Raw genomic sequence first — 125932 nt, forward strand, 5'->3', positions numbered from 1 at the left:
AGGGCTTTGCTTGTCTTTGTTCTGTGGTGAGGAAGCAGCCCAGGGCCTTGCAGCTGTGAGGTGTGCAGCTATTATTCAACCTTCTTGTTGCCCAGTAATGTCCTCTTTATTTGTATTGTGTCACTACACTCCTTTTTGCAGGGATGTTTCACCACCTACATATTCTTTGATAAGGTGGCCTTGAAAGTAATTCATGTGGAATGACCACACTTAAGCCTTATCTTGGCTTGGCTCCTGAATCCCAGCAGAAGCCCCTTGAAGGACTTTGATTCAAACCAGCCTCCTCCCATCTCTTAACCCAGATTTTCCCAGTTATATCCTTATTTTAAAATTCCACATTAATGTTGCATTAACAATATTTATTCAGTATTACATTTGTTTACAATTTCTATTACAACTTTTTAAAATACTTCATTATGATTTTTGTATACAAATAACACTTTAGATTTACAATATTGATCGCTTTGTCTGCTCATTAACACTTCACTTTCAAAGCTTGCTTCTTGAGGAAGTTTTCTTATCAAGGACCATCCTTTTTCAGTTCTGTAATGACCGTTTGTTTCTGAGTTTCACTTTGCACTGATTTTCAGTTGCCTTCACAATTATGAAGAGATTTTACCTCCTTCTTGGGTACACTGTTGCTTCTGGTCTACTGTGCATGTGACCAAGTTGCCTTAGCTGGGCATCTTTATCACCCCTTTGGCTTTTTAGGAACCTTGTTTCATACTTGATTCACTTGTGGATTGTTTGTTTGTTTCTTCAATTATAAGCCTGTTTGGTAACGAGTGTGCAGAAACCTGTTGTCTAAGTGCTGCCTCTCTCTCATTCCTCCCTCCTGGTTCTCCTAGACCTTGTCCCTCCTCACTCCTCCCAGCATTCCTGCTGCTCTACCCTCCATTCTCTGGTCTCTTCAGCCAAGTCTACTCTTACTAAACAGCCCGCAGTTTCCTCTCCTCCTCATGAGGAGCACTACTTGGGCTTTCACCCACACTATGGCTCTAACCACTCGTTACTCTCAACACTGTTGACATGAACCTTGAGAAATGACTTCAATGTGTTTTCCCTATAGTTTATTTCTCCCCGTCTCACTGCATCTTGTACCTCATGATATAGAATCAGGAAGAAATATTGCTTGATCATAACTTATGGGAGTCTTGGGCCTAAGTTAGGAGTGTTTCTAGTTTATTTCTGCCAGGAGCTAGCTACACAGAACTACAAGGGGGAGCCACTGAATATTAACTTCCCTAACTAGGATAGCATCTCAGATTTACATTTCTCTTTTTTTCTGGGTTGAGGCAAACAGCATTCTGCAGTGCTACTACTGGATCTGCCATCCAAGAAACCACAGTACATGTATATGCTTAAAATAATCTTCATGGCCTCCAATTTAAACAGTGTCCATAATCTACTGCAACTGGGTGCATATTAGAAAAGTCCTTTAGGATGAAGATAATGCCTGGTGATACATCTGCTATGGTTACTACTGTCTGCTTAAAGTTTCAATATTCTAATCAATGTGTGATCCGGTTCAATAGCACTAAATATTTTTTTTTTCTGAAAGCACTAAACTCTTAAATAGCTCACATTTTGACCCTTCTGAAAATACATAATAGTGATTTGTTACATGCAACTCCATTTAGATGCACAGTTTACTTTTGGAAACCTGGGCCAGATAATCAAAGCAGGGCTAAACAAGGCAGCTGGTAGTTTCATGTAAGTCAGAAACACATCTAACGGATGTTAGTTAGCGTAGCAGAGCTGCTTGCTAGCTTCAGTGCAGGTGGACATTGACGTCGTTATTTCCCGTAGCTGTTGATCCGTGATTTCTGGATGATCAGGGAGCTCTAATCACTGAAGTAATGGAAGGAGATGCCCGCAGCAAGCACTGCAACAGCCAGTGCTGTGATCACACCTAAGAGGAAAGCAAACAAGACATAACAGTGGGATGAGCAAAAGAAAGAAGGCGCCACTGACCCTTAGGCTCTGAGACGAGCTAACATGGCCTAAACAACTACACACAGAGACGTACACATGTATGCACACACTACAAAATGGACGGATATGGATATGTACAGACTAAAATTCAGTGGTGGTTTAGAGAAAAATATGTTAGTGAATTGAAAATTAAGTTACAAAGGGTGGATAAAGTGTCTCTCTTACTCAAATGCACACTAAGAGAAAGTAGAAGTAGTATTTTTAAAATCTTCTGTAAATATATGTGTGTATGTATGGACACATACATACATATAGGTACACAGACAGGGACATATACATACATATACACACATAACCCAATATGCCAGCTGTCTCATACATAGATTACACAGAAAGACAGCTCCAGTGTGTAGTGCTTCTCAATCATTGTAATGCAAATTTATTTGTGTAGCGATCATCATCTTGGATCATTCTCAGTAAATACTGTCTTAATCTAACATTGTGGTTAATTGAAATTAATTTTAAGATAAAAAGAATACTCAAAATCAGTTCATTTTCAAAGTCATAAAAAAAAGCAAATACCTATGTTTTGCTGAATTTTCACTCCTATGGTTTTTTTTGGTTGTTCTGGTTGTTCTTCACTTGTGTTGGTCAGTGAAGCCTCACTATTCACAGAGGAAGTCATACAAGCTGCAAGAAATCAGGACAAACTCTAAATTGAAAACTGCCATTGTAAAATAACATAATAAAGAATATACACAATAAAGCCGGGCATGGTGGTGTATGCCTTTAATCCCAGCACTTGGGAGGCAGAGGCAGGTGGATTTCTGAGTTCTAGGCCAGCCTGGTCTACAAAGTGAGTTCCAGGACAGCCAGGGCTACACAGAGAAACCCTGTCTCAAAAAAACAAAACAACAACAACAAAGAATATACACAATAAACAGCATTTTCCTTTCACTCACCTATTTTAAACGATCCCTTTATTTTTATTTTAAAATTTGTTTATTTTACATGCATGCGTGTGTATGTACATGTGTGTATGTATCTTTGTGTTTGTCTGCTCTGTGCTGTGTGCCTGGTACCTATAGAGATTAAAAGAGGGCATCAAATCCCCTTTAGCTGGACTTAAAGACAGTTGTGAACAGCCACAGGGGTGCTGGGAACTGAACCTGGGTCCTCGTCTAGAGTAGCCAAGTGCTCCTATCCACTTAGTCATCTTTCCTGATCATCTTTTATATAACATGAATTTGTTCATTACTCAATACAGGGGAACTAAATTTCATGGAATACATTTCAAAGTGACATAGTCCTCAGAACATGTGATGCACTTTTATTATTGCCCTAAGCCGAACTAAATGAACATAAGTATGTGAATGATATGTGTGGATGTGCAGGTTCCAAGGTAGGCAGTGGGGTCTGAGGACAATTTTTAGGAGTTTGTTCTCTCCCTTAACCAAGGGTACCTGAGATGGAACTCCAGTCGTTAGACTTTTACTGAGCTATCCCCCCAGCCTGAATGTAAGTTTTTACTTCATTATAATGACAATAATTTTTATATATCTGCCTTTGTGAATTTACTTAAATTAACAGAGTCCCAAAGACTCACTTGATATCCCAAAAATGCAGTAACTGTTACAGAATTCTATTGAACTATGCTTTAAAATAAGTATTTCAGTTTGATCTCTCATAAAAAACAACAAATAGTATAGCTGTGCACACGTGCATGTGTGTGTGTGTGTGTGTGTGTGTGTGTGTGTGTGTCTAAGAGAGAGAGCACATTAGAATAGGAATTAGAAAGTGTTTGCTTAAATTTAATTACTGTTTCAATTTAAAATGCCACCATGTATGCATCCCATTATACTAGTATAGGCACATAAGGATGACACATTAAACTATTGAGATAGGTATCTATGACTGAAGTCATCAGCATTGGCAGTAAGTGCCATCTCACCAACAACCTAGGACTTGAATTCTTTAAATAGAGGAGTTTCCTATCCCTGTAGAACTATAGTCAACCATTTATTCATAAGTATACACCATTAATTGGGCATAGTGGTGTCACACACCTGCAATTTACGTACTCAGGAGTCTGAGGCTTAAAGATAGCATATTTGAAGAAAACCTGGGCTACAGAAGCCAATCATGCTTTAAAAAGGGAGGGCCAGTGACTTGAGATATAACTGAGTGGGAGCGTGCCTTTCTGCCATGCACAAGGCCAACCTTCATTCTTAGCACCTCAATAATCAATCAATATTATCTATGTTTCCTTTAAATTACTAATGCATTTAAGTATGCATGGAATCAGTAAAAAGGAGTTCAAGGCCTTCCTGGATCACATAACAAGACATGTCTCAAAAGACTAAGGCATGGGCCAGGCATGGTGGCGCATGCCTTTAATCCCAGCACTTGGGAGGCAGAGGCAGGCAGATTTCTGAGTTCGAGGCCAGTCTGGTCTACAAAGTGAGTTTCAGGATAGCCAGGGCTATACTAAGGCATGGGGATACAGCTCAGGAGTAGGAAGCTTGCCTACCATGCACAAAGCCATGGATTCAGCCACCTCGTGAACAATAATAAATGAGTAAATAATACCAAGACAGAATTAATAAACATGAGTTTCAGCATGTTTTAAAGGTGTGTCTTCAATTTATTTTTATCTGATACTATAGCCAAAGTGCATCTGTATTACTAAGTTAATGTCTAGGAGGTGACTAACACACCCAGTTTTAATGCCATGCTTATCCTTCACTATTAGTGAGCCAGTTTGACAGACAAATTGTATTTTCATCCCTTAAGCCTTTTACCTTTACATGGTAAAATATGTATATTCAAACATAGCAACTATTTGACATTATAACTACATTATAGAACAAAAATAATAGTAATAGTCAAGAAAATCATTTCACAGCCTTAGAAATAATACCACACATATTTAGAAAGTTTACTCATCCTAAATGTGTAACATTTCCATTTCTGAATCTCAATGATTTTCAGGGGGTTATTGTATATAGAAACCCTGATATACTTATTTATGTAAATCTGAGTACATTACTAAATTTTATGTTCATATTTTACCATTGATATTTTTGTTAATGTGTAGATGTTCTTTGAGAAGAAAGTAATTATGTGATAAAGTACTGTACCAGCCTTCATTTATTATCTATTTCTGTTTTGAAAATACCCTAAAGAAACTGGGGCTTAGAAAGGCTTTAGACAGGTTATATAGCTATTAGTGGCAATCCTAGACTCAAATCAAATCACAAGGCTTTCATTATGCATCTAAAACAAAAAAATAAAACTACACACCTAATGTGTTTGAGTAAATGAAATAAAAAAATGGGCAAATGAATATAATCCAAACAAATAGGAAGTTTAGCTAAAAACCCTTAGTATATCCATCAAACATGTGGTTTTATTATTCTACCCCATAATAATAAAGACCACAGTCACTGTTAAAACTATATATAATTATTAAATCATCCCATCCAATTCTATAAATTCTGTGTGAGGCAAAACTAACGTACTTCTAGACAGTTTTTCTTCTTGGCTACATCTGAGACTAGTTCCAGCTCCTAAAAATGCCTGGTCATTCTTATTCAATTCTTCCTTCATTATCAGCTTAAAGTCAAGAAGTGTCCCTGAGTCCCATACAGAGATGGTGCCCCTGTTACATATCTGACAATCTGTCCACTTTTCGATTACAGACCTAATTACCTTGTTCACAACGATCTATTTCTCTGTACATTCTACTGTGCTGCAAGATTCTTGAGAAGTACCACTATATGTACCTTTATAGAGTCCTAATGTTTAATATATTACAGACAATTAATATATAATAATAAATTTTATTAACTTGGTTATAATTCATTCAAGTTTCAGAAGCTGGGTAGAGTCTGAAAGGGTTATACTTACTAATGTGAAAGGTAATATTGTCAGTGCATGACGCAGTCCCAGAAGCAGAAAAATAAGCACAACCTACAAAGTTATGGTTTCTTATCAGTGTGATTTCGATAATAACATATTAAACATCTAGATATCCACACCTAACTGACAAACTACTTCTTTTGTCCCTTTGTTCCTGTAATACTAGTACCTTACTATATTCTCTGACATCAGTCTAGCTTTAAAATCAGATTATAGGATATTATTGTATTTTTAACTCATTTGGTTTAGGCAACAGGAATCTTTTATTCCTCACAGTTCTGGAAATTAGAAGCTGAAGATCAAGGTATTAAGATTTTGACTCCTTCCAAGTACACACTCCTTGGCTTACGGATATCTACTACTTCCGGTTGTCCTCACTGGCCTTTCCTTGGTGTGTAATCTTTCCTGTGTCCATTTATACACGCAAATTTCCTCTTGTTATAAGGATGCTAGCACAGTTTGATTAGAGCCTATGCTAATGGTATCATTTAACATTAACATCTCTTGAATATCTTCAAATAAAATCATAAAGTACTTGAAGTTAAAGCATCGATATATTGGTGAGGATGAGTATGTAATTTTACCCATTCTGGTAATTAATTCTTGGGATGGTCTAGTATGTAGTATTTGGTAACAGTAATAAATAACTGTTGTCTTATGAATACATTACATGATGGCATACTTTTGGTAATTATTTTATTTATTTTTCTGTTTTTATGACTAAATTATTTTCTTGGGGTTTTTTTTCATTTTTATTGGATATTTTATTTATTTACATTTCAAATGTTATCCCCCTTCCCAGTTTACCCTCCACAAGCCCCCTATCCTCTTCTCCCTCCCTCCTGCCTCTATGATGGTGCTCCCCAACCACCCACCTACTCCTGCCTCAGTGCCCTAGCATTCCCCTATCCTGGGTCATCAAGCCTCCACAGGACCAAGGGACTCCCCTCCCAGTGATGTCAGATAAGGCAGTCCTCTGCTACATATCCAGCTGGAGCCATGGTTAACACCTGTGTACTCTTTGGTTGGTGGTTTAGTCCCTGAGAGCTTTGGGGGTCTGGTGGTTGATATTGTTGTTCTTCCTATGAGACTGCAAACCCCTTCAGCTCCTACAGTCCTTGCCCTAACTTCTCCATTAGGGTCCCTGTGCTCAATCCAATGTTCAGCTGTATTGGTCCGGCTCTGGCAGAGCCTCTTAGGGGACAGCTATACCAGGCTCCTGTCAGTAAGCACTTCTTGACATCAGCAATACAGTCTGGGTTTAGTGTCTGCAGATGGATGGATCCCTAGGTGGGCACTAGAAAGTCCCAGATGCCAGGAACCCAAGAGGTTCCCAGGACCCAAAAGAGAGGACATTATCCAAAATACCCAACAAAGGGGAGAACGAACCTGTAGAGACAATATCCAGTGGATAGGCACAGCCCCCGTTGAGGGATGGGGCCACCCACCCCCCTCAGAAAATATTAATCCAGGATTCCTCCTGTCAAAAGGAAATACAGGGACAAAGAGTGGAGCAGAAACTGAAGGAAAGGCCATTGGTAATTATTTTAGAGTGTACTCCTACTTATAAAAACAGTTTAAGCCAGATGTGATGGGACATACCTAGGAGAGGCAGGGTGATCCTTGAAGCCAGACTTGTCTACATAGGAAGTTCATGGCCAGCCAGGGCTATATAATGGAGAAACTGTCTACAACATTTTTTATTTTTTATTTTTTTTTGCACTTCTTTTTTTTTTATTAGATATTTTCTTCATTTACATTTCAAATGCTATCCCAAAAGTCCCCTACACCCTCCCCCTGCCCTGCTCCCCTACCCACTTACTCCCACTTCTTGGCCCTGGCTTTCCCCTGTACTGGGCATATAAATTTGCTAGACCGCCGGGTGTGAGGGCGCACGCCTTTAATCCCAGCACTTGGGAGGCAGAGGCAGGCAGGCGGATTTCTGAGTTCGAGGCCAGCCTGGTCTACAAAGTGAGTTCCAGGACAGCCAGGGCTATACAGAGAAACCCTGTCTCGAAAAAACCAAAAAAAAAAAAAAAAAAAAAAGTTTGCTAGACCAAGGGGCTTCTCTTCCCAATGATGGCCAACTAGGCCATCTTCTGCTACATATGCAGCTAGAGACAAGTTCTGGGGGGATTAGTTCATATTGTTGTTCCACCTATAGGGTTGCAGACCCCTTCAGCTCTTGGGTACTTTCTCTAGCTCCTACATTGGGGGCACTGTGTTCTATCCTATAGATGACTGTGAGCATCCACTTCTGTATTTGCCAGGCACTGGTAAAGCCTCACAGGAGACAGCTATATCAGGGTTCTTTCAGCAAAATCTTGTTGGCGTATGCAATAGTGTCTGCATTTGGTGGCTGATTATAGGATGGACCCCCCAGGTGGGGCAGTCTCTGGATGGTCCATCCTTTCGTCTTAGCTTCAAACTTTGTCTCTGCAACTCTTTCCATGGATATTTTATGCCCTATTCTAGGAAGGAATGAAGTATCCATGAGTTGGTCTTCCTTCTTGATTTTCTTGTGTTTTGGAAGTTGTATCTTGGGTATTCTAGGTTTCTGGGCTAATATCCACTTATCATTGAGTGCATATCAAGTGACTTCTTTTGTGATTGGGTTACCTCACTCAGGATGATATCCTCCAGATACATCCATTTGCCTAAGAATTTCATAAATTCATTGTTTTTAATTGCTGAGTAGTACTTCATTGTGTAAATGTTCCACATTTTCTGTATCCATTCCTCTGTTGAGGGACATCTGGGTTCTTTCCAGCTTCTGGCTATTATAAATAGGGCTGCTATGAACATAGTGGAGCATGTGTCCTTATTACCAGTTGGAACATCTTCTGGGTATATGCCCAGGAGAGGTATTGCTGGATCTACCGGTAGCACTATGTCCAGTTTTCTGAGGAACTGCCAGACTGATTTCCAGAGTGGTTGTACAAGCTCTACAACATTTTTTAAATCTTACTGTATAACAGTAAGTCCTGAGCTGATGATAGCTCAGTTGCATTTGCATAAAATGAATGAGGCTTTTAGTTCATCTCCAAAAAGTATGTCATGATCCATCAGTGTCAGTTGCATAAATCTCATGTTTGCCTGTCTCTTTATCACAACAAGATTCTAATCATGTTTTATGACTGACCTATAATTAGTGTGCACTAAGTAGAGTTTCCTTATGATGTTCACATAATGAAACTGATTGAAACATTTCACTGTTAAAAGTACATGAACGTAGAGTTAACTTGTGAACTATTTTAAGAATGGCAAATCAGAGTATACTTAAGAAAGTAGTTTTTCTTTTATTTCTTTAAATCACTAACCCATTGAAAGATACATTTCCTAGCAAATACACAAATATTTTCAAGAGGCTTGTAGGCCTTCTGAAGCCAATTCAGACCCTAACAGTTTTGGTATCACAGATAATAAATATCTGAGCTAGAGAAAGGACCCAAGGAGCTGAAGGGGTTTGCAGCCCCATAGGAGGAACAACAATATGAACCAACCAGTACCCCCAGAGCTCCCAGGGACTGAACCACCAACCAAAGAGTACACATTGAGGGACTCATGGATCCAGCTGCATATGTAGCAGAGGATGGCTTTGTGGGACATCAATGAGAGGAGAGGCCCTTGGCCTTGTGAAGACTCGATGCCCCAGTGTAGGGGAATGCCAGGACAAGGAAGTGGGAGTGAGTGGGCTAGTGATCGGGGGAGAGAGGATGGATAGAGGGGTTTTCAGAGGGGAAATGAGGAAAGGGGATAAAATTTGAAATGTAAATAAAGGAAATGTCTAATAAAAATGAAAAAAAAGAAAGAAAAAAAAGAGCAGAAAGAACATAAAGTTTAAAAAAGAAAAGAAAAGAAGAGAAAAGAAATTCCCAAGTCAAAGGAAGGCAAACGGAGGGAAGGAAAAAAAATGTTATTTGGAAACTTTAACAAAGAGAATAAAGTCTGTGGGACTATTTGGTTCTAAAATATTTAGAACAGGTAGCCTCAACTTTAAAGCATGAATGCAGTCAGGAAGCAGTGCAAGCATTTTATTGGTCCATACTCTTGAATGAAGTATACGTTACAGGAAGGCTGTTACTCAGAACAAGGAAGAATATTGTATACTCATCGTGGGATACAGATTTTTATACTAAAAGAGAAAAAGATGAATTACAGGAACTCTAAGGATCACACCAACATTTCTAGAGCCATTTAGTACCCAGTGGTTCTCAACCTGTGGGCCATGAACCTTTTTGGGGGAATGTACATATGAAATCCTGCATATTACATATTTACCTATGACTAACAGTAATAACAATGAACACTGTATTATTCCCTGATGGGGATTGGGAATTAAACAGAAATGAGTAAGAAATCAGAAAAGGACCTTTTTAAATTGCTACATTCAAATTTAATAAACATTCATATTCAAAAGTAATCCAGGGGGCTGGTGAGATGGCTCAGTGGGTAAGAGCACCCGACTGCTCTTCCGAAGGTCCGGAGTTCAAATCCCAGCAACCACATGGTGGCTCACAACCATCCGTAACGAAATCTGACTCTCTCTTCTGGAGTGTCAGAAGACAGCAACAGTGTACTTACATATAATAAATAAATAATTAATTAAAAAAAAAAAAACCAACAACAACAAAAAAAGTAATCCAGGCTAGAGAGATGGCTCAGTGGTTAAGAGCACTGTCTGCTCTTCCGAAGGTCCTGAGTTCAAATCCCAGCAACTACATGGTGGCTCACAACCATCCATAACGAGATCTGGTGCCCTCTTCTGGAGTGTCTGAAGACAGCTACAGTGTACTTAAATATAATAAATAATAAATCTTAAAAAAAAAAGTAATCCAAAAATTTTCTACCAAACCACAAATTTCTAAAATAAGCTGTTTTTACTCAGTACCTATTAATATTTGCAAATAATTTTATAACACTAAGAAATATGTTTGCACATTTCTCTATTTTTATATCTTGTACTTACTACAAATAAAAAAGCAAATCAAATTAAATCCTCCAAAGTTTAAGATCATATGTGCAAACAAAAGCTTGCAGCATCCACTGGCTACACAAGGTCTATGTTCTCTCCAAACCACCTTCATCTAACTTCTGGAGCTGCCCACCTGACTTTCCTGTCCTCCTTGTACAATCAGGACATAAATAAATGACAAACTACACAGAGAGAATTTTATAAAACAATTTGAGAAAAACTTTTCTCACATTGAAATAAATATTTGGAAGCTACATACTTCCACACATTTAAAGCTGAATTTGTCTCACGAAGATTCACTTGCTAGACTCAAAAAACATTTGATGTATTTAAAGTTTGGGTAAAGTTTCCAAACACTCACAGTTTTGTTTTTTGTGTTTGTTTGTTTATGTGTAGAGATCTGTCATGTGTGTGTGTGTTTACTCATACCTCAGTTAATATTTCAAAGTATTAAACAGAATTAGCTTTAAAAAACAGGAAGGCATGGTTAGTTTAGGTGTGGTTTAAGCAAATTTTAATTACCTGTGTTTACTTCCTCTGCAATTTCCAAGTCTTCTATTTGAATCTCATGATCTAACATCTCTGAAAAATGGTCTCTGATTTCTTCAGCTGATTCATCACCAAATTTATAATCACATAACATTACAGTAGATCCAGGAAGGGGAACAAAAACTCTCTGAGGAAGTTCATAATCTGAAAAGAAATACCATAATATTCATTTCAAAAATGTAAAAATGTTGAAAAGACGTTTGAAATGACAATTTTGTCTTACTTTCTAATTGATAAGTTGCTTTTATTGAGTTCTTTCTTTCGTCATTTCCCCTGGCTTCTTCAAAGGTCTCTAAGCAATATGCCTATGAAATATACACCCCTCCTTGCCTTTAATGAGGAGATATTGCTAATCACACGTTCTTATAGGACCCACTATGTCCTGTGACGGAATGCTCAGTCAATTTTATTACTCCCCAGTGAATAGGCACCTTCTTGTTTGTTTTAATTTTGTAAGTATTGTGGATTTTATTGCCAACTTTTTCTTCATTTATGCATGTTCCAAGTCCAAACAAGGGCCTTCCCTGTCTCTGCCTCCCTTACATTAGGAAGAGAAGTCTATGCCACCACATCTGGCTTTATTCTGGGTAATTGTGCTTGGGTGCAAGCACTTTTATCCAGTGAGCCATCTCCCCAGCCACCATGTTTCACCTTTCTTTGGATACTTGCAAATTAGACTATATGTTTCCAAATTCCTAAGATACTTACTAACTACATAAATATAACTGCTATTAATCTCAAGATGAAGCTCTGACAAACTAACAAAAAAGCAGACTTCATTGTAAAAAATAACCATTTTGTCTGCATCAAATATGATTAAAAAGCTATCAATATAAAGATCAAGTAGAAAATTAGGGTCATTCTGTTAGCAATCTATACTTCCTCCTCAAGAAACTCAGGCTCCTTGAAACAAAGAGAAGATGCTGGCGCAATCCTTAAGTTCACGGGGAACACAGTGACATAAGCTAGATGATTTTTCCACTTTCTGTGTATGATCTCATTTGTGTAGAACCCAAGAATAATTTTACTCTTTGACCAGACTGCCTCCTAGTGTTAGGATTATATAACTGCAGTTTGTAGCACAGCATGCAAAACTAGGATGGTATTATTTTGAACCAAACATACTTGAATCTTAAATTCAAAATTCAAAAATGGCTTTAATATGCATGGATAATTGATGTACAAAATTTTAAGTGCACATCAAATTTGGATTCTAGATTTTCCTGAAGAAAAAAAAAAACGTTATAAAACTGAATGCCAAAGAACTGGTTACAATACATTTAATGACTCATTAAAATAGAAAGGGGAAAGTACTTAAAATCAGAAATTCACTCACTAGCATACTAGTAGGAAAGGAGACACAGGGTGTAGTTTCAAAAAGCATTCTTAATATTACTTTTGAGTATAAAATTATGTCAATTTGATAGCCAGGACTAGAAGGTGCTACTAGATGGAAGGAAAGGCATCAGTCCTCCCCTGCGGCGAACCCTGCTAGCCACAGTGACAACTGGCCTGCAAGTCATGGCTACTAGTTAACTAGGCATGAACGTCATGAGAGTAACCATTCAGTTTCTCACTGGACTAAAAGCTGGCTCCACAATTTGAAAGCCATATCTAGTATCATGTTAGGGCAAGAACATGTGGCTGGTAGGCCATAGGCCCTAACTCAGACACTATTATGCTGGTAAGTGGGCATCACATTAAACTGACTGCTAATGACTTATTGCTATACTCTTAGATTAGTGACTCTTTCAACCCAGGAAGTCTCTTTTGCAGTAAATGGCAGTTAATGCAGAGATCCACAACTGGTCACGGTGCAGAGAATGAGAGACTACAGAATGCTCAGCGCTAAATGGAGCATCTACACCACAGCCCATCTTCTCAAGGCTCTGGGATTATTGCAAAAAAAAGGGGCAGAACGACATTAGAGCCATAGGTGATGGATAACGATGACAAACAGTGTTATCCAGACACAGCACAGTAGTTTCACAGATGAACACAGAGCACTTGTGACAGCATGCCTATGAGCCGCACAAACACAACCATACAATTAAGCATGCTGCAGTGGAAGGCAGCATGTCCAAAAATACATGCTCAGTACAACTATATCAGCTGTGTTTTAAAACAAACAAATTTCGGTGAGTAAGGAGGATATGGGAAAAGGTGATAGAAGGAGTGAATATAATCAAAATACATTGTAAGAAACTATCATGGGGCTGGGGAGATGGCTCAGTTAACTGCTGAGTTAAGAGCACTGGCTGCTCTTCCACAAGTCCTGAGTTGAATTCCCAGAAACCACAGAGTGGCTCACAACCATCTATAATGTCATCTGGTGCCCTCTTCTGGCCTGCAGATGTACATGAAGATAGAGCACTCATACATTGAATAAATAAATACATATTTAAAAAAGAATGTAAGTAAAACTGAAAAAAAAGATCAAATACCTAATTTTAGAAATGAGAAAATTTGGGTTACAGAACATTGAAAGGAACTGACAAATGTTGACCGTCTGCTAACAGAAAAAGTTCAAGGCACAGTGGTGGAGGAGGGAGCAACTGAAAAGATTTATTCAGCAATATAAGTAAAAGACAATTTATTGTTATAAAACATGCTATAGAATATGACATGCATGTTAAATCTCGACACCTTACTGTATGAAACTGTTCAAACAAACACAAAAATACTTATTTATAGTCTTACTTTTTTTTTCTGGAATTTCATTCAAAAGCAGGTCTTCAAATAGTATTTCACAGCGATCAGCAACTGTGTTCAAAATATCTCTCTTCACTGCCTGGTGGGGGTGGGGGTGGGAGGTAAAGCAAAAACACAGTAAGAAATAAAATGCTGCAAACTGGAATTATTTCATTGGAAGAAAATCTATAATTTAATTTTCAGAGTAAGAATGTCCACTAAGCATAAATGACACATCATTCTATTTATTATTGTTATCTACTTAGCACACCCACTATTATTTTTAAGACATTTGTAGCTTAAATTTATATAGCCCACATTTAAATAGTAAATTAGAGCAAGATAAAGAATTAAATTTTTCATCTAAACAAATTCTTCCCAATATTCCAATCAGGAAAGGTACTATGAGGTAAAAGCTGGTCATCTTTTAAATTTCTGCACTCCGAAATATTACCTAACAATTCTTCTTGGGAATACTTTTGTTAAGAATCTGAGCTTCCCTCAAAAGAAATATTTTAAAAGTACTGATATATTACAAGGGTGGAACACTTATTAAGCCTACATAGACAGTCTACACATAAAAATCTAGAAACAGAGAGAACCATTATTAATTAAGGTCAAAATTAATAATCATAAAATTAAAATAGAAAGAAAATAAACTTCTAGGATTTTTTAATATTAGGTTGTTTCTGATTTTCTCAACTCTACGTCACTCTTTGGTACCTGCACAGCATCTTTAACCTTAGGTCTGTTGCTATGGATATAAGCTCTGCATTTCACATTTCCCCGAAGGTTTACAGAACCACTGCAGATTTGGACTGTGGCTGTGGATCTGTGGTCCGAATTCAGGAGCTGAAAGGTAAAATCTGTTTCAGTGCTAACATTATTAATTATATGAAACATTTGACCATCATGTAACCATTTAATGCAAAAGGAAAGGGTTTTTTGCCTAAGTACTTGAAAATATTCTCTGTAAATTATTAAAAGTTCTTTATATGTCTTTTTATAAGTTGCGTATTATTTTCTGGACAGTCTTAGAAAACTAACAATATCTCAATGTTTTCTCATTAACATGAATATTTAAAATACTAATACTTAGTATATCTCCTAAAAGTCGACATTATTTGTCGATTCCTCAGGTAAGTATTATAAAGCTAAGAAGATGCATAAAGAAGACATGCTGCAGTAGGAGACACAGGGTATGGAATACAGGAAAACTACAACATTATACAAATTAGGACACCATAAATATGGCAAAAATCTAACCAATGAATAGACACACTTTTCTGTGCTTTCAGTACATAACTTTTATATGCTAAAAGCAACCTATGTTTCCTCATGTAAAGACTTAACGCCAGCCAGAGCTGTCAGCAGAAGATGCTGTTAATGGTTTCAGAGGGATGCCATGGCTGTTTTCATTTCCAAGTCCTACCGTCTTCAGTCTAAACAGTATCCAGTACCTTCTGTTTTCCAGATGCTTCGGACATCCAAATTATTATTACTTTATGCAAACAAATGCTTTGCCTGGAGCATATGACTATGTAGATGCATGTGCATGACTGAGGAGGCCAGAAGAGGGTGTCATAGTTACAAGTGGATGACTGTTAGCTACAATGTGAATGCCAGGAACTAAACCTGGGTCCTTAGCAAGAACACCAAGTGCCTTCACCGCAGCCCCATTTCAGACACTTAAAATCTGATCATCTTAAGCACAGAAACAAAGGCAGCATGGTAACAATGAAAGTACTTCTCAAGGCCTAGCATCACGAGGGAAAGATTAAAACAAAGCCAAGTGCCAGTTCCAGTCTCTGAGTTCAGATCAGCCCTGCTGCCTGGCAAACGCTGCTTCCCGGAAGTCATCTCCCCCCTCTGCTCTCTCAGTTTTTCCACATCCTCCTCTGCACAGATCGCAGCCTTGAGGAGAAGACTCTCATTTAGAGCAGAGTGCTCCACAGACTCTTACTCCCTTAACATTGTACAACTGTAGCTAATTACCATCCACTGCCAGAAGCTCCTCTGATGAGGGTGTACAAATGCGTTATTAGGAGTCATAAAATGGCTATTGCTATGCTGGTTTAGCAGAATAATGGTTGGTTGTCCCTGAGGGCCCACGACCTATCTAGTCTCAGGTTCCTGACCTTACTAACGGTGTCAGGTATGGTTCTCTCTCTTTTCTTTTCTTTTTTTTTTTCAATTTTTTTATTAGATATTTTCTTCATTTACATTTCAAATGCTATCCCAAAAGTTTCCTATACCCTCCCCCTGCCCTGCTCCCCAACCTACTCACTCCTGCTTCCTGGCCCTGGCATTCCCCTGTACTGGGCATATAATCTTTCCAAGACCAAGAGCCTCTCCACCCATTGATGGCCAACTAGGCCATCCTCTGCTACATATACAACTAGAGACACAAATTCTGGGGGGTACTGGTTAGTTCATATTGTTGTTCCTCCTATAGGATTGGCAGACCCCTTCAGTTCCTTGGGTACTTTCTCTAGCTCCTTCATTGGGAGCCCTGTATTCCATCCAATAGATGACTGTGAGCATCCACTTCTGTATTTGCCAGGTATTGGCATAGCCTCACAAGAAACAGCTATATCAGGGTTCTGTCAGCAAAATCTTGCTGGCATATGCAATAGGGTCTGGGTTTGGTAGTTGTTTATGGGATGGATCTCTGGGTGGGGCAGTCTCTGGAGGGTCCTTCTTCCATCTCAGCTCCAAACTTTGTCTCTGTAACTCCTCCCATGGGTATTTTGTTCCCCATTCTAAGAAGGAACGAAGTATCTATCTCTTGAAGGAGGCCTTAAATCCAATTAAAAAAGGAAGTGGCTGAACAAGAGGTCATATCTTGCAGGCAAGTCAGTATAAGCTCCTGGGACTTATGGCAGGGTGAGACAGGATTATTTTTCTCCTCTGGTAGCACATATAACACAGCCTAAGTGAACATTATGAACTCAAAGAGGCTGTGATAGCATGTGTAAGACCCAAACAAGCTCAAGCCAAACAAAATCCCAGCAGCAGAAGAGGAAGTGAACATTCAAGTACTACTCCTAGCCAAAAAATCTATTCGGAATTGCTAGCTGCTGGGAGAGAGAAAAAAAAAAAATCAGTTTTCTTCAATGGAATCACACTGGATATATCAAAACATACTCCAGGAAAGGCCCCATGCCCAGTTGGCCAACACAAAGCACACTTAATCTAACTTAGATGTGTATGGGTATTTTGTTCACTTGTCTTTCTGTGCCCCTTGTAAGGGCCTGGTACCCAAGAGGGTGTTGGATCGCCCAAAATTGGTGTTAACAAACAGTCGCGACCCTCCCTGTTGGTGCTGGGAATCAAACCTTCCTTGATATGTTTAATAGAAGTCAATGCTCCTAACTAATGAGCCATCTCTCCAGTCTCAGACTGGATTTTGCTTGGTTGGTTATTTGTTTTTTTATTTTATATTTTAGGGGCTTTTTGTTCATTCCTTTTGTTTTGTTTTGTTTTGTTTTGTTTTGTTTTGTTTGAGACAGGGTTTCTCTGTGGAGCCCTGGCTATCTTAGAACTTGCTTTGCAGACAAGGTTGACCTCAAACTCACATAGACCTGCCTGCCTCTGCCTCCAGTGTGCTATAACTAAAGGTGTGCACCACATGTCCAACTAGCTTATCTTTAAAAGAGAAAGAAATCAGGAATTTGCCCAGGAAGCAGATCTGGAACAACCTGAGGGCAGGGAAAAAATAATGTTTAAAATATATTGTATAAAATCCCCAAAGAATAAATAGCAAACTAACAAACAACAATAACACAGCAGCAACAACAAAAATGAGTCATAAGAATGTAATTTTATCCCAAGTATACCTGGAATAAATAATTAATAAGGTCCATTCTTGGAAATTAAAAACAAATAAAACTTGTGAAAAGTGCTATGTGCCTATAAACCTATGTTCTCAAGAAGACAGGAAGAAAAATAAAGAAGTAGGAAGAACTTTTAATATGGTCCTTAAAAGACAGGAGTATTCAATATATAATGTATGCAATTCATCACTATGCCCTCCCCCAAACGTTATTTTAAAGCTAATTTTAAATATTTTTTCTAGATTATTTATTTCACTTTATGTGTACGAATGTTTTACCTATATAGATAAGTGTAGACTATATGTATGCCTGTTAAGAGTCCCTGGCACTGGGATCAGTGATAGTTGTAAGCTACCTTATGGGTTCTGGGAAACGAACCCTGGTTCTCTGCAAAAGCAACAAGTGAGTTAATAGCTGAGCTATCTTTCCAGTCTTCAAAGGTATTCTTAAAATTCATATTTAATAATTTTGATGTTCTTATTAAGAAAACAAAACAAAATAAAACAAAATCTGTTGTAGCTAGAGATCACTTAGTGTTAACAGATCTTGCTGTTCTTAGAGAGGACCCAAGTTCAGCTCCCAGCACCTACACAGCAACTCATAACCACTTGTACCTTCAATTCCAAGGAATTCAGCACCCTCTTATGGCCTCTTCAAGTATTTGGCATACATGTGGTATACATACGTACATCAAACCTCACACACAAAGTAAAGATAAGATTTTTTTAAATGTCACCAAATGAAGCAGCAAGATGGAAATGCTGATCCAATATTTGTCTAAGTTCCTATGGTACACATAGAGTTCACTGATAAACTAATAAAGTAGAAAATAATGGGATTTCCTTATACAGCTCACAAATCTATAATGTAGATGAAAACACTCTATTTTGGGAAAAAATATATTTTACCCATGTAACATATAATTTAAGATATATTTTATTATATTTTAATAGTTATAATACACATGCATTAGGAACTGTTTTCTAAAATAGACTATCCTATAAAAAACATACACATGAAGAAAAGAATTTTAAAGGCTATAAGGACTGACATGGTGCCTTTTTGGTTAAAAAAACTTTGCTGGGTTCTACAAATGTCAAGGACTGCTACCTACATTTGAATACAAACTGTCTTACAAACAGCCTTTAAGAATCTAATGGGGGGGGAGGTAAGGTGCTAGAGAGATGGCTTAGTGGTAAAGAGCACTGACTGCTCTTCGAGAGGTCCTGAGTTCAATTCCCAGCAATCACATGGTGGCTCACAACCATCTGTAATGGGATCTGATGCCCTCTTCTGGTGTGTCTGAAGATAGCTGCAATGTACTTATACATAAAATAAATACATAATTCCTTTAAAAAAAGAATCTAATGGGGGAAAGACTGAGCCATTGTTCCAGCCCTGCTTTGGAGATTTTCATCAAATTAGAGTAGAAAATAAAGACATACTTTAAGTATATGACAACTTTCAGTACATCAACACATATCATCGTTTAGGTTTCTAAGAATTCTAACTGTAATTATCAAATCAATGGCTCAAAAATTGAAATACATACATGCACACTCATGTGAGTCTGTGTGCTTTTAAAATTGTTACCGAACAGCTTCAATAGCCCTGCGACAGACAAAAAGGCTCAAAGTGGTTTAATCAGAGCAATGCTTCTTGGGAGTAACTTTCTCATGATGGAATGTTTTATATAGCTTCACATCTTTCTCTATTTTTAATTCATATAATTATATCCCTACTATTTCATTATGTTTGATGAAATAATTTATTTTAAATAAGTGGTTTTAGAAATATTTACCAACTGTGTTAGCACTCGGACATCAAAAGAATGAGCAGTTGCTTGCGTATTTCCTCTGCTTTTTTTCTAAAAAATATAAGTGAAAGCCAGACTGTTAAGGTTGTGTACAAAAAATAAAGAACTATTCTATATTTTCTAAATAGCAAGGAGAAAATATGTCTTAATAATTTTAATGTTGCTTTTTTACAGACACATTGCATTATATATTCTATATCAATCAATTATTGACTTAAAAATTATTCCCTGCCGGGCGGTGGTGACACACACCTTTAATCCCAGCACTTGGGAGGCAGAGGCAGGCGGATTTCTGAGTTAGAGGCCAGCCTGGTCTACAAAGTTAGCTCCAGGACAGCCAGGGCTATACAGAGAAACCCTGTCTCGAAAAAAAAAAAAAAAAAAAAAAACCAAACAAACAAAAACAAAAAACAAAAAAATTATTCCCTACTTCAATTTTTCTAGATTTGTGATTAGATTATTTTCTGCAGGTCAAATTCACATTTTCACCTTTCTCTGTAAATAAAGATTTACTGGCACAGCCGAGATCATTCTCTTTTACCTAAGGGTACTTAATGGGACAACAGCACAGATGAACAGCTGCACGACAGCAACCTGTCTTATAACCCTGAAGCAGTTACCATTTGTCTTTTCCAGTTTGCAGATCGCTGCTTTACAGGAACGATTACCTTCATTTAGGCCAAAGGTATTTGAGAGACCCTTGTAGAGCCTTCCACACAGAACTATAGATGGTAGAACACAAGCTATTTAGTTTTCAATAAGCTTCTAAAATTTGGAGATTAGATAGACGTTAGGTGCTGATGACATTTCCAATCCCAGGATTCAGTATCTTAAGTAAACCAGAAATAGCCTCTTCCTACCACTTTCTGAGAAAAACATTTGCCCTTTACTTTAAAAGATACTAGAGCTCAGGATGGTGGCGCTCATCTGTTATCCCAGGACTCAGGAGGCAGAGGCAAGCACACCTTTGTGAGTCTGAGGCCAGAGCTAAATAGAGACCCTGCATAAAAGTAAATAAATTAAAAAACAAAAGATCCTAGAAATGAGTGAGACTAATTTTAATGAAAACAAGGACTAAAGATAAATTTATTTTTCCTTAAAAAATTATGTCATAAATAAGACAATTTTTTTTCTTAACTCACCTGTCCTTCTAATAAGTCACAATCGTTGCCTTTAACTTGTCCATTAATCAGATAAACACCATTTTCTATTTGCTTGGCCCAGCGTGTAAGTCCACTCTTAAAAACAACACAGATCTTTCAGATGTAAAGTTATCCTAAGCAAGCCTCCTAGACTGTATTACTCTCCACCTACTACACTGAAATCTTCAAAATGTCCAAGGGTCAATAATACAATGTCTAAATCCAGTATCATAAATTAAAACACAGTCCTAATCTTTTAGCACTTTATCCATATTTAATAAGTTTTCTGATTTTTTTCCCAAAATGTATACCACAATTTCAAAAGTCTTAACTACACAAGCACAGAAATAAAATCCAACAGTGCCTTTGATCTCTTAAAACATAGAAATATGAGCCTTGTATATCATAAAGCAGTATTAAAGAAAAATTAGATACAAACAAAACAGCAATGAAGAAAAAGGAATGCAATCAGAAAGGCAAAACGAATCAGGGTCAACAGAAGGTCATCATTAGATCTATGGACATAATTCAACTCTACATATGCTAATAAATATTTATTAAGTTCCTGCTATACTAAATATACTAGTATTATGACATTATTTATGCTCAAAATTTTCCTAATCCAACTAGAGTAACAAGTTCTTTATGCATATAACAACGATCATTTAAAATAGAGTACAGATCTGAGGATTCTAAATGTCACAACCATATTAACATCAGAGGGCCCACTCAACCATCATTGAAGAAAACATATTTTACGTTGATACCTTTGTGTTTTTTTCCAGAGTGTAACTGACAGAAGTAGCCGACAGTGGGATGTGAATGTTAACGTGAACAGTACAGTCTAGAGACAGCCATGAGGCAGACACTCTACTCTGATACTTCCAATCTGCGGGTCTTGCTGAACTCTTTATCAGGAGAGGTGGAAAAACAAAACATGATATGGCTTAGATAAAACACATGCATTAAGAAAATAATATTAAGTATAAAATCAATAACCCAGACAAACTAAAATCCTGAACTGTTGACCAAATTCCCTGACTTCAGAGAAACAGAAGTAAAAAAGTGATCATGCATTAATTTTCGTACTTTCATACAAGCTCGACAGCCCTGGCAACCCCCGTGGGTAGGCAGAAAAAGGATCAGAAAGCTGTGGAGAATCCTAACCAGTGCTCTTGGGAGCAGCTTCCCCGGTGGCCTCAACAGTCCACTGTAAAGACGCTGGCTGCAGCAAGCGCTCACTGAGCCGCCCGCCCTCAGATGGCTGTGCTCTCCGTGCTCAGTTATTTTCACTGCTTTTCAGCAAATGCTGGCCTGGTTTCTGTACCACACTGGGAGCTGGCTGACCATGCACTGCAGCTACACAGACTCCTCAGTTGACTTTACCACCAGCTTCTCAAATATAAACCAGGAGATCAACAAAACAAAACAAAAAACTGCAAGTGGTCATACACATTGAAAAGAAGTGACGGCACTGGAAATTAGTAGAACTCAATACAAAGATGAATTTTTACTTTTAAGACAGAAAAACATCTTTCAAGAGTGTTTTTTCTTACCTTTGGATCTTGGACATCGTAAGTTCGACAAGATATTCTTTACTAATTAAGGTCATAAATGACTCCAAAAGAATAATCTTGATAAAATATAACCCAAAACCTAAAAATGGTACCTACATCCAAGTGTCTACAAATTACAGTACTTAAAAGGCATATGTTGATATATAACTATACATTTATGTAAATAAGTGTTTACATATTGTGTATGTATATTAATTGCTGACTATAGTACTTATGATGCTTAAAAAAATCAAAGAAAACACAAATTTCCTTCTGTTTATAAATATCGCTAACCATAATAAATAAAAAGAAAGCCCCTGTGGGTCCTGGCTCCAACATGCTCTACGTAGCATAACAGAGTGCTATATAGATGGGGTCAAGCCCATGAACAAGCGTTCTTATACGCATAAAGAACATTTACTGATTTACTGGGTTACTTCCAGGCAAGTGTCAAATATATTAAACACACATCTTCTGCAGTAAAAGCTTTCTTTTTGAACTGTCTTCTCCAAGTCCTAATGTAGAGGGAGGGTCCTTGGGCTGTGTCTCTTCTTTAGTGACTGTCTATCCTGGGGACCTACAGAGGACAGAGTCTAAGGAAGCCACTTGACATACAAAGGCATAAGAATTTCTACACTAGCTGGCGGGCAGTGGTGGCGCACGCCTTTAATCCCAGCACTTGGGAGGCAGAGGCAGAGGCAGGTGGATTTCTGAGTTCAAGGCCAGCTTGGTCAACAGAGTGAGTTCCAGGACAGCCAGGGCTCCACTGAGAAACCCTGTCTCGAAAAAACAAAAAAGAAAGAAAGAAAGAAAGAAACAAACCCAAGAATTCAGAATCCTAAATCCTTTCTCTATCAAATTTTACCTAACTCAGCATATGATTAATAGCCATTATTAATATTGATATCATGATCAGCAACCCTAATCATAACAATGTGGGGTTTGGGTTCTTTTGTTGTTGTAGTTGATGTTGTTTTTGATTTTTGGTAGTAGGGTTTCACTGTGTGGCCATGGCTGTCCTGGAACTCATTCCCAGCCTCAACCTCACAGAGATCCACCTGCTTCTGCCTCCCAAGTATTGATTAAAGACATGGGCCACCACTGACTGGCAACAATGTGCTCTTTCACGACAAACTTAATAGTCTTTTTTTCACAGGAATGATTAAAACAAATCATCCTTCTTATGGTTAAAATAAATCATAAGGAAAGAACTGTGGGTATGTGATCTACATAGCACATGATTTTGTGGGGAGGCGAGGAAAAGCTGGTTCATTGCAGGGCGCACTGTGGGTGGTGTGGGCTCATCCACAGCACTAGTACTGCCAGTCAGAACTACACACACTAACCATAAACACCTAAATAAAAGATACTTTTTTGTGGAAGAACAAATGTGTAGTGTCACTCGTTCTGAGACCTCGTCCTCTGTGACATTCCATAGTCTTTTTCTACTCATAGATTTTTCCATAGAAAATATTAGCTGAAAGACAGAAAAATATACATGAATTCACTGCAAAATGAAAACTGTGGAAAAAGACAATGATAATTTCATGATATATTAACCATTTGTGCCTTCACAACATGATTCAAATAAAATTGAGTTTTAAGTAAGAAACATCATTTTACAAATGGAATAAATGGTATTTTAACCACAAAAATGAAGATGTTACCCAGTTAGCATTTCTTATTTAAATTTCACAAACCATGAAAGTAGTAAAAATTAGGGAAAAAAATCAGAATAGTTAGGTAATTTGTATCAGAAATGTGAACTATAAACACTGCCTTGGAGTGAGGTCAGAGGGTCAGGAATGCCATTCTAAGCATTCTTACAACACTGTTGTCATCTAACCAATCAGGAGACCCACAGCTTTCCTGATATCAAAGGAAGGGCTTCATGAAACAAAGTATTACATAATGACCAAAATTGTGGAAAATAAACAATACATCTTATAAAGATATTTCTTGCAGTGTCTCTCAAGATACACTATTTCTTTTCTATTTTTATTTTTAATTGAAAGAGTCTCATTATGCAGGTAAAACCGTCTGTCTGAAGAGAGCAGAGAGAGAACACACACAGAAAACCTTCCTTGGGAATGTGCCACTCAAAATGGGTTGAGACTGCACATCAATTAACAAGCAAGACCCCTCCCACAGCCGTGCCCAGGACAATCTGATCTAGACGCAGCTTCAGTAAGACTTCTCCCAGGTGGTTTTAGGGTGAGAGAGAAAACTAAGCAGCACGTGCACAGAGACTCAAAATGTCTTCCAGACTGTCAAAAATGGTGAGTATCAGAAACAGGCAAATTAACTTAAAATGCAAGAGTACAAACGACTGAAAACATGACAGGGAGGAAATACATCCTTTTCTTTCAAGGCAAAAACTTTCAAAGCTTTCAAACATGGAGGTGTCCAGAGCACCTGAGCTTCTAGTTGCACATTGTTTAAATTGGCACCCAGCCAGTTTTGTGCTTCTGAATGGTATAAGGTCCCTCTTGCTCACAAGGAAAGCGTGTGGGGATCTTGAGCATGTAAAGAGATGAAAGCAGAGATGAAAGCTCCCGAAGACTGCTTTAGGTTTGAGTTTAAGAGAAAACAGCTTGGGACTTTTACTCCTGGATTACACTACCTGATTTTCTTATATAATAGCAAAACAAAAATTATTAGAGATGCAGGATATGCACCCCGTCCAGGAGTAAAGAATAAGTGTGTGATTGTTGTTTATACATTAATCACAGAACTTAAGATGTGACTAGCAGAATCTCATATTACTGCAATGACTTCCTAGTGACTGGAAGGTCTACAAAAAAAAAGCTATTGCACAAGAAAAACAGTTAAACCATTATGACTCGTTATATGTTACAATATCACCTTCTGAAAAACTGTCTTAAGGGCCAGTATGATGGCTAAGCAGGCATCTGCCATGGAAGTCAGACAGCCTGAGTTCAATCCCTGGGATCCATGAAAAGATGGGAGAGTACTGAACCTGAAAAGTTGGCATCCTCTGATCTCCACAAGATCACCATGGTGGGTGCATGGCCTTCCCCCAACCATATGTACATGTATAATAAATAAACCTTAAAAATTATTTTAAAATATATAGCTTTGACTAGAAAATATTTAGATCAATTACACACAAGATCTGCAAGAAAAAATATAGAATAAGCTACTAAGCATAATTCTAGCATAAAGAATTATGGAACACCAGCATACATATGCTTAAGACCAATACATATGCATATAATTAAGTGAAATATGTAACTTTGATGTCATTAGAGTTTTTGCTACACTGTACTTACTCTGCGCAGGGCATTTTGAAAATCATCTGCTAGTTCTAAAGTTGTGATAATAAATATTCCAAGAACCACAAGTCCTCCAGGGAGCATTCTGGACACCTAGAAATAAAGACAATATTAACTATCATAAACATGTCAGTCTTTTCTATTTGATACAGTAAACTTTAAATCAGCAAATACCTACCCAGGACAAATTATGCATACAGGACCAATCCAGGCAGAGGCAGCTGAAAAGCTGGAGTATACTATATGCATAACCCTTCCCTGAGCACCATAAACTCTATAGCTTAAAATCACTTTTTTAAGTGAAACAATTTGATAACTTGTTTAGGTGTACCAATCCTTTCTCCTAAGATTTGTAAAGTTAGCTTCTGAATTTTTTTCAATGTTCTTCCAACTCTCTGCAAAATAAATCTTTTCCCTTAGACTGAGATTTTAGTTTTCCCAGAATCCGGCCAATGTGATGTCCAGAGACACTGCTGATCCACTTTCTCTGAAACACTCAAGCATCCTTCAAAGGGAGTCCCTGTTCACCACCTATGGTCCGAGGCTTTCTAACGCCGTGCTTTCCTCAGGCTTTTTCCTCAGCCTAAATTGACTTCTTTTACACTCCCACATCTCAAGTCAATGAGGTAACTTCAAAGTCAACCTAAGATGTCTTCCCTGGTACTCTGTTCATTCAACTTCCATAGAATTCCCTGTAGAATCATACAATTGTTGATATGCATATAGTAATCTACCCTCTATTTACTTTTTCCCTTTACATGATTGTGACTAGTTTTAAAACTACATGTTCTTCTCTACATTCAGTAATGAGTAATTACACTAGCTTTTATAAATAGACATTTTTAATCTAGTATTTTACAAGTCATATTATAAACCATGGAAATGCTGGACTCGGCTCTTGGACTACTGCCATAAATACAAGAAACAGAATTCCTGCCCACACAAAGCTCAGAACCTAGTTTAGGCTCATACTCTTATTGGTTTGGACTACTGCTTTAGATACACAGTTTCTCTTCTGTCTCCAGACTCTACTCTCCATTAATACTGTGCCAACATTATCTTATAAGTTACTGGCAAACTGATTGCTTTATTCTTTTTTAAAATAAGTAGATGTAAAAGTTTATCATTGGATTTCTCAATATAACACTTTTATTACTACTCTGAGAATTATATGCAGTATCTTTGATCATATTCATGCCCCACCTTTCCAGATCCAGCCCCAACATGCTATGCTCTTCCTACTTCATGCCAGTTGTGGTGGTCTGAATAGGTATGGCCCCAATAGACTCATGTGTTTGAATGCTTGGCTCAGGCATCGGGAGTGGCACTATTAGGAAGTGTGGTCTTGCTGAAGTAGGTATAGCTTTGTTGGAGGAAGTGTGTCACTGTGGGGGTAGGCTTTGAGGTCTCTTGCTCAAGCTCTGCCAGGCGTGACACATAGACTCCTGAGGATCGAGATGTAGAACTCTCAGTTCCTCCTCCAGCACCATACCTACCGTGCTCCCCACCATGACGATAATGGACTAAACCTCTGAAACTGTAAGCCAGTTCCAATGAAAGGTTTTCCTTTATAAGAATTGCCTCGGCCACAGTGTGTCTTCACAGCACTGAAATCCTAAAAAAACTTTGCTTTTTTTTGTTTTGTTTTGTTTTGTTTTAAATAACCCAGTGAGTCTAATTTGTACTGTCCATATACTCACAGGTGTGGGGTCATACAATGGAGCCTGACAGATACATATGTGTGGCCACATCCATATACTTTTTTTAAAATCTACATCCCTAAAAACCATGACTCTGCCTACTGGGCTTTTGTCTACCAAGTGTAGTTCTTAGGACTACATTCCAAAGCCACCCATTAACAAGCCTTGTACTTAATTACATTTTCCTACACACTCTGTGTTTCAACTACCAACTGCCCAACTGCTTGCTCTTTTCCTAGTATTGTCTGTGTCACTTACTCACATTGTATTGCCTTTGATGGATTGAATGTGTTCTCTGACTTATTCAATTAACAAAGTCCTAAGAACCATTCATGTTCAGAGCCTTCTGTAAAACTGTTTAAATATAACCACTTGCACGCATTTAAGGAAAAATATTCTTAAAATTCTAGATTTGTGACCGAGGAAACATTTTTTTCTTTTGTTTATAATGAGATCATATTACCTGGCTGGCATGTTCTGTGGCCCATTCTTCATCCAAATTATCCAACTTAGCTCTCGGCTGTTTGACATTGTCATTTTGTTCCTCTTTGGGTGGTGTTCTAGTGGCAAGAATCACATAATCCTTTTGTGAAGAACACTTTAAAAACAAATTGTAAAAGCTCATTACAGTTACATCTGATGAAAGAATTACATATGTCACACAAAAACTAAATAGTATTTACAGCAATTTAAATTGTTAATACTCATGATGAAAACTATATTCTTGGGGACTGATTTTAGTGAACAGCCTTGGGACATGTCTCTCATATGTATGCTGTTTATCTTTAATGTATGTTAACAGCAGCTGTTTACTTGGATATCCTCAATATAAAGTACAGAGCGGTCTTTAGAATGGTGGAAGTAACTCAGGTGCTACAATGATCACCTAGCATGTACAAGACCCTGGTATCACTCTTTTGTTTTTGAACCGGGTTTCACTATAGCCCAGGCTGAAAGAGAAAGAATGCAGAAAATGAAGAAATAAAGATAGTGTGGAGCTGGTTAAGGTAGTTCACACTATAATGAGAATGGTAAGTTCAAAGCCAGTGTGGGCTACGTCCCAAAACGCCTGGATTGAGAGGTACTGAGTGAGGCAGAAAAGCATGGAGGTAGCTTACCTGAGATCCTATTTCACTTGGGTCATTGCAAACCTGTCCCCTTTTATAATATACTTTATAGCCTAGTCCCTTAACCTGCAGGAACCATGCAGAAACACCTCTCTCCTAGCAACCTCACTCTCAGACCCCTACCTGTATCAAGCTACATATTTCTTCCATCTCTAAGCAATAATATAGATTTCCTTGTCCTTGGTAAGAATCACATTAGTCAGTTTCTATTGAAGTGTATTCCCAACATATCTGGTAAGAAGAATAGAAATGTCCAATGAGCCTAGGAGAGTTTTAAGAGCATGTGCAGTTAGGTAAACTGTCCATCAAGTGAACATGTCAGAAAAAAAATCTTATACCTATGCATTAAATTAATAAGGAGGATTATGGGGAAGGACATAGAGATTGGGGAAATGAGTATCAGACTTTATCTAACCTAACAACCAAAATAGACAACCACTCAACCTACATTCTTAAAGGCGAGAACGCCCATCTTTTGAACCCCATAAAATTAAGTCACAAACATAATTTGGGCACTACCTCCCTCATGTGGCCTGCAGTGCATCTGGATTCCTGCTTTGTTCCTTACAAAGTTATCTTGCCACGTTTGCAAACGTGAGTCCTTATTTCCAATTCTTTGGATAAGAGGCCAAGAACTTGGAAAGAACTGACCCTGACTTTGACCACTCTGACAACCACCAGTAACACGGGGGTGAAACTTAGAGCGCTCTTTATGTATGTTGGGCAAGTACCAGCTGAGCTGTGTATCCGGTCCAAAACACAAAGAAAGCAAAATGTAAATCCTGTGCTCAGGGAAGGCTTAAATTGTGACCTTTTGACATGACAAGTTACTTTCAAAGTACCAAAGGGAAAAATAATCATACTTATTCAAGTTTCAACCAGGTGTCCTACTCTTTCTAATGTTAACTCAAAGATCCACTTTAGGTTAACTATTTAAGATTATGTCCCATCCACATCACAACTTTGAATTTACTAGTAATTGGTATATAGAATTGAAACTAATGAGTAATTTGTTTTTATCAACCTGCAGAGTAGCAGACATATACATACCTGTCCTATCAAAAGACCAGAGACAAAAGGTTTTCCCTGGAGGCTGATGCTTGAAAGATACTGGCCAACAGTCTCTTCTACAATGTAGGTTCTTCCCATTCTAGACAGCCAATTCAACAGCCTAAATTGCAAGAAATAAAAGTTAGCATTTTGGGGGGAAAAGCGATTTTTGATGTTTTAGCATTGGTGGACAGGCAATAGAATAAAAAGGGTGGCCCACCGGGTGTGGTGGCGCACGCCTTTGATCCCAGCACTCGGGAGGCAGAGGCAGGTGGATTTCTGAGTTCGAGGCCAGCCTGGTCTACAAAGTGAGTGCCAGGACAGCCAGGGCTACACAGAGAAACCCTGTCTCAAAAAAAAAAAAAAAACCAAAAAAAAAAAAAAAAAAAAAAAGTGAGTTCCAGGACTGCCGGGGCTACACAGAGAAACCCTGTCTCGAAAAACCAAAAAAAAAAAAAAAAAAAAAAAAAAGAGTGGCCCATTCCCAAAACTCTCCTATGTCTTGCAGTGATTATTTATAAAATAAGGCATTCTTTTTTGTACAACTGAAATACAGCTTTGGAAATCTTTTTTTTTTTTTTTTTTAACTTTTTAAATTTATTTATGTGAGTAAACTGTAGCTGTCTTCAGACACACCAGAAGAGGGCATCAGATCTCATTACAGATGGTTGTGAGCGACCATGTGGTTGATGGGAATTGAACTTAGGACCTCTGAAAGAGCAGTCAGTGGTCTTAACTGCTGAGCCACCTCTCCAGCCCCCAGCTTTGGAATTCTTAGTACAGTGCTATAAGAAACAACTCCCAATGCCAGGCAGTCGTGGCGAACGCCTTTAATCCTAGCACTTGGGAGGCAGAGGCAGGTGTATTTCTGAGTTCGAGGCCAGCCGGTCTACAGAGTGAGTTCCAGGACAGCCACAGCAACACAGAAAAACTCTGTCAAAAAAAAAAAAAAAGGAAAGAAAGAACGAACGAACTCCCTTGGGGCCAGAGTGATGGCTTAACGGTTAGCAGTCCATGCTGCTTTTCCACAGAGCTTGGGTTCGGTTTCCAGCATCCAAGTCCAGTGGTACACAAATGCCTTTAGCTGCAACTCCTGGAAATCTGACTCCCACTTCTCAAGTCTGCACACATGTAGCTTGTTCACACCAATATACACACCAAACGATAATAAATCCAAAAATCTTTTGAGAAAAGAAAGGAAGGAACAAGAGTCCAAGCCAGATATGGTGGTGCAGCCTGGAATTGCTGTACCCTTGAGACCGAAACAGACGGCGCTTTGAGCTGGAGGCCAGCCAAAGCTATATAGTGAGTTCTGGGACAATCTGATCTAAAGAGTGAAACCCTGCCTGGAAAGACACAGGAAGAAAACAAAACAACAATAACAAATATTATAATTACCAATTAGCCATGAGAAATCAAAGTTATTTCTCACTCTTGGGATAAGGAAATAACGATACCATTCATCAACACGTCTAATTTCTTATTTTAGATCTACTCCTTAGCTGCATTCTCTATGACAATTTATTGGTGAACTTCAATATTCTTGTTTCTAAAATATGGAAGCTGAATTTCTGATTAGTTCATTAAGAGGAGAGAGACTCAACTTTGTTTACCCAATACTCACTGTAAAATGACTGTTTCCTACAAACTGTGCAAGGTGGGAAGGCACAAATGTGTGATTGCTGCCAGGAGACAACTCCTAATAACAGCCGCTTAGGTAACCAGTCTGCAATTGCAATTATCTATATTGCTTCCATTCTACATGGGGCATTTTTCTAAGGACTTCACATGTATTGATATTTAATACAAATTCCTGCAAGGTAAGTACTATTATTGTCATCTCTGTTTTATACATAAAGAAATCAAAAAGAAATGTTAAATAACTCCTCCAAATGACTAAAGTAGTGAGTGAGAAAGGTGGAGTTTAAGTTCTCTCAATCTGTTTTGCTCGCGGTGGCAATGAACACTCAGCCCTTCAATTGAATCGTTGCAAGAACACCTCCTGTTCTCATCTCCTGTCCTCTTCTTCAGCTTGTGAATTCAGTTATGAATATCCTACTAGCTTAATCCCTCCCATCCCCCTCATTAAGACAGAGCCTGACTCCTAACACAGGCTGTCCTGGAATGATAACCCTCCCACCTCTTAATCGCAGTAGCTGACACCACAGGCATGTGCTCTCCTTATTTCCAATCAAGAGTGAACAAATTCTTCCAGAAAAGTAACCAGCCATGAAACGAAGTACACGCTGATACTGCTGAGTCGTGTTCGGGAAACAGACATAGTTCTGTTACTGTGGCAAAATGACAAGTGTCTCAATAAAACTGTCGTTAAAATGTTTTCCAATTAAAAACGTCAACATCAGACATTTGCCTGCAATGTCATCTTACTACATAAACAACAAAATTTGATTTTTTTTTCTGTTTAAAATATTAACCAGACTACTTTAATTTCGCACTAAGTCATTCAGTACCTCACACCCACAAAAACATGTAGGTACGAGGTTTGACACAGGCTAATCTCCTCCGAACAGGGCTTGAGTGTGCACCAGAGTGACTGACTGTTCCATATGGTCCCTAGATCCTTTCTTTTCACCCCCTGAGAAGGAAGCTGGTGGTGCCCCGGTGCACACACATTCCTTGGCCGACTCACTTGATCTCAGAATGTGCACATGTGGCAAATAAATCCCTCGAACTTTCTGTCAGCGAGAGAACTCGGGTTAGGGTACAAGTAGCTACCTTCAAAGGCCAGGTGCCACTCAGGTCCCCACGTCCACAGCCAATGATCTCATCAGAAAGCGACAGCAGAGACACTTCCTACTCCAAACGCGGGTCGCGGCCCCAACGGGTGCAGACTGATGACGCAAGCCGTCCCGCACCCATCTCCGCAGCTCTTCTACCCAAGCGAGGAAGGCCTGCACCCCGCCCCTCTCGGGGCACCGTTAAGATCGTGGCGGTGGCCCAGAGCCTGTCGAGACGCCCTGCTGTGATCCATGCCCTCTGGTGGCTCGGCTTCTAGGAGTGGCCACAGAGGAGTACCCATGACATCCCGGGGTTTTGACGGTAAGGTCGTCTTGCTCCTCCGGGGTAGGAACGAGGGTGGCTGCGTACTTATGTAGCGCCCCCGCGCGGACACTCCTCACAGCCATAGGAGGCGAGCCGGGGGGCGGGGAGAAAGAAGGAAGTGGGACGGGAGGTGCGGCCTGAGCGCGCTTAAGCGGGTGAGAAATACACTACATTTCCCAAGAGTCTCTGGGGCTGGAAACCGGTGAAATCTCCCAAAAAACTGGGGCCGAGGCTGCTGTGAACTCGCTTTCCCAGCGTGCCTAGCTCCCGGCGGCTGCGTGCGCGGAGAGGGCGCGGCGGCGCGGCTCTGGCTGCGTCTAACGCGGGACTCTCTTTCCCAGGGTCCCGCCGCGGGAGTCTCAGGCGGGCAGGCGCGCGGGAGACCGCGAGCGAGGCAGCGGACGGGGCGGCTCCGGCGGCTGGGCTCCGCGCTTCTCCTTGCTCCTTGGCTTCTCCTTCAGCCGCTGCGGCTGCTGCCGCGATCCCGGCCGACATGGCGGCTGTGTTGCAGCAAGTGCTGGAGCGCCCGGAACTGAACAAACTGCCGAAGTCGACGCAGAACAAACTTGAGAAGTTCCTGGCCGAGCAGCAGTCGGAGATCGACTGCCTGAAGGGGCGGCACGAGAAATTTAAGGTGGAGAGTGGTAAGTGCGGAGACGCTCTCCGCGCTCCGGTTTGGAGCTGGGGCCGACCTCCTTTGCACGCCTGCCCTCTTCTCCCTGGTGAGGTGTTCAGGTAGCAGCTTCTCAGGCTCCATGTGCAGCGGAGGCCTTCTCTCTTCTCCCCGCTGTGTGGTTTAGATCGGGGGGCGGGGGGATCCTCCCAGATCTAAAACCACCTTCGTTCATCTCGGTTTCCTTTTACTAAGCGTGGTCTTCTGTGGAAACTCCTCAATGGGCCCACCGACAGAAACTGGAGAATTTGGCCCAGTTTGCACCAGATTTTTAGGACTATGCAATCCTAATCTAATGCTGTTTTGCTGTACTTTAAATGACAGTAACCTCCTCCCTCCCCCCCCTTTTTTTTTTACTTACCTGCATTTATAAGCCTTTACCCATTTCCCCCCTTCGGTGCCTTGTTTTTAGTGTGTATAGCACCCTGTGATCTAATAATGCAGTAGATGGTCGCGATGAGAAATTTGTATACAAAAGGACGGCACTAGAAAGAGCAATGAAATTGCGATAAATGAATATATGGTGGTTCTCCCAGAGCGTTGAGACTTGATAGGAAATATATAATAAAAAGATCTGCTTGTAAGTTCTTGTCGTTGCTTTTGTATAAGGAAATTACAGACATAGCTTAAATATTCTTGGGAGAAAGAAAGCAGTTATTTAAAAAACAGAATTTTTTGTCATATGTTTTGGTTTATCATTAATTGAGGGAATGGGGTCTATAGTATGGTAGATTGATTAGAAATTTCCACCTGATTTAATTTTTTCTTCAATAAAGTGCTTACTTATCAAGCAACGTTGATAAGTAAAAATATCCAGTTATTTTGTGACTCTTAAGAAGTTTGTATAATACACTGTATTCTGTTAATTAATTTACACACAGTCAATATTGAGTAATTTATATGTCCCAATAATGGGATGAAGTAGACAAATGCAGTCCCTTTTTGTGGGAAGTCTGCACGTTTATTTTTATAGAAATTTAGGTATCGTTTAAATTATTTTTACATTAACCCCTTTAAAACAATGCACTTTTTAATTAAGTATTTTTTTATTTATTAGATAACTTATATTTAAATGTTTAATAATCTCCTGAGGTCTGGAGAAAATACAAGATACAACATTGCCTGCCTAGATGAAATTAATTTATGAACCCCCTTTTATTCAATGTTGTCTTTATATGCCAGTTAAGAATAACGGGAAAGTCCTTTTCAGTGTTTAATCTGTTTATTAAGATTAAATTTTCCAATAGTGTATCTTAAGTTTTGCAGTCAGTGTTAGAAGAAATAAACAGTGGTATTAATACTGCTTTCAAGGGCACGTGTGCATGATGTTATTCATGGTGCGTGGACTTGTCTTTTGTAGAACAACAATACTTTGAGATAGAGAAGAGGCTCTCCCAGAGTCAGGAGAGGCTTCTCAGTGAGACCCGGGAGTGTCAGAACCTGAGGCTGGAGCTTGAGAAGCTAAGTAAGTATTTGATTATATCTTTATAACTGTTCTTGGATTCCCAGCTACACCTTAAATCACACATGCAGGGAGCTGCCCCTCCTGGAAACAGACTTTCCAGGTGGCAAAGCCCTAATCAGGGATACAAACAAGGTAAGAAATACCTAGCCCTCCTGCCTTCAGGCCTAAGACTGATCACACTATGGACTCCAAAATTGTGTTGTTTACTGGGAAAACCTGTTTTTAGTAGTTGTAGTGTGGCTCAGCCATGGCACGCACTTTTAATGTGGGAAGCTTTCTGCATGAGTTTTGTAAACACGCAGAGCAAGCAACCAGCTGACAGGAAGTAAATGTAGGATTATTAAGAAAAAAACAAAACAAAACAGCCAGGCAGTAGTGGCACACGCCTTTGATTCCAGCACTTGGGAGGCAGAGGCAGAGGCAGAGGCAGGCAAGTTTCTGAGTTCAAGGCCAGCCTGGTTTACAGACTGAGTTCCAGGACAGCCAGGGCTACACAGAGAAACCCTATCTTGAAAAAACCAAAAAAGAAAAAAACAGTAAGAGAAAGTCAGGACCAATAGAGAGGCATACAGGAAGTAGAAGGGAGAAACATCAGGTTTGAAGGAGGACTTTTTTGTAATATCTTGAGAGAGAAGCATTTGTTCTGGAACTTCAGCTGGTTGCCTTCTCTGCCTCTGTGAGCTTGCAAACTTTCACCCCAGCATCTGGCTCCCTAGTCTTCATTGATAAAATCAAAAGATTGAGATTTTTGTTAATAGAAAACATAACTGTTACATCTTGTAAATCATATGATTTCCTCATACTTAATGCCTTTGGGACCTTGCAAACACCTTCCTCAACCCAAACCACAAAAAAAAAGAAAAGAAAACCATAGTGGTTTTAGTCTAATTTGATGGTGTCAACAGACCTTGGGCCTATACCTCCTGCTCACTCCTTCCTCACAGGAACCTTAAAAGAACACAGTGCTCTCTCTGAGAGAGCCTAAGCTTTCCTTCCCTACCTTCTGACTAAAGGCATTCAGACCTGTGCCTTCTCAGTGCCCTCTCCCTCACATCATTCTCTGAGCGTCATTCTCTGTGAGCAGCTACTTACAGTGTGGGAAATGCTCAGAGGCCTTGTCCGGAGCAGTTGCAGTTTGTGTTCCCCTTAGTAAAGGTATGGTAAGGACATAGGCTGGCACAGTCTGCAGACCTGGTTTCTAATTCTGACTAATAATAAAAGTGTTCTTGCCACACATGCCATAAGTAGATGGCTTTTGTAAAAAGGATAAAGGTAGTTGGAAGCGCGTGTGTTTCCGTAGCTTTACACATCAAAGGTACTATTGAGAGTGATTGAAGTAGCTTAAATGTGTACTTGAAGATTTAAATAGTGATTTGTTTTCATAGGAAAAATTTAAAAGCTACTGATTTCATTATACCTTGTTACAGCTTTTGTGAGTCCAGCATATTTCTTCTATGAAGCTTGGTTCCTTAGGAAGAGTTTAGGTGAAGCCTGTGACTTTCATAGGAGGACAGAAGAAAACTTAAGGGTTGAAAAGCTTTTAAATTAAATGTAGCTTAAGTTTTTTGTTTTGTTTTGTTTTGTTTTTTCCAAGACAGGGTTTCTCTGTGTAGCCCTGGCTGTCCTGGAACTCACTCTGTAGACCAGGCTGGCCTCAAACTCAGAATCCGCCTGCCTCTGCCTCCCGAGTGCTGGGATTAAAGGTGTGCGCCACCACTGCCCACCTAAAATTTTTGTTTGATTTGATTTCATCAAAAAGGAACACAAGAAGCTCATAGTCATAAGTAAACTTGAGCTTTTCTCTGGCTGTTTAGTGTATAATTCTGCAGCTACTTTGGATGCACTGACATTTAAAGAAAGCTCTGTAGACACAGGCATTGGTGGTGCACGGCCTGGACTGTGCTTCTCTTCAACAAAGCACAATACGGCTTGCCCAGAAATGGTGCTAAAGAATGTCATGAGAATGTCTCTGATTACTTCTTTTGTGAGGTATTTGTGAAGATAAAGATGAATGTAGACAAAAAGGAGTTCCTTCCTAGGTTGGACAATTGTACTTGAAGTGTGTATTTGTGTACACAATTACAGAAAATAGTAAGTAAAACAAAATAGAAAATATAGAGTAATGGTTTTTTTTTTTTTCCTTTTATAATGATACAGTTTTTATTTTGTTTTTTTGGGGGGTGGGTTTTTTTGTTTTTTCGAGACAGGGTTTCTCTGTGTAGCCCTGGCTGTCTTGGAACTCACTCTGTAACCAGGCTGGCCTTGAACTCAGAAATCCGCTTGCCTCTGCCTCCCAAGTGCTAGGATTAAAGGCGTGTGCCACCATGCCCAGCATGATACAGTTTTTAAAATCCTGTTGAATTACCTGTGTGTAGGAACTGGGAGATGGCTCAAGTAATTAAGAGCACTTGGTGTTCTACATGACCCAAGTTCAGTTCCCAGCTCCTACATCAAGTAGCTGACAAGCCCACGACCTTCTAAAATTCTAACTCCTGGGCACCTGTACGCACATGGCTTCTACTTAACACGGGCACACAAGTGCACATAAATAAAAATAAATCTTTTAAAATTGCCTATACATAATGTAGGGTTTGCTTGTTTCCTCTTTAAAGAAAGGTCTTACTAGATAGACCTGAGGAGCCCAAACTCCTTGTAGCTGTAGCTATCCTTGTATCTACCCTGCCGTCCAAGTGCTGGGATTATAAATGTGAACATCTATGCCTGGCTTTAGATGCTTTCATGAAAGAAATTTTCAAATGTGTATTTTTCTTATATAACTGTATATATTCTAATGACTAGACATATATGGGAAGACAAACGTGTCATGAATATAAGACAGAGCACAAACATTTTTCTATGTGAAAGGCATGATTCTTAGTGATTAAAAAACATGGAACTACAGATGTTTATTATAATATATACTGAATGCATTTTATGTGGGTCAAATTACATTATATTTATTGGTCCTGGCCTGCTTACTTTATTTTATATAAATTTACCTAGAAAATGGAATTTAAAAATTGGCATTGCTAATTTTGCTACAAATTGGGAACAAACTATTTACATGTGATTGTAGCATACTTAAACCTTTTAGTCTTGAATATAGTAAGATCAGAATGTATTTGCAAATTTGGAATATGGTCATAAATCAGTATGGACTCCTGTTCTTCATTTTAAAAATGTGTGATGGTAGTAGCTGGGTAAAAACACAATTTTCAATTAACATATCTGTGTTCCTACATCCCTTTTCTCTAGATAACCAAGTAAAAGTGTTAACTGAAAAAAACAAAGAACTGGAAACTGCTCAAGACCGTAATCTAGGCATTCAGGTAAAAAGCTTTCCAGTAAATATCTGCTTTTAGGTACTCAATACTAGTCAATGGAAGGTTAAGCATTCTACTAGAAACTGCCAACAAATAAATAGAAATGTGTACATACATAGACTTTGAGTTGTTTTTTTTTTATGTATTATCTATTGAATTCCAACAGTAACCCAGCATTCATGGTATATTAATATACTTGGGAGCTGGGTCACTCTACATTGCTGACTGTTTCTTTAGAGCCATGATAAGAATAACAGATTAAATGTGATAGAAAGGGTTGCTACTATGTTCTTTTAAAAGAAGAGTGATACCCAATCTTTAACCATATAGGACTATTCTTTTAAAATTACATTTGATTTGAGACTGAGGTTTGTTTTTCAAAACTCTGTAAGAAAAACATGCTTTCAGATTCCTTATAGGAGCATAATATACCCAAAATATTTCAGTAAATTAATTTGTAAGGAATATACAGTGCTTTGAGCCCTTTAAAATTTTTAATTTGTTCTTGTTTGGGTTTTGTTTTGTTTGCCTCAGTATTAAAAGAAAACTGTTTTCAGAAAACTTAAAATACGTATTTACATATGGAAAAATAACAGCATGTTCTTGGGTGAAGTGGGTTTGCAAATTAATATAGGCTTTAATGCAAGGTCCTGATACACAGTCTAGGTTTGATGAAACAGCAGCAGAGTGAAGTCTAACCCAGAACAACTGTGGACACACGAATAGATACAATTTAACAAAACAAAATTATTGAGAACTAGGTGTGTAACTGCCTTGTAGGTCAGCTTTCTGTTAGACACTGTAATAAAACATAGAACTTACTTATTTAATTATATAAACTATAGAGGTTTATTTTCATTGACAATTTTACAGGTTTCTGTCCAAGATCAGTTTGCTGTATTGTTTTGGGCCAATGGCAAGCCACATAACATGGTAGGGAGATCTTGGTGAAGGAAACTTCACCTCAGAATAGGATGCAAAGAATAGGTAGCAGAGGGTCTAGTGACCCACTTTTTTCTTTAAAGGCACACCCTCGGTGACCTAAAAAAAACCTTATGATGTTAATAATATCATTGAGCAATAATGCCACAGACTAGAATCCAAACTATGGTCCTTAGATGGCCATTTCTGAAGCAGCTGGTTTCTATTGAAAATAAGTAAACAGTCACATTTGTAAAAACATTTTTAGGTATATTTAAAAGTTAATATTTTACAAGGACACTAGAGAACAAAATATGAAAATTGTTGTTCTAATGAATGATAATGTTGCTTAGAAACACAAAATACAATAGAATGAATATGGAGTACCATAACAGAAAATTGGTTTGGTGGTAGTAGGTTTGGTTTTGGTTTGTTTGTTTGTTTGTTTGTTTGTTTTTCTTGGAACTATAAAACTGGAAGACAACAGAGCTAAAACTGTCAGCCTTTGAATTTGACAATGGTCTCTTTAGAAATCACACCAAATGTTTAAGCCATAAGAACAAAATTAATTATGACCAGAGCAAACGGGAGACCCTGTGTGCTACAAAGGAAATAAAGCTTAACAGTAGCTATCAGGAACAGGGGGCAGGGGAATATCTGTAAGCCACTTCTCTGACAAAGGCATATTATCCAAGTTTTATAAAGAAATAGTAGTAGAAATAAGTAATTTTCTTTGAAAATGGACAAAAGACTTATTTTCAAAGAAGACAGTAATGATCAGGTATATGAAAAGGTCTCATTTGTTAATTGTAAAAGACGTAAGAAAAATGCATGAACACACAGTTTGATGATAACACATGGTTATTATCAAAGATGTTGGCAGGAATACAGGGAAAAGGGAATGGTTCTTATTTCTTGCTGATTGTACATTGCTGATTTATGTGTAGCTTGATACATCCAATGTGAAAAACAACATAGAGGTTCATAAACTAAACATAGAATGACCTAGCAGTCCTCCTTCTGGGTATAATATTCAGAGGAATCTTTACATTGTAAAAGTAGGCATACTCATTTATGTTCATTGCTGCATGGATCAAAGTAGTCAAAAGTTTGAAAACAACCTGTAGTTAGTCATAGACAGCTGGATAAAGAAAATCTGCTTATGTTTACACACAGTATAATATTTGGTCTCAAAAAAAAAATGTTATGTGCACAGAATGGGCAAATATAGAGAACATCTGAATAAGCCATACACAGAGAAATGATGTTGCTTATCTAGAGTCATCAAAGAAATTAGTCAGATATTTGGAAACAGAGATCAAGCTGATTGGCGGGGTGAAGGAAATGCAGGTTGAAGGAACAAATATGTAGAGTGAAAAAGTCTCACAAATGTATAGAAGGTTCTAGTTAATAAAACTGTATTGTGTTATAACTTGGTGAAATAGATTTTTTTTAGCCACTCTGATAAAACAAATGAGATTTATTCACTTAACTATAATGATGATTTGGTATGGTTTTATCTATATATGTTATACACTTTATATATAAACAGTTTTATTTAAAAGAGGTTTCTAAGTGTGAAAGCATTTTAAGGACTTAGAGTAGGTCTGTGCAGATGGCTCAGCACGTAAATCACATGCATCAGGCTTGAGAACCGTAGGTTGAATCCCTAGAACTCACAAGTGCTTGGTGGGTATGGCTGCCATTTTGTAATTTCAGGGCAGAAGTACTAAGTGATTGCCTGTAATAGACTATAAAGACAACATGGACTCGCTGTCTTGGTGAGCTCTAGGTTCAGTTGAAACATTACCTCAATGAATAGAGACCAATCAAGAATTAGCAACATGGCCTTTGTTCCCTGAGCCATGGCTCTGGCCCTCCTTATGTTCTAAGGGTGGTCTTAAACTTTTTGAGTTACGGTCTCTTTCTAAAAGTAAATAAATCTTTTTAAAAACCGTTGGAGATAGAGGCAAAAGAAATATGTATAAATGATTGGTAGGTACATTAATGTTTCTCAGCTTGTAATAGGAAATGTAAAACTTTACATTTGAAGTTTAACATTCTTTACATAAAAATATGCATATGAGCCAAAATCTGTTTATAATATATGACTTCTTTCAGGTGAAAAGGAAACTGCTACAAGAAAAATACATGCAAAGGAAGTATATTATAAGTAATGAATGAGAACACAAAATGTTTGTAGTAACAGGAAAATGCAGGTTAAAGCAATATAGTAAGATAATTGTGTTTCACTGCCATGTGTTGACATGTTACACCCAGCTTGTTCTAAATGCTCAGTTGTTGGTTAACTGGTTGGTTTTGTTGCTTATGACTCTAAAGACCTCGTAAGGAAGCTCTGAAGAGGTAATTGAACCCAAACACAAATGTGTGATAGTTCCCACAGTTGGTTTTTGAAGACATGCAAATTATCTATTACATAGCCAAATATAAAGGCTGTATAAATCATTGGGGCACTTCGGTGTAATGAGTGACATGCATTCATAAGCCTAGGAAAAATTAATTTAAAACTCAGAAATAGAGGTGTTACGATTAAAAGTATTTTTTAATTTGTTGATACCTAAGTTATAAGGAAAGAAAGCATTTTTTAAGTAACTGCTAATGTTAGTTGAATTGATGATTCAAGTACCTGTATTGTTTAACTTACATTCTTGAACTTGGTGTTTCTTGATATGACAGAGCCAGTTTACAAGAGCAAAGGAAGAGTTAGAAGCTGAAAAAAGAGATTTAATCAGAACCAATGAGAGGTTATCTCAGGAAGTTGAATATTTAACAGGTATGAAAAAAAAAACTGTGCCTTTAACTGCATTCTTTGTTATTGTTGGTGCTAGGAGTTGCTTCTGATGTTATATTTCTTTGTTCTGTTTCTTTAGTGTGGAAGTTCAGTTTAAAAATACTGTTGTTGCTTCTGTATACATATCGCTAGCCATTATTAAGATGTTGGCCAGGTATCATGTTACCTGCCTTTTAATCCCAGTACTCAGGATTCGGTGGCAGGCAGATCTGAGTTCAAGGCCAGCCTATTTTATATAGTTTTAGGGTAGCCTGGGCTACATAGAGAAACCCTGTCTTGAAAATAAATAAAAGAATAAATCAAACTAGAGAATGGGCAGCTTACCTGACTGCACACTGAAAAAAACACCCTCCCTCAGCAACCACTGTCAGTACTTCCGGGAGAGGTAAGCATTGTGGACCCCACACCCTTCTGAGATGGGATTGGCGGGCTCAGTGTCTTGCAAGTGTGGCCCAGGTAACACATGTTCATGTTGCAGTTCATAAGTGAGAGCAAGTGTAATTAAATTCACTGGACCGTGAAAAGAAGCCACGAGAAGGTTAGCAGAGGTCAGAGTATAGACGTAGACTCTATGAAGAAGGCTATTTGCAGAAAAAGGAAGGAGATACGGGGGAACACTGGACAAAAACGACTAAAGTTCATTACAGTGGTATAAAAGGGTCTTAAGAATTTTTTTAAACAGAAAAAATATTGAATTTAGGAGACAGGAATATAAAATGTATCGCCATACTGTTTGATATATTTGTCAAAAATGAGTTTTAAACAGTTAGTGATACTTGTCTTTGGGCTTTTTTAAAAATTTAATTTCTGTAAATAGGAAAAATGTTCACATGTTTATGTTGTATAGTAATACACAGCTTGGAATTTGATTTTTAGAAGAGAGTGACATCGGAATGTTTGCTGATTGTGTTGATTAGCTGGCTGATGGTAATTAGGATTAAATGAATTAGTTTCATAAAAACATGGTTATTGAAGAACAGAAAAAATATTAAATGATTAAATTTTTAATGGACAATTTTTATATTTCTTATTACCTTTTAACTTAAATGGTTATAATAAAATAAAAAGATTTTAAATAGAAATTTAGTTTGTAATTATGACAGAAGCAAGCTAAAACAGGGAGTTAAAAAGCACTTACTTTGTATTAAAGGTTTATGTTTCTAATAACATTTTGTTACTTAGTTTCTGTGAGTGTTAGCTCCTCATTATTTTCAAATGCTCACTCTCATCCTCCTTTCTAGAGGATGTTAAACGTCTAAATGAAAAACTTAAAGAAAGCAATACGACGAAGGGTGAACTTCAGTTAAAACTGGATGAACTTCAAGCTTCTGATGTTGCTGTGAAGGCAAGTAATATTGGTTCCCAATAAATGCGGACTCAAATGCCTAAGGATCTACTTGTTACTGTATTTTGTGGTACCTTAATCTAATTTCTACTCTGAAATAAAAGATCATGTATCCCTGAGCTACCTTTATTTAAAAATAGTTAAATATTATTTTAAAATTGTCTTTTTAGTATCGAGAAAAACGCTTAGAACAAGAAAAGGAATTGCTACACAATCAAAATTCATGGCTGAACACAGAGTTGAAAACCAAAACTGATGAGCTGTTGGCTCTAGGAAGAGAAAAAGGAAATGAAATTCTGGAACTTAAGTGTAATCTTGAAAACAAAAAAGAAGAGGTGAGTAGTAAATGTGCCTTGCTTACGGTGGAGGTGGCCTTTGTTCATCAGTAAGTGACACTTCCACCTCCTCAGTTACAAAACGTGCATTGCATGTGACAGCAGAGTTCCACTGTAACCTAGGGGAATGTTTAGAGGAATTTGTAAGGACTTTTTAATACCACCCACTCTAATACTAAGCCTTTCTTTCCAAAGATATGTTTAAGAAGTAGACCTGTTTTTGCGAATTATGTTCAAACATTTTTCCATCAGTTGATTTTGACTTAGAGTACACTGTTAATTTTGCATTGTATGACAATGGAAACTTAAAGTACAAGGACAGCCTCAGGCTAATGAACTCCTGTATATTTAGTTTCCTTTTTTGGTCAGTCTTATCCATTTGGAGAAACAGTAAACCCGGAGCCTTTGCTCCTCTTTCTGTTACGATATAGAGATGTAAGTTCAGTTGAATGGTCTGTTTTCTTGTTACTCTTACGGAAGGGAGACATTTGGTGCACTGAGTGGTTGCATGCAGACATTAAGAGAATGCAGTACATGATTACTATGGTAATTCATAACAAGGCCATTTAAAATCAAAGAAAGAAATGAGCATCAAGTAAAGGTTGACCTGTAAGAAGTCTCTCCATGTTTTAACCTTGTAGTTTCTACAGTACCACCTATGTTTACCCTGGGGTATCAGGAGCTGCTGTTAACACACTTTTCATTGTGTAGATCAGAGTCCACGGTAGTCATCTTACCTAAAATAACTTTTGACTAAGAGCTTGAAAAATGTTTTTGGATCAGGACTAATCTTTTCAGTAGAGTCAGTTACAATAGTTAATGTTCAACAGATTTCTGATTGTAACCTAATTTATAATTATGGCAAGGGAAGTATTCTACAGAGGAACCATTTAAAAGCATGTACTCCTGCTGGAAAACTATAACAATGTCAGGTTTGTGAGTGGAACAACAGTAGTACCATTAAAATTTCTCAACAACATTCACCTTATTTTCCAATCATTGAGATATTGAGTTGCCTAGATACAGTTGACCATTGTTAATTCTTTCTTAGATAAAAATGCATCCTAAGGGTCCAAACCAAATAATTCCCTGTGGAATCATTCACTACAGAATGACATGATGATAATATGGAAGCATTTTTAGTATCAACCCAGTGCTCTAATTGCTAATGACAGTAAAATTAGAATTAAAAGTTTATCTGCTTATGGTTAAAATTATCTTTCATTTGAGTTTTCTTCAATTCTGGACATAATTTAACTGAACTGTTGTCTGTAGTTTTTGCCAGTTTGAACTTTTAACAAGGAGGTTTTTTTTGTTGTTTTTTTTTTTTTGTTTTTTAATGAGTGAATCTAAAAGCCTAAAACCTATATAAAAACCTAAAGCTTGTCTAAAGGTCCAAGAATGTAATTTGAACGAATTAGTAATCATTTGGAATATCTGTTTAATTTATCATGTGGTAAACTAGTATCTCTAAGACCACATAAGGATTTGTATTTGACATAGCATATCCAGTGTTCACCTAAGCTGGCTGAAGATGGTGTCAATTATAACATTTTATGCATGAATAGAGATATGGCTTATGGAGAAGAGGAAAAAGAACAAAGGTTCTGTGGCAGAGAATTCTTATTGCATCATCTCCAGGGCCCAAGATGTTACTTACTTCTGAGGAAGTAAGTGAGGTTTACTGTGAGCGTATATAGTGGACAAACGCTCTCAGACGTCTAGAACAGCTCTCTTAAAAGAAGCCCTGCAATGTTTCCACAGTGTAGATGGTAAGGAACTTGGTATGGGCCTCCAACAAGGTTCAGGAGTCTTCTCTGAGGTGATTTTCAAGAGACTGTATCCAGGTCATACACTGGGAAAGGACCAGCTGGATTGTGTCTGCTTTCTTTCACTAAATACAGTAGTCTGATCTTAATATTATCTGAAACTTGTACTTTTATGAGAATCTTTTTGGTGAATTTCTCAAAAGTAAACCATTTTTGAGTTATATCTACTATCTGAACTAGAGGTGGTCTTTCTCCTGCTGCTGGGGACCAAGCACTTTCGGTGGCATTGCCTGTATGAAGCTAGAGCTCCATTGGTAAAGGGCACAGTGGTGCAGTCAAGTGCCTTTTTTGGCTCCTCTCTGCTCTTTCAGAGATCGTTGTAGGTAGACTTCAGATCCACTGGGCTTTTATACTACATACTCAATAGACACAGTGGGCAGGAGGAATTTTGTAGAGGCTGGAATATATGCTAAAAGAATTTCATCACATTGCATGATGATGACAGAGGAATAAGGTCTTATTAATCATAACCATATTTTCTTAGTCATGTCTATATATTATAAATTTCCATTTTTTGGAGGGGATATATTTTACTTTTGACAGTATAAACCATATCAAATGATCTCAGTTGTTATGAGTCTTTCCCCCATTTGTTTATAGGTTTTGAGACTGGAAGAACAGATGAATGGCTTGAAAACATCAAATGAACATCTTCAGAAACATGTAGAGGATTTGTTGACAAAATTAAAAGAGGTATATGGTGACCTCTTAAAAATATTTTTGTTGTTTTGATTTTTGTTGTGGTGGTGGTTTGGTTTAGTTTGATCTCCCTGGGCTGGCCTTAAGGCTTACAGTATAGCCAAGGATAGCCTTGAACTCTTAAACCTCCTATTTCCACCTCCAAAGTTCTGGGATTAGAGGTGTACTCCCATCACACTGGTTTTTATACACACTAGTCAAGATTCTACTAGTGGAGCTATGTGCCAATCCCTCAAATAAGTTTCACTTACAAAATTATGAAAGCATGTATATTTGTGTTACTTGGCAAAATATTGTCAAATATTTTTGTTTTTGTTATTTTTAGATAATATCTTACTATGTTTTCCAGAATGGATGGGCCCTACTTCTTTAGCCCTCAAGCTGGCTTCAAATTCTTACTCCTTCTCAGTTCATTAATGATAGGATTGTAAGCCTACACTACCATACCTGTCTGAGACCATGTTCTCATCTTTCTCCATAAAACAACCAGAGTGGCTCTAAATATTTTCTAAGCTGATAGAATCATAAACAACAGTTACATGTTTTAGACAAAGTACTAGGTACAAAACCAGTGTGATTTCATTTTAATTTTGTTATTTTGCTTGATGGGTATTATTTGATTCTCAAAGTAATTTACTATCAGAAATCAGTTTCATTTGTAGTCTTTACAAAAGGAACTTTCTGTCTTGATGTTTCATAAATATCTTAAATATTCAAGCTGTACTTGCTGGTATATACATATAAAGTTGATCTTTTACTTTATTTTTAGGCCAAAGAACAGCAGGCCAGTATGGAAGAGAAATTCCACAATGAGTTAAATGCTCACATAAAGCTCTCTAACCTCTACAAGGTAAGTCCTCTGGCGGCACACACGTTAGTCCGTCTCCTGGTGTTGGAGTACTGCCTGGTGCTGACTTTGTGATTACCTTTCAGAGCGCTGCTGATGACTCAGAGGCAAAGAGTAATGAGCTAACCCGGGCAGTGGACGAGCTGCACAAACTGCTCAAAGAAGCAGGAGAAGGTAGGACTTAGAATGTGAGGAGGTGGTTTTGTTGTACATTTCTTCAAATTTATTTCAAATTTCTTCAAAACTGATTTAATTTAAAATAAGGATTAGCTTTAACCAGGACAAAACTTCATGGAAAAGAAAAAGCCTAGGCTAAGAAGATTGGAATTATATTTTAAAGCAAGTAGTGTATTTGAAAATAGAGATGCTAAGTTGGTGGTGTTTTCCTCCTTTGTCTTAGACATTCTGGGTGCTCTCTTACACTGTCAGTCTGTGGGTGAGCGTGTTTAGTCAGTCATCCATAGTGGATACACTTTGTTAAATAGAAACCCGAATGTAATCTTAGAGATGCTGACCTCAGGGATTCCAAGTGACTATTGGTTCAAGTTACATACCTGGACCTTCATAAGCTTTAGGCTTCTAGGTAGGTTGTAGCTCATAGATTCAGGAATGTTTCCTTGTTGAAATTTTGAACTAGCAGAAACTACAGTTTTGCAGTTAAGCTGAAGAAAACTCAAGGAGATAGAATTTTAAGCATATGTAGATAAACTTAACATCTAAAGAATTGGTACCAGGATCCATCAAGAATACTTAAAGATCCTCAGTCCTCTCACTTAAAGTGATCTAGGCCTTGCTTGTAACCTGTCCACATCTGCCTGTCTCCTTACCTCAGCTAATTTAGGCTAGTCACAGTACTCAATGCAGTGGAAGTAGCGCATGCTTTTTGGTTTGGGGGATGGTGTGAAAGTGGCCTGCGTTTTCAGTACAGATACTACTTTTTTATCTGATTGTTTTCAAGCCACAGCTGAATCTAACAGATGGGATCCAGGGAAATGCAAGGTCAGCAGTGTCTAGAATCTTTATCTTAATATTTATCCTTTCTATTCTTTTTTTTTTTTTTTTTTTCTGTTTTCAACTAAAGGACAAAATTGATTCCGAAGATGTACATAGTGGTCATTCTCTGTTATTCATACTCTCTTGTGGTTTTGTTGGTGAGAAATATTAAAAAAGAGCCTCGACTAGACTCATCAGACTGAAACATTTAAAGGCTGACAAGTAGAGCCAGGCTTTGAGTGATAATAGTCATCAAGCGTAGCCTCTAGGATTTAATGTCTCTAGAAGGAAAGATTCTTAGTGTTTTAATTTATAAACTGCAATATTTTAATGATGGTTTTCAATATTCTGTCTTTTAAAATGCTTAGCCAACAAAACAATACAAGATCATCTTCTACAAGTGGAAGAATCTAAAGATCAGATGGAAAAAGAAATGCTTGAGAAAATAGGAAAATTGGAGAAGGAATTAGACAATGCAAATGACCTGCTTTCTGCTACAAAACGTAAAGGTGTGACTAAGACACTTGCTACCTGTTCATTCCTTGAGCTGCTCGAACATATCTATGCTGCAATAGACAAACTTGATTATTTGAAAAATAATATACTATAAGTCTTTACGGCATCATCAGATATAAATACCATTTGACCACAATATTATTAATTCCTAGAATAGTTATTTTTAATTGTTGTGTGGTTGCCATCTTTGTGATATATTTGCAATATAATAAGTAAAAAATACATTTAATGTCACTATTCCTTCACTTTAAATATTTATTAGTGGCTTTCAGTTTTGCAATTTTGCAAAAAGGCAAAAAAAAAAAAAATTGTGTTTGCACAGGAGCTATATTGTCTGAAGAAGAGCTTGCAGCCATGTCTCCCACCGCAGCAGCTGTAGCTAAAATTGTAAAGCCTGGCATGAAATTAACTGAGGTAAGAATGATACTAGATCATGTTTCATTGTTACTGAAGTACTCAGGGGTCTTATCTTCCCCTCCCCCAATTTATGTAATTACCTGATAATTAGCAGGCAATTTTTTAAAGGTTTTCTTTGGCCAGTGAGGCACTTCCATGAGTAAAACACTTGAGCTGGCATTCTCATAAACATATTCCTGTCCTCAAAGCCTGTGTTAAGAGAAGCAGCTCACAGAAGTTATCATCTGACACACTGGACATGCACCTGCACTCATAGATACATTTTTCACACACATCAATAATGTTTTAAAAATCAAAGGAGGGGGGTGCTAGGCTGAAGAGGTGCCTCAGTGGTTAAAGTACCTACTGCTCTTTAGAGGTCCCAAGTGCAATTCCCAGTACCCACGTCAAGCAGTTCATAGCAGCCTTCCCCACCCTCTGGCCTTCTCATGTACCTTCGCTCAAATGAACATAGTCATGCACGCCCCCCATCCCCCCACACACATATAAATAAGTCTAAACAAGAAATGAACTTTTTAACTGTTAAGTAGTTATATGTGGCAAATAACTACTTACAAATAACAAATACTCACTTTTATGTAAGTGGTATGTTCATATGAGCCTCCATAAACTACATACTCCTGTCAATACACTTCAACTTAGTGAAATGACCACCTTTTCCATTCCCAGCTATATAATGCTTATGTGGAAACTCAGGATCAGTTACTTTTGGAAAAACAAGAAAATAAAAGGATTAATAAGTATCTGGATGAGATAGTAAAAGAAGTGGAAGCCAAAGCACCGATTTTGAAACGCCAGCGGGAAGAGTACGAGCGTGCACAGAAAGCTGTGGCCAGTCTTTCTGCAAAGCTTGAGCAAGCTATGAAGGTTGGTTCCATTTCTTAGTTTGACCTTTAGGCACAGCTACTGATGAAACATCTTGTACTGGCTACTTTTCCATTAACACTCTTTGCACTAGAAAAGCTGGAGGCTTTACACTCCCACCATGACAAATTCTTACTTTGACTCAGCTAAATTGTGAGAGTCTCTTACGTATGTTAAGGTGATTGAGAGGGAAATCTTCTTGGACCACTCTTCAAATATTCTCATAGTGCATTAGAATGTTGGCTAATTTAGCATAACCATTTTTTTCTTGGTTTGATAAGCCTGGCTAGAAAAATACATAGCTTGATATTGGGTCACAGATTTTTATATCAGTTCAAAATTTAGCCTGCCTTAGTATGCATTACTTTATAGTAGCTCCTTTGCCATGCTAAAAGTTGCACTTTCAGGACTACCCTCTTGCTACTGGAGGGTGTGTTTTACTTAATGATGTAAGAGTTTATACTCTAATTTACCTTTATGGTATAGCTTTTTACAGAGAAGTCTTGAAGATTTAAGAGAACTTTATTGAGGAAATGTAGATAAATAAATTTATATCTTCTATTAATTGATATGGTTTTTTCTTGGAGAATTTGAGTAAATTGTATCCTTAATTCCGAATTAAATCTTCTGTTATAGAAGCCGCTGACATTGAGAAGTAGCTAATAGTGTTTTTACAGCAGTGTAACTTTACTCATTGTGCCCTAAGGGACTGTTGGCAGTCTGACAAATTAATCTTGTATTTCTATTTTCAGAGAGGTCTCTTGGGACCAATTAGATCTTTAAGTTTCTCTGTTAATAGGATATTGCCTTGATCTTCTTGGTATGTGAAGTGCATGTCGTTAGTTAAATGGCAGATAGACATATCAATTAGAATAGCAGCTTTCGCCTTATAAAACAGTTTGTTCCTTCACTGTCAAAGAATAATAAAAGGGCTTAATGGTCATTTCTGCATTTTTTTTAATAAGTGGCATTTTCTATCTACAAGATGAATAATGTGTTTTCTAGTGTAAATCTTCAGCTCTTAATTTGTAGGGTTCTAATGGCAACCCAACTGCATCTACTTTGCATCTTAATTCACCTTGTATGTACTTAGTAGGTTTATGAGTGCTGTCTTTTGTGACTGTTTCTGTACTTCTATTTTCCTCTTGCACTTATTCATAGCTTCTTAAAGGTGTATGAACTAACAAAATATATTTAAAAGTATATGAAAATAACTATGAACCTAAATATGCATAAATTGGAAATAGAACACAGATTTCCCTTTAATCCATCTGATCTTGTGCTAATGGGAGGGTTCTCAAAACTCCACCTCAAACTATGGATACTGCAGAGCTCACCTACTAAGTGGGTACTGTTTTGGTTGCTGCTGCTTTGCAAATTGCCACAGACTTTTAATCAAGTCTTCTGTGTCTTACGCAGCATATTTAGTTTTGACATCTCAAGTGTTTTAGTCTAACCGTGATTACTCTTGATCCTTCTGATCATGATTCTGGGGTCATTTGGATACGCACTGTGAATTTGATTCTTATTTTTGCATAGTTGTATTTGACAACTTGTTAAGGGTAGAAAATGCTTTTAATTGTCATATATATAATATATAATGTCATATATATATATATATTTCTATTATTATTTATATCCTGGGTGACACTGAGTTTTCCCTTGCGTTTATATTTTAAAGGAGATTCAGCGATTGCAGGAGGACACTGATAAAGCCAACAAACATTCATCAGTACTTGAAAGGGACAATCAGAGAATGGAAATACAAATAAAAGACCTTTCGCAACAGGTTAGAACATTTTGTGTGATTTCCAGGTTTTTTTGTGATGCTTGAGTCTGCATCTTATGTCTCAGGACGTCCCTTCTAGGAAAGGCATATGCATTCTCGTCCTGTAGTAGGAATGCTCTAGCACTTACATACCGTCTTGTCACTGTCTTCCCAGAGATTTTTGATTGATTTTCACATTGTTGGTGACATTTGTAATGAGTACACAAACAATTGAAACAGGAAGCAGTTTTTGGTTGTTGGTCCCCATGTCCCAAGAGTGTAACCAGTGTTAGCAAGTTGGCGTGTATGTGTTTCATGCCATTCATGTATCAGTAAGTACTTATCTGAATATATAAGTGTGTTTTTTGCTAAAACTAGGTTACACTATGCATTACTCACTACTGCTGTTTCTTGAAAAGGGGACTTGAACAACCCTTCCTCATCTTTCTGGGTGCTGGGATTTTAGGTGCACACCGCCATGTCGGCTCTTCCTCTATCTGCCATATAAAACAAGCACTAAATAAATTACATGTAGTTTCATGTTAAAAAAAAATAGTCATTATTCTGAAGTTGTATTTTTCTACTTTCTGTAAGTTTTCTTTATATTAAAAGTAACTATTTCAGCCGGGCGTGGTGGCACACGCCTTTAATCCCAGCACTCGGGAGGCAGAGGCAGGCGGATTTCTGAGTTCAAGGCCAGCCTGGTCTACAGAGTGAGTTCCAGGACAGCCAGGGCTACACAGAGAAACCCTGTCTTGGGGGAAAAAAAAAGCTATTTCATTCAAAATTTTTCTTAGATTTTTTTTTTTTTAACATTAAAGTGATAGATTTTGATGTTTTATTTTTTAAAATACTATATATTAGCTTTGATTGGTTGGGGTTTATAACATTAAATTTTTGTTTCTAGATTAGAGTGCTCTTGATGGAACTTGAAGAAGCCAGGGGTAACCATGTAATTCGGGATGAGGAGGTCAGCTCTGCTGATATCAGTAGTTCGTCTGAAGTGATTTCGCAGCACCTAGTATCTTACAGGAATATTGAAGAGCTTCAGCAGCAGAATCAGCGTCTGCTATTCGCTCTTCGAGAACTTGGGGAAACCAGGGAACGAGAAGAACAAGAGACAACATCCTCTAAGTAAGCAGTGACCATGGCAATGTGTTAAGCTTAGTCTGTCCTTAGAGATGCTGGGTAATGGAGGTACTTAGGGAAACTGAGCAAAAATTCTATGGAATTATTTTTAATAAGGAGGTAAACTTCAGTTTAATATGACTAGTGCTAAAATAGGTAAACTTGGCAGACTTCATTTAAGTTTCAAGAAAGAAGTCTTCATGAAAAAGAGTCTGAGCATTACTCAAGCACAGTATGGAGGTTTTATAAAGACAGTGTGTTAGGGAAGGAAGAGTGGCATTAACTGCAAGAAGATTAAGTGTCAGTAGGCTTAATGCTGAGAAAGTAAGTTTTCCAGATGCTACTGATGAGTACAAGTACTTAAGTCTTCTATGGTGGGAATTTTAAGAAGGAACAGAATAAAGAGTATGAAAATAGTCAGCATGATTGAATGATTTATAATAGAAACTGTACTCCTCTCTGAACACAGACCTACAAAGACTTTTATTTTCTGCAGAATTGCTGAACTTCAACATAAACTTGAGAACTCTCTCACTGAACTGGAACAGCTCCGTGAGTCACGACAACATCAGATGCAGCTTGTTGATTCCATAGTGCGTCAGCGTGACATGTACCGAATTTTATTGTCACAAACAACAGGAATGGCCATTCCATTACAAGGTAGATTTTTATGTAACCACAGGACAATATTTTGGAAGTGAACTAGTGAATAGGTTTTTTGACAAAAGCAGTTGCTACTCTAATTTGGAAATTGACTTCAGCTATTGTGTGTGACTGATTGTAACATTGATTTTTAGGTGTCATTTTGACACTACTAAGAAAAAAAATCAATATTGTTAAAAACCATACTTTTTAGACTTAGTAAATTATATGGTTTGTTTTTCTTGTTTTAGTACTTTAATTTGTAATACATTGCATCTAATTTAAAATATGAACAATTTTTCCCTTTTTTTTTTCTTACATTTTATTTCTGTGTGTGCTTGTGTATGTGCATGCATGAAGGCTACTGTGTGTGTGAGGTCAGGGTAACTAGTGGGAGTTGGTTTTCTCCTGACAGCATGTGGCTCCCAGGGATCAGACTCAGCTTACTGGACAGCTTTTCCCACTGAGCTATCAAGCTTTAATAGTTTTTAATATTTCCATTCTCTGATAGGTCTAGTAATACTTTACTTTCTACTTACTTTAGTAGTGATGCTTTTGCAAATAATCCTTAAAACTGATTTATGAAAGCAAGCAAAAACATCTTATTTGTCTTTTTTATTTTTCTGAAGCTTCAAGTTTAGACGATATTTCTCTTCTCTCAACTCCAAAACGTTCAAGTACATCACAGACTGTTTCCACTCCTGCTCCGGAACCGGTCATTGAATCCACAGAGGCTATAGAAGCAAAGGCTGCCCTTAAACAGGTAAAGACTATACCTAGTTAAAGTCATGGGTTAATTTCAAGTTGAGTTTTTGGTGAAAATAGTATCATCTAATGATCTCCAATGTTTAGTTGCAGGAAATCTTTGAGAACTATAAAAAAGAAAAAATAGACAGTGAGAAACTTCAAAATGAGCAGCTAGAGAAACTTCAAGAGCAAGTCACAGACCTGCGCTCACAAAACACCAAAATTTCTACTCAGCTAGATTTTGCTTCTAAACGGTAAATTTTCTTTTGTTTGGGAATTAATGCTATTACATGTTGCACTCACAGTATTCTGACCAGTCAGGTCCCAGAATTAATTTACAACGGTGTTGCTTTTTTCTATGTGATGTGTTCTAAGATGAGAAACTGTAATCTTCATTCCTTAACATTGACTGCGAATTCTCCTGGTCAAGGCCAGGAGCGAAAGATAATGCTACTGGTTTTCTTTCCTCAGGTTGAGAGACATTGTTTCTGGAGCTCTTTCTGAAGAGATGAGAAGTGTGAATTTTTTGAGACAGGGTCTTACAGTATAGCTCTGGGTAGCTTAGTACTCAGTCAGTAGACTAGGCTAGACTCAAACTAGTGGCAGCCCTGCCTGAGCCTCCCAGTGTCGATATGGGTTTGTGTTGCGGGAAATATTAAAAAAGGAACTGGCACATTCCCACACATGTGCCAGCAACTCTTGTACCCTCTGTGGGCCCACTGGCTCTGACTCTACCTGCCAACTCTCCGGTGCTCCCAAATTCCTCTGGCTGCCACGCAACAACCATCCACCCCACAATCACATCACCACACCCATGTACCTGTTACAATCAAAATTTTTAAGGCTTATAGTTGGCCAATCAGATTTATGTATCAATACATTTTCAACTTACAGGATGCCAATACAGTAATTTCAGAACCAGTTGATAATGATAAAAGCTTTATCCCAATCTTTCTAACCTTATGATATCATAACTACCTGTGGCTGGTTAAAGCTACACTGGTTCATGTCTGCCTCCATCTTGGCCTTCCCCTTCTCTCCCTGAGATGCTCTGTCATTCCAGCTCCATCCACCTTTTCCCTGTCCAATCACAGGCCTCCTGCTGCCCTAATGTAATTGGACAGGGAAAATCTTGCAACAGGCTTGTATCTCTCACTGTATACCCCCGGGTAGCCTGATAATCAGTAGACAGGTCTACCCTCAAACCTATGGCAATTCTGCCTCAGCAATGCTAGTATTGTGAGTGTGTGGCACCATGGCTATCATTTCTGGAGCCTTTCCTTCATGTGCTTGTTAGTTTAGATATTTAAATTACATTGCCATTATTTTCAATATGAATTTTTAATAAGTTATTCAATGAAATATTTACTTATTTATAATTTCAATTTTAACTGTAAATAAGGGTAGTATAGAAAGTTGCACATTATTACACAAGCCACGTTCTAATTTTAATCATGTGAAATTAAGTTTCTGTGAAATTCTTCAAAGACCTAAGAACTGGTCATCTTTATTACCAGTTACGAAATGCTGCAAGATAATGTAGAAGGATATCGCCGAGAAATAACATCTCTACAAGAGAGAAATCAGAAACTCACTGCAACTACTCAGAAGCAGGAACAAATCATCAACACAATGACGCAAGACTTGAGAGGAGCCAATGAAAAGCTAGCAGTTGCAGAAGTGAGACCAACACCCCCTTGCTGCTGACATTTGATATGGCTACTTATTTCTTTAATTTTATTGGTTGAAATAGCATAGTAAAGTGTTGTTTAGACTATGATACATGTTTTCCAAATAGCTTACATATATCTAGGAAAAATTTCAAATAAAATTTTAGTTGACCATTTATAAAAAGAGAAAGAATGCTCCCAACTGAATATCAAATTAGTTTATGATAAAGTTAACACCCATCACTTTTGGCTTTTATTAAAAGCTAGGTACTGTATGTCATGTCTTTTATGAGAAATGGGTTCTAAAGCTAGTAAGCAGCTTGCCTCTGTTTGACAGTTACGAGAACCAGATTAGTTAGGACTTGAAGACACTGGGTTTTTGTCTGTTTGCTACATTGCATTTTATCTTGCTATACTTCATGATGGGAAACAGGAACTTTTTTCAAACCGTTTTAAGTGTTGATAATTAGTATGACTCAGAACTAAATCCGAATACTTTGTAGATACTGCATTTTAACTCATTCTTGCATTTCCCCTGAGACATAAGAGTGCAGTCTTTAACGAAGAAAAAAAAAATTGACTAGATTGGTTATTGCTTTAAAAGAAGTCTTTAGAAACTTTTGGCTTATAAGACTTAACATAATTCATAGTGTATTGATTTGACTATGGTGTAGTTACACACTAATATTTGTTCTGGTGTTTTGGATTTTGTTCTGGGTTTTGCTTTTTTTTTCTTTCTTTTTTTTTTTTTTAATATGTCTGTGTGGCTGTGTCTACATATAAGTTCCAGTGCTTGAGGAGTTCAGAGGTATTAGATCACCGTGACCTGGAGTTATAGGCAGTTATGAGCTGCCTACTGTGGGTGTTGAGACATCTGGAAGAACACCAAATGCTTTTAACCACTGAGCTCTTTCTCCAGCTCCCATTATATTGTTTTTAAAGAATAGTTTGCTAGAGCTAAGTTAACATAAGTATGTGTTAAGTCCAATCATTTTAGTTCATGAAACAGGGAATTATATTTACTTGATCAAGAGTTGTAGTCTAAATCATACTAAGAAATACATAGTAAAGAAAACATTATTTTAATTTTGTAAGTGTATTACTTTTGACACAGTATTTCCCAACACTTTTTCTTTCACTTACATTCATTTTAAGGTAAGAGCAGAAAATTTGAAGAAGGAAAAAGAAATGCTTAAATTGTCTGAAGTCCGTCTTTCTCAGCAAAGAGAGTCTTTGTTAGCTGAACAGAGGGGGCAGAACTTGTTGCTGACTAATCTACAGACAATCCAGGTAAACAGATAAGAAGTGCATGGAGTGATATTTGATATTATCTTTTGTATCTTCTTAATTTTTCTAACTAAAAGTTTTATGTTACTTTTTCATCCATTATAGTTATATGTAAATTGGTGGTGTGCAAAAGAAAATACTTTAAAGGAAACTCAGAAAGAGAATTGATTGAAACAAAGTAATTAATATGTGAGAGTCTTAGAATTATAACTACTCTAATGTTTTTGCCCCCATTCCATACCACTAAATATTTAATATGAAATAAATTTTTTAATATGAAAAGTAGCCAAAATACTTTGTATATGTCCAACAACAATCTTCTCAATTCTAACCTCATCATGGATTACAATCTCATAATTTTATATAGCTTCCAATATTCTTTGTCTTGCTTAATTTCTTTATTGTTAAGCATCCTTCACTTCTTCTTACATTAGGGCATACTAGAGCGATCTGAGACTGAAACCAAACAAAGGCTGAGTAGCCAGATAGAAAAACTGGAGCATGAGATCTCTCACCTGAAGAAGAAATTGGAAAATGAGGTGGAACAAAGACACACGCTTACGAGGAATCTAGACGTGAGTATTAGCATCTGGGTCTATGTAATTTATAGTTACTGTTCTGTACAGAATCTTAACTATGCCTGGTCATTCTTAATATTTTTATTCTTTGACAGCTCTGTACATTTACATAATACATAAAATCATATCTGTTCACCACCTCCTTCCAACTTCCACTATTGCTCCCGCTTCGCCTGCCTCACAACTTTTTGTTCTCATTTTCTTTTATTAATTACCCCCGAGTCCAATTAGTGATCCCATAAGCCCATTACAGCAGCCTACCTACAGCCACATCCCCAAAGGAGAGCAGTTCTCCCTCTAGCAGCTAGCAGCTGCCAGTAGCTTCTTCCTCATCTACACTTAATTTAACTGGCTTGATCTTGGGCAGGTATTGTCTAGATAGGTAATCTCAGCTCCTTGAAGGTGATGTGTGCAATAGCCATGTTGTGACTAGAGTCTGCATTTCACAGCTCCCCTCCCATCCACTTGCTCTTCTGTTCTTTCTGCTTCCATTTCCAAGAAATCCCCAGAGCCTCGGATGGTAGGAAGTTGATATAGGTGACCTGCTCGTGGCTGAACACTGGTGTTCATTAACCACTACACACTGCAAGAAAGAAGCTTCGCTGGCCAGAGTCAAGAGCAGCATAAAGCAGTGCAGTTCGATAGCATGACCATTGAGCTAAACAACAACAGGAAGTTTCCAGCTGGGGGTCTACAGACTTCCTAGTCCTGGGCTTTTGACTGGGTTTACAGTACTAGGTATGAAATTCTTACTGTAGAGCAGGCCTTGGAAATCAGAAAGCAGTTTGTAGCCCCATAGCCACCATGCCATTGTTGCACTGGTGGGCACTTCTTGCCAAAATCAGTATTACACCACAGAGGGTCTAGCACTGGGTAAGCAATGTCTTTTCTCCCCCAGCAGCCTATATAGCACCATCTGGTATAGTGTAAGCTATTCTTCAAGGTTTTCTGTTCATTTCAAGGTTGACCTCTCCATCCTGCAGCCAAAGTGCTAACCATCAGTAGGATCCTAACTATCTACTTTAGTAGGACAACAAATAGCAGTAGTCCCAGGAGTTTCTGACCATGAATTTAGATACTGGATGTTTTGTATTCTTTAGAATTTTCCCTAGTTAACTTCTGGAAAGTAGTAAAGTTAAAAATAGTTTGAGTGTTGCTTTTAATGAAGTATTAAGCAGGCCCAGAATGGTGCTTGGTTTAACTCTACTTATTCCTCAGCACTGATGCAAGACCTTTGTAAAGTCCTGGCTATGTGGTGCAGGGAATATTTGGTGTTTTTGGCTGCTCTTTACTCTTCATGTTGAGCCTTTTGGTAATATGTGATAATTTCACAAACATGCTTATCACAAATGTGCCGGACATTGAAGAGAGGTACACACACACACACACACACACACACTCTAGCATGAACTAGAGATACTTTGGTCTTCAGGAACTTTGTAGGTCTGTGTTCTCAATTCAGGGAATCTGCTAAGATCTCTTCGTTTTCTTGTGACATATTCCTGTGTCTAATTTCAGTAAGCTAGGCTATACTTCTCTTTCTTACACTAGAAACCATGATTGTAATATGTGCTTTGTCATGTTAAGAATTTCTAGCTTAGCAAGTGTTCTAAGATCCTTAGGATATCACTTTGAATATCTAGTTACATAAGAACCTAGTAATCATCTTTATAGTGTTAATGCATTTGTTTCTTACAGGTTCAACTATTAGATACCAAGAGACAGCTAGATACAGAAATAAATCTCCATCTTAACACAAAAGAACTGTTAAAAAATGCTCAGAAGGACATTGCTACACTGAAACAGCACCTTAATAATATGGAAGCCCAGCTCGCTTCACAGTCCACACAGAGAACCGGTAAAGGTAAAGAGAGTAGTTTGGTGTAGCATTAAGTAAAACAGACAAGTCTTACAGTTTATACCCTGTCTTGAAACTAAATCCCCTCTTCCTGCATGCTATGAAGGCTGGGAAAAACATTTATTTTCCAAATAGGAAAGTTCAGTTGGGAATCATAATAAATTTGGAAGACTTGAGAATTCAAATAATTGTCTGACATCAGGCTAAGCTGTTCTGAGTTCTCTGATCTTTGAAGCTATCTATGGGTATGGCGTGGTATATTTTCTGTCGATCAAACCCAGAGCATCACATATGTAAGACAAGTTCACCACAACAATAAAACCATTTATTGATTCTTGAAATTAGTTTATTGATTGAAATGAGAACTTGTCTTAGAGTTGTTGTTGCTGTGAAGAGACACCATGGCCAAGGCAGCTTTTAGAAAGGAGTTTAATTAGAGGACTACTTTATCGTCATGGCAGAGAGCATGGTGGCATTATAGACAGACATGGTGTTAGAACAGTAGCTGAGAGCTACTTTCTCATTTGATCCTGGCTAGAAAGAGGGGCCCTGGGCCTAGCATTGGCTTTTGAAACCTCAAAGCCTACGCCCAGTGACACACCTACTCCAACAAGATCACACTCTAACCCTTCCAAACAGTCTACCAACTGGAAACCAAGCATACAAATGTTGGACCCTGTGGGTGATCAGTCTTATTTAAACCACCATAGAGGTTTTTATTAGATCTATGATAAAGTCCAGCCTAGAACTTATATGTAGACCATGCTAATCCTGAATCAGTGCTCTACCTACCACTGACCCCCAAGTGCTGGAATTAAAGGCATGTGCCACTATGCCTGGCTTAGTTTTTATTCTCATTTATTCTCATTTATTTTGATTAGTATTCTTGGATTAAATACTTCATTTGATTAGGGTGTCTTATACAGATGAAGAAATTCAACTTTTTAAACATTTAAAACTTTTGTTCCATATTATCTTTCTATATAGTTTTACTAATAATAGAAAACAAGGTTATGTATGTATAATATTTATGTATTAAATACAGATGTCTGATATATGTTTAATAGGTGTTTTACTAAAATCTCTTATTGATATGATATTTATGATAAAGTATTCCTTTCAACTTTCAGTTTGCTCATTTTCCATTTACTTTAGCTAAAACAAAAATTGAGATAAATTGCAGTTTGGATTTGGTTCAATATTCTTTCAAATAGTCTTAATTTTCGTGATGAGATTTTAAACACTTAAATTTTTGGAAGCAGTGATACAGCAGACTTTTAAATTTTCCTTCCTTTCTCCTCTTCCTTTCTTCTTCTTTCTCTTCTTTCTTTTTTCCTTCTTTCCTTTCTCAGACACTAGCTTCCATGGCTCTGGCCAGCCTAGAACTTATATGTAGACCATGCCAAACCTGAGTCAGCGATCTGTCTGCCACTGCTCCCCAAGCACTGGAATTAAAGGCATGTGCCACCATGCCTGACTTAGTTTTTATTCTGATATTCAACATGGATTATGAATTAAAATACACTTTATAGATAATTTTAGCTTTAATCCTGATTTCATGTACTTTTGACAGAAGTCATTTTTATTATTTCTTAAAGCATTAATTGAAAGTATATATTTTACTAGAGCGGTTTATTTCTTCCAGGTCAGCCTGGTGACAGAGATGACGTTGATGATCTTAAAAGTCAGCTAAGGCAGGCTGAAGAACAGGTCAATGACTTGAAGGAGAGACTGAAGACAAGTACTAGTAATGTGGAGCAGTATCGAGCCATGGTGACCAGCTTAGAAGATTCCCTGAACAAGGAGAAACAGGTACATATAAGTCACACTGTCCTGAATTAAGAACTTGCTCCTTTATAAAGCAGTGTGCTATGGGTTAGGGTGACATCGTTGCTTTTACTTTTGGAAAGTTTTGGAGTCTAATAAATCAAAACAAAAGTTACACGATTTAGAAAGCTCAGACATTGGGGAGAATGAATATGAGTTATCTGCTGCTAGTGCATGACTTCGCGTCACAGTTGACAAGTGGGAACATTGGAATAGAGAGGCATGCAGGTCATCAAAATAGTGGACAGCTGTCAAGCCTCAGTCGAGGGAGTATTCAGATAAGCATATCAGGTTATTTTTTTGCGCTTATATGGAACCATTGATTCTTAATGTGTCATAGTTCGAAAATTTTCTTCAAAGGGTAGTGTAGTGGATTAAGGATATATTGTAGAGAGTACCACCATTTTTTTAAAAATGCTGTTGTGACTGGCATCAATCCATATCAGTGCGTGAGGAACATCTTTTAGTGATAGACTAAGTAGATTTGGGCAAATGAATATGAGGCTGGAAGGGAAAATAAAGAGATTCAGATTTCAATATGGAAAAACCCAGGTTGAAAGAGAAGTTACACTTCTAGATTTCTGTGGTATATCTGCTTGGCTCATCATCTTAGGGATTCTTCTCCTAGTATAAGACAAATAGTAACTTTAGTCCAGTTCAGTTTAAATTGGGAAAAGTATTGCATATCATGTTATTACTCTTGTTTCTGGCTGCTTATGAAGGTGACTGAGGAGGTTCATAAGAACATTGAAGTTCGCTTGAAAGAATCAGCAGAGTTTCAGACACAGTTGGAGAAGAAATTGATGGAAGTAGAGAAGGAAAAGCAAGAACTTCAGGATGACAAGAGGAAAGCCATCGAGAGCATGGAACAACAAGTGAGTTCACTGGGATTCACAGGAGCTTGCTTTCTTAGCAATCTGAGTTCACTTTATTAGTTCATAAGTTATACTTTGGTTTGTCTCATCAGAAATTGCTTGAATGCATACCTATGAATTTTAATTTTATATTTTCACTCAATTCTGTGCATCTGTATAAATTTCCTTTTGAAAAATTTAGATCACTTGACAAAATTGATTATTTAGTGCTGCTTTTTAGAAAGAAGCTCTGCCTTGGATTTTGCAGATAGTAGCCAGAGTTAAAAACTGTAGATTATATCAGATTATAGCTGTATTCAATTTACTTAAGTGGATTGTTTAATGTCTTAAGTATTTTCCCAGATTGTAATTAACTGTGGCTTACTCTTGTTTAGTTAAGTGAATTGAAGAAAACACTGTCTACTGTTCAGAATGAAGTACAAGAAGCTCTTCAGAGAGCAAGCACAGCTTTAAGTAATGAACAGCAAGCCAGGCGTGACTGTCAGGAACAAGTAAGTGTTCTTCTCATAGTTTCTGAGCAGTGTGTTTTAAGCCTCAGGTTGGATTCCAGCTTCCAGACATGTGAAAGCCCAGTGCTGTGGGAGGCGGAAGGTTGTAGGGTTGCTGGCTACCAGAAGGGTGCAGTGAGAGACCCTGTCTGAAAATAATAGACAGAGAGCTCTAGAGCAGGACACCCAAAGTCCTTTAGCCTTCACGCATGTGCATATATAACAGAAATATTGTGTGTGTGTGTATGTGTGTGTAAAAGTATTAATTTGTGGATTTTAATCTTTATCGATGGGGGAATTGTTAATTGCAGGCTAAAATCGCTGTGGAAGCCCAGAATAAGTATGAGAGAGAATTGATGCTACATGCTGCTGATGTCGAAGCTCTGCAAGCTGCCAAGGAACAGGTTTCAAAAATGACATCAATCCGTCAGCATTTGGAAGAAACAACTCAGAAAGCAGAATCCCAGCTGTTGGAATGTAAAGCATCTTGGGAAGAGAGAGAGAGAGTGTTGAAGGTAATGTTGTAGGTCGCAGTAGAATGTTCTGAAGAAAGGAAAGGGTTTCTTATGTTTGTTTTTTCCTGTACATTTGGGAAAACATTATGATGGACCCTTGGCTTGTAGGATGAAGTTTCCAAAAGTGTGTCTCGCTGTGAAGATCTAGAGAAACAAAACCGACTACTTCATGATCAAATCGAAAAATTAAGTGACAAGGTGGTCACCTCTATGAAGGATGTTGTGCAAGCACCATTAAATATATCTCTCAATGAAGAAGGGAAATCTCAAGAACAAATTTTAGAAATTCTTAGGTAAGTCAACTACATTCTTACAGTGGCCCAGTAATAAGGAAGGCATAACGTAGTGCTGCACAGCTCACTCAGCCTCAGTTGGCCAAGGAACCTAGTGCTCATTGTTGATACTGAGATTAAATCAGTGCTTTTAAAGGTTGAATCTCACAGGAAGAACTTGAGCTGGCTTTTCTGAGAAACTAAAGATAAAGTCCAGCTCTGCGTGGTGAGAAGGGCACATCTGTAATCCTGGCACCTAGAAGGCCAAGGTGGGAACTGGCCATTCCAGGACAGCCTGGGCTACATAACAAGATCCCATTTCACAAAAGGAAAGGGAAACTAGATGTCTCAAATTATTTTAAAGATATTTTTTTTTCCTCACTAACCCCAGCTGCTTCTCCCTCTCAAGTGTTGGGAATGATTATGGGTGTGTGTCATTGGACACAGCCTAAAGATAATCTATTTTTAATTGTTTATTCACTTATTATTACTGAGTGTTTGTGTGCATGCATGTCATGCACAAGTACTGTTACTTCCTTAGCCGTTTTGTAGGCCCAGAATAATATGTTTCTAATGCTACTATCTAAGCCCAAAAGTAATCTGTCGTTGAAATATGAAAGTGAATACTAAAATGATGCATTTTGTTGTCTTAGTAATTCTCCAAGTTTTAAAACACTAGACTTTTCTAAAATTTTAACATGCCTTCTTGTAGATTTATTCGACGAGAAAAAGAAATTGCTGAAACTAGGTTTGAGGTGGCTCAGGTTGAGAGTCTGCGGTATCGACAAAGAGTTGAACTGCTAGAACGGGAGTTGCAAGAACTGCAGGATAGCCTGAATGCGGAAAGGGAAAAGGTGCAGGTATGTCCATACACCAAGCTTAAAGAAGGAAAGCTCATGTGTTTCTACCATGATACACTAATTTGAGCACTCATCCTAAAGCTGTAAATTTAGCATCTGTCCAGTATTGCCGAGTTGTGTGGTGATTAGAAGCTCTGTTGTAGACGTCTGGTTTGAAATTCTGCTTCCATAGGATTAGCTCGGTATGCTGAACATTGCTTATCTTCCCTGATCTTAGTCTCCTTGTCTGTAGGTGAGAGGTAGGATTGAGATTGTGCATGCGAATCATTTAGACTGTAGTATACACTATATAAAATTCCAGCTTTCTAATCTTTTGCAGCTGCTGTATATAAATAAATACATTGAGATTCGTTCTAAAATAAAATTCTAGAGTCATTCTAGAATAGATTGAAACTAAGAAATTAAACTAAAAATTTTTCATCAAATAAGCAAATTTAAAAAAAAAAAGTGAAAAAGTAACAAGTAGAGAAAGAAAATGAGGTCTATTGTGAGATGTCTGTAGTGAGCTCACCATGGTAACTCCAAGCACTGGTGGCTCTCAACTCACTGCTGAGTCCATGAGCTCACTTACTGTGCCATCCTAGAGTAACATAACTAAATGCTCAGACTCCTGAGCAGGTGTGAGAAGGGCAAAGCCAGGAGTCAAAGTGACAGTACTTTAGAAAAAAATACCTGGAGCGCTGCTGCGTCTCTGCTGGCAGCATTTGTAGTCCTTTTTTCTTTAAGTCTCTCACATTTATTCAAACTCATTTGAAATTAACATGCCTAAGGAAAATAACCTGCAAGCTTTCATTAAAGTTGAAATTTAAATTCTCTATACTTTTTATTGGGAAGATTAGAACTGGTAGGAAAAAGGCGAGTCTGAGTGCTGGTTGTTGATCTATGTGTTTGTCACTGTTTCAGGTAACTGCAAAAACAATGGCGCAACATGAAGAGCTGATGAAGAAAACTGAAACAATGAACGTTGTTATGGAGACCAACAAGATGCTACGGGAGGAAAAGGAAAGGCTCGAACAGAACCTACAACAAATGCAAGCCAAGGTTTGTGCCTTACCAGCTGAGCGCAGAAGCCCTTATTATTTATAAAGATACAGATTGCCACACCCACTCCAGGAGTGACTCGAGTGACAGGCCCAGAAGCTTGGACACAGTTCCGAGGCAAAAAGTTCACAGAAACTTAGTCACCTGGAACCGGGGCATCCTGTATAACGAGTGCTCCAACTCTGTCCTTGCTTTAGTCGAGAACGGATCTGTGTGCTTTCCTTCAATATTGTTTTATTATGAGTGCCTCTAAGGATTGATTTTTCACATATAGCTAAGTTAGATTAGCCTCCTCCAGTGTCCCTATGTCCTAGGCAGTCCTTGAGCCAATCCTGGGCTTGGAATTCAGTAAGAATGTTACCTAATCAGTAACGTTCAGAATTAGCTCTAGTATTGTAAGGGAGAAAGAAATTAGGCTTTACAATTTACTTGAATAGAGCTAGAAATCTCAGTCTACATAGTAAATACTTAGAACAGTAATAGCCGAGTCACTCCCATACACAGGGATTTACAATGGCCTAGGAGGAAGGAAGGTTGTGGTTTTAGGAGGAGCTGGGAGTATTGTACTATTCATGAAAGGGTTAGTAGTAAGAACTCCCCTGGTGCATGTTTTTCACTAGGTCTGGAGGAATAGCATAAGTAGGTATGTACTAAGGGACCCCTGGTGGTGGGTTTAACAATAGACTAGCATTGCATCAGACCTTTCACCTGGCTCCTGTAAATAGCTGATTTTACTTAGGGCTGATGTTACCTCTGTTGGAAACCTTGCCTGGTTCCTGCCAGTCATTTTGTATGCATTTTTTGTTTTGTGTCAGATAATCTCAATGTACCTCGTCTGACCTTAGTGTATCACTTAACTTCTTTGTTTTCTGTAATATATAAAAGTCTTATGCTCACTTTGACAAATTACATTCAGATACAACACCCCTTTGTCTGTATTTGTTTGTCACTTTTCACTGAATCCCTGACTACCTGTACGGGACTCTGATTTTCCCCGAGGAGCAAGGGGCCCAACTGAGGCCAGTCCGCAGCACAGATTAATTTACCATTTGTTATAAACATACCTGGGACTCTTTTCAGGTGAGGAAACTGGAGTTAGACATTTTACCCTTACAAGAAGCCAATGCTGAGCTGAGTGAGAAAAGCGGCATGCTCCAGGCAGAAAAGAAGCTACTGGAAGAGGATGTTAAGCGTTGGAAAGCACGGAACCAGGTGAGTACAGTTAGCCATTTACTGACACAGAAATGAGCATCAGCAGTGTAAGAATTAGAGATGTTAAAGAGTTGTGAAACTAGTGAAAATTGCATTCACCATGAGAAGACTAATAGTTATACACACAAGTATATGGCATGTTAGAGCCCACTTTTTTAACATCACTAATGTTTTATATATTATTTAAAGTTCTTGTCATTCTAAGTGACAAGAGCACACATAAAATACATTTATGTGTGAAAATACATATATATTTTATTGCAGAACTTTTAGAAAATATGTTCACTGGGCCTTTGGGGATGAGACCATATAGCATAGTGCATTTAGTGAGAAGTCTACCTTGAAAATACTAGTTATGTAGCGTGTGACCTCCATGCGAGTTTTCTAACTTTACTAGACTAGTTTTCTTCATTTGCAGGGCGTGGTGGCGCACGCCTTTGATCCCAGCACTCGGGAGGCAGAGGCAGGAGGATTTCTGAGTTCGAGGCCAGCCTGGTCTACAAAGTGAATTCCAGTATAACCAGAGCTATATAGAGAAACCCTGTCTCAAAAAAAACCAAACAAACCAAAAAAAAAAAAAAAAAAAAAAAGAATATGGCTCTTAAAGCAGTGGGTTTTTGGGGGGAGGGGGGACTTTTGGGATAGCATTGGAAATGTAAATGAAAAAAATACCTAATTTTAAAAAAAAAAAAAATGTTTTTGGTGACAGAAATTAAACTCAGTTTCTCTGATACCGAGAAATTCTGTAGAATGGTAACCATTTAGGGATAAAGAAATATTTCAGAATTTCAGAGCACCTTTATTCTTCATTTTGCTCTTTGTAGACACACAATGAGGAAAGTCCAGTGAGATGGCTAATTGCAGTCTGGCCTGAAGACCTAAACTTAAGTCTTCAGAGCCAACATAAAGACAGTGAAAACTGACTTTCACAAGTTGACTTCCACATGTGTTTAATGGCATGTGCGCGTGCACATACAAATACACACACTCACTCACATAAACATACACACACATTACATGCACAATAACATACTAAATGTTAAAAGAAAAAAAGAAACTTAAGATTCGTTCAAGTTCATTCACAGCTCTGAAAAATGATAAACAGTTAATAAAATTTGATGTTGTTTTGCCCGTCTATCTTGGCTAGATTTTGCTCTCCTAATTAAAACTTCAAACATGCTGTTTTGATACTTACTACTCTGTAGGCAAGACAGTTAAAGTGAATAAACTAGATTTTTAATCACTTTATTATAGCACGTTGTGTTTAGATAACCTGACAGTATGCACTTCTATTTTTCTAGCAACTAATAAATCAACAGAAAGATCCAGATACAGAAGAATATCGAAAGTTGCTTTCTGAAAAGGAAATTCACACTAAGAGAATCCAACAGCTAAATGAAGAAGTTGGAAGGCTTAAGGCTGAAATTGCAAGGTATTAGGGATGAACGTTTTAAATTATATGTAGTGCACGATTTTCCCCATGAGATGAGGTCTCTCTGTAGCCCAGAGTATCCTAGGTCTAGTCCATGTGTAACCCAGGGTGGGCTTGAACTCAGTGTTCCCCTCTCAAGTGCTGAATGACAATATGTTCTCTGTGATCCTGATGTGCTCCTGGTTCATAGAAAGGTAAAAGCCCTTCGCTGCGGCTCTTTGCCTCTGTTTCTTTTCAGTAAGGCAACAAAACATTGAATTCTTTGTGTCCATATATCAAGGTTTTTTTCTTGAGTATTTAAAAGCTACATGTTGTACCTCTAAAGCTAATTTCTTTTCTAACAATTGATAGTCAATAACGTACGTACAATTTATGTTTTTGTTTTTCTGTTAATAGCCTCTTTATGAAAGTCTATAAAGCTTTTGTTGTTTTTTAATTGTGCTAATCCTGTCTCTTATTGAAAACTTTATAGCTTACAAATCTCTGTTACATGTTTTTTTCTTTATTCCAAACAGTATTTTGGCATGCTCAGTATGAGAGATACTATTTCTTAAAAAATAAATAAATAAAAAGAAAGAAAGAGAGAGAGAGAGAGAGAGAGAAAGAGAGAGAGAAAGAAAGAGAGAAAGAAAGAAAGAAAGAAAGAAAGAAAGAAAGAAAAGGAAATTCAAAAAGCTTGAGTTCATAATTGTACAAAGTTGGAATTAGCTGTTGCTCTTTTTAGGTTGTCTTGCTATGAAAGTTCAGTTCATTACATGTACAGTAGGAGAAACTATATAGAATACTAACAGTTGTGCATCAAGAAGAATATGTGAGGAAACTGTATATAGGCTTTAAGCCCCAGCTGACAAAGTTCCTCTGCCCCTTATGGGAAACCTGGAGACTCTCTGACCTACAGAGAACCCTTGGTCGCATGTCTAGTGAGACTGAGTGCCACCACTTGAGGACTTCACTTAGCACTTCAGTGTTTCTTCAGAACTGGATTAGACCTGTGTAATAAGGTCTAATAAAAGACCAAAATCATAAAGTACATGTCTTTGAGGTGGAGGGAATTTTAATTAGAAAGCTATTATTAATTAAAGCAGTACTTAAGCTGAAAATCTGCCAAGCATTGTGTATTTAGTTCTTTTAAGAAACCTCTTCTCTTTTTTTTTTTCAAAGATCAAATGCATCCTTGACTAACAACCAGAATTTAATCCAGAGTCTGAGGGAAGACTTAAGTAAAGCACGGACTGAAAAGGAAGGCATTCAGAAAGATTTGGATGCCAAAATAATTGATATACAGGAAAAGGTCAAAACAATCACTCAAGTCAAGAAAATTGGACGCAGGTACAAGACTCAGTTTGAAGAACTGAAAGCGCAACAAAATAAGGTATTTTGAGGAAATGTGATCCCCAGCCCTAATTTTGACTGTTAATGGTTTTTAGTCTTAACTCATAGAAGTACAGTGATATATTTATTTGGTTTTAAGTTACTATTAACCTTTTTTCTTTTTTTTTTTTCTTTTCTTTTTTTTTCTTTTGGAGATAGAGTAGGGAAGGCTGGCCTGAAACTTAGCCTGCTGTTGTCTCTCAGATGCTGGGATTAAAGGTGTACACTATCATGCCTGGCCTTTTTATATTTCTAATACTGTTTCTTTGCAAAGCTGATTTCAGAACTGTATAGTTACACTTTCTCGTGACCCAGTATCATTGTGTTTAGGGGATACAGGCCCATCGCTGCGGAGAAGGCGTGACTTTGAGGGTTTTTGGCAGGAACATGGGAACATGCTCCTGCATTTTCCCTCTACAGAACAGGCTGTATCTCCCCCTTCTCAGTTACTAATTCTTTCTGAGAAAACCCTCACAGATTCACCCTAGGTGGGCATATCAGTGTCTCACTCAAGTGTTTGTTACCTTAATCCAGTTGACAGTCCAGAATTAACCATCACATTGGCTCATTGTTAATTAAAGTTAAGGATATGCGTTTTTACAACTAATAGATTTTATATCATTTTAGATAAGTTGTGCATGATAACTATCAATGCTTTTAATCCTTTTTGTATTTGTTAGCACTTTAGTATGTTTATCTTGGCATAGAACTTTCCCAAGTGTGTCATTTGCATATGCTATCATGTCACTCTTTTCCGACTGAATCATCGTTAGGGAGTTGTTCTGTGTCTGAGTGCATTTACAAAGTGCCATCTCTAATGTCTACTTGTATGGATAGCCATAACTCATTCCCTGATTCTGAACACTGAAATTGTTCTGTAGAAATTCGTTTTTGAGTGCTCTTATAAGTAATTTTGAACATTTAGGATTGTCTCTTAAGTTGCAGCAGTAGAATTACTAAATAAATTACTACACACCATCTTAGGCCATGGAGACTTCCACTCAGTCTTCAGGAGACCATCAGGAGCAGCACATCTCTGTCCAGGAAATGCAGGAGCTCAAAGATACCCTCAGCCAGTCCGAAACAAAGACAAAGTCACTTGAGGGTCAAGTAGAGAATCTGCAGAAGGTAGGATTGTGAGGGCTATGGAAGGTTCCTAGTTCTCTCTGTAAGCCTCAGTAATAGGTTTAAACATTGACACACCCATTACCATTTAGAGCTTGTAAAAGTGTTCCAATAGTTTATAAAACACAAACTTTGAGGAACAACAATATGAACTAACCAGTACCCCCGGAGCTCGTGTCTCTAGCTGCATATGTATCAGAAGATGGCCTATCGGCCATCATTGGGAAGAGAGGCCCCTTGGTCTTGCAAACTTTATATGCCTCAGAACGGGAGACCGACAGGGCCAAGAAGTGGGAGTGGGTGGGTAGGGGAGTGGCGGGGGAGGGTCTGGGGGACTTTTGGGATAGCATTTGAAATGTAAATGAAGAAAATACCTAATTAAAAATAAATAAATTTTTTTTAAAAACCCACAAACTTTGAACTGATTTGAGTTATGTGATACTTTTTTTTTTTTCTTAAAAAGACATTATCTGAAAAAGAGACAGAAGCAAGAAGTCTCCAGGAACAGACGGTGCAGCTTCAGTCTGAACTGTCACGCCTTCGTCAGGACCTCCAGGATAAAACCACAAAGGAGGAGCAGCTCCTACAGCAAATGAATGAAAAGCATGAAAAAACTTGGAAGGCACTTACACTAGCCAAATCAAGAATTGCACACCTATCTGGTAATTTCGTGTATCCTATACACACACCCACACAGACAAAAAGCGAGTGTTACCTACTCTGGAAGTTGAGTCATGGATAGTTGCAAGCCACTAGATAGGTGTTGGGAATCAAACTTGACTCCTAGAAGAACAGCTAGTACTCTTTAAACCATCCATCTCTCTAGCCTTGGAAAATACAATTTTCAAATGATGTGTTTGCTGTACTTACAAAGAGCACTGGTAGCTTGGAGTACTGTTCCCCTTTGTGACCATATGGAACAGTTCTACCTGTGACGTTCTTTAAGTCCAGATTGCTGCCTACCTGCTTTGTAAACAACACAGAATGTTTTCTTACCAGCCTAAGGGTGTTTCTGTACTTTTAGTTGAGTACTCCCATGGACTTCCTGGAGAGTGAGTGGTATATCACATGCGTAAGGTTCCCAGTTAAACAGCAGGTCACTCTGCTTTTCCTGTCTGATTATTTTTTATGATATCTAAGGTTTATCTTACAGCGACTTCAAAAAAAATACAGTTTTGATTTTTTTTTTTTTTTTTTTGAGGGTCGGGGGGTGGGGGGAAGGATGGTTTGAGACCAATTGTTTCTCTGTATAACAGCCTTGGCTATCCTAGAAATTGCTTTGTAGACCAGGCTGGTCTCCAGCTCACAAGAGATATGCCTGCCTCCTGAGTATTAGGACTAAAGGTGTACACCACTACACCTGGCGTCACTGGTCTACTTTTTTATTATATACTATATAAATTGTATGATGTGAATGTTTTATAATTCCTAGTAACGAATAATATTCATATATGAACAAGCTCCTGGTAAAGTTAATTTACATTAACTTAAATTTTTTAGGATAATTTACATATTTTTATGCTGGAGTAAGTAATAAACATAGATCTGTTTAGAAATTTGCTTACTGAGATATAGGTAGTGAGTGTATCAGAACTAATATATAGCATAGGGCAGGATGTAATGCTAACTGTACATGCCATTTAATTGCATAATGTTTCTGATGTCTGGTTATATTTACATGCTTATTTTAGGTGTGAAAGATCAGCTGACTAAAGAAAACGAAGAGCTTAAACAAAGGAACGGAGCTCTAGATCAGCAGAAAGATGAGCTTGATGTCCGAATGACTGCGCTTAAGTCCCAGTATGAAGGTCGGATTAGTCGCTTAGAGAGAGAGCTCAGAGAGCATCAAGAGCGACACCTTGAGCAGAGGGATGAGCCTCAAGAACCCACTAATAAGGTGACTGCTGATTGCGCTTACATGACAAACCACTTGTGACTTGTGTATATTTTATTTGGAAGTGCCTGGTTTTTAGGAGTCTGTTAGAATTTGGACTAAAATTTCAAATATACAGACAGTTGATAATAAATAGTCTTAACATCTTTGTTCAGTGGACTTTTGGGTGTAATAAACACAGAAGTTAATGCTTTTCTTCTTTATAGGCTCCAGAACAGCAGAGACAAATCACACTGAAAACCACTCCAGCTTCTGGTGAAAGAGGAATGTGAGTTTTAGTTCTTTTATAGTCTGCCTTTAAAGTTCCAAAAGAGTCAGGTGATGTAGTTTTCAAATCTTGTTATCAGTATGCTTTCATTCCTATGTCTAAAGCTGTAGTGACCAGAAACACCTTGTGGCTTAGTTTATAATTGGTTTATAAATAAGATAAGCTCCTACTCATGCATTATCATGTTCATAACAGCTATAAAAGTCTAGGCTGGGGTTGGAGAGATGATGGCTCACCACTGGCTGCACTTCCAGAGGACTTGGGCTTCATTCCCAGCACCTATGTACCTCACAACCATCCATAACTCCCAGGTCCAGAGGATCCAACACCGTCCAGTCTCACTGGGCACCAGGCACACACATGATGCCTAGACCTTCATGCAGACAAACATCCATATACATAAATCATAAAATAGTTTACAAATTTAAGTTCTGGGTTGAAAGTAACTCAACATTTAGGTGCTTTTTCTATATTGCCAGATTATACCACTCTGGAACATGCCCTATAGTTTTTAGTACTGAAATTCAAATCCTTTGTTAATAAATTTTAGGATTTCATGCCTAGAAAGTCAAAAGCTATATTCATTGTCTTTAAAAAAACTACCTATTTTAAACCTACCAAGTATATCCAAAATAGAGTTCAGAAAAAATAGTAAGATTTGAACTGGGTTAAGGTAATACCTGCTGAATAAGATATCACTTTAAATAGGGCATGCCTTCCTTTTTATAGGGTACATAGATTTTACAAGGGCTCATCAATTTAATTCTCACTGGGTTATTTTGGATTTTTCTTTCATTAAGTGCCAGCACATCAGACCCACCAACAGCCAATATCAAGCCAACTCCTGTTGTTTCTACTCCAAGTAAAGTGACAGCTGCAGCTATGGCTGGGAATAAGTCGACACCCAGGGCAAGTATTCGCCCAATGGTTACACCTGCAACGGTGACAAATCTGACCACTACCCCAACAGCCACCGTAATGCCTACTACACAGGTGGAGTCACAGGAAGGTGAGTGAAAGAACACATCTGATTGGCTGACTGCTTGTATGCATTTCTTTTGAGAGGATAAGAGCTGTAAGGGTAAGTGTAGCATATAAAGTCTAAGTCAGATCATGCATGACAAAAGTAGTGAATATTTTGAAGTGTATGATTCCTAGAACACTTGTGCTTGGGGTTTTTCCCCCCAATAGTCATCAAACTCAGGTAAGTGGTTTTTGACTAACCTACATTCTCAGCCCTGTTTATTTTTGAGTCCAGGCTGGTCTTCAACTCATGATTTTTCTGCCTCATAAACATGTGCCATGTGGCTGCCCAAGATACATATTGTAAATACAGTAAATTTCTTCCTTCTCTTCTGCTGTTCTTTTCTTTAAGCTAACAAAGAGGGAAAATATATTCCCAACATCCATCGCTTTGCTTTCTGGAACCACGTGTTCTCTTCTAATGACTAAGATATATGCTATGAAATCCATTTTGAAAAACCATAGTATAAAATTGCTCTTTCAAATTGAATATCATCCTTTCACCGAAGCTCCCTGCACTTTCTGATGCTTTCTCTTACTCTCTTCCCATTGAATTGTAGTAATTTAATCATTGAACTTGATTTCACGTGTACTTTTCAATCTACTATATTGGGAATCAGAGTTTCATTTTCTTCGTTGTTCAATCTCTTTCCTTAACGTTAAAGTAGATGTTCAATAAAAGGTTTGCAAGATCTTAAACTGCTTTGACGTGTTAGAATTGAGTAAATGTACAGGTAGTTGTTGGTGTCATATACCTTTTATCTCATCAGAAGGAGAGGTAGGCAGGTAGGTATCTAGTTCAAGGCCAACCAAAGTTCTATAGAAAGACCATGTCCCCAACAATGTGTCTTAGTCAGGGTTTCTACTCCTGCACAGAACATCATGACCAAGAAGCAAGTTGGGAAGGAAAGGGTTTATTCAGCTTACACTTTCACATTGCTATTCATCACCAAAAGAAGTCAGGACTGGAACTCAAGCAGGTCAGGAAGCAGGAGCTGATGCAGAGGCCATGGAAGGATGTTCCTTACTGGCTTGCTTCCCCTGGCTTGCTCAGCTTGCTTTCTTACAGAACCCAGAGCTACCAGCCCAGGGATGGCACCACCCACAATGGGCTGAGCCCTCCACCCTTGGTTGAGAAAATGCCTTACAACTAGATCTCATGGAGGCATTTCCTCAAGGGAGGCTCCTTTATTTGTGGTAACTTCAGCCTGTGTCAAGTTGACACACAAAACCAGCCAGTACACAATGTATAATGTAAGCACTCCAAAAATATATATCCTCCATTCAATAAAAGATTAACAGATAGATTACCAAACTAAACTCTTTTTTTTTTTTTAGGACGGAGAAACTGGTTGGTTGGTTGGTTGGTTGGTTGGTTGGTTGGTTGGTTGGTTGGTTTTGGGCGGTTAAGGATCAAACCTTACGCATGTACAAACACTGTACCATTCACCTCTGAACCCATTTCCTGTTTTCATGGTGTCATTGTGATACCAGTTAAAAACAAAATTTCTCACCATGTTCAGCTTCTTAATATTAATTACATCTATTTATAATTTTATTAGACCAATAAATAGTACAACGCTTTCAAACATGTACTTACCCACCAAATATTACATACTGCTGTATTAGAGACATAGGCAGTACAATATATAACTTTTGTGCACATTTTTATGTATTAAATGGTAAGACATAGAAAAAAAGTTAATAAAATGTATGTTAAAGAATAAGGTAAAATAACTCAGTTTTGGTAGATTAGAAGGCATACTTACTAAATATTGTAATTATTTTCAGCTATGCAGTCAGAAGGGCCTGTGGAACATGTTCCAGTATTTGGAAACGCAAGTGGATCTGTTCGTTCTACTAGTCCTAATGTTCAGCCCTCCATTTCTCAGCCCATCCTAACTGTACAGCAGCAAACACAAGCTACAGCTTTTGTACAACCCACTCAACAGAGCCACCCGCAGATTGAGCCTACAAATCAAGAATTGTCCCCAAACATAGTTGAGGTAGTACAGAGTTCCCCAGTGGAGCGGCCATCTACTTCCACAGCAGTGTTTGGCACTGGTAAGATTTCATTTTAATATTTTCTGTTGTTTTATTTTTATGTCTATGGATGCTCTGTCTCTGTATATTTGGGTGTCATGTGCGAGCCTAGTGTCCACAGAGATCAAAGGAGGGCATCATATCCCCGGAAACTGTAGTGACAGGTATTGGGGACTGACTCTGGGTCCTCTTGAAGAGCATCAGTGCTCTTAACTGGTTGCTTAAGATGGCTAAGCCATCTTCTAGACTAGTAAGATTAAATTTTAAAATGAAGCTGCAGTAGACATATATGCTTCAAATCTTAGGTGCAATACATCTTGACTATTGCCTAAAACAATTTGCTTTCTATCCAGTGTTACTATGAAGAAAGTAAATATTTTTATTTAGTTTTAATCATATTTAACAGTAGATACAAGAACAGTTCAAATGTGTGCTTGATGTAGCTTAAAAATTACATTTATTGTAATAATTTAAATTATTAGAAAATAACATTCATATTTACTATTAGTTCAATTTCAGTTTTTATCATTAAGTAAAAGCCCTCCTACCCCCAGATATTTTGGGCTGTTTTTAAAGGGGAAAAATAGCCAACATATTATATGTAACTTAATGTGAATCCTGAAAATTAAAGCTGTTCATATTATTTAGCATATACAGTATGATTTTTCTTTATTTTTATAGAAAGTCCTATGTAAACTTTGTAAATAGCCATTTATCAGATGTGTCATACAGAGTTCTAGTTTTAAGACTGGTTCTAATATTATCTTTGTCTAAATGAAGTTACAATGATCTGACTTTTGAGGTTGAAATTGTATGATCTGAAAGTTTCAGCTACCCCAAGTTCCTCCTTGCCAAAGCGCACTCGGGAGGAGGAAGAGGACAGCACCATGGAAGCAGGAGACCAAGTCTCTGAGGACACAGTGGAAATACCTCTCCCGAAGAAGCTGAAGACAGTCACACCCGTTGGAACCGAGGTCTGTCACACTCCTGTGTAATTACCCTTGCATCAGCAGCTAAGAGCTAGCTGTCAGTCATACTCAATGTCAAATTAAGTTTTGGGAGATTATCCTAAAATTTCCTGAACTGTAGTTTTCACTTATAGCTAAGGTATTTTGCCATTATCACTTGGTTTATAGTCTTTGCATATCTTTTCATGAATTCCTTCCCATTTAATAAAAGCAGAAGCAAATTAAATTCTGCTTTTGTAAGGAAGTCTAGTCATTGGCATCTGCACATTGACATTACTTGCCATGTGATTTTAAGATTAAGGCTAGCCAAAATTACGTTCCTTCTCAACCATAGACTGTGATGAGTTAGGTTGTATAACAGTAATAATGCTAAATGTTATATGTGTGTATTCATTAATGTTCGTTGAAGAGGTATTTGAGTATGTTTATATAAACATTTGTGGCACAGCTTCATAGAATTGTCGACTTAACTTTTTAGAGAAACACTGGCAGAATGATGACGATTCATGTAGTTCACTGATTCAGTAAGAAATAACCTATTATGATTTAGGAAGAAGTTATGGCAGAAGAAAGTACTGATGGAGAGGCAGAAACTCAAGCCTATAATCAGGACTCTCAAGATTCCATTGGAGAAGTGAGTAAAAATATAAAACTATTAAAAATCAATTGTTTTGAGTAAATAAGAGTTAACTTTGACCTATTGAAACACTACTTGCTTTTTTGTTTGTTTGTTTGTTTTTTTGTTTTTGTTTTGTTTTGTTTTTCGAGATAGGGTTTCTCTGTGTAGTCCTGGCTGTCCTGGAACTAATTTTGTAGACCAGGTTGGCCTCGAACTCAGAAATCCGCCTGCCTCTGCCTCCCGAGTTCTGGGATTAAAGGCGTGCGCCACCACGCCCGGCTCACTACTTGCATTTTTAAATTTGTTTTGTTTTGCTTTTTGAGGCAAGTTTTTTTACCGTGTAGCCTAGGCTAGCCTTAAATTCAGACAGCCCTGCTTTTTTTAAGTGTTGGAATTACAGGCATATACTATCATGTCTGACACTGTATGCTTTAAAACAGGTTCTTAAATTTGTTTCTCTGATTTTATTGTTTGTTATTGTATATTGTTTTGTATTGATTGTTGTCGTTCATAAATTTCTTAACTCATAGATGCTACTTAATAATTTGGAAAAAAATAAATTTACTGAATACTTAAGCCAAATGATTCATTTTTTAAATCAGTGTCAGAAATTTTTGTTAATAGTTTATTTTAATAGCAAGCAAAATGTAGAAAGTAATTATGCAAAAAATTATTTTAGTATCTAGCATATGCTGAGTACTGAGTGTCCCTTATCCAGTACCAACAGCATTTCATGCAGACTTTGGCGTATTTGTCTAGAGACCAGCAAAAAGCACTGTTTGGGGTTACTGTCACTTGGTAATGTCGGTTTAGGCTGGTGTTCTGAGGACTTAATTAAGGCTTGAGCACTTTGGGTGCCATGGCTCACCTATGGAGCTGTCCTCCCAGCCTCCCCAGTTCTTGATATGCTTGTTTTTAGAGGAGGCTCTGAGAATGAACCTGATCTTTAGAATGCAGAGCTTTGGTTTATGCCAGTCTTTGCCACATATAGACTGAAAGGTTTAACCATCTGTAAATTATTTTTTATTTTTAATTCTTGTATATTTTTAATTAAAACATAATTATATCACTCTTCCTTTCTTCAGCCACTCCAACTTCTTCCATGTACCCCCTTCCCTATCAAAGTGATAACTTTTTCCCTGTTATTATTATTACATGTTCTATGTATGTATGCATACGTGCATACATGTACATATATATAAATAAAACCTACTGGGTCCCATTTTCACATTTTATATCTACATAAATTCAAGGTTTTGTGTATATTGGACAATCAGGTATGGGCTCATCCCTGGAATAGACTAACTCTACCTCTCAGCTGTCATCTCTTGCCTGTAGTTTCATTTCTCGTGGTGTGGCCCTGTGAGATACCCTTTTATTTACTTACTTGATTGATTGCTATATATTCCCGCTCCTTAACCTCCTCCCACTGCACCTCCTCTTCTTTCACGTGTTACACGTTTTAGGTTCCAGTTTTGGGGCTAAGGATAGTCAGTTTATGTGTGTATTGCAGTGTTTCAAAACATAATCAGTGTAATGGGGTAATATTAGTTTTTTGTTATGTTTTTTATTTTAAAACAATAGAAATATTTTAATTTATTCATTATGTATCCAGATTATTTCTAGTTTTGGTAAAGACCTTTTTAACTCTTAAAGGGAGTTACCCAGGGAGATTATACACCAATGGAAGACAGTGAAGAAACATCACAATCTCTACAAATCGATCTTGGACCACTTCAGTCAGATCAACAGACTACTTCCTCTCAAGATGGTCAAGGCAAAGGAGATGATGTAATTGTGATTGACAGTGATGATGAAGATGATGATGAAGAAAATGATGGCGAACATGAAGTGAGTTTAGTATTTATCAGCCTTCCTTCTGCTTCCCTTCCAGAGCTAGGGCTCAAAGCCAGTGCACTGTGCACATTGGCCTTGAGCTCTGGATCTTCTTACCTTTTACCTGTGTGCTGGTTTCAACCATTGTGCTTTAAGTCTTTGGTACTTCTAATATATCAAGTAGTGGATTCTCATTCCCAGTCAGTTTTATTAGATTATCAAGTTCTTTTATACAGATTAGTTCAGGAATGTAGTATTGTATATTAGAATTAAAAAGCCGATGGTGGATAATCAGTTTTTAAACATTTTGATTACCTTGTTTTGGCCGCATTATTTTGTTATTTATTAGAGGTAGGATCTTGGTGTATCATATAGCCCAAGCTTGCTGTGAAGTCTCAAAAATTCTGCTTCAGTCTTTTGAGTACTGGGATTATAGAAATGTATGGCCTGCCTAGCTTGTTTGTAAATGATTGCTGTGCCATTTAGGATTTGTTTTCAGATTTCATCTTTAGTCTTAATAAAAATGGCTATATGAATCTGATGGCCTGTGCTCTTGTTTCTGGAAATAAAAGAAGAAACAGGAGTTCATAGTTGTTTTTGTTTGTTTGTTTCTACTTTAGCACCCTGTACCATTTCCAAATCAATCATTTTCATTCTTTGAAATGTTACAGTTTTTTGTTTGTATTTTTGTTTTTTCCTTACTGTGGAGCCGTCAAAAGTCTTGAAACGCTCCTGTGTGCTAATTCTAAGTGTGCAAAAGGAGTGGCGTGCACTTTATTCACACTGGACATCTTCTTCTAGGATTATGAAGAGGATGAAGAAGAAGATGATGATGATGATGAAGATGACACGGGGATGGGAGATGAGGGTGAAGATAGTAATGAAGGAACTGGTAGTGCAGATGGTAATGATGGATATGAAGCTGATGATGCTGAGGTAACTGGTTAGAATTGGAACTGTCTCCTTAAGCACTGTGCTTAGAAAGCTTCCTGTTTTCCTGTCATATAGAAAAGCTTGTGTTACCAGGATAATAAAAGTCTTCATACCGTTGAAGTTTTGTTTGTTTGGCTGGCTTGGTTTGGTTTTCCTCTGGTTTGTTTGCTTTTAATCATTTGGTGTGGCTTTTTTTTGTAACCTAGTCATTTGATTTGCTTCAGTCATTACATTTTGTTCTTAGGGTGGTGATGGGACTGATCCAGGTACAGAAACAGAAGAAAGTATGGGTGGAGCTGAAAGTAATCAGAGAGCTGCTGATTCTCAAAACAGTGGTAAGAGCATTAGTCTTTCAGTAGAGTAGTCTGGTGGTAATATTTTTTAAACGAGAGTTGTATTTCTGATGTAGTACAGCTCTAGTAAATTGGTAACTAAGTGTTCTGCCCTCCTGATGTGGCCTATTAGATGCCATTATACTATCTGTCCACCTCATTGAACTATTGTGAAGGTCAAATGTCTTAGACTCTCTAATGTAGCATAAAGCCATTTGGAATAATTAAAGCAGGGATGGGTAGCAGCTCACAGCTAGAAGAGGTTGGTCCACCAAAACCATGTTTTAAGATTTGTATGTAGATGTGTCTTTAGATACTACCACTGAAGGTTTTTTCGCAAAAGATATTCTTAGCCATTTTTCCCCAAATATAACACATACAAGACTTCTTTTGGGAGGAGTGGGAATTTTTGTGTCGATCAAAATTAAGTTCTAGTAGTCTTTTTTTTTTTAAGTTCTAGTAGTCTTAAGGTTAGAGTTGGTCCATTTTCAAATTGTTTATAGGGCTAGAGAGATGGTTCAGTATTTTTTAAGAGCACTTGGCTCCTCTTGAAAAGGCACCAGATTCAGATCCTAGCACTCATGTGGAGCCCCACAGTGATCACCTTCCAGGTGACCTGTCACAGCCTCTGTGGACACCAGGCATGCGTATAGTAGTACACAGACATGCATGCAGGCAAAAGTCTATCTAAAAAAAAATAAAGTAAAAATAAGTTCTGTTTGTTAAGGTACTACTCTTGTGACTAGTTTTATTTGTCCCAAATTCTCAAACTAAATTTAAGTTAATAATTTGGATTATAGAAAAGTAAAGTGTTTTAAATACCAACTGTCAGGACAGGGTTCTGATTCTAGATCACATTTATAAACTATTCTCTGGCATCCTACATTTCATAGTGGAAGACAACAAGATCTAGATACCTGAGTAGTAATTGGAATTTGAAGTTTGGGAGAACCAAAATATAAAATTATTAACAGTGAGGCTTTTTCTTAGTCACCTTGATTGATTGACATGCTGCTTCTCTAGAAAGGGTTAAGTAGTTTGTGCACTGATGAAGAATAATATTGGACTAGAGAGATAACTCAGTGGTTAAGAGCACATATTGCTCTTTAATCAGCCTGAATTTAGTTTCTGTATTAGGTGGTATATAGCCATCTGTAACACATGCTGCAAGGGACCCACTCTCTTCCAGCTTCCATAGGCACACAGACACTCATAAGCACATTTAAACATTAAGAAAATATAGTAGCATAAGCCAAAATGTAGTAAATACATGCTTGATCAAATCCTGAGCAGAGTGCTTTCATCTGTCAAACGTTTGAGTCTTGAAGGGAGAGTGCTTACTTGCCTGCTTGTCTGTTAACCATCCAGAGTGAGGCAGAGGTAATCCCAGTATTCCTCAGGTAGGAGGAACTGAAGTTCAAGGCTAGCCTACTACATAGCAAGTTTGAAATGAGCCAGGACTCTGTGAGACCCTTGGAGGTTTAGGCCATGTGATTTCATAGTCTGGGCTTGGTTTCCAAACTGAAGTCTTTCTTCCATAGGTGAAGGAAATACAAGTGCAGCAGAGTCTTCGTTCTCTCAGGAGGTCGCCAGGGAACAGCAGCCCACGTCAGCGTCTGAGAGACAGACTCCGCAAGCACCACAGTCACCAAGGCGCCCACCACATCCTCTCCCCCCACGCCTGACCATTCACGCCCCACCTCAGGAGCTGGGACCACCAGTTCAGGTATTAAAAGAACCCAGCTTCTGAAAAAGCCACCTTGTAAATTCTCTTTTCCATCACATGGTCCTTCCTTCCTTCCTTCCAAATAGTAGAAGAATTTTTAATGTGTTGGCATGTTGTAAGATACTGCTTTTAATTGAAACTAATCTCCATTTTCTGAGTGTGAATGAGTTGGCATTTGAAGACTCAACTTGCTAAAAATTGTATAGTTATTACAGTGATTTTAGTCATAGCAAATACAATTCTGCTTGCTGTTATTACAGGCTTAAAATTTCTTACATTTTATTTAATGTAAAATGCATTTAGCTAGCTTAATAACAGCTCTGAACATTTCTTACTTAAGGTTCATAGATTTTTTTATTATTATTCTACCTAACCTTTTTTTCACATCAAATATTTCTACTTAAGTTAATTAATGACCCTATGTATTCAGCATGGAGTAAGTTAATTCATCTAGCTTGGTTCTTACTCTGGACATGGTGAGTGTATTGAGAACCAACCATTATGTATAAATCAAGTTAAAATAAAAGTAGTGGAAATTACTTGATATTTGAAAATAGAGTCTAAAGGAACTATGACTAAGCATCACAAAGCATTCAGTCTGCCAATTCAAGATTGTTTTAGCTGTGAAGTAAGAAGTCAGTTACTATATAAACTACAACGGAAAACCTCACTTAGTATTTTTAGCCAAGGAGATAGAATCTAAATGTATGTACATGCTTGAATTATAAATATGCCTTTTAGTTTATAAATATCTTTATTAATAAAATTTAAACTTTCTCACCTATATGATAGATATTAGCAATTCAGAAATGTCCTGTTAATTCTAAATCTTCTAAAATTAGTTGATACTTCATTACAAAAGTAATAAACTGTATCTTTGGTGTTTGTTTTATTGCCTAATTCTTTAAAGCAAATATAATTCTTTTTCAAACACAGAGAATTCAGATGACCCGGAGGCAGTCTGTAGGGCGTGGTCTTCAGTTGACTCCAGGAATAGGTGGCATGGTTAGTATCTACCCATCCTGTGCATGTAATTCAAATGCATGTGGTTAGGCCTATTAAATATTGTGTTCTGTCTGTGTTTCAGCAACAACACTTTTTTGATGATGAAGACAGAACAGTTCCGAGTACCCCAACTCTTGTGGTGCCACATCGCACTGATGGGTTTGCTGAAGCTATTCAGTAAGTTGATGTAATGAGAACGAATGTTTGGTGATCCCTAGCTGCTTTCTCTTTACCTTCTAAATTGTTTTTTTGGATGTGTTATTTGTAGAGTCCTACACTACTTGTCCATGAATCTATATACGTAATAGGATCGTGAAAAAGTAGTGTTGAGGAAGACTATATAGGGTGAATAAAATACACCTTCTTCTAACTTGAGCACAGTGTTAGTGCTTACGAAGGTGGTTTCTACAGTTCGAATGCTTCCTCACAAGAGCAGGCTCCTTGCGGTCCCTTCTGAGTAACCTCATTTTACTGATAATACAGTTTGTGCTTACATGTTTAGATACTACCTGACACATATAAGTTAATGCTGTATTGGTACTAGGGGTGATGTTGGTTATTAAAGTGATCATGATAGGTGGTTTATTGTAGGAGCTCAGGCATCAGTAACCAGCTGCAGTGCAACAGGCTAGGAGCTGACAGGGTACCTGATGGTCTTCATTAAGCCAAGTGAAGTAATTATTCCAACAGCTAATAAGTGAGCACACCTATCTTACACTGCCTAGTGATTACTTAGAATTTCTGTGTGTTATTCAATCCTTCAAACTCTGAACATAGATGCTATTGTTGCCTATGTAGACTACCTCAGTACATTCCACTCTACTGATCCTAATATCACTAATTTAAGCAACCAGTTCTCCAACATAAATCTTCTATGAAAAAATTCAGAGTGTTTCATAAAACCACTTGAGATTTGGGGCCAAATAAACAGCCTGGAAACTAGAGGCATTGTACGGGATGCTCAAGGTTCTGTTTGAAAATCAGCCTGAAGGAACAGCCTTTAGCTAAAAGTATACTCTTGAGTGGAAACGGAAATTAACTCAGATAAGAACAGAGATGTAATCCATAAGCATGCATAATTATGGGTGGCTAGGAAAAGATAGGGAGAGGAGTGGGCAGATAAAGAAGCGGGGCTGAGTTCTCTGTTATAAATAGGCATTGGGATCCATGATAGTGTTAGGATGGGGGAGAAAACGGTTCATCTGGTCAGCTAGTGCTAGGATTGGTCTGTCTTAGAGCTAGAGTTTGAACGTAGAATAGACTAGAGTAACTTAGTTTATATTGCTAAACAGTGAAAACTGAAATTTAAAAAAAAGAAAGAAAAACTTCTTTTGTTGTTGTGCTTCCTGTTGCATGTATCTGTTTCAAACAAGTTGAAAAAAATCAGCATAATTTGGGGAAGCTAAAAGTTAAATTATGTTACTTATATTACTAAATTTATTTCCAATATCTTTGCAAGAAACCCTTGACGAATTATTTTCATTGTTTCCTTCCCTATTTATTGATTTTTTTTTTTTTAAGCAACCTTTTCCTCTTTTGGTTTAAACAGGTAGCATTAAATTTCTCATCAAATTAATTTTTGTTCATTTAGTTCCCCACAGGTTGCCGGTGTTCCTAGATTCCGGTTTGGGCCACCTGAAGACATGCCACAGACAAGTTCCAGTCACTCTGATCTTGGCCAACTTGCTTCTCAAGGAGGTAAAATAGCCAAAAGCCAGAGGTTTCTTCAGTGTGTATACTGAGTAGAAGTTAGTATGCTCTGATTTTCTTCAGCTGCTATCAGTATAGCCCCGGTTCTTATTTATAAAGTTACTGACATGGCACTGCCTTTTCTAATAAATACCTCTTGAGCAAGGTTCTAGTTCCTTTAGCCTAAATACTGGCTTTTATATTTCTGTATTGCTTAATTACCGTTTTATTGCCATATTGAAACACCATGACAAAGGCAACTTTTTTTTAATGCATTTAATTGGCTTGCTTACAGTTTTAGACAATTAGTCTGTTACTGTGGCAGGGAGCATGGTGGCAGACAGACATGGTACTGGAAAAGTAGCTGAGAGCTTTACATCCTATTCTTCAAGGGAATCGAGGGACACTGGGCTTGGCATGTGCTTTTGAAACCTCAAAGCCTAGCCCCAGTCACACACTTGCTCACAAGGTCATACCTTGTCCTACCAGGCTATACCTCCTAGTCCTTCCCAGACATTTCAACTAACTACGGGCCACGCACTCAAACATAGGAGTCTATTGGATCCATTCTCATTCAAATCTCCACATAATGTATGATGAACCAGTAAATACTGCTAAGAAGTGCCAGCTCCTTTAAAATTTAGGTGTACAGTGTATTTTTTGCTTACAATTTGAGAGTTGTGGCATACCTAGTTAAATATATGACTAATTAGACTTTCCCTAGCAACAAAACAAAACAAAAAAATTGCCGGGGGTGGTGGCACACACCTTTATTTAACCCCAGCACTTGGGAGGCAGAGGCAGACGGATTTCTGAGTTCGAGGCCAACCTGGTCTACAAAGTGAGTTCCAGGACAGCCAGGGCTATACAGAGAAACCCTGTCTTGAAAAACAATCAATCAATAAAATGTTAAATATAAAATTAAGTAGTAGTGGTAGATGATACTTGTATGTGAGTTTTGGTATTTGTGGAATTATCATTTAGTCCATGGGTGAAATTTGATAGATTTCTGGAAACTAGCATTTTGCAAGTGAATAGAGAAGCCACTACTAACTTGCTTTGTAACCATAGGGGAAGTTTAAGTTTCACTAGCAGAAAGGATTAATAACTTTGGCAGTTAAGTGAGGAAAAGATTTTGACATAATACTTGTTTATATTTGGATATTCTGTAAAATTAGCAATTTAGGGATGCTTTTATTAGTATCAAAGAATTTAAAAGATGTGTTGAATATATTTTGAGGAACTTGATTTTTGCTTGATGGAGCAACCACATTATGAGCTTCAAGAAAATTATACACTTTGTACTAATTCTTTTCTTTGGTGTTTTTATGTTCTTTCATCATTCACTAATACTTAAATTTTTCTCTAGGTTTGGGAATGTATGAAACACCCCTTTTTCTGGCTCATGAAGAAGAGTCTGGTGGCCGCAGCGTTCCCACTACGCCTCTCCAGGTAGCAGCCCCAGGTGGGTGCCACATCAATGAGGACATTTTTTTTTTTAATTGGTGACATAGAACACATTGAAACCTATTCTGGCTCAGAATTAATGAACCACAAAGGTAAAGGTATTTGTTGTTCTTTTTAAGTGACTGTGTTTACTGAGAGTACCACCTCTGATGCTTCAGAACATGCCTCTCAGTCTGTTCCCATGGTGACAACGTCTACGGGCACTTTATCCACGACAAATGAAACAGCAGCAGGTGACGACGGAGATGAAGTATTTGTAGAGGCGGAGTCTGAAGGGTACGATTTTATTGTGTAGTTTTTGTTTGCTGTAGGTTCATTATGTTGTCATAGTTGTTTGTTTTAGCAAGCAAATACATCAAAATCTGTTTTCAGTGCTATCCTGCCCCGTGGAAAAGCCAAAGCACATATTTAAAAAGCTACTCAGCATTCAGAATTTAGGGTTACTATGAGAGAGGCAGTTTATAAAAACATTATTGAAAATTTTTTGTTTTGTTTTCTAAGGAAACAGAAATAATTTGCTAGAAGAAGCTCATAGCCAGTGGTTTTGTAGAGTTAAGTCTCAAACCTGGGATCTTAATTCTTATAAACTGAGAAGTTTGTACAGTTTAGTGGTTGAGAAATAGAACACAGATTTTCTGTTCAGAGCTCAAGGACTTGATTTGACAGTGCTTCATAAGCAAGGTCTCCTAGGATATAATGGGTAAGAGGCAGGTCTGTTTGTATTCTTTAACACCAGTGTTTAATTGAGGGGAGGTTACAAGTCCCAGTGAGAATGCTAGCTGTTACTAATTATATACATATTTTCAGGTCACTTTATATTTGTCCTTCTAACCCACACACTATTCCTAAAATATATTACTTCCCATCATAGAAATTAAGTTCAGAGCACATTAACAATAATGTGGTTAGACTATTCTACTGGTAACAGCTCAGTGAGAATTAAGTCTTAACTTCAGCCCCATGCTATTTACATGTCCCCATCTTGGAACCTTGGGAGTCTCAGGTAAGTTGTTACCAGTAGCTGCACCAATATTTGCAGATTTTTAAAAAGTAACGTTTAGGCCAGGTTCAGGTTTTTACTGTCTACTCTTCTGTGCTCCTTAAAAGGAGAAAGAGAAAAGTACAGCCACTGAGCTGGGAACTCTGATGCCCGTAGCTTGTTAGGTCTGGGTTAGTACTCAGGGTGACTGACCGATCTGCTGTTACTAGTTATGTTTCGAGTTTATCAAAGTCCAATGTATTCATTCCTGTGAGTGTCAAGACTATAAACACGCTTGTCAAATGGAAAAAGAAGGGCTGCTGAAACAGTGGTAAAAAGTAGAATTGGCGAGTATCCTAGTAAGGGTGTGAAAAAAAAACCAACTCATCCCATCTCCTGCTCCACCTTACGATTAAAAATAAACACACTTAACAACCTGTAACTGAGTCTAATTCTTAGTGAACTAGAACTCTGAAAGTCACTATAAAATAAATCAAAACGAACTTAGGAACATTTAAAATAAATTGTAGAATCAGTTTTCCATTTTCTAATCAATATTTATTTCTTAGTATTAGTTCAGAGGCAGGCCTAGAAATTGATAGCCAGCAGGAAGAGGAGCCTGTCCAAGCATCTGATGAATCAGATCTTCCCTCAACCAGCCAAGATCCCCCTTCGAGCTCCTCCGTAGGTAAGTACTGTCCCATGCAGCATGTGAGCCTTGCTCTTGTCTGTCCAGGTGCTTACCAGACATGGAGCTCTCAACTCCGTACTCTGACTTTTTAAACCTATTCCTTAAAGGGGACATTTTATCATGAAAAGGAACTTGGTTTGTGTTTACATTCTTATTACCCAAATACTCTGGCTTTGATAATTGGGACTATGCAAAAGGTAGGTCCACTGGAGGGCATCATCTTGAGTGAAGTAACACAATCACAAAAGAACTCACACAATATGTATTCACTGATAAGTGGGTATTAGCCCAAAACTTAGGATACCCAAGATATAAGATACAATTTGCTAAACGCATGAAACTCAAGAAGAATGAAGACCAAAGTGTGGGCACTGTGCCCCTTCTTAGAATTGGGAACAAAACACCCAGGGAAGGAGTTACAGAGACAAAGTTCGTAGCTGTGATGAAAGGATGGACCATTTAGAGACTGCCGTATCCAGGGATCCATCCCATAATCAGCTTCTAAACGCTGACACCATTGCATACACTAGCAAGATTTTGCTGAAAGGACCCAAATATAGCTGTCTCTTGTGAGACGATGCCGGGGCCTAGCAAACACAGGAGTGGATGTTCACAGTCAGCTATTGGATGTATCACAGGGCTCCCAATGGAGAAGCTAGAGAAAGTACCCAAGGAGCTAAAGGGATCTGCAACCCTATTGTTGGAACAACATGATGTACTAACCAGAACCCCGGAGCTCTTGTCTCTAGCTGCATATGTATCGAAAGATGGCCTAGTCGGCCATCACTGGAAAGAGAGGCCCATTGGACTTGCAAACTTTATATGCCCCAATATAGGGGAATGCCAGGGCCAAAAGAATGGGAATGGGTGGGTAGGGAAGTGGGGGGCGCTATGGGGGACTTTTGTGATAGCATTGGAAATGTAATTGGGGAAAATATGTAATAAAAATATTAAAAATTAAAAAAAAAGGTGGGTCCACACCAAAAAATAAATTCACTTATATTTTGTCTAGATAAGTGGTGTCAGCACAGATCCTGAAAAATACTCGGGTCTCTTAAATGTGCTGCTTATAGTCTGGTTTCTTCTCAGAGCATGTGGATTGTCCACTTTTATGAAGGTGCTAGTGGAGTTATTGGGGTGGTTGTGCTGGGAAGGAGTCTATCCAGGAGTTTTCCCCCTATGGTTCCTTCATTTGAACCAGAGCAGACTTGTTCTGGAGGGTTGAAAGGTGGGACTCCATTTATTTCAAAACCATGTTTAAAATTTACTAATGTAAAAAGTCATCTAGTTTTTTAATTCAGCTTTTGGAAAAGATTATGTCTTTCTGATAATAAAAGTAACTTCTACAGGCTTTTTTTTTCCCCCTAATAACAGCATCTACTGAGTATGTTATAGGCTATTCTCAAGCCTTTTACATACATTATTTGATTCTCACAAAAACACAGTTTGGTAGGAATCCATTCCAATATTTTAAGTTTGAGACTAAAACATGGAAAGATTAAATAACTTAGAGATCATGCGGCTCATAAACGTCATGCTAGGATGCAAGTCTGGCTCTAGAACCTGCTCAGTAAGATTGTGTGTGAGGCTTTTCTCTGAGTGTGCAGGCAGCTCACCTTCAGCTTACAGGAAACGCAGTACTCCATCTACTCTGACATTATCATTTTCCTGTTTGATGGTTATGCTGAAACTTCTATAGAGCATTCCTATGTTATAATAGACTTTCTTTGTTATATTTTATAGCCACATAGCTATGCCGTCTCAAGATGAATTCTTGTACCTCTTATTTGCTTTTCTATAGCATGTCAATCAATCGGTCAACATATCCAGGTTCAGCTCCCACACCTATATTTTAACAGCTACCTTCTTTACATAACCACATTCCATACACCTTAAAGTCAGGATTATAAATAATATGTATAAATTGTAACTCTCAGCTTTATGTACAAAAGAATCAGAAATTATAGGTATGGTAATTATTAGTCCTGCTGATAGTCTCTGAGAATTGTCTGTCCTCTGTACTAGAATTAATACTAGTTATCAAACTATCCCTTGAGTGAAAAAATGTGGTTTGTTGTTCCTAGGAAATAGAATGTCTTTACATTAATTTCCCTATGGGTGACACTATCTCTGACTGGGTACTCATTCAGCAAATTTGAATGCCTAACCTAGCAGGGAAATCCATAGAATCCATGTCCAAGAAAGTGACATTTAGGAAAGGATTACATCTCTGTGCTTGGAACTAACCTCTAATAATCATGAACCCATTGAACCACTCAAATGGTGCCAAGTCCCACCACAACAAAGAAAAGAGGAGTGCAAGGTCCCAACCCCCAATTCAGAGACTTCCGCAACAAGTATTGTTGATGTTGGTGGAGGAGATTGTTGGAGGACTCTTGGGTGCAAGGAGCCTCCTCAGCCCAGAAATGGAGACCGGGAAGGAGGTGTTGTCGACTGAGGAGCTGGTGGAAACACTTACAAGGCCAGACTTCAACTCCAAATTGACGTTTCGAAGATAGATGTGAGGATATATAAACTTGCTGCAAATGTTGAGTCCATGACATTAGCACTAACGAACTCAACCAAGTCTCTTGCGGTATTAACTACCCGAGTTACATCGGTGTCAGACACCATTGAGCACCTTGCCAGGAAAATAGAGAACCTCGAGACAGCAATTGAGAAAGTGGGAGAGAAAGTGGACTTTGTCCATGCCAGATCTGCCATAAGAATGCTGAGCACCGATGTGGATGGGCCAGTGTGCCCAACTGCCCCAACCCGTTATCCCGGCAGTGAGCTAGCCAGTATCTCATCCTCACGGGGCTTAATCATTGATTTAAAAAAAAAAAGAAAAAGAGCCAGGCGTGGTGGCGCACGCCTTTGATCCCAGCACTCGGGAGGCAGAGGCAGATGGATTTCTGAGTTCGAGGCCAGCCTGGTCTACAAAGTGAGTTCCAGGACAGCCAGGGATATACAGAGAAACCCTGTCTAGAAAAACCAAAAAAAGAAAAAAGAAAAAGAAAAAAAAAAGATGGTTTATATAAAGTCCCATAAGCCAATAGGATGTGCTTGGGACATTCAGAGTCAGCACGGAGGTCATGTGACTGGAGCAGAATGGGGAGCAAGATTCAAGAGTGTATGAAAAGAGTAATGAAGAAAAAGCACCTAGATCTTTGTAGTTGCTCTGAGTTTCATGGAGCTAGAAAACAATTGAAATTCTTCACATAGAATAATGACATGACACTGCAGTTGTTTTGGCCATGGTATGTAAGAGGCTAAAATTCATGGTCAACTTTTTTTGTGTGTGTTTGTATAATTGCTTCGCTTCCTTTGCTCTTAAAGTAGATTTGAATGTGGAAAACAAATGGCACATCTGTATTTGTGTGTGATTTAGTAATTATAGCTGCTTTCCTGTTTTTTTTTTTTTAACTTGCTTTCCACATGTCTTGATGCTTTCTTTAGATACCAGTAGTAGTCAGCCGAAGCCTTTCAGACGAGTAAGACTTCAGACAACCTTGAGACAGGGTGTTCGTGGTCGTCAGTTTAACCGACAAAGAGGTAAGTTTCTGGCATACTGTTTACTTGATATGTGGGATAATAGCATGTGTATCAATTTCTAAGGTAAACCTAAGGATTGATTTATAATTACATGTTGATCGTGTGACACTTAGCCAGAAAGCTGCTTTTAGGCAAGTTGTCATAGTTACAAAATGAATGTGTTTTTAAAATTGGTGTATTTTATTTCATTAGATCCAAAAAAAGATTTGGAAAATCAAGTGTTAGCATGTTGTGCATTCATAGTAACTTTATCTGTATTCTTATGGTGTTAAGTTTTGTTTTGTTTTCTGCACCGAAAGTTTTGTGGCTATTAGTAGCTAGTAAAGAAATAGAAGATTTTAATATTTTCACGTTCTTCAAAATAACTCATTTAGACTGTATTAACATCATAAGTCTAGTAACCCATTTATAATAATTACCAGTCAACATGGAGAATATCTTTTTATATCCATATCTTAGATATTTCTACTGAAAATGAATTTTGTCGTTTCCTTCTACAGGTATAAGCCATGCAATGGGAGGAAGAGGAGGAATAAATAGAGGGAATATTAATTAAGTGATCTATAAACTGTGACACATGTGAATAAGATTGGCAAATCTGTTTTAATATAATGATTGTCAAGTTGAGAAGTGTTTTGTATTTAAATAGGTATGCTCATTTCAACATTCTTTATTAATAAAATGTATTTCAATGTCAAAAAGTATCACTGTTTTCTTCATTTCATTTTGATGACTCTTCTTTGTCAATCAGTTCAAGGACAGTTGTACCAGATTTTGGAGAGGGTCTGCCCTGAACGTGTGGTAATTGCTCTTGCTGTTCTTGTAGGCACATCAATATTATAGTATTGATCTAAATAAAAGAGAAAACATCCTTTTAATTAAAAAGAAAGTAAAACATTTAAGTTTGTATTGAGTGTTATATTCAAAGTCAGTATCATTTCAATATCAAAAGTGGATGTCATTAACTTTCTGACAAAAAATAATTTAGAGTGATGGAAGGAATAACTTTTCAGCATCCTTCAGGTAATATTAGGTTCAACTCTACCTTTTTTAAATAAATATTTAAAATAGTTAATTTAAAAGATTTTGGCTTTAACCATTTTAAAAATATATTTCTTAGAAATTCATACTATAGAATCATAGGCAGAATAATTTAGATAACTGGTCTTTCCAAAGTTAAGTGTCCTGGGCAGTAAACTTTACTTAATAAAACTGGGTCCCATGAATGTCTTGAACACCTTGTAGATTGTAATAATACATGCTGTCTTAAAAGAGTCACTTGTCATAGCAGCAAGTACAGTTTCTACATACCAGTTTTCTCCTGATGTCCTAACAATGCAGTAGAACTGATCTGCATTCCTTCCAGTTAAATAAAATTAGTGTAACAGTCTCACCCTTCATATTGAGTAAGCACTGAAGTTGGGTTTCTTACTTACAGTCATTATTGTACACTTGCTGTTTCCATTTAAATTACATTTGTGCTTCCTCAGGTGAGATCAACTTGAAGTTCACAAGACTGTTCAATTAACTTACCTTTGGAAAAGGCGTAGTAATCATAGCCATCAGGTTTCCTAATGTTAGGCAGTGTTATCGCTGAAGTAACAACATTTGGAAACCCTCTCCACATTGTGCTCACTTTGACTTCATTGTGGAGGAAACCTGCGGGCAGAAGTTTTAATAAAAGGTTTGTAAAAGTTTACAACCTTAGAGCTACATAAACCTAGGTTTTGAGTTTGTTCTCTGCCATGACATTACACCTCACTTTTAGGGCTGTCTTGAGGGATACAGATTTGTATACAGGGCTTGTTGTTTGCTATAATTAACAGGATTGAATAAACTACTTTCTTTACCAACAAAGAATTGGTCTTAGTTATTACTCAGTAAGGCAAATGAATTTGTTTTACATCAGTAAGCCTAAATGATTAGTACTTTCATGGCCAATGTTTATATGTAATAAGGGTGACTTCATAAGAAATTATTAATCTTAATGATCAGCATTCTTGACATGGTGAAAATTACCTTTGTCTTGATAAGAAACTCTCATGGGCACCGAGTAATGGATCCTGAAGGTGTGTGTCTGGAAAGGTCCAACAGCACGCTCAAAGCGGCGCCTCCTGACCTGTGCTGCCTCCCCGTACACCGAGTAGTTGATGGCAGGCCGCCTCCCTGTGCACTTCTTCATTGGCTCCTGTTTATAAGTGTACTGCTGAATGTTGCCACCTGTTACACAGTGGGAAAGCACAACAGACTCCCATGTAAGCCACTCAAGAATGGGTTACAGTTGCCTCTACTTTTTTTTTTTTTTTTTTTTTTTTGGTTCTTCACAAATATATGTTTAATAATGGCTACTTTTAATGCCGTTCTTGAAATATAGTAATAGCTAAGACGTGAAATACGTGTTGAACAAATGAATTCAACAAATTGCATTCTTTTTATTAGTGATCTGAAATTCCAGTTGTTTGATGGTTCACATTTCAGGAAATCTAAATACTTCTTATGGCCTGCAATATTTATTCATTAAAGCTACTTTATTCTTGCCATTAAGAATACTTTTTGATAGTAAATCTAGCAATTAAAAAGAAAAGACTCCTTAAAAAATAGTGTCACCTTGACACTTGTGTGATACATACCTCTCTTGAAGAAGTACACAGATTCAGGCCTGTCCTTGTACTTGGCTATTGAAAGAGCAGCCACTATCTTCCCTGTTAGTCCTCCAAAGCCTTTGACAATTTGTTTAGGATACCCAGGATCTACCACATCATTGGTGAAGCGCCAGTACTGAGAATCCTGGTTGTTTAAAGGAGAAAATGATGTCAAAGGTTTTGTAGGCATGTTTCAGGAATTCATCCTCAGATTTAAGTGTAGGGAGAATACAATAAATTGGTTGAATTTGAATAAGCAGATCATTTTTCAAGAGAACAATGTATCCTTTCCCAGCTGAAGGTTAAGATGATGTTATGACAAGGTGAAACTGCAGTTTTTCCCAGTGTTTGTGTTACCTTAAAGAAGAAAGTTTTTCCTTCACAGTTACATCTAGTAAAAACTGTGTCAATAGGAGAGGGAATACCCCAAACTTCGGTAATCCTGCGTGGTGGAGATGGTGGTCTGAATGGATTCAGCATCCAGAAATAATGACCTAAAAATTAAAGAGACGTTGTCAGTCTGCAGTCTGAATGCTAAACTGTCCTCACAGAAAAGGAAAAGAAACGTGATGGTTCTAAAGAAAAATGGAGTCAATGTGTTAAGAAGTGCCTGGACCTAGAGCCAGGTGAAAAAGGATATTTGTGTATTTCTAAGATATTTCTTAGATCCAAAGTATGGCAAGAGATATTTTGAAATAATTTAGTTTCTAGTTTTAATTTTTATAATTGAAGTTTTGAGGTTCTTTTGAGACCATCTGTACACTGGGCTGGCCTTGAACTCATAGAGCTCCACCTACCTCCACAGCCTGGATGTTGGGGATTAAGGGAGTGTGTCACCACACCCACCTTGATTTTAATTTGATTTGGTTATATATGTGTGTATGTGTGTATGTATATGTATCTGGGTTTGCAGGGTCCATGTGGAGGCCATTGGACAACTTGTGGGCGCTGGTACTCTCCTCCTTCAGTGTAGGCATCAGTGGGAGTCGGTTTTCTCCTGCCTTGGTGTAGGTGTCAAAGGTCGATACAAGCCACGAGGCTTTGACAGTCTACCTTCTTCCATTGAGTCAGCTCATCAGCTCATTTTCTACTTTCCCTAAAGAGAATTGTTTGCCTTTGTGACATAGAGCACTCTGGGTGTCAGTGTCTTTGCTATATAGAGTTGGTGTCATAACTTAATGACTAGTACAACCTATTGGACCTTTACTGTGCATAATTTTTTATCGTTATATTCTTAATCTGTGCTCTAAGAAGACTAAAATAACAAAGACCATGGGAAATTTACTTAATTCTCTAACTCCGGAACAAAAAAAGTACTACCTCACTCACTGTGGAGGAGTAATTTTCTAGGAAAATTGTTCAGAGAATGCAAATCTCTTATCACTTCATTTAATTTGAAATTGGAACTTTGAAATCCTATCCACGCAGAGACACAAAGAAACCTTAAGAGAGAAGACTTTAGGTTCTTTGTTGCATCTTTGTACCTAGATTAATAGTGTTCTCATTTCCTGTAGAATCATAGGGTTCAGTTAGCACCGCGAGACTTGGTTCTCGGAAAACGCCAACACAAAGCAGTAAGAAGCAGGTTTATATATTCATAACCTACCTCGAAATGCAACTAATGTCCCATTGCGCAGCGTAGTCAGTCCATCCACTGGCTTACCATTGCATAAATTGGTCTCATCTTAAATCAACAAAGAAATGAATACAAAACAGAAGGAAGAAATCAACAAAAGACTTATTATAGAACAGAAGGAGGAAAGCAATTTGTTCTTTTCAAATCCTTACAGGATTCTGTTTCCTGTTTACCCTCTAATATCTAGTGAGGAGAAAAGGAAGTGGTCAGGTTCCATAGTTCTGCTTAACTAACATAATACCATTCAGGAATATTACATAAAAATAAGTGTAAGAGGCCAGATTATCTTGATCTTTATGTATATGAGGTATTAGACACTGACGTTTTCAGTCACTGAGAAAAGGAAATGGGCTTTTTTCCTTTGCATTGTACCTTCTAAAGGATAAAGTCCTACCTAAATTATTTTGACATTCTCTACCCCATTTCTGCTCCCAACAGACATGTCTGGAGTTAGCCAACACTAAGTTTCTGATGCTAATTACTACTCAGTCTCCTGGATAATAAATATTCTATGATCACCTGTAAGGAAGCTATAACCAAGTTTGGTAAGTTCACAAGTTAGTGTTGGAGATAATGAATCTCAGTAGAGAGATACTAGAACAGGAAAGTAACGGAGTCTTACCTGAAAGCATGGGATTGATGTTAATGCCTTGATTGAGTCTCCCGACCAAGAGATCAGTGCCTGGAATAGCTGTGGGGAATAGCACAGGGGGCCCGGGAATCAGAGGTTTTTCTCCTTCACCTCCATCTGCATCTTCATGATCTGGATTTACTTGAGCTGTTTCAGGGTTTGGAGTTTGTTTAGGGATGGTGGTGGTTGGCAGCATGACTTCTAGAGGGGTGGTATTCAGTTCAGGGGTTGCTGAAGTTGGCTTTAGAGGAGATGGTGTCGTTTTTGGTTTTCTCGTTTTTGCTGTCTTTGGCTTTTTGGTAGAGGTGGGCTTCTTGGGTGCTTTGGTTGGCTTTTTGGTAGGCTTGGGTGCTTTGGTTGGCTTCTGTGGTTTTAGAGTTGTTTTAGAATCATCAGAATCTTCTGATGCAGGAGTTGTTTCTTCAGGTTTGTTCTGAATCTCTTCTGCTGGAGCAGTTACTTTGGGTGCAAGAGTTGTTGCTTTCAGAGTAGTGGTTTTGGGTGATGTGGTAGTGGGTTCAGACTCCTTGGGGGTGGTGGGTTCAGACTCCTTGGGAGTGGTGGGTTCAGACTCCTTGGGAGTGGTGGGTTCAGGCTCCTTGGGGGTTGTGGGTTCAGGCTCCTTGGGGGTTGTGGGTTCAGGCTCCTTGGTGGTGGGAGCTGACTTCTTGGGTGTGGTGGGTTCAGGTTCCTTCATGGTGGGAGCTGACTCCTTGGGGGTTGTGGGTTCAGGCTCCTTGGTGGTGGGAGCTGGTTCCTTGGGGGTGGTGGGAGCAGGATCCTTGGGGGTTGTGGGTTCAGGCTTCTTGGTGGTGGGTGCTGGTTCTTTGAGGGTGGTAGATTCAGGTTCCTTGGGGGTGGTGGGAGCTGGCTCCTTGGGGGTTGTGGGTTCAGGCTTCTTGGTGGTGGGTGCTGGTTCTTTGAGGGTGGTAGATTCAGGTTCCTTGGGGGTGGTGGGAGCAGGATCCTTGGGGGTTGTGGGTTCAGGCTTCTTGGTGGTGGGTGCTGGTTCTTTGAGAGTGGTAGATTCAGGTTCCTTGGGGGTGGTGGGAGCTGGCTCCTTGGGGGGTGTGGGTTCAGGTTTCTTGGGGGTTGTAGGTTCAGGCTCCTTGGGAGTTGTGGGTTCAGGCTCCTTGGGGGGTGTGGGTTCAGGTTTCTTGGGGGTTGTAGGTTCAGGCTCCTTGGGAGTTGTGGGTTCAGGCTCCTTGGGAGTTGTGGGTTCAGGCTCCTTGGGAGTTGTGGGTTCAGGCTCCTTGGGGGTGGTGGGTTCAGGCTCCTTGGGAGTTGTGGGTTCAGGTTCCTTGGGGGTGGTGGGTTTAGGCTCCTTGGGAGTTGTGGGTTCAGGCTCCTTGGGAGTTGTGGGTTCAGGTTCCTTGGGGGTGGTGGGTTTGGGCTCCTTGGGGGTGGTGGTTTCAGGTTCCTTGGGGGTGGTGGTTTCAGGCTCCTTGGGGGTGGTGGTTTCAGGCTCCTTGGGAGTTGTGGGTTCAGGCTCCTTGGGAGTTGTGGGTTCAGGTTCCTTGGGAGTAGTGGGTTCAGGCTCCTTGGGGGTGGTTGGTTCAGGCTCCTTGGGGGTGGTGGGTTCAGGCTCCTTGGGGGTGGTGGGTTCAGGTTTCTTGGGGGTGGTGGGTTCAGGTTCCTTGGGAGTAGTGGGTTCAGGCTCCTTGGGGGTGGTTGGTTCAGGCTCCTTGGGGGTGGTGGGTTCAGGCTCCTTGGGGGTGGTGGGTTCAGGCTCCTTGGGGGTGGTGGGTTCAGGTTTCTTGGGGGTGGTGGGTTCAGGCTCCTTGGGGGTGGTGGGTTCAGGCTCCTTGGTGGTGGGAGCTGGCTCTTTGGGGGTGGTGGGTTCAGGCTTCTTGGTGGTTGGAGCTGGTTCCTTGGGAGTTGTGGGTTCAGGCTCCTTAGGAGTGGTAGGAACTGGTTCCTTGGTTGTAGTTACAGGCTTCTTGGTAGTAGTGGGAGCTGAGTTCTTGGGAATTGTAGATGTGGGCTCAACATCTTTATCAGATGTTTTCTCTGCACTCCGTGTCTCTTTAGCTGAAGTTGTCTTTTTTTTACTGGCAGAAGATTGTTTATTTGTTGCAGTAGTCTCTTTCGTTTCAACTGTTGTCTCTTTATTGGATGCTAAAGATGTCTCTTTGGATGTCTCAGAATTAGGTGCAAGACTGGGTTTAGGAGTTACTGGTTTTGCTGCTGTAGTCTTGGGAGATGTGGTGACTTTGCTGTGTGGAGTAGTAGGAGGGTCAGGAGGAGGTGGGGTGAGCTTGAACTCACCATTATCCAACCCGCTTCCAGCTTCATCCACAGCCGGCGGTTCTGGATTGGGTTTCTTTTTAGGGGTGTTTTTCTTGTTATCTTTTACTAGAGAGAAAAAAATAAAATCTTGTTATTTTGAAGTGGCAACTTGTAGTCATCAAAGTGATCAGTAGTATGAATGCGTGTCTGTGTTCATGTTCTTTTCCCCTCACTTGGTCCACACATGCTATCCGCCCCCATTCTATAGTATTCAGTGTTGTCCCTCCTTCCTAGAAACGTGGCTCCAACCTCTAATACCTTTTTTATAATAACTCCTACACAGGCTTCTACTGAGGATCTGGTTCCAGTCTTTGCAACTGACTAGTTTCTGCTGAACCTAGTTGCAATACATAGGACTATGAGCTGTCACTAGTTCACAGAATGTAGGCAATTAGGATGTCAAGGCAATAGATTGTGTTTAAAATTCCCCATAGCAACTACCCTTTAGGGGAACTACTAAGCCCAAAGAGCCTTTCACTGATAGGAATTCTGCTTAGCAAATTTGTATTCCACTTCCATCAAGAGCAGGATTCTTGCAGTGACTTGAAGTTAGACTGTCTAACTAGTAGACTGAAGAATGTTTCAGGGAAACTACCATCACCCAGGGAAATGTTCCTCAAAATTCTAGTACTTACTAGAGAAAGAATATATTTTAGAATTTCAGGAAATACAAATAACAGATCAGATGGGATCTCTTTTCAGGAAAAAACAGCCTATTCTTAACTTTCAGATAGATGTGTGACAGATGTGATTTTAAAAATAGGAAAATAATAAAGGGCAATATAACAGGAGTGATAATCTTGCCTTTCCCTGGAGGTTTAAGAGAATGTCAAGGATTATTTGTGGGGAAACACTATATAAGTTTATGCTAAATAAAATCATAGAAGGGAAAACAAAAGCTGGAAGCAGAGATGGGAGAGAAGACAGTGATCAGATAGACAGGAATTGCAACAGACTCACAAACTACTGTCTCCAGTACCGTCCTATTTCTACAGTTACAGCATCTTTGAATCCCTTGCTGTGAAGAGTTACTTAGCTGCTTACCACTGATTCTCTATAAGGTCTATTCATTTGTCACTTTTTAAGCTATTTCCATAGTTACATACTCCCCAAATATTAAGATCTCAAACCGTTCCATTAACACACATTCCTTTTTGAAAAATTATTTTTAACATGGCATTGATAGAGTCTTTGATCTTTATCAATGCTCAAACCTTTTGGGTTCTTCTGTAATTCTCTATTAGCTGAATTTTTGGAAGACTTGATTTTCCGAATAGTTGAAGAGGAAGAAGAGGAGGAGGAGGAGGACTCTTGATTTTCAGAAACAGAATGTTCTATAAATCAAATAAAAAGTTTGATCACACTTACTGTGATTTAGAACAAAATAAAGCAAAAAGAACTGCTGGTCCACATGCAACAAGAATTGCTGATAGTTGGTCTTCGAGCCTTGGAGTGTGCTGTCACTTTATGCGTAGTGCAACTACTTGCTTTGTAAAGCTGTCAGCTAAAAGCAAGGCATCTTAGTTCATCACATATACCAACATGAGACCTTTCTCCTGATTCTCCAACACCTGCTAAAATTTACACAGTCTAACTCTGTGAAAAATAGAGAAAACTTCTGTATAAGCTTTCATTTTTTCCAGGAAATTTGCCTCTTCTGATAAGTCCCATGCTGGGTTTGGTAAATAAGGTCTATAAATATCCCAAAGATTTATATTTTGGCTTAGATTTTAATTTAAACCGAGTAAACAAAAAAAAAAATATGGTGAGTGCTTCATGATTCAAAAGATGACCCTTTGAGGATATTCATGTGAATAGTCCACCTACAGGTTATTTCAGTTAAGAAATCTCCTGTAGTGATGGCTGTCATCTTCCTACCTTCTGTTATTTCCTCAGATTCTACAACTTTCTTAGTCTTCTTTTTTGGTGATTTGGGTGAGCGTTTGGTAGTTGATTTGATGGTGTGAGATGCTCCTGGAGGCGGAGGTGCAGTCTTTGGAGATGGTGATGTGGGATTATGCACTGAGGCCAAGCAAGACAGATTGATTAACATCCAATTTAGGTTCATCAGCAGTGTTAACTGAAAAAGGTGGATTCCTGGGGCTTCAAGAGGTGATACCGATAAATGTCAATACAGGACAGCTTGTAGCCCAACTCAAGTAACTCCAATAATTAGGAGAACACATTGCTATAAAATAGTGATTCTCAAACTGGAAAATTATGATAGAAAAGAGTCCCAAGAGGTCAACCCTCTAAGTGTTAGTTGTAGGCTTATGGGTGTCTACCTCTTTGACTTTGGAATAGAGGCCAAACTACTGAACATTTTCCTGGCTTTAAGTGAGATGTGTATCCAATATTTCTAAAGAGGAATGCCCACCCAAAACAAGTTGTAATTCTATGAGCTTCATCTATCTTGACATCATTCCACAATTATAAACATAATACTGCATATGGATGATGGGAAAAAATCATGCACTTAGAATTATAAATATATTTTTCCTGTTTTCATGTGAATTTAAGTCAAATAATGCCAGTGTGCCTTGATTATTATAAAAGTTGTGTGAGCATATTTTGAAGACTTCACAAGCCCAGACACTATGGTTTTCCACAGACATGTTGCCCTTCCCAACTTAATACATGTTAAAGGTTTGGCATGTGTCTTCTTTGCCTTTTATCCCTTCCTCACCCCACTCTTCGGCATCTAAAAGAGGAAACATGGGGTATTCCTGGGGATTGAAGAAAGGAGGGAGATTTGAAGAAGAAAACAGCAGTGGAGATGGGTAAGAAAAGTGGTATATATATCCTGGTGCTCCCACCATCCCTTCAGAACTCTTCCTATTTCCAGGAACTGGACACTGTACCTCGCCCTCTTTCTCCTCCCCCTTAACAAAATGCCAAGTTGAGTAACAGCTCTGCCGGTACTAGTTCGTGATTGTGGCCAAAGCTGATAACCTTTCAGGTTTCTCTCTACCCATGCTGGGAATCGGTTAGATTGCTATAACTCCTGCCAGTTCTCAAAGTGTTATGATTTTTAGATAGATCCCAATAATGAGTACTTACAGCAACCCTGAAACAACTTAGCAGTAAATTTTAGTGCTGTTTTAAATGAAGTTCTGAAGCTCTGGAGAATTCTTTCATTTTCAGTTGGGACCTTGACTATCTTCATGAAATCTCTGAATGGAGTTGCCTTGCACTGCCTCGGTTCCTCCACGTCCTAGGTATACTTTGGAAGCACAGGGTACTGGGAGTATTTACGATGATGGTCTCTCTGCGCATCATCACCCAATCTTCTTCCCTACCCCTCTTCTGCCAAAACAACTTCTTGGAGTATTTGGGAGGTAGGGTCTTGTTTGGTTTGGTTTGGTTTGGTTTTGGCTTGTCTCATGGCCAAAATAATTATCAAGGTAGTGAGGAATTATATCTCCCAATCATGGTGCTTTCTGAAAGCTGCAGGCATGCTGAGCTCTGGGGTTTTGAAATAAGGGCGTTGTCTCTAGTATTTTTAGAATACTTCCTGTAAAAATATTGACCAGCTAGGAAACCGCCCTCAACTCTGCTGATTAAGTTTCCACCATTCTAAAAAAAAAAAAAAAAAAAACAAAACTAGGAGGCCTAACCTAACTGAAAAACATGGTCAAATTATGCAAGCAATACTTATCTCAATTTTGCCTCCACAGATACTCATATTTTGGCAAAGAATGGTTAAGAACAAACATTGGAGAAGAAGGCATTCTATCATTTTATTTTTTTAAAAGGGGGGTTAGTTATACTATGAGACTATTGTTTCAAGGTGTAATGGCCAGAGATGGTTCAAATAAGACTGTCCCTGTCCCTTTTATCGACTTTGTCATTCACCAGCTTTGTGTAGGGACTGCTAAAGAGACAGGAGGGATAGAAAGAAATATAATAACTAATTAATTGAGGTACTAACTTTTTAGCAGAGTTGCTTGTCAAGTTGGTAACTACTTAATTTATACGAAGAAGCTGGAAATATTTCGCCTTTACATATATACTCACACATTCAGGCTCAAAGCACAGAGAGCTCTAAGGATAGCTGATTTTGTGAAGTCAGTACCCATTATGTGGGGACAAGTTTTCAACTGTAAAGGAGGCACCCTGGAAGATAAAAGGCTGTACACTCAGCCCATGCCCCCCTTGCTAGTGAGCCAGAGATCTTGGTGCTTCTAGGGCTTTTGTGAGGATGCTTTCTTTCATTTGTCCTTGTCAAACAAAAGTATTATGAAGTAGCTTGTATATTAGTAAAATCAAGAACTCTGCTGTGTGTTAGCCATCAGGGAAGCCAAGGCACGGACTTGGCTGGCTGAGCTGAGCAGCCCTGCCTTGAGGCCCTGGTTCTTACCTTCTTCACAGAAGCTGTCATAATCTGCACAGCACTTGCCATACTGTTTACACTGGGAGTCACAGTCACACTCCCTCCCTCGAGCGAAGGACTCGAAGCAGCGTCCTTTGCAGGAGAGCTCTGCCCGGGGCAAAACAGATAGCATGGATTATTAGTCACAAAGCAATACTTAGATACCCTGTAGCATTTCTCATCTGACAGCTGACTAGAGTCTCAAGGGTGATGCGCTTCTGAGTCTCCTATTTGGAATGTGGAGCACCCACATCATCAACTATGAAAAACTAACTTTAAAGGCATGATGTCCTAATAGAGGCAGCCTAAGTCAGGGAAGAAATCTGATGAGCTGGGCCATCATTCTTTCCCCTGTAACACGCCAAGAGACAGCTCAGTGCTGCCCTGAGTCTTACACATGTGACACATAGAAACAATAGAAAACTAGAAAATAGCAAACTGCCGTACATATGAGGTCCTTTATTTTCTCACACCACTGACACCATTTCTTTGTAATTAAATTAGTACTAATTCAATCTTCGTATCTTAAAACAATATATCCCAATAAACTAGTTGAGCAAGCCACTGCTCAGGTCAAAAATCACTTGCAATGCAGAGACTCTTAAAATGACAAACTGGGCATAGAATGAGATTGAAAGATTTCAGTTAACCCCGTGGTGTGGACTGTGCTAGGAGGCCTGCTTGTTACAGAAGAAACTTTGATGGAAAGTATGACGATTCCCAAAGCCTGCTTGAAATACTTTACCCAACACGCAGACTGGACAACACTATAGTTACCGTCCCCACATGCAAATTTTAATGCAAATATAACTTTTACAGATTTTAGTTATAGCGTTTATAAATTGAATATTATATGTGTCTGAATCTAGTACTTCTTGAAATGCCTCAAATTTCGTTCAATGGTAATACTACTCACAATTTAGAACTTTGGGGCTTTGCAGTTAATTGTTTCAGCCTGGTATTTTCTTGATCTTTAAAAGATTCTCTTCAGGTAATTTAGAAACGCATTTACTACCAAAACTTCAAATAGCCTATGTAAAAGTTCTATGCCTATTGATCCCTTTGATGAAACTCTTTGAAAGGCTCATCTCTAAGCAATCAAAACTCAACCATCAACGAAGAAGTACATCTTCCTTTTTACTCGATACCTACCTCGTCACAGTGCTAAGTCTACTTAAGACATTTCGCATGCAAGCAGTCATTACATATGTGCAAGTGACAACGGCCCAGGCTTCCATTCATTAACCTAGTAATCAGAAGCCTTGAAACCATCCTCAGGTATGTACAGTGCACTTCAACACTTATGCAAGTAAAGGAAAGAAGACGCTTAAACAAAGGAGGTGGGAGGGAGGAAGAACAGAGCTGCAAAGGGGTACAAAAGCAGGCTCAGGACAGCAGGCTTGACAGACCACTCCCAGCTCTCAGAACGTACCTGTAGTGCAGACTCTCTTGAAATCAGGACAGCACTCCATGTAGTGTTGACAGTTATAATCACAGTTGCAGGTGGCATCTCTAGAGTACCCTTCCCCACATCTCCCTGCACAGCTTGATAAATCTAAAAGTATACAATACTAGGGTAAACACGGCCAAACCATTTGGAACAGGAGAGACCTATGAAGGACAAAGCCACCAGAGAAGGGGAGCTTTACCCACTGGGCAGTGCTGGGAAGAATGCATAGGAATGGATATAGCTGATGTTTGGGCAAGCCTTTATGTAACCTTAGTGATGTCTCTTTAATCATCACTAAACTGGGATTATAGATACACCTTTGAAAGTCAAACTAAGTAATGCTTGCATGCAGGGTGGTAATTCTGAGGGAAGGATGGCAGTTATAATTGCAGAGATTGCTGCCATCATGATAACTAGTGGCCATTTTATGCCAAGTACTGAGTCATGCGCGCTCTCCAAGACTTACGAAAATGTTTCTTAAAAAGTATTACTAACCCTATCTAAGGTAAAAATGATGACACAGGCCAGGCGGGGTAGCATACGCCTTTAATCCTAGCACTCGGGAGGCAGAGGCAGTGGATCTCTGTGAGTTTGAGGCCAACCTGATCTACAGACCAAACTCCAAACAGCCAGGGCTACACAGAGAAACCCTGTCTTAGAAAAAAAAAAAAAGATAACAGAAATTTTAATAACTTCTCCAATGACACACAGTAAGTTACTGAATGTATGTGTATAAATATGTGTATATACATATAGATAAATATAGATATATCTGTGTGTATCAACTAATATCAACTAATAGATATCAGCTAATGAATCTGCATTATTTGTACATCCCATTTACTATCATAAATGCCTGACTTGGGATAATCAGTTATATAATTATCCTAAACAAACAGCCCATTTTGACTTCAAACTCATGTATCTGAATTTGAAGCAGAAGCCTTTACTAATTTCATCGCCTCTCTCGATGAAATTAAGCAGGCTAGTTGGGCCGGCACAGACTCTTCCTAAGTGCTCTATGCTGGGAAGAGTGAGAGAGACCTCTTGACAAAGGATCTGGGTGTGCATATAAGGGTCATGAACCTAGTGTTTGGGAACAAGCAAACAATAAAGAGAGGGTGGAATAAGTAGCCTCAAGTATTTCTAAATACCATTGGGCAAATAACACCGCAAAATCCTCCCCAAAAGATAACAATGGAATCCACCCTCTGGAATGTCCCAATCCATAGGCAGATGTTGAAACACACTGAAAAAAAAAATCTCAAGAGAATCCAGGAAGGTTTAAGTCTTAATACATACACAAACAATAGAGAGCAGGATAGCTCTGAGAATTATCGCTTACATACATATGTGCACAACACATACAAAAAAATGCATATATAGTGTATGTATATAAATACATATATTATATATAAAGGGGAAAGAATGAGAAGAGGTTGAGAAGGCAGGAGAAGCAGACAAAACGACATCAAAAGGTTATGCTTTTACGCTTAGCAGATATCTAGAACAAATCACTTATTTTTCATAGGTGATCTGTTTTAGTCTTAAGCTTATTGCTGTTTACTTAAACCACTAGAGTGCATGAGTGTGCATGCGTGTGCATGCATGTGTGCATGAGTGTATATGAGTGTGTTACATGCATGTGTGCATGCACAGGTGGGACCAGAAGACAGTATCTGCTCTCCTGTCACGGTCCACCTTATTTTCTGGGCGAGGATGTCTCACTGAGCCCAGGGCTGGCCACTGGACTTAGTCTGCTTAGCCACCAAGCTCCAGGATCAGCCTGGCTTGGCTCCCAGAGCTCAGGTTGGAGGCATGCACCACTGCATCTAGCTTTGCATGTGGGTGCCGGGGATCTGAAATCCAGTCCTCATGCTTGTGCATCAGACATATAGCCCCAAACCATCATCTCCCAGTCCCACTGATTGTCATATTAATTTTCACAAACTTTCAATGAGTAAGCATTGTTTCACAAAGGAAGGGAGTGTATAAAGGAACAGCCATGTTGAGAATCTTAATACCACATGAGAAGATTGAAGGGTCTGAGGCAGGGGACTGTGGCCATCATTTCCTAACTCGGCATTTATACCTGGTTCCTGTGGTTCTCCACCTTGTCTTATTTGAGTGATTCTGAAATCGTGCTCCAGCAAGCTGTCATCTGTTGTGTTCCAATTCAATGAAAATTTTAGAAATTTTTACCAGAAATGTCTCTCTTAAAAATAAAATGCCACTGTAGTAATTACAGATCCTTATTTTCCTTCTCTCATGCTGAGTATGTTAAAGAGAGCACACAACAATATATTAAAGATGCATGTTGCTATGACTAAGAAACTTGACCCTCATGCCGTCTGCTCGCTCCACCTTGGCTATGCTGAGTGTACAGCAGGCTCTCTAAATAGGAACTTACCCAGAACCAACTCGGAAGGACTGAACTTTGCAATATTATAATAATAAGTGGCATTCAGATTTGTAAAGCCCATAATAGGGTGACTAGTCCCTACAAGGAAGAGAGAGCATTGAAGGCTAATACGATTCCATTTGAAACACTGTAAATGTGCCCTATACTATGCTATCTATGTCAGCATGATGCTAAAGTAATAATTTATTACTTTATAATGCTTTATAGCAATTTATTTGATGCAAAATTTCAGTTAAATTTGTCAACACACCTAGTTATTATAAATATATGGTAATAATATAGGTTTATAAAATGTGAACTTTTTCTTTATAAATTTCCTTGGCCAACATATAAATATTTCCTTATCCTATCAAAGGAATTCTTGTGGCTTGATAAATCTTATCTCCTGTGATTGTTTCAGTAGTTCAAGCACTAAATATAGAGTGATACAGAGAGCATTCATCTGCCCCCTCCATCCATAGAAATGACATGCTAACTTGTGAGCCAATCCATATTTTAACAGGCAAAATATATACAAAGACACTATCATCATGAAACCAATTACTTTGTGTGCGAACTTAAAATGCTAATAAAACATTTTTTAAAAAATCTGTCAACATAACCAAATTTGTCAACATACAACCATAACCTGTTACTTAAATATTACTTTTTTTTCATTTCTTTTGATGGTGTTGTGAATCTCCAGCATGATTTTATTATATAAATGTCTATTTTATTTTTTAATTGGAGGGGACAGAGGAGGAGCATTATTTTTTATCAAAACTCACAACTCCTCCAGTGCTCTCACATGCAGAAGGAAAGATGAGAATTCCATAACACACAAATGCCCTGCGTGCCTTTCAAGTTCGGAGCTGCACATTGTTAAACTCATTGAAGTGCATATGCTGAGAAAGATATTGTTGTTTTTGTTGCCATAAAAGCCAACTGGGTGCTTAACAGCAGTGACTGAATAGAAGCGCTTTTGATGCTGAAGTTACCTTGAGATGAAACTTGTTGAATCAAGACAACAGGAAGCAGCAGCGACAAGCAGATGGGAAGTATTTTCCACCCCATGGTTGTTCTCGGATGCAACGCCCTTGCTTGAGATAAAATAAAAACATCAGAAACCCACTCTTTAATCTCACCACTCAATAACGTGTCTATCATGCACAGCATTCAGAAACATTCAAAATGTAATTCAATAACAAGCCACTCCATCCTTAGAGCAAAAGCTATGGGCAATCAGCTTGAATTCCTGAGATAGTCACTGTTCTGTTTAATATAATAATAATTAAAAAAAAACAAAACAAGCCATCTCAATTAAATTGCCAACCACTGTAATACCTCAGACTAATAGCAGAAAACGGGCTTATTTTAGAACATGTTGGAAGAGCAGTCTGTACTCACAGTGCGAGGCTTAAATCATGTCCTGGAGATAAAAACGAGCAGCTTTAATGAAATTGAGTTTAGCAAAAGTAGCCAAGCTGTCTTTCCAACCTTCCAACTTAACTCAGTATAAATTCACAGGCTTCCAAAAGGTATCTCACAGAAGTATGATTCTTTTCAAAACTCTCTAAATACTGTGTTTTTTCAAACACACTTAATGAAGACACACTTTAATTCTACAAAAAGCATATTAACTCCCACACTTACCTGTAAAAGGAGAGATAAATTTCCCCAGTGTGCTGGAAGTCTTATATAGCAGTGCAAATGGACTGGGATGAACCAATTAGTCCAAAGGTTAGGCAAAATCAACAGTGACAACCTATGAAATCAAGCTTTCCTCATTTGTTGGATGAGGTCCCAGACGACTAGACTTAGGCAACATCTGGAAAACACTTCCATTAAGAAAAATGACTACTACAAAATAAAGTTAGATTTATTGGCCAAAACACATTTCTAATTTCTAAGTGAAGTGAACAAATTGTTCTGAGATGGTAAACCCTTCTGGAAGCTTTTGAGCAGTGTGCAAAGCAGCAACTCTAAACTCCTCAAGCTGGCGCCATTTCTTCCTCTCTTGGCAGTTAAGTCTAGTAAGGTGCTTCTGATACAGCTCTAATGTTAGCTTGAGATGAAAAAGCTCATGAATTTATATCAATAATGTAACATCAGGCTGCTGCTGCTGCTGCTGCTTCCTCCTCTTCCTCCTTCCTTCCTTGAATTCTCATTTCTTTGGGGCCCAGAAAAAAAAAAAAAGCTCTCCATTCACCTAAAGGTAAAATATCCACATATTGGGGTTTGAGGCTTCATTACCATGAAGAAGCTTGCATTAGAACACTATTGAAATTCTTTCACGCTGACACCAGCCTGTAGTCCTATCTCCTCTCTTTGGAGACTGAGGCAAGAGACTCACAAGCCTAGCCATTGGAGACCAGACTGAACATCACACTTGGAGTCTGTCTCAAAAAAACAAAACAAAACAAAACAAAACACCACCACCAACAACAACAAAAACAGCCACAAAATGAAAACTGTACTTGCCATAGTCCTTTTATTTAAAACCAGCAGTGTTTAGAAAGATCTTTTACGTTCCTGGTGTAGTTTCCCTGCCTAAGGAAGTGTAAGCCAACAACCTTTCAGTTCAGCTGCAAGTTTTATTCCGTTTGCACATGAAATATCCTTGTTCATATCGTTCTTATCTCACATAAATTCTCATCTAGGTCTCAGCATCTTCCAAATACTTGCCCAGTGTCAATCCAAGTCACATTTAAGATTACAGTCAACAAATGTAGTGCACTGTACTGGTACCAGCTGTCCATTTGTCTCTGAACACTCACAGACATCGATTTCCTGAAAAATGTATCTGTAGTCTGCTGCCAACCTACCGCCTAGTGCTTCACCGAGATGGTGTGTGAACAAGACATGTTTGGGGAAGTAAACTTTTCTAGCCTGAATTTTGCCATCTAACTATATATTTAGTAGACATTGCATTTAATGATCACACAATACTTTTAAGTAGAAATATCATCATCTGTATTTCATAAATAAGATAAAATGACTAGCAAAGAATATGACCATCTTCAAACCAAGATCCAAACCCATGACTTGGCATATGAGTTCCCTCCTCTTTCTATGATATCCCACGCTTGAGTAAACCTATCACGTCAGTATGTAACTACTGTATTATATTTTAATCCTTTATATTTACATATGCGGACTTCTCAGATGAATATGTAAAGAGAACATAGAGGCTGTCTGCTCATTCCCCTGGCAACAACCTCAGAATCCACAGAGTTAATTCCCTCTAGCTTCTGGGGAACAGACTTCTGGGCAAATCAGTCACAGCTGGTAAGACTGAGAGGAGGAATTTGAACTATGTTGGATCGGTGTTTCTTTCTCATGGAGACTTGGAGTTAGGATGCAGAAACTCCTGCATCCTTCTGCCTATAGAGATCTGTGGTGTGTAGATTTCTGCTCATGCTCTAAAGAAAGCTCTTCAGACAAAAATTATGTGAATGATTGAAGCAGTTACGGGGAAAGAGTTCCAGAAACCTTCTAGATCCTGAATATATCTTGGTCTATAGTTTAACTCCCTGTTGTATATTTGTGGTAAGTATTTCCTTTGGAGCTGAGGCTAAGGAAGGTTTTTGCTGCTTTAAATCATTAATAAATTCATATCATGTACATAAAAGGCCCTGATGGATGAAATTAGACTAAAATATATCTAGGTTCTGAGACTTAACAAATACAAGAGTATTTGGTAAGGGAGCAAGAGTGAGGTCGAGATTTGCTCTGTCTTATGCCTTTTAAACTATCTGTATTATCATCTTCCTTCTTCATATGAGTTCAACAACGGTGAATAATCACATTTTAGATATCCAGAGGGTCGGGGGCTTCCTGCCTGTGCACTCACAGGAAGGTTAAAGAAAGACACCACATGTTTTGCTCCATCTCTCTTACTCCCTTTGGGACAGGTCTCTCATTAAAGCTGAGCTTAACTGTAGGTCAGCAAGCCCCAGAGACTCTTGTGTTTCTGGTACCTGTAGAACCCAGGTTACAGGCTTATAGATGATCAAGCCCAGCTTTTTACGTGGATATTGGCAGTTTGAACTTGCATCTTCAGGTTTATACGGCAAATGTTCTTACCCGTTACACTGTCACCAGGAAAGGATGTTTTAAACTTCACTGAATACTATGTACTATTTGTTAAGTTCAAATTCTAAGCTGCTAGAAATGACAAAAAAAAAAAAAAAACATGTACATATAAGTATGCATAACCAGTGTAAGCTATCACTTTAAACGTATCCATTAATGTACTGTTATTGAGACCTTAATTTTCCAGATGTGCCAGAAAGAATGAGAAACTATTAAATGCCAAGATTAGATTTATCATGCTCTATTTGCCTTCGATTCAGCTAATTTTGTTGGATAACGAGGCTATCTGGGTTAAGCTTACCCTTGGAGTGGGGAAACTTTTATTATCTATGGACTTTTACATTCTGCGAGCTTTGGTGCATTTAGCTGTCTTTGTTACACAGCAATTGTCCTACTGCGTTATAAGCTTTCCCTTTGAAATGGCATCCCTCATTAAAAGCATCTTGCAAGTGTTTATTTCAATCTCATTTAACTAGGACACACATTAGTTATCTCAGGATTGGTTTTGATGTGGAGGGCTGGGAAGACGGAAGCAGACAGCAACGGAGAGAACATATATGACACGGCATCAGGCTCCTCTTCCAAGGGCTGCTTTCCGAATGGAAAAGCATCAGTTCTGAGCATCAGTTTCTACCTTCTCCGGAGGGAGTGTGGTGACACCTTCAGAGGACACTCGGAGGGGTTTCTGTGGGTTAGAGTATCTCAGAGCATGCTGCCCCTTCTATTCAGTCTGTTATGTCTTCATTCGAGCTGTTAGCTGTCACCTTGTCCTGTAGCCAGCCTGTCTGTGTCTCATGGCTTCCCTCCACTTTTCCACGTCTTTGATGTTCTTTCTTCCAGCAGTAGCCCAGGAAAAACTGAAGCATGCCAGGGGGAAAACTACAGATGCAAACTTGTTCTTCATGGCCACATTTTGTGTGATGCTAGATCAGTGTCTCCTTGAGGTGAAATAACTCCTCCCCTCTCAGAGGGAATAGACATCCACATTTGGGGACTACTTCTGTCCCTTCTGTTTAAGGCATCATCACACACTAGAAAGGAGTGTGTGCCTCTGAGTGAGTGTGTGTGTGTGTAGTGTGATTTGTGTGTGTAGTAGGGTGGGTGTGCATGTATGGTGTGGTATGTAGTTGTGTATGTATGTGTTTAGTATGGTATGTGTGTGTGTGGTGGTATGTATGTGCATGGTATGTGTTTGTGTATGTATGTGTGTGTAGTATGTTGTATATGTGTGTGTATGTGTGTGGTGTGTGGTATGTGTGTGGTGTGTGGTATGTGTGTGTGTATGTGTGTGTGTGTAGTGTGGTGTGTGTGTGGTGTGTGTGTGGTGTGTGTGTGTGTGGTGTGTGTATATGCATGAGTATGTAGTATGGTGTGTGTATGGTGGCATGTGTGGTATGTGTGTATGTGTGTATGTATGTGTGTAGTAGTATGTTGTATATGTGTATGTGGTGTGTGGTATGTGTGTTTGTGTATATGTGTGTGTGTAGTATGGTGTGTGTGTGTGTGTGTTTGTGAACACACGTACATACTCATATGTGTATTTTCCTGGATATTTGATCAGAAGTCTAACCATTAGCTCAGTAAAGGAGTTACTAACTTTGTTTTGGAGGTCATGGTCTCAGTCCTGTCCATCTTTTCTAGCTGTGCCTCAGCCCACATCCCAGCTTCCCATTCCAGTAGCTGTGACCTCATAGTTGTGTTTTCTTTGATGAAATACTGGTAGGAATGATTTGCACACTTTCCATCTGTTTCCTAACAAGAAGTGCTTGCCCAGCTTCCTCTATTTCTCCTTTCTTATACATTGGATGGCAGACACTAGAGACTGGCTCTGAGCTTGCCAAAAAAAAAAAAAAAAAAAAAAGCAGCCAGTGGTCCTTGTGAGATTCGCATGCTATCTAATTTTTTGCAAAGTTCATTTTACTTGAATAAATTTAATTGAAGGTTCTAAATTGTTCTAAAACAGCATTCTAACATAGAAATAATAAATTCCCAGTGTTTACAAAAATGATTTCCTCAAAATTAGAATTGTATTCTATACAACAATGTTAAAGACTGGCTGGTAACAATATGCCGACACAGAGAATGGAGATTAAAACTGTTTAACGCAGAGGACAAGGCTGAGCATGTAGGAGATGCTCAGTCTATGAAAAATTGTGAAGAGCTAATGATCACACTGAGCAAAGGTGCAGACCACAAGGACAAGACCCGTGCTGAGGCCCTAGTGACGAGTTAACAGATGTGCCTGAGTAGAAATGTTTGAACTTTCTAGGAAGAAATAGTTTATGCATTGAGTTAGTTGATTTATGCATTTTCTCTTTTCCGTTCATGTTTCACAAATGATTTCTTCCTTTTTACACATATGAGTGCTTTGCTTGCACATTTGTCTGTGCACCATGAGCATGCCTGGTAGACAGAGAGGCCAGAAGAGGGCATCAGAGCCCCTGGAACTGGAATTAGAGAAGGCTGTGGGCTGCTGAGTGGGTGTTGGAAAGTAACCTGGATCCTCTCTAAGAGCAGCAAGTGCTCCTAACCACTGAGCCATCTCTCCCGCCACCCTCTGTGTCTTGTTTCCGTGAGGACAGATCTCATTCTGTAGCTCACACTGACCTAGACCAACCAGGTCACACAGGCTGGACTTTAACTTGCAGTGATCCTGCTGCCTCAAAGCACTGCCATTAAAGGCATCTGGCTTCACTTCAGTTTTGATGAATAGGTTTCAAGTAGTGACTACACATCTCAGCCCCAGAGTTAGTTGCTGGAGACATTTGGGTGTTAAAGAAAATCTCTGATTTCTAACATCTCTTGGACAGGTCAGAAATAAACAGTTCAAATACTGTGACTGGACAAAACCACTCGTTCAATGGCTGATTTGGGGCTTTGGCGTAGATCAAATCATTGTCCAAATCTCAGTTACAAAATTCAACTCCCTACAGATCTCTGACTTGCCTAGATCTTAGTTTTCTGATCTTTGTGTAAAGGGGTCGCAATAATTCCCATTATTGTTTGGCATCGTAGAGACACATGGAAGGAAGGACAAGACAGAATTACCCTGACTGTGTGATGGAATCCTTCATAAAAGAGGTTTGGGGTTGTGAGCATTATTCTAGAACTTTACACAGCTGCTATGGAAACACAAGTACTAACTCCACCTGAGGAATTCCTCATGGACAACAGACATGTAAGTGGGAGTCTGAAGGCTCCTAGGTTAAGAACAAGCGCAGTAGCCAAACACCACGAGAAGAGGGACAGTGTATAGCCCCTTCTCTCGTCCTTCTGGCCTGGTTGCCATTTATTCCAATGACAATCTGGCTTCTTTCATGAAACACAACTTTGGAAAAATTAAAAACAAATAACCTGACAGTCATATAGGCATTTTCTAGTGAACGACACGGCTTCACAGCTTATGCTTGTCATTTTACTGAGCAGTCTTGTGATCTTAAGGCAATTATTACTACTATTAAATCTATTTTGCATTTCCAGCTGAGGTACAGAAAGGTTAAATATCTTGTTCAAGATCCTGAAGCCAAAAAGCTATGAACTAGCATTTTTTTTTTGAACTAGCATTTTAACTCAGACCTGTGTGACTTCAAAGCTCGGGGCTTTAATCAAGTTACTGCCCTGATGCTACAACACTGGGCCCTATCTTCTTTGTGCCCCTACACAACTATGTTATGCATCTTTACGATGGTACCTCATTTCCCAATCTCCATCTTTCCCATTATAGCCTAAGGAAGTCAGAAGAGGGCATTGGATGCCCTGGAGTTTCCAGAGGTTGTTTGCTGCTTGGTGCTATGATGCACTCTAGCTCTGGTCCGCTGGAAGGGCAGTGAGGGCTGTTAACTGCTGAGCCTTCTCTCCAGCCCGAGGACAATGATTGTCTCTTGTTCATTTTCTAGATTTGTTTTCAAAGCTTGTGTGGTTTCTCCTGTTAAACTAAGGACACTTGCTTCTAATAGACATTCCACTGTCTTGGCTCTGTTTTCTATCCTATATCTTTACAGCGCTGTTCAAGTCCACATCTATTGGATTCCAGAATGTCAAGGAGACGTACTAGAATGTGTAACAGCTCAGACAAAAAAAAATTACAAACTGATTTCACAGTAGCCTACGGCATGAGTAATTCCCACAGAGCCGTGTGAGTGAGTGACAGTAAGTCTGGGTGCCCTGTAACTCACAGTGACACACACTTGAGAACTGGGAAATTGAGAGTGGGTGCAACGCTGGGCGGGGTTGAAAGCCCACAGCTAGGTGGGACAGGAGGAGAGACTCTCCAGAGGGATTCAGTGAGTCATTCTGAGACTGGAACACCAGGCTCTTCAAAGTGACTGAGGACAGCACAGTTCTGGCTGATTGTAGGCATTGCATAATGACTACCTTAACATCACTTTCTCTGTGCTGATGGGTGATTCCTGCTGAAAGCAGGGCATTCGGAATGAAGCTCCTCTGTGGAGATTTAATATATATCCAGGAATCCCTCCCTTTAACCTTTTTTTGGGGGTGGGGAGGCAGTGATTCCTTGGGAAACTGGCCTGGTGGGGTTATATATCTCACTCAATAAATGTGAGTTAAATGAGCTCGTAAACAAACGTTACTGCCAATGTTAGACTTCCTTTGCCTCTCCCTTGGACCGAGGGTCAGGACCTTGGTATTGGTGAGCCAGTTGGTTCTTTATGTGTGACATTTCGTTCTCAAGGTTGAAGGGATGGAGAAAACATGTGGGCTATTTGTTCTCTCATTTGTACTCTGCATCTTTTGCAAAGACATCACTCACAGAAAGGGCACCCACTGGTAGTGGACAGATGCTCTTTTCTCATGTTCTTGAAGAAGGGTGTGACAAACTATCTTCTTAAATGCAAGGTCACAAACAGACATTCAAGAAGTCTATTTCAGCCAGCCCATTGTGACACAGGCCTGGAACCCCAACCTCAGGAGTCGCAGGCAGGAAGATCACAACTTAAATCTATGAGATTCTGTCTCAAAAGTAAAAGGTAGGGAGAGGGCACAGTAGTTAAGAGCACTGATTGCTCTCAGATGATCTGGGTTTGGTTCCCAAAAGCCACATTCACATTTCACAGCTATTTGTAGCTCCAGCTCCAGGAGATCCTACTTCTGGCCACTGTGGGCATCAGGCACCCACGTGGTGCACAGACATACATTCAGGACCTCACACATATACATAAAACAACACATGAACATATACACATACACATATACACACACATACATATACACATTACATATACATATATAGTTGTGCCCTTCCCCCAGCCTTGAGTAGGCTAAACAAACCCATGGTATTTTTTCACAACCTAGCTGGAATTGCCTGACCTCTCACTGCATTTGCAATTTCCTACAGGAGCTTTGAGAAGTTGACTGCCTGCTGATCTTGCTTTGCAACTCAATCCAGCTGAAACAAAGGATGGGTCTGTGGGCTCTCCCTATATAAACACAGTGCTGAAAATTAAACTTTAAGCCTTGATCAGAAACTTTGTCTTGGCTTCATCTGTCTTTTGTGCCCTACTCCCACCCCCCCACCCCCACCCCCCTGTCCCTTTTAATTTCCATCCTCCCTTTCAGGTAGCCCAGTTCATCCTTGGCTGCTGGAGAGATGGCTTAGCTATTAAAGTTTAGGCTCACAACCAAAATAAATAGTTAAAACTAAGTGAGTAGAAGAGGACAAGATATAGTTCTCTTGGTGGTAGGGTATTCATCTATCAAGGCCTGGTCTAATTCCCAGTACTGAGGTAGGAGAAAGGGATCCTGTTCCAAGATTTGAACATTTCCACCCAAATCAACATGAATAGAGGATCAGCTAGGTACCTCGACAGATGTAAAGTAAGCATGGGGAACGTCCAGGGGCTTTACCTTTCAGAGAAAAACGTTTTAAATCGGAGTCTCACACATTAACTTTCAGTAACTTTCTCTGTGAAGAGTCTAGGAACAAGATTTTAGTGCACATTTGTCTGGAAAGATGTAGATCTCTCTTACTATTGTTTTTCAGGTAATAACGCCGAATCACCAGACAGATCTAATGAAGTTTGGGGTAATTTACTCTTTTTTTTTTTCTTTCAGTTCAATTTTTGGGTTTAAAAGGAGACTGTATCCATCTCCTTTGTTGGTGTGTCGTCATGATCCAACAGAACAGAAATAACTGTAAAACTACTTAAAGAGAAGTATCCATATAAAATCTCACTATCATGAGCCGGGTGGTTGTGGCTTTAATCCCAGCCCTGGGGAGGCAGAGATAGGCAGATCTCTGTGGGTTCAAGGCTAGCTAGCCTGGTCTACCAATCCAGTTCCAGGACAGCCAGAAGTACTTGGAGAAACCCTTGAAAAAACGCAACAGATACTTTTGATGCTAAGGAAGCCTGGGGAATCAGCACGGGCTTTGATATACTAATAGACGCCACAGGTGGTCCTTCCATCTGGGGTAAAGATGGGACTCCTTTTGGTAGATTTTGAGTAGTTCTCCGGCTTTTATCTAACTGCTTAGTCCAGGCTAAGCTCATTGGACTGCTTTTTGGAGTCTGAGACAGTACCATGACTGTTTACATACTCAAACATTTTCTTCCAAATTTTATCCTTGAGCCTGTTTGTTATCCTTAAACCTCACTTGATTTTCTAGTTTCTTACTCTTCAATTACTGAACAGGTTTTGGTTCCCATAACTGTCTTGTTAATGATCTCATATGTCCATATGTAGTTGAAACACCATGATATAGAGCCAGGTGTGGTGGCATACATCTGTAATCTCGGCACTTGGGAAACTGGGGCAAGAAAACTGCCTTGAGTTTGAGGCAAACCTGAACGATAGAGTGAGTTCCAAGGCAGCCTATCTTATAGAATGAGATCTGACATCAAAAATAGCAATAATGATATAGTTGTGCCTGGACTACCTTTGATGGATTGTTTGCCACGACTCATTAGACTTTGGATCCATCCACCACATAACCAAGTGTGGGGGAACATACTTGTACTAACAGCCCTTGGCAGGTGAAAAGAGGGATCAGAAGTTCAAAGCCATCCTTACTACGTCGTCGAAGAAAGGCCATCTTGAGCTGCATGAGACTGTTAGGTCTCATATACCCAGAAATGACCTCAAGCTGGACCACAGAGTATTTCTGACAGTTAGGGGTTAGATAAAAGCCAGCATCCTTGAGGAAGTCAGGAAACAGGTTACCATCTGCCGAAAGGAGTCATTTCCCATGTGACAGAAGGACCCAAGGTTACAGAGGAAGGGTCAAGAGATCTTCAACCCTGATACCTCAATCATGAGGACGCCAGGTGTTTGGAACCCTCCCCCTCCCAACCTGGAGCCATAAAGTCAGCTCTCTCCCACCATCCACCCTGCCTTTATTACCTACCCTGCCTGGTTATCAGGTTTTACTCCTTGTTTGATCTTATAAGGCTTTTTATCTCCCAGACCCTACAGCTCCTGAGTATGCAGATGAAGTATCTTCCAACACCCTTGCCCCAGCCACACAAACCTTATCCCAGAGACCCTGGCCACCTTCCCAGGGGCATAAGCCCCCCTCTTCCCCCATGAACTGAACCAGTTCTCTGAAGCTGTTCCCAGACTTGTTCTGTGCCCTTGCACCATCCGACCAAGATCCTGTCCTGCTCTCATCAGATGGGGCCTGTCTAAGCTTCGCTCTCCCAGTCCAGCAGGGGGCAAATCGGACCTGGCCACCCTGACTGGCAATTCCCCTAGGCTCTAGCAGAACCAACCAGAGTCACTTAACAGTACATCAAAGCTCATGCTAGCCTCCAGGCTTCCTCAGTATCACCTGTCTTGTTAAACACTTGTAAGTCCAGGCTAAACATCCAGGCTCTTCCTTCGTTCTCCCAGCTACTCACCCTCCTTATACTTAACATGATTTGTTCTTTCTCCCACCCCCTCCTCTCTCCCTTCCCTCTCCCCTCCCATCTCTCCCTTTCCCCCTCCCTCCCTCCCCCTCTCCCCTCCCCCCTCCCCTCCTCTCTTTCCTCTCTATTCTCTCCCTCTTGCTATCTCATCAACTCTACTTTTCTGCCCCACTGTGGCCCCACTGTGCTCTCGTGCTTCTCTTGATGATAGTCCTGACCATGACCAGTCTGTTTTTCTTTTCTGTTCTGAACTCTTCCAGATGCCTCAGGTTGCTTTCTCTTACCAACAATAAAAACCTTCCTCTTGATAATGAAGTGGTTATGTTAACAGTTCAGCAGTTTCTTTACTGTGCCCCCTTGCTTTTAAAGACTCTCTCAAAATAATAATAGTAATAATAAATTAATAATAACAACAACAATAAAATGATAATTCACTTTTATTGAATTCTCTGCTGTGAGAATTTTGGGCTATTTCAAAACAAAATGTATACTTTTTTTCATATTAAAGAAAACAGGGGTTTTATGTAGAAAATACACAGGAACTTTTTATATCTGTATGTTTGAAGGTTAGATACAGGAATCATTAAAAAAGAAAAACCTGACCTTTTATGCAGAAATGTCAACTCCGAGTCTTCTCAAAGTTTTATAACACGCATCTTATAATTAGCTGCCCCTTTAACCTTTTTGTAAAAGCCATTATGTACTTTCCAAGTTGCTAGTATATAATTCTGTGGAAAAGAAAGAGTTTCCCTTTAGCCTAATTTCTGTAAACTCCATGACTATATATCATGCATATTTATCCTAAATGATTCGAACAAATGAGCTGTGCACTGTTTTAAAGAGACTTAAAACTAAATATGCCTTTATAATTAAAATGAATAAAATGAATCCAACAGTACCTTAGTGGAAAATGTAAAAATAATTCTTGTCCTATTATACCTTTATGATTCACTGTTGTTGGTTTTGATTTCTTTTTCTTTCTTTCTTTTTGACTAAAAGGCTTGCACATAGTAGTGTGCTTTATCATTGACCTGTCCACCCAAAGGCCATTTATTGCTTTAAAAGATGGCAAGGCATTTTAATTTTTATTTAGCATTATTGACATCTATTCAACTTTTTTGGTTAATGATTAATGCTGTAATGAGCTCATTTTCCATGTAACTAGAATTGAAAATTACCTTTAAATTATTGGAAGTAAAGTTTTATAATTCTTCATAAATACTCTCAAAATATTTTCTTACTTAGAATGCAAGGCCATCAGAGGCCAGTAGCAAGAGTCTTGGCATCTTGGCAGATGATCATCATTTGATAATAAACCATGTTGAACTTGTGAAACTAAAAGGCTGACCTTAGGGTGACAGGCATTGCCAAACTTGTTTTTACTTTTCTCTCCAATGATGGAAGTGGATGGCACATATACACAAATACACACACACACACACACACACACTTGATTGTTTAATAACAGCGGTTAGTGGCAGGAGACTGACAGGCTGATGGCTGCGCCTTTGAGGCTCAGCATCCCACAGTCTTGTCAGGGCACCGCCCTCTGCTGTGCTTTCCCTTGAGTTCTCTTACACAGTATGGTTACAGAATCAACTGAGCAGATGAAACAAAAGGTCAAAGTTTAGGCAGGTAGCCAGAAACTAATTTCTTTCCTGCTAGTTTTATCTCTATTTAAGGAGAAAATAAATGAAGGCCAAGGAAGATGAGCCCTGAAGTAAACGGTGCAGCCCTGTAAAAAAACCCTTTGTCACAGCTGGTCAGAAGTACATAGGACTTCCCACGAAAGACTGGTGGAACAATTTATACAGACGTCCAACAGACTTTGTCCGAATCTTCTGGGAAACCAAGTGCACCACTTGTGGCTGTTTTTACACCTTGAAAATCGGAATAGCAGAAGAATACAAAAATAAAAAATGCTCATAATATAATGTAACAACCTGGAGAACTATTTTCCTGAGTATCCCACTCCATTTATATCCCTCTGTTGCCTTTCAGAGCAAGACCGATTTTGTTAAAGCAATAGTTTGATAGGCCCTGGGGAAAAGTAGCAACTGGTCAACATGGGGAGACTGACTATATACTAAAGAAAAGTAGTGTAGGCTAGTGAGAGGTTTTGGTGAATAAAGGTCTGCTACAAACCCTAAGCCGACTTAGGTCCTCGGGATGCACTCGGAGGAAGGAGAGAACCAACTCCAGCAAGATGCCCTTTGACCTCAACAACTGTGCCCCCTGCCCAGTGCACAAATTAAATATATAGATAGATACATGTCATAAACATTCTTTTTAAAACAGATAGGTAGGAGATGATAGGGGAAGTGAATGGAAGGTTTTGCTGTGAGTGGTTGGCAAAGACCTGGAGCAAAAACCTAGAAAAACTAAAGGAGAGATTTAGATAGATTAAGATAGGCAGTAGTGGTGGATGGGAGCTGTAAGCTACTACGGGGTATGCAGTACAAGGTTTCCTGTCTTATTCGTCATAAAGCTTGTAAGTCTCAACGTTCTCAAAAGCTTTTTGTTACCAGTAGATTTAGTGTGGTGATTATGAACATTAAAAGGTGAATTCTTAGGTACATGTTTGTACATGTTCTTAGGTACATGTTTGTAGTTATAGTTAGTGAAAGACCCACAACGTGAGGACTCCCTCACGTTCTGACTCAGGAGAGGCGACACCCCAAATCGCTCACGAGAAAAGGTCTTGCTGCAAACTGCAAGAGGACTTTTAATTCAAGAGCGTTCTTGGGCCCACGGTCTTACACCATGCAGGGGTAGAGGACTGTGGCACCCCGAGTAGCTGGGTAGGGGGGTATTTAAAGGACGAAACCACAACTCAAGGGGTGGGAAGGGCGTTGTTGGAAAATACCAAAAATACCAGTTAAGAGTCACAAGGAAGTGCAAAGTCACAAGAGTCACAAGGAATACCTGGTAATTGTGTGTGTATGTGTGTATGTGTGTGTGGGGGTATTTCTCAAGACAGTTTCTAAGAGCCCCTAACAATAGCACATTTGCATAGTGGGTTCCAGCAATGGTCAGGGTGGGTCAGGGTGACTTTCTTTGAATGAACACTCCTTGAACCCAGGAAGCAGGTGGGTGGAAGAATGTCGCTATCTGTTTTATGATTAGCATACCTTAGAGCATTGAGTCACAGAGGTCACATTCTCAAGCCTGGGCCTAAAGGCCTAGAATTTTGCTTTTACGTTCTACTTTTTCATTAGCAATGGGCAAAACAAGGGCAAGAGACACTAAAAATACTGAACAATGAGATTACATCTACCATGTCCATACATACTGGAGAGGAGGATGCCCTGCTTTCAGAAGAAGGGTCAGGCTAAAAGCCTAAGGGGCTTAATGCCTTAATGCATTAGAGAATAGAAGTAACGCAAGTGACTGACAAAGCCTGGCATGGAGGTCAGTAGGACCACACTTCCTGGTGCAGAGGCTTAGGAGGGTAGAGTCTTGTTCTATCCCATAAGGCATGTGTAGAGCCTGGGTTAAGATAGCTAAGAACCTAAGAGAGCAATTTGAATTTTTGTTTATATATCATCTTGCCATTAAGGAAAACAATGTTGAAGTGCAATCTATAAGCAGACCTAACAGGTTTGAATATATATATGTTGAAATTTGAAAACTGCTTTAAAGCAAAAAACAGTGTGTTCACGGAAGGTGTCCAGTAACTTGTTTTCTGTCAGTGATTCTGATAAATGATGCGCTGTCACAAATGGAATCATGTCTACTGGACAGAGTGACTCACTGAAGGGATGATGGGAAGTTCGTCAACAAGCTACAGCAACTTTGGGGTAATGGGTCACTTTATATCTTCTGGGGATAGCTCCCCGCCTTCTCCCTGTGCTTCTAGAATTTCACCTGGACATCCTGATCTTGATTTACTGGATCAAGGGAAGTCGGGCTCCATTCTTACTTTTAAAGGTCTCTTACAGGAAGCAAAGGAATGAATCAAAGACTCAACGGGTGACCTAATTGCTAGTCTAGGCTTCCAGCCCATGGCAACCCTTCACTCCTCAGATTTCTTTTTAGAAGTTGTGGCTGCTAATTACTTCCAGCTGTTGCTGAGCTTGCTGGGACAGCCTGATGTGCTCACCCTAGGAGTGTGGCTGACCAACCAGCATAGATGTAGTTATTGATCAACTCCTATGGTCAATCACAGATCAGGGAAATATGGATATCATGGGAGGGGCATCCTAAGAGAAATCTCAGTATGCATGGGTATTTTCCCTAAAAGCCAACTGTAGACTTGTGAACTTTAAAGAGTTCCAATAGGAATTGCCCAACATAATAAAAGGTAATGATCATGGAGTGAGGATTCAGGAAGAGGAGGCTGAATCACCACTCTTAGGCTTGAATCTAGGAAAGCAATGGCTCCCATGGTGGCTGGCTGGAGGAAGGCACACCCAGCCCCTTTGGGAATCCAAGAGTTACAGTAGTGATCTTGGAGTAGGGTTGGGACAGAACCTACCGGGAAATCCAGCTTAGACACCTGGGAAGGCTACCTTGAAGCTTGAAAAGGGAAGAGTGTGCGTTTGGAGAATAAAAGGTAGTTAGGGAGGGTGAATGTTTTTACATTTTATTTTCTTTTATTATTTTAAACTTTATATTACTTTAGATTTTTTGTGAATCAAAGCTAGCTAGTGCTCAGAATTACAATTTAGTGATTAATTGGTAGTAATGCTAATGAGCACCCCTATGTTTTTTTTAAAATAAATATAAGTATGTTCAAAAATATAAGTTGTATAGTTCATGTTAAGGTATACTATGCCTGTCTTTCAGAAATAAGGTAGAGCCAATTTATTTTTAACAGCTTTTCATGTGATCCATGGGAAGCTCTGAAATGATGATACAGAGGGAAATCACACTGTTTTTTAAAAGGGAAATCGCATTAAATTGGCCTTTTTTTTTCTAAATCCTTTTTTTTAAAATTAGGTATTTTCTTCAGTTAAATTTCAAATGCTATCCCAAAAGTCCCCCATACCCCCCCACCCCCCACTTCTTGGCCCTGGCGTTCCCCTGTACTGAGGCATATAAAGTTTGCAAGACCAAGGGGCCTCTCTTCCCAATGATGACCGACTAGGCCATCTTCTGCTACATATGCAGCTAGAGACACGAGCTCCAGGAGTACCGGTTAGTTCATATTGTTGTTCCACCTATAGGGTTGCAGACCCCTTTAGTTCCTTGGGTACTTTCTCTAGCTCCTCCACTGGGGGCTCTGTGTTCTATCCAATAGCTGACTGTGAGCATCCACTTCTGTGTTTGCTAGGCACTGGCATAGCCTCACAAGAGACAGCTATATACGGGTCCTTTCAGCAAAATCTTGCTGGTGTATGCAATGGTGTCAGCATTTGGAGGCTGATTATGGGATGGATCCCTGGGTGTGGCAGTCTCTAGATGGTCCATTCTTTTGTCTCAGCTCCAAACTTTGTCTCTGTAACTCCTTCCATGGGTGTTTTGTTCCCAATTCTAAGAAGGGGCAAAGTGCCCACACTTTGGTCTTTGTTCTTCTTGAGTTTCATGTGTTTTGCAGATTGTATCTTGTATCTTGGGTATTCTAAGTTAAATTGGCCTTCTTCCATGAAGCAGAGAGATACTGGGCCAATTCATCCTTGACTGTGTGTTAACAGCACAGAGCTGAGGAAGGACCATTCCCTACCACACTCTGAAATACAATCTGGGTTTGTTTGGGTATTTTTAGATACACTCCTAGATTTCCTAATTTTGTGCATGTGCCCACGGCATGTTTTGTTTTATTTGTTTGTTTGTTTGTTTTTTAGATCTACAGCTTTCTCCTCTTAAGAAACCCTGCTGTCTTTTCACTTAGGCATCAACCTTCAGAGGTTCTGACCTGTTCTCAGAACTGTCCTTTCAACAGCTGGTCTGCCATTCCCACCAAGAGGAATGGGGAAACCAAGCAATGTGGCTCACAAGGTTAAGTATTGCCTGCCACTGTCCAATATGAGCATTAACAAAATCCAACTCCTCTCTAGACAGTTTCCCCAGTTACATTATTCTATGGAGTCAAATTTTATTTCAAGCCTGCTGCAAAGAAAGTTATTAGAAAAGACCAACTGAACAATTCTCTGTTATAGTAAAGATTTGCTAAAAAACAAAAACAAAAACAAAAACAAACCACCACCAACAACAAAACCAAACCAAAACAAACCCTCGTATTTTTATTAGTCGGTTTTGGCAACAAGAGAAAAGAACATGCCATCATCAGATTCTTCAAGACCAAAGGATACAGGTTATTGGGTTGCTCCAAATGGCCAACGGGCAAAGGGTGGACCTTAAACTCATTAAACTCTATCAAGTAGAATTTTCACTTCTTTCCAGCAGGAACAGCTAATCATATCAAACCATAACTTATGGCTCTGGACAGGGCTGTTTCTTTACCTTGTGTAACCTGATTGCTGTTTTGTTGCTTACTTCATTTGCATTTTTGTACAGAAAATGTTCAAACCATGTGGAGACACCTCCATTTCCAAAACTATGAGACTTTCTAAGTTGAACTGAGTCGGCAACCTTTATCACAGCATCCCTGAGGGCACTTGGTAAGGCAGACTTCTCATCATGGCTCTAAGCTCTGGAGCCAAGAGATTCCTCTCTCTTCTATTCAACAGAGGACAAAGAATGAGATGCGGGAGGAGGTCCCTGACTACAGAACTATCAATTTATATCACAAAATAAGTCACAGTAGTATAATGCTTATCGGCAAATCCAGACACAATAAACCACTTATTTATGAATGTCCTGCAATATCTCAGATTTTACCATATTTGCAAAATGACACAAAATAAAGTAGTATACATAAAGTGGATGTTTTTGCTTGTTTGTTTATTTGTTTCCCCATAGAGGCTTAAGGGACTGTTTGGCTACATATTGTGCACTAAGAGGGAGATAAGAATCTATAATTCAATTGGTGGACTATCATTTTGAATTAGTTTGGTAACTTTCCATAATCAGCAAGAATACCATATGAAGATTCTTATAATAAAATAACAGAATGGAAGGCTTTGCTAATCACAAGCTGTGGGGACATAGCTGACTCATTTAACCCCTCTATAGGAGGAATATTTGCTGTAGAAGAATGGGAGAGTGATCCGTACAGGTAGTGCATAC

At 38.8% G+C, this 125932-nt stretch overlaps 3 protein-coding genes across 14 annotated transcripts; 1 reads left to right on the forward strand and 2 right to left on the reverse strand.

The window, feature by feature from the left end:
* Positions 1–344: 344 nt before the first annotated feature.
* Positions 345–32598, reverse strand: Odr4 (odr-4 GPCR localization factor homolog). Of its 5 annotated transcripts, none has more exons than XM_029482374.2 (15): positions 32331–32598; positions 29595–29715; positions 27881–28015; positions 25715–25810; positions 23792–23898; positions 22422–22458; positions 21633–21773; positions 20866–20961; positions 19709–19774; positions 14795–14923; positions 14081–14171; positions 11354–11524; positions 5845–5907; positions 2518–2625; positions 345–1912 (listed from the first exon to the last, which is right to left on the reverse strand). In XM_029482374.2, the coding sequence occupies exons 2-15, from the start codon at positions 29691–29693 to the stop codon at positions 1845–1847; spliced, it is 1407 nt and encodes a 468-aa protein (XP_029338234.1). In that variant the 5' UTR covers positions 29694–29715; positions 32331–32598; the 3' UTR covers positions 345–1844. The 5 variants fall into 5 exon arrangements, with proteins under 5 accessions (XP_029338234.1, XP_085697927.1, XP_029338238.1 ...); XM_085841801.1 differs by having other exon boundaries at positions 27881–27977; positions 32331–32461; XM_029482378.1 differs by having other exon boundaries at positions 32245–32461.
* Positions 32524–92044, forward strand: Tpr (translocated promoter region, nuclear basket protein). 3 transcript variants are annotated; one of them, XM_021154820.3, is made up of 52 exons: positions 32524–32654; positions 32999–33301; positions 34691–34795; positions 38051–38124; positions 41737–41833; positions 43093–43196; positions 43367–43531; positions 45961–46053; positions 46829–46909; positions 46993–47080; positions 48268–48408; positions 48738–48829; positions 49502–49699; positions 51378–51485; positions 52372–52598; positions 53089–53252; positions 53864–53997; positions 54087–54235; positions 55499–55661; positions 56807–56941; positions 57373–57513; positions 59215–59380; positions 61020–61186; positions 61924–62076; positions 62451–62567; positions 62876–63079; positions 63188–63372; positions 64064–64211; positions 65115–65252; positions 66333–66464; positions 67766–67896; positions 69058–69268; positions 70252–70395; positions 70856–71054; positions 72084–72289; positions 72493–72554; positions 73355–73563; positions 75369–75641; positions 76446–76594; positions 77139–77222; positions 78864–79058; positions 79845–79979; positions 80221–80311; positions 81850–82034; positions 82971–83039; positions 83122–83216; positions 84631–84737; positions 86098–86193; positions 86315–86471; positions 87744–87862; positions 91325–91420; positions 91921–92044. In XM_021154820.3, the coding sequence occupies exons 1-52, from the start codon at positions 32585–32587 to the stop codon at positions 91974–91976; spliced, it is 7311 nt and encodes a 2436-aa protein (XP_021010479.1). In that variant the 5' UTR covers positions 32524–32584; the 3' UTR covers positions 91977–92044. The 3 variants fall into 3 exon arrangements, with proteins under 3 accessions (XP_021010479.1, XP_029338214.1, XP_029338209.1); XM_029482354.2 differs by having other exon boundaries at positions 86354–86471; XM_029482349.2 differs by having other exon boundaries at positions 59215–59374.
* Positions 92005–108545, reverse strand: Prg4 (proteoglycan 4). 6 transcript variants are annotated; one of them, XM_085841788.1, is made up of 13 exons: positions 108495–108545; positions 107840–107941; positions 104423–104545; positions 102979–103098; positions 100497–100640; positions 98598–98684; positions 96321–96389; positions 95669–95746; positions 94420–94556; positions 94051–94207; positions 93440–93640; positions 92954–93079; positions 92005–92270 (listed from the first exon to the last, which is right to left on the reverse strand). In XM_085841788.1, exons 2-13 carry the CDS (start codon positions 107913–107915, stop codon positions 92173–92175), a joined length of 1416 nt encoding a protein of 471 aa, XP_085697914.1. In that variant the 5' UTR covers positions 107916–107941; positions 108495–108545; the 3' UTR covers positions 92005–92172. The 6 variants fall into 6 exon arrangements, with proteins under 6 accessions (XP_085697914.1, XP_021010342.1, XP_085697915.1 ...); XM_021154683.2 differs by lacking the exon at positions 100497–100640; XM_085841789.1 differs by lacking the exon at positions 96321–96389.
* Between the last annotated feature and the right edge of the window lie 17387 nt (positions 108546–125932).

This window comes from Mus caroli, unplaced genomic scaffold (genome assembly GCF_978045245.1).
Source record: "Mus caroli unplaced genomic scaffold, Mus_caroli_1 scaffold_1, whole genome shotgun sequence".
NCBI classification, from domain to species: Eukaryota; Metazoa; Chordata; class Mammalia; order Rodentia; family Muridae; genus Mus; species Mus caroli.

Coding starts and splice junctions, on each gene's coding strand:
- Odr4 (XM_029482374.2), bottom strand. CDS start 29,693: ATGGGAAGAACCTACATTGTAGAAGAGACTGTTGGCCAGTATCTTTCA. Junction 21,774..22,421: donor ACGATGTCCAAGATCCAAAG/GTAAGAAAAAAC, acceptor CTCCTGATAAAG/AGTTCAGCAAGACCCGCAGA. Junction 14,924..19,708: donor TCCGAGTGCTAACACAGTTG/GTAAATATTTCT, acceptor TTTACCTTTCAG/CTCCTGAATTCGGACCACAG.
- Tpr (XM_021154820.3), top strand. CDS start 32,585: ATGCCCTCTGGTGGCTCGGCTTCTAGGAGTGGCCACAGAGGAGTACCC. Junction 56,942..57,372: donor CTAATCTACAGACAATCCAG/GTAAACAGATAA, acceptor TTCTTACATTAG/GGCATACTAGAGCGATCTGA. Junction 87,863..91,324: donor CCCTTCGAGCTCCTCCGTAG/GTAAGTACTGTC, acceptor TGCTTTCTTTAG/ATACCAGTAGTAGTCAGCCG.
- Prg4 (XM_085841783.1), bottom strand. CDS start 107,915: ATGGGGTGGAAAATACTTCCCATCTGCTTGTCGCTGCTGCTTCCTGTT. Junction 93,080..93,439: donor AGTTTCTTATCAAGACAAAG/GTAATTTTCACC, acceptor TTCTGCCCGCAG/GTTTCCTCCACAATGAAGTC. Junction 92,271..92,953: donor TTACTACGCCTTTTCCAAAG/GTAAGTTAATTG, acceptor TCTTTTATTTAG/ATCAATACTATAATATTGAT.